Source organism: Rhineura floridana, chromosome 8 (assembly GCF_030035675.1).
Source record: "Rhineura floridana isolate rRhiFlo1 chromosome 8, rRhiFlo1.hap2, whole genome shotgun sequence".
NCBI lineage: Eukaryota > Metazoa > Chordata > Lepidosauria > Squamata > Rhineuridae > Rhineura > Rhineura floridana.
Window position 1 is genome coordinate 62,570,238 of NC_084487.1, and position 144,179 is coordinate 62,714,416.

The following is a 144,179-nucleotide window of genomic DNA, read 5'->3' on the forward strand; positions in this document are numbered from 1 at the left end:
TATGGCCCTCTGGCTGTAGAATGTTGACTCACATCGGCATCAAAGACTTTAATCTTCAATCCATCAGGCACAGTGCTCGACTCCAAATCTTCTGAAGATGTATTACGTTCTGGACCCCCGCTGTATAGCGAAAACCGCTGAAAAGTGGAACTCATTGAATAGAATGGCTCATGATGCCTGAAAATCACCGTAAATGTGGAACAAGTGCCATATGAGTGGGGCTTTAGTCTAATTGCGTCTAATTGAGACTGCCGCATTAGCGAAGCGCTGTAAAGTGAAGCGCTGTAAAGCGGGGCCCTACTGTATATAAATAGCTAGATATGGATTGGGTTTGTCCAATATCTGCTGGTCCAGGATGGCTAGATATGAATCGCTTCCTGCTTTCCTGCTTTGGTCACAAATTTCTTAAGCCATCTATTCAAACACATATGTGAAGATGTTTGTGTGACAGTGTGCTGTATGTTCATTACAGTTTTATTTTATATATTTATTTATTATTTGATTTATATCCCGCCCTTCCTCCCAGCAGGAGCTCAGGGCGGCAGAAGCGCTAAAAGCACATAAAAACAACATAAAAACAGACCCTAAAATACACCAAAACAAAAGAACTTTAAAAACATTTAAAAAAAGCTTTTAAAACATCTTTTAAAAAGGGTTAAAAACATATTGATTTTTTAAAAATGTATTAAAAAGCAATTCCAACACAGATGCAGACTGGCATAGATCTCAACTTAAAAGGCTTGTTGAAAGAGGAAAGTCTTCAAAAGGCGCCAAAAAGATAACAGAGATGACGCCTGCCTAATATCTAAGGGAAGGGAATTCCACAGGGTAGGTGCCGCCACACTAAAGGTCCATTTCCTATGTTGTGTGGAGCGGACCTCCTGATAAGATGATATCTGCAGGAGCCCTCACCTGCAGAGAGCAGTGATGAACTGGGTATATAAGGGGTAAGATGGTCTTTCAGGTATCCTGGTCTCAAGCTGTATAGGGCTTTGTACACCAAAACTAGAACCTTGAACTTGGCCCGGTAGCAAATGGGCAGCCAGTGCAATTCTTTCAGCAGCGGGGTGACATGTTGGCAATACCCTGCCCCAGTGAGCAGTCTTGCCACCACATTTTACACCAGCTGCAGCTTCCGAACCAGCTTCAAGGGCAGCCCCACATAGACTGCATTACAGTAATCCAACCTGAAGGTTACCAGTGCATCGAAAACAGTGGTCAAGCTATCCTGGTCTAGAAATGGTCACAGCTGTCCTACCTGCCGAAGCTGGTAAAAGGCACTCCTGGCCACTGAGGTCACCTGGGCTTCTAGCGACAAAGTTGGATCCAGGAGCACCCCCAGATTATGGACCTTCTCTTTCAGAGGGAGTACGACCCCATCCAAAGCAGGCAACTGACCAATTATCCGAACTCGGGAACTACCAACCGAGAGCGCCTCCGTCTTGCTAGGATTCAGACTCAGTTTATTGGCCCTCATCCAGCCCACCACAAAGTCCAGGCAGCAGTCAAGGGCTTGCATGGCCTCTCCTGATTCAGATGTTACGGAGAAATAGAGCTAGGTATAACTAGCATATTGCTGACACCTCGCCCCAAAGCTCCTGATGTCTGCTCCCAAGGGCTTCATATAGATGTTAAACAGCATGGGGGATAAGATGATACCCTGTGGCACCCCACAGCATAACTGCCAGGGGGCTGAAAGACAGTCACCCAACGCTATTCTCTGAGAGTGACCTTGGAGATAGGATCAGAACCACTCTAAAACAGTGCCTCCAATACCCATCTCATCAAGTTGGCCCAGAAAGATTCCATGGTCAATGGTATCAAAAGCCATTGAGAGATCAAGTAAGAATAACAGGATTGCACTCCCCCTGTCCTTCTCCCAATAAAGGTCATCCATCAGGGCGACCAAGGCCAATTCAGTCCCATAACCAGGCCTGAACCCAGACTGGGATAGGTCAAGATAATCTGTTTCATCCAAGAGTACCTGCAACTGCTGCACCACAATCCTCTCAATCACTTTCCCCAAAAAGGGGGTATTTGCAACCGGCTGGTAGTTGTCACAAACCAATGGGTCCAGGGTGGGCTTTTTCAGGAGTGGTCGGATCACTACATCTTTCAAGGCGGCTGGAACCACTCCCTCCTGCAATGATGAGTTGACCACACCCTGGATCCACTCAGCCAAACTCCCTTGGCAAGCTTTAATAAGCCAGGAAGGGCAAGGGTCAAGAGGACACATTGCTGGCTGCATCATTGCAAGCACCTTGTCTACGTCATCGGGCTGCATCAACTGAAACCGTTCCCAAGAAGTTGCAGCAGACATTGCACTGGACACCTCATTGGGGACTACAGTAGTTGTGGATGGGGCATCAAGACTGCTACGGAGGTGAGCAACTTTACCCTCAAAGTGCCTAACAAACAATTCACAGTGGGCCTCCGAAGGGTCTAAAACTCCATTTCCTGGAGTTGATGTCAACAGACCCCTGACAATACTGAAAAGCTCCACTGGATGGCTACTTGAGGATGCAATGGAGGCAGAGAAGTGGGCCCTCTTTGCCGCCCTCACCGCCACACAGTAGGCACGGTTATGATGTTTTACTCATGCCCGATCAGCCTCACAGCATGTCTTTCGCCACTTGCGCTCTAGCTGTTGTCCAGCCTGTTTCATTGCCCTTAGCTCACTGGTGTACCAATGTGCAAACCGGGATCCACAATGCTGGAGAGGGCGCTTGGGGGCAACCGTGTCAGAAGCCCGACGCACCTCTCTCTTTTCCACAGTGTGACAAGGGCTTCAACAGGGTTACCTGCTCTATCTACTGGGAATTTCCCCAGGGCATTCAGGAATCCAATGGATTCCATTAGTCTCTGGGGGTGCACCATCTTAATCTGTCCATCACCCCTGCAGAGAAAGATCGGAGCCATAAGTGTAAACTTCACCAAGAAGTGATCTGACCATGACAATGGGGTGACATCCACCCCACCATCCCCAGACCACCCCTTCCTCCATCTGGAGCAAAAACCAAGTCGAGGGTGTGCCCTTCCTTATGTGTTGGGCCACTGACAACTTGAGACAGCCCCATGGTCATCATGGAGGCCATGAAATCCCGAGCTTGAACACTAGAGGCAACATCTGCATGGACATTGAAATCAGCCAGGACTATCGTTCTGGGCTCCTCCACCACCACAGCTAAGATGGCCTCCGCCAGCTGCCAGGCAGCAGCGTGGACAGTACACCAGCAGCAACCCTAGTTTCCTGTCTCCTTGGCCCGACACCAGGTGCAGGCCCTTGCAGCTAGCTCCAAGACACAGTGGTTTCCTGGTGACAGAGATGGAAGTTCTGTAGACCACAGCAACTCCTCCCCCCCATCCCTGCAGCCTGTGCTGGTGTTGCACCGAGTATCCAGGTGAGCAAAGCTGGGTCAGATCAGCTCCTCCCAGCTCACCTACCCAGGTCTTAGTAATGCATATCAAATCAGCACCTTCATCCATAATCAAATCATGGATGAGAGTGGTCTTATTGTGTACCGATCTGACATTAAACAACACACATAGGCCAGTTGGCATGGCAGATGAGTGATGAGGAACCCTTCCATGAGAGGAGTGGCAGCAAGGAACTAGGCGCGGATAGACTTGCCCTCATCTTTTATGGTAATTCACCACATCCCCATGGCTATATTTCCCTCTACTCATGACCACTGAAATTGGGGTGGCATCACCCATGTTCCTCCATACTAAGACTCCTCCTAAACACCTAATATGGACCCAACATGAGCCCACCAACAAAACCTGTCTGAGCCAATTATTCCAGTAGGCCTCTGCAAGAATTGGGAACAGTCATACCCATTCAAACTTTTTCACACAGTTTTCTAATCAGGTGTTTGATAGCAGCCAGTGTGGTGTAGTGGATCAAATTGGAGAAGAGGGTTGGGATTAAAAAAGACACCACGAAACTCACTGGGCAGCCTTTGACAAAATACTATCGGAAGAACATAAGTAAAGCCCTGTTGGAACAGGTCAAAGGCCCATCTAGTCCAGCATTCTGTTTACACAGTGGCCAACCAGATGCCTATTGGAAGCCTGCAAGCAGGACATGATCACAATAGCACTCTCCCCACTTGTGATTCCCAGCAACTGGTATACAGAGGCACACTGCCTCCGACAATAGAAGCAGAACATAGTCATCATGGCTAGCAGCCACTGACAGCCTTATTCTTCATGAATTTGTCTAACCCTCTTTTAAAGCTATCCAAGTTGGTGGTCATCGCTTCATCCTGTGGGAGCAAATTCCATAGTTTAACTGTGTGCTATGTGAAGAAGTATTTTCTTTTGTCTGCCCTGAATCTTTCAGTCTTTCAATATTCAGCTTCATTGAATAATGGATGGCCCTGAGTTCTAATATTATGAGAACTTTCCTGTATTGTGAAGGGAATTTTATATATATACATAATTAAAATACACTATATATAATGAAACAAGTCAAGTTTTAAAAGTTAAAAGAAGGAAATCGGAAGATTCATGGAAATGCTGGCAGAATGCCAATAATGATGAAGCCTCTCATATTTCAGCAAGATGTAAGAGGGACACCCTGTTTACTATCCCCTATTTCAGAAACAGTCTAATGAAGCCTCTAAATTGGCCAAGGCAGGAATAAATACCAGGAAACTGGTTTCATTCCTCACCTGCTAAGTGTCACTGTATCCCGTTTACTGCACTTCAGGCCCTAGCTTGAGGCTGCAGACACATCAGCTGCTTCAAAAGCAACCAGACTGTTTTCTCTGGCTTCCATTTAAAATGTGTTTGCCCATGGCTGGACACATCTCCCCCACTGCTAACCTCAGACCTTTTAGGACCACCCACAGCAAAGCGTTGGGTCAATCACTGTGTCTGCCCAGCCTACAGCAAAGCATTTTACTGGACACCAAGAAGTGGCAACGAGTTGACCTATCAACCAGTTTTGATTGCAGATTCAAGTTGATTTCATGGAGAGAGATACTGGAGTTGAATTTCCCCAGGTTTTGGAGTAAAAAGGGGCAGAGTTTGACTAGCATTTTATGTCTCTGGCTGAAGAAAACAGAGCTGAAGCCAACACAGCTGCAAGTGTGGCTCTACCCTGAATTAGAGATTGTAGATGTAACCTGGACTGAAAATCTTAATTCTATGTTGGGGTATGGATATGATTGCCATCCACATCTCAAGCCTGGCCCAGACACTGCTATACAAAATGTCACTGATTTTAAAAGATTGATTCACGAATACTGAGGTGTAATGTCAGGGCAGTTGGTGAAGAAAATAAACTGGTGATAAATCTATATAACTAGTGGACAAATCTGAAAAATATCACAGTAGGCACTATTTCCTTCTATAAGATTTCCTGAATTGTTTTCATGGTCAAAGATGCATAATTCCCTATGACTAATTGATTTACTTGTGTGGGTGAACAAGGGCTGGTGAATTATTCAAACTAATTTTCCTCCTGCTGTGCGGAAAGGCAGGATATAAATTTAATAATAATAAATAAAATTAGGATCCCTTGAAAATTTAAAACAATATTTTTGACTATCACTTTGTTTGGCCACCACAAACCGTTTCATTAATCCAGCCTTGAAAACTAAGTGTGTACACCCTTATAAAGTAGATAAGGTTTTATGATGGCCATTCACCATATCCACAGTCTGTTGCATTTGGTAGATAAGACTAGGAAATCAACAGATGTTCACACTAATTGAACTGCCTTCCTGCTGGTCCTCAGTTGAATCCCATACTAATTATCTCTTTATACATATTCTAAATGGGATCTATTCTTTTGCATGGTAAATGGTTTCTGAACACAATGGAGATTTACAGCCTAATGTTGCCTGGTTGCTCCATTTTTGCTTCGCTGAGTAGACTGATTGGGCTGGAAGGTCCCCAGCCCCTGGTCAATTCAGGATCCTCCACAAATCAGCCTATTCAGACCAGTGTATCTTACATAAAGTGCACACACAATGGCATTACAGCTATGGTGACTACAGGGCACTTTGCTTCAGATTTACATGGTCAGTCTCCACCCCTTGAAATTATCAGGAGCATCTGCACTGTGTAGATGTAACCCAGGGCCACCCCAATACATTTTGCTGCCTGAAGGACAAGATGGTGCCCTCCCCCTCTATGTACCAAAGCCAACTGAACTAGTAGTTGAATCTCACTTTAGCACCGGTGATGTCAGCACTTTTCACCACAACTGAGCAGCAGGCTAGATTATAGGGTACAGGGCAGGCTGAGATGCACACATCTCACCACTTCTGCCCTCCCCTCATCTGGCATGGCTGGTCCTGACCTAACTCCAGAAAAGTTCTAAAATGAAATAGCTGTGTCAGAAGTTGCATATATAGCACTCTGTCCTTCAGTGCTTCCTGGCTATTTGCTGAGTGGGTTAGCTATGTACATTGGATAAAAAGGTGTTTAAATGTATAGGGAAGCTCTGTGATAGCTGTTTCATGCTAGTGCTAAGGGATCTGCACTGGCTGGCTGTTAACCACCAAATCAGTTTTAAGATCTTGCTACTTACATATAAAGCCGTAAACAACTCTGTACCAGGTTACCTGAAAGACCGTCTTCCCCTTCATTGCCTGGTAAGGACATTAACAGCAACAACTGGAACCCAGTTTTGCCACAGCCTGATAATTATCAGCTGTGGAATGCTCTCCCTGCTGAAATATGAGAGACTCCATCAGTATCGGCATTCTGCTGGCTGCTGAAGACACACCGGTTTAGACAAGCATCTCCTGATCGGAACCTGTTTGTTTTATTCTTATACTCTTTTAACAGACTTGTTTTATTGGACATTTTACTTGTGGATGTCTATTGTAATGTTTAATGTTTTGATGGAATAATTTTATTGTGTATTTTAATTGTGTGTGTTTGCAAAAATTTTGTTGTGCATATTTTACTTTCAAGATGGTTGCTTGTGAGTATCCTTTCTTACATTCTACAAATCATCTCTTCAGTGATCTGCGCTCTGCAGCTTTCTAAGGTGCCTCTTATTTTAGCGTTGTGTGGTGGCCATGGGTGAGGTGTGTTCTTTTTTCTTTCTCATTAAACATTTCTCCAGTGTTCTGAAGCCTCCCTACTTCCTGAAAACCCATTATGTCCTTGGCTGGGCTTTTTTGTAAATTCAGAAAAATGGGGAGGCTGCCTACCCTGTGTCTGGCAGCTATTTATTGTTATTATTTTAATTAAAGTAAAATCTTCTTACAGTAAAAGAAATCAGTCAGAATTTTGTTTAAAGGTTAAAGGGATGACTTTCCTTGAATCCTGTCTGATGTCATTGGATGAGTTTCAGTTGTGGCAGCCTGAGGATCAGGGCAAAATACTTGGCCAGGTTTGTGCAACCACTTGTGTCTTGGACCCTCACAGCTGATAAAATCTGGCAAGAAGAGGACAGTTGGATGGGCTAAGGGGGTAATTAATGCTTCTCTTCAGCTAGTGTGGTGTAGTGGTTAGAGTGTTGGACTATAACCTGGGAGATCAGGGTTCGAATCCCCACACAGCCATGAAGCTCACTGGGTGACCTTGGGCCAGTCACTGCCTCTCAGCCTCAGAGGAAGGCAATGGTAAACTACCTCTGAATACCGCTTACCAAGAAAACCCTATTCATAGGGTCACCAGAAGTTGCAATCGACTTGAAGGCAGTCCATTTCCATTTTTCAAGGAGTGAACCCAGGCTTCCTGAAGGAGGCGATAGTAAGACCATTCCTGAAAAAGCCTTCTCTGGACCTGGAAGATCCAAATAATTTTAGGCCAGTTGCAGATACCCCTTTCTGGGCAACTTTCTTGAGAGGGTGGTTGCCAACTGGATCCAGGTACTCTTAAGAAGACAGATTTCCATTCAATTGGGATTCAGGCCCGGTTTTGATATGGCCTTGGTTGCCCTGTATGATGACCTGTGTTGGCAGAGACCGTGGGGAATGGGACTCTGTTGATTGTCCTTGATCTTTCAGAGGCTTTCAATACCATCAACCAGGGCAGGACCGGCTCCAGGCATGCGGAGGCCCTTGGGCATCAGCTTGCCCTGGCCCCCCGGTGGGTGGTTGTGCGCATGCGTGCGTATGCGCGTGTGCCCCCCACCTGTCTAGTCTTTACCACTGCCCTTAATGAAGATGGCGGCCGCAGTTTCCCTAAGGGGAATGAAGCCTCCGCTGCCATCTTTGTTGATGGCACACGTGCGTGCTATGCGCGCACATCTCTGCCATCAATTAAGATGGCGGCAGCGGCTTCAGTACTTTAGAGAAGCTGCGGCCGCCATCTTCATTAAGGGCTATGCTAAAAAGCCGGCTGACAGGTAAGTGGGGGGCGTGGATCGCGGAAGGGGAGTGGAGGGCCCCTCAGGGGCTCCTGTAGCTCCGGGGCCCTCGGGCCAGTGCCCAACCTGGCCGCCCTTTATAACCGGCCCTGAACCAGGGGCTGCCTTTGAAAATGGTTCAAAAGCTTCACCTAGCACAGAATGCTGTTGACGCTTCAAGGCAAACATCATACAACACCAAATCTGCTCCAATTATACTGGCTGCCTGTACACTTCCGAGCCCAATTCAAAGTGCTTGTTCTGACCTATAAAGCTCTTTACGGCTCAGAACATCTCTCCCAATTTGAACCAACTCAGACCCTTAGATCTTCTTCTGAGGCCCTTCTCCAGGTCCCTCTGAAAAGAGGGACTGACTGTCAAACCACTCTGGAAATTGTAGCTCTGTGAACGAAATAGGTCTCTCCTAACAACTCTTGGCACCCTCACAAACTACACATCCCAGGATTCTTTGGGGGAAGTCAGGCCTGTTTAAAGTGGAGTAATAGTGGAATAAACGTATGGTGTGAATGTACGGTGGAAGCCTCTTTTCAGATGAAGAAAACCTTTGAAAAACTGGGGGGCAGCTTTTGGCATAGTACTAGTTTAAATCAAACTCCACCTACTTTAGAAATTATTGTTTGCCTTACTAGAATAGTCTTTTTGTCTGAGCAATATAATACTGTATGTGAGCTTATGCTTCTCACTAGGAGCAACTTTCATGATTTTGCAGCTTTGGAAATTGTGGATGTGAAAATGGCTAAGATCCACAAGCCTGCTTCCCCTGTTAAGTATGAGGAAAGGAAGGCATGCAAAGAAGAATCTGAAAAGGTTTGCATTTTCAAAAACAAAACAAAGGACTATACTTTTCTAGGACTTTCTCCCTGAATTGACTCCGCTTTCTTTTTACTATAATCTTCTCAGGACTCTTCTGTTGAATTAATTTACCTGCTTAATCCACCCCTCAACTTGGCCAACTTTTTTTTAATTCCTCCCTCCATCTAAGAAACAAGGATTTGAGAATTGACAAAAAATTTAAACAAATGACCACGTGACATTATTTGATCTATTGTTTCTGAATATTAAGGGATAAAATGCATTCCGATAAAATGCGGGGCAAGAGACCTGACGTGGAAAATTCGGGAAACAAAGAGCAGCCTGCAACGGGGTTGTTTCTGTGTGAATGCGTAAAACGGCCTTCAGATTCTTGCCTGCCAGCCTTCTCTGATTCTCTTCCCAGGCAGTTCTTCCTTGCCTCCTTTCCACTTTGCACACAGGACTGCCTTCGCACACATGGGCACCTCTTCTCCCCTCCCCCAACTCTGGCTAACGGCCAGCTGCCCACCAACTCCTCTTGTACCGGCAGCAGCGAGGAAGGTCTCTTAAAGCTTGACCGAGCTCTCTCTTTCTCTCCCCTTCAAAGCCCGAGAGCCGGCTTGGGTGCACATGCGCACTAAGGGAGCCGCGGCAGTCGCATCCCTTTAGCGAGCACATGGCACGCTGGGCAAGGCGAAATGTACCGCAACGTCCCGCTAAAAGAGCTCACACTGGGTGGGGTTAGGCGGAGGGAGAGGGAGGCAGGGGGCTGGGAAGTGGAAGCCGGGGGTGGGGGCACGTCTCTGCTTTGTTCTCGAACAAATGCCTCTGGGCTTGGCCGCCGGGCAGAACCTTGGAGCGGTGGAGACGGAGTGCCGCCCTCAGCCGCGAGGGGAGGGAGGGGGGGAGAGAAGGCGCGCGCGCTCAGCACAGCCCCTCGCCCCCTCGATTTCCCAGCCTGGCTGGCGAAGGAGGGGGAGAAGATGCCACAGCTCTTGCGTGCCGCCGCTGCCGCAGAGTGCGCTGCGTCAAGGGAGGTGCGGCTCTTTCTGCCCTGCCTTTCCTGCTCCCTCCCCTCTGTCTTTAAACGCCCCTGCATCGGGAGAGCCTCGCACATGTCTGTTCGCCCTCCCGTCGCTTCACACAGAAATACAGATATACACACAAGCGCGCGCCTGCGCGCTCGTCCCTCTCACCCGTCAGCCCGCCCGCCTGCCGGCTGAGCCAGTCATTGATTCCTGTCGCCGACCTCCGCCACATTGCAGGGGCTGCTAGTAAAGTCGCCCAAGCCGGCGGGGCGCCCCTACACGGAAAGGTAAGTCAAGGTGGGTTTCCGTGCAGGGATGCGGGAAGGGGCAAGGCGATTGCCTCCTCCCCTCCCCCCAGCGGTGACAGCGGCAAAGGGGAGAGGTTGGAGTGGGTGGGAGAAATGGCTGGACTGGAGCTAAGCCTCGTGGTCGCCGAGGCGAGGTTATGGGAGGCGCATGAGCCATGCGCACATAGCATCACAGACGGGTTGATGTGGGGGAAAGAGAGAGCCATCCACCTAAAGAAGATAATTGTCAATCCGTGCACGTTGGGTCTTCCTCCCCTCCCTAGCATAAGTGGGCATATGGGTAATAGTGATTCCCCCCCCCCAAATCTCATGGTTTCTAAAGAAGGGGCATGGTGTAAATGAGCAGTGAGCAGTGCCGTGCACCATCATATGTGAAACAGTCAGATCTACTTGTATATATACTAGGCAGGTATATATGGACAGGAGGAATCCGGCATGGGAGACAGGGATAGCGGAATGAATCTGTAACCAGGTGGGCATTGCCTGCCCCTCTGGCCTCTACCAGCATCGTATCGTAGAAGGGAATCCGGGCATTAGATCTTCTCTCGCATCATCTCTATTCATTGTGGCATAGAAATGGGTAATAATGGCCTCGGGGATCAAAATGTGGGGAATTGGACAGCCAGACTGTTTGTTCGTGCAAGACAAGGAGATGGACACTGGGACCGTCAGCATCACCACAGACAGGAAGACGAGCTGTTCATCCTGTGTTCCAGAGAAGGAATTTGGCACGTTAGAGGAGGCGGGTGGTACCCAGTATGTCCTGAGCATCCTTCTTGGGTAAGTCGCACTGAGACAGCAGGATGGAGGCGACGCTGGTCAGAGGAGAAGAGAGAAAAACAGGAGCCATGTAGGTTAGCAGGATTTCGGAGCAGTGCTGCTGCCGCCTGATCCGCTCTGCTTTAGCCCATCCTCCCGCTGCTCAGGAGGGACTTGCCCTGAGAAATCAGTCTGCCCAGTTCAAATCCAGTTCGTTCAAATCTGGGGATCCTGCTGAGAAAGCAGCCGGAATTCCACAACATCTCACCTTCTTGGGACTCTTTTCTAGCGTGACTGAAACCCTCGTGCTCGTTTATTTTTCTTTCGTGGGAGGAGATGACGGAACGGGTGTGTGTGTGTGTGTAGCCTGGAGCAGAAATCCGGCAGTTTACGCAATGACTCGTGGCGGGCATTTTACTTCCTTTCATTGCATCAGGTTGAAAGAGTGTCATTTCAAGTCCTCGCGTGCTGAATTGACGCTCCCCCCGACCGCATCTCCAATTCACAGCACCTTTCTTGTGATCGTTCCGGAGAAGCGTCTCTTCCCTACGTTCGATCTAAGGAATCCGTGTTCATACGCGGAGCTAATTGGGTGTTTGGTGTTAATTGGTCAAACGCTTCTGGTAGATCAAAGAGGGTGAGGCATGTCCCCAAGGACGCCTGCGTCGCTTCCCAGAGCTTTACTTTTACAGGGGGTGGAAGAGAGATGATTAGAGAAAAATAACCGATAACTAAGCACAAATATCACTAGAAAAGACAATAATGCTGGGAAAAACAGAAGGGAGTAGAAAAAGAGGAAGGCCAACAAGAGATGGATTAATTCCATAAAGGAAGCCACAGACCTGAATTTACAAGATCTGAACAGGGTGGTTCATGACAGATGCTCTTGGAGGTTACTTTGTCATAGGGTCGCCATAAGTCATAATTGACTTGAAGGCACATAACAACAACAACAACAATGGAAAATTGGAAATGGACTGCCCTGAAGTCGATCCTGACTTATGGCGACCCTATGAATAGGGTTTTTGTGGTAAGCGGTATTCAGAGGGGGTTTACCATTGCCTTCCCCTGAGGCTGAGAGGCAGTGACTGGCCCAAGGTCACCCAGTGAGCTTCATGGCTGTGTAGGGATTCGAACCCTAGTCTCCCAGGTCCTAGTCCAATGCTAACCACTACACCACACTAGCTGTCACAACAACAAGCACAAATAAATCGGAGGTAGGGAGATGAATTCAGACCAATCTTTTCATAGGTGGCCGCAACGGGAGGGGATTAAGTTGCTGACGCTCTGCTGTTCATCACATGTAACCGACAAGGACAAGCTCAGTTTTCCTAGTGCATCCTTAATCCCAGCCTGCTTGGAGTAACTGTGGGCGGGCACAAGGCTAGTACACAGTGACGTCACCGTGTTTGGGTGGGTATGTTAATGAGGAGCCTTTCTCGCTGTCTACGGAGCTCGCTTTTTTCTTCTCTTCGGCATTGTTAATCTTACCCTTGTTTTAAATCGTTCCCAAAGAAAGGGAAGGTTTTCCCCACCACCACAATGACCATGTTGTTAGACACACACCGCCGCCGCAGTTTTTTTGCAGTGATGGCTGTTGCCCACATAGGGTTATTCCAAAACAGGATTGTGTTGCCTTTGTTCGCAATTAATGCTGAGCCTTAAGAAAGACCCAGTTATCTGCTGCATGTTGGTTAGATTAGACAGTGCCTGTCTAGGAAACAAATATGTATTATATTTATATATTTATCTAGTGTATATTCCTTTTGTTATTCTTATTTCATTTATGAATAATTGTCTATGAAGCATCTCAATATATTTAAAACATTTTACATTCTAAATATAATATAAATAATGTACTATGTAATATGCAATGTACAACATACAATCACACCATAAATATTCTCCCTCTCTCTCTCTGCACACATATTTGCCACTAGTAAGATTGCAGTTCTAGGGGGGGTTAATTTTTTAATTTTCTCTGTTTATGTTTTTATATGGAATGGATTTGTGTTTTGTTGTACGTTGCCCAGAGTGGCAGATTAATCTCTGCCAGATGGGTGTCAAACAAATCTAATAAATAATAATAATAACGTAAATGCATGTCACACATACACAACCTGCATTGACTTGGATCCTTACAGTGCAGTCTTGTGAATGTTCCTAGTAACATAATTACCTGGAGTAAATCCCATTATTGTCAATGCGGTTTACTATTGAGTAGACAAGTGTAGGTTTGTGCTGTTATTTGTTCTTCTATTCACACAAGGAGAGGGGCAGTTTCTGTTAATATCTCCTTCTAACTTTAGTCCCTGCACCATATCAAAAACCATTCGCAAGGGTTTCCCAATCCCTAGGAGTAGATTTTCAAGGAGTGCATGATGTTTCAGGAGGAAGTGGGAAATGAAAAAGCCTTATGATATGAAAGTGAACTGTGTACCATTCACAGAAGAGAGACTAGGATTCAAGCTGTTATAAATGCATGCACACCTCACTAATAAGCTGACAAGATGCAAAATAATTTAGTTTATTAAAGAATGTTTATTTTCATGAGCAATATTAATGTTTTATTTTTAAGTATAGCATTAAGGACATTCACTGCTGGACTGATGAGCCGTTTTAGGTAGTATATACAACTGATAAATACCAACTATAGTGGGTATATTTAGATGGGATTATAAGATGTACATGTTGAAGAAAATTGGTTTAAAATAAGAAGGTACTTACTATTTTCATCTGAAGACAAAACAGTTACATTTTGCTCCTCCCAAAATAGGTTTAAAGCAGAAAATTTGAAAACTGATGATATAAGACCAAGATATTTCATCAGATCTTATGCTATGTGCACTATGATTTGTTTGGGATTTCCCCATTTCATAATGAAAGGGAATCTGAAAGAGAAGCTCTGCTTGCCCACAAAAGAGCAGATTATTCTGCAAAAGTGACATGAAATTGCATCAGCCGTTTGCTTTCACCTGCTGATGTATATGCAGATATGCTCACTATAATCATAGTATCAATATTCTTTGAATTAACAAGGATATATGGTTACTAATTGTTAAGCATGGTACTGTTAAAGTCAGTCACTTTACTCTTCCGTTGTAATTATGGGTAATTCATATAATAGTTGTTCAGTACTATTATTATCTGGAATACCTGTTCCATTTTTTTCAGCACACACCCAAAATTCTTTGAGTCTGAACAATTGCAAATTCAGGAAACAACTCCAACTGATTTTATCCTAGCAAACAAAACTGTAGTATGAACTAATGAGCTACCAATGCAATTCATCCCCCCCAAGTTATCTGTTTTCACCTTTTGCACAAAAACAAAATTGCCCTTTCAGATTTCCTTTCACCCAACCATTTAGAAATATATCAAGAAAGATTAATATTGCATGGGATAAGTAGTGATTGGAGTAGGACAGTTCTACAGTACTTTTGAATATGTTGGTTTCATTAAAATAGGGTCACTGAATAATCCAAAAAGAAAAAAAGGAAGAGAAGAATAGAAGCTAACAGGATTCAGTGGGAATCTTGTGAACAGCATGTTCTGCACCCTGTTGGATCACTAAGCCATTGCCTTTCTGGCCCAAGCAAAATTGTCCAAGCTGATTCTCTCTCCACTTTGAAATTTATAATGCAATCTGTAGCTCGAACTACTATCGTGCCCTTTCAGATTTCAGGCACCTTTCTCAGAGGCAGGTCTAGAACATGGATGGGGACACTTTTTCAGCTTGAGGGCTACATGACTTTGCAGGCAGCTTCCAAGTGTGGGTGAGGGCAACAATTCCAATGGTGAGCAGGAGCAGAGGAAACTGGGGAGCGTTTTGATTGCTGTTTTCCCCGACATTCCTGTTCTAAGGTTGAAAGTTATTCAAGTGGGTAGTTAATATCATGTTTTTGCCACATTTAACATTTAAGAATCAAGATGGGCAGAGGGGCCCTGCTCAGAGCTTGGAAACAGACAAGAATAGCAGCTTCCCCCCCCAGCCAGCTCCCCCCATTATCACGGCCCTTGGAAGGGGCGGGGGGAGTTAGTTGGGGTTCACTGAGAAGGGTCATAGGTTGGGTAAGATGTGCAAGGGGACAAAAAGACCCATGTTCTGAAGTTGAAGAAAGAGGCTGAATGAATTGAAAAGGGCACTTTACTGGCAGGGAATTTTGAGTTTACTGGTGAGGAATTCATGGTGTGGTGGAATTTCCTCACTAATTTATATGTTTAAAGTAATGCCTTTATGGAAGTAGCTATATTTGCTTATGGAGACACTTTCCCTCTTGCTGGTTGCATGCTTTAAAAGAGAGGGGTTTATTTAGTCTGTGCTGAGGCAAGAGCTCCTAAATGAGATGGAGGCAGTCTTGTAGAGGTGTTGTTGGCTGTGTAAAGCCATGCTCTTTTTTTGTGCTTCAGCAAAACTACTTTGGAGGTTTTCATAGACCCTCAAGCTATATTCAGGAGAAGCCAAAGCTAGCCTTGCAGAAGCACAACTGGTGATGCTGCAGTAGGTGCATGTGTGGCTTTTTCTGTGGTTTTGTGTTTGGTTTTTGTATGCAATCCAGCCCCGTGCCAGAAACAGCTTTGAAACTTGTTTTAAAATTACTACGGTTCCCAATATTATTAAATATGTGAATTGTGAACCTACCTACCCATCAGAGTGATCTCAAAGCCCTTAAGAAGAAAATGAAACTGTACAAGACTACTTTTCCCTCTCAGTAGTGCCACATCATTTCAGAACAGTTTCTTCCTTTGTTTCTCCTGGGAGAGAAATTGACTTAGGCTAGAAGCTGTGTATGGAATTAACCACTAGGGCAGGGGGTGACAACCTCTTTGAGCCCAGGGCACCTTTACAACCATGACACCTAGAGTTGATAGATGTAATGCATGTCTTCCATTGCTTCTAAGCTACAAATGCAATGGTGGGGTTGCCTCAAATGATACACCCATTGGTTGCCTCTGAGAGATCTGAGTGTGTGTCATGGTCTGGTTGAGTCAGATCCCTCCCATAAGCTTCCAGTTGTACAATTCTTTTATATAGGGAAACATCAACATGTGGAGAGCAGAAATGAACAGCCTCATTTTAAACACATAATTAGTGTCTGTGTGTGAGAGTGAGTGAGTGTACACATACACTATGAAAGTTTTGGTTCTCTGATTAAAAGTTTTGTTATTTTGTTTGCTTCCTGTCGGTAATTATCCCAAGACTTTTATATTAATAGGAGCAATTTTTTTAGTCAATTGCATTGGCAGTTATGTAGTTCCCTGGAGGTCTTTCATGTGACTAAACTATTTCTGGTTATTTATGTGGAGTGCTTTACCTACTGCATTTTCCATTTTAATCCCTTTTAAAGTAGAACCTCTGATGCTGAACGTTTTTTTGAAACTTGGGTATTAACGTTTATGAAAGCTACTAGGATATTGACTACATGTGAGACTATTAAGATGGCTGTCAACAGAAACACATCTGTGTTATCCTGAGAACATGCTATTACCTCATTAAGAGGATTACCTAAAACATGCTATTACATTTTATTACGATTTTCATATATCATGACAAACTGGAAGTAATTGGGGAAAAAGAAGTCCTTCTGAATTATCATGCCAGAGAAGTGGGAAACAAAATAATTAAAATCTTGATTCTGAATCAATTTACATCCATCAGTATTTCTTAATATCTAGTTCTGATACTAACTGTTAAAATAGTCTGGTAACTCATGAAACCATAGTGTGTTCAGATACTTTCCATGAAGATTAATGCCATGATGAGTTGAGGGATGTGGATAGAAACATTTCCAGAACTGTATTTTTGCATAGAAAATTTTCCATTTTTTAAAAAAATGCATTGATTCATAACGTTGATATTTACTAATGAGTAAAATAAGTGGGACCTGAAAACAATTTGATACATTCACACAAGGAGGGTAATTTAAACAGGCAGGCACACAATTCAAACTTGCTAAATAATATTCAAATAAATTTAGGACTTAAGTTTTTCACAAAACTCACACTGAATGAGTTGATGGTTCCAGTTTAAGCGTCCTTATGATCACTGTTTTACATAAATTGCATTTATATAAAGAAATTATTTTTGCTTCAAAGTAAATGCATTTTGGACTGAGGTTATATAAGAAATACACTTGTCTGGATCATTTGGCATCTTTCTGTAGTGAAAGTTCAAATCACATGCAGCTTGAGACTTCATCTGTTTGTAGCAGGTTGGGGGACAATTTGTTTTGGAGTGTAGCCTTGGAGACAGTATGATCCAACTGTATCAGGTTTCTATAGCAGATTTTAGATAGTATTATGAGTGGAATTTTAATACAATAAAGATCTATGATAGTCTGTGCCTCAGAAAAAGAATATTCTAGAGCAGTCACACTCCAGAGCTACTCTAGAGTTTGTCTGCAATTTACAGCCTACAAATATAATTCAGAATCTTTAAGACAAATGGAATGTTTGGAGCTGACATAAGTGCATAAGTATTGCGCCCTAACAGAGGGATCCTATCAGCAACAAATATCCACTGAATGGGAAAGATTGTTCCTAAATCCTTGGAAATATTACCCTGGCGGGAGGCCACTACCTATACAGCCCTTATGCTGCCAGGACTACACTGGTACAAAGAGTATGTGGGGTGGGGAACTGGGTGGAAACCTGTGTTTCTGCAAGGGATTAATTCTGACCCCAGTGATGGTATCCTGGCTCCTAACCAAAGAAGCAGGACTAGATGCCTGGATGTTTCTGCATGAAGCTGTATTCAGGAAATTGATACAGGAATGCAGCATTACACTGTAGGCATGAATCAGAATACTGGAACATACATAATACCAAACAGTAGGCTTATCTTAGGAACAAGGCGTGGAGGCAATGGCAAGGAGTTGCTTCAACAGTGCTAAACAGGAATTACCAGACTTTTATATCAGAGAGGGGCAGGGACGTACATCTGTGGTTAATTCTAGGTCTGTCTTGCTTCTGCTATAAAGTGAAGGCTCTTTCTAGGAGCTGAAAGCATCTTTTGAAGCCGTCACTTATCGAATCACCGTGACCTTGGTGAAAACATGTACTCCTGCTCAGACTGACTGCTTTCACTTTGCTCTCTCAGCAGTTCATTGAGTTTTAACTGTTCCACAGCTAAATCTGGGTTGGGAGCCCGAGCATATTCATCACTAGATGGTTCAGAAGAAAGGAGGAGGTGTTCTGGACTTTTCTCAGTAACTCCATTAGCAAGCCCAGACAATTCTTAAGACTTTTTCCCTGTGCCTCTTTCCGTACAGACAACCGCCTCCCCAAGATCTGTACCCCACTCTGCATCCTCCCACTCTTGCCAGTGGTTCTGCTTGGGGCCCATGACAGATGGCTTAAAATATCACTCTTTGTGGAGTTATTGGAGAGCCCCAGATGACTGCCCCCATTGTCCCTCTCCACCTGCACAATCAAAATAGAATATAGGATTCAGATTAACATTGCAGCCAGTTCCTGCACATCATTAGGATGATATGAGACCCAGCCAGGGAACACAGATCTCTTATATCAAGATGCATGGCACAGGCCTACATGATTTTGCTCCCATGTCTAAAGAACAATGAGTTCATAAATGAGGACTTAGTGAGAAGGCACTTTCGCCAAAGAGTGCTGTGCTCAAAAACAAACACTTAACAGCCAGGGAGATCAAAATGAAACAAAGGGCAGCTGGATAACACTTGTCATTACAGGTACCTTTGCTAAAGATTCCAGAAACAAACACACCCACCAGAAAATCTGACTGCTGCAGCTGGAACTGCAAGGACAAGGCACACCATACAGGTAAGCCATCTTACCTGCCCAGGACTCCTGCACTTCCGCCATTCCCTGCCCCCTGACACACTATGAGCAGTGTAAAGAGAACTCAAGCACCTGTGGACACAGGGTGTCTTTCATTTCACCCCTACAATATAGGGAAACCTCATTGGTCAAACAACCCTTTATTACTCAACAAATGGTAACAGCATCCCTACACAGAGGAAGTATGGTAGATATATGAAGTTTGAAAAAGATCTCAGTGACCACAAACAGTACAGGTGAGCTCCTATCATGCATAGCTAAAGTCAGAGGGAGCACAGCCTCCTTGGTTGGTGAGCACCAGGCACTCCTCTCTACCTGTGGGTACTGTTGGCCAAATACCATTTTTTTCTTTGCATAATATTAGCCAGGGCACATGGAGCATCATAAAAACTGTAGACAGAGTTCCAGCGCAATGGAATGGGAGAGTTCTGTTGACGGGTGCTTTCCAATATTGTTGCAATGACAAGATTGTCCTCTCCAAGAGGTGATTCTCCAAACATAGATATCAGGGGACCTACCAATGGAAGATGGGAAGGTGGATTGAGACTTATTGAATGGAAAAGCGTCCAAGTGATACCATCTTTTCTCACATTTACTTAAGAAGACCAAAGCAGCCAGCAACTGGATCTGTGTGCTGGAGCCGCTACCAATTACTAATCACCACTCCCATATTTCTCTTGTCTCTCCACAGGCAACTAGTCAATCATTCAATATGCACAGAAAAAAACAATGTTTACTATCACCACAAACAAAGCCCACAGCAGCAGCAATGACCAGTGGAAAGCCAACTGTTCCTCTCTGGAGCTTCCACCTTTTCATTCTAGCAGGGTCCCTTTGTCTTTCTGAAATGCATGATATACAGTGCCATAACAGGTGCAGCTGTGCCCAGCGTGGAGAGGCAGTGATGGGAGCAGCTGTACCTGTTGGCATTCTGTCTGCAATACAGTTTTCAATAGCACAGGGCCCTCCTGAAACAAAAAGGATTAGCAAGCCCATTACTCCATGATGCTGTCAGAATTTTCTCCAAACTGATGCTTTTCAGTAAAAAGCTGTGACTTTCACTGCTCTTCTGATGTTTAGTAGATGGGGAGTGTTTGCACCCCAGCTGTCTTAGTGATGGAACACACACAGAGGGAAGGCAGGTTGTGGGCTTTCCTCTACAGCTGAGAGTGCATTCTGCACATAGCTTTGCCATGGGAGCACTATAAAGGTGCAGGGGAAGAATCCAGCACCCCAGTGGACCCATGAATCCTTCCCGCTCCCTAGTTGCTGCTATTTAAATGGTCAACTCAGCAGTTGGTCCACATGAACTGGTGTGTGGTGTCTTGGTATCCAGTAACTACAGATACTGGAAATTCACCAAATGAGGATTGCAGAGGAGTTGTGTTGTTGGATGAGTGAGATTATTGGACCATGAGCCAGTAACTCTGATGGGTTATTGGGCTGCCAAGGTGCACATGCATGCCTTTCTCCACTCTTTTTCAATGGGAGACTGTAGCCAGGGTCTAAACCCAGGACCTTATGTATGTGCAGCTTATGCTTTTCTACTGAACTAAGACTCCCTATTTAGCTGTATAGTCTGGGGAAGGAGGGCATGGCATGGGTTACGTCCTTGGGTGATGACAAGGTCAGTAATGAGTTTCACTTGTGGCTGTGTGTTTAGGGTGTTGTTGTTTGGAGGAGTTGCCTGAGTTCTAGTTCCCCCTTTCTATCTAAAATTACTATTAGGACCCCCCCAGTGTGGTATACCTGCGACATATGCAAGGCATCTACCTAAGCACAGGGCTCAAAGACACATTTCCCTTGGCCAGTGGACAGCTTCCAGTGCTGCCTGCCTTAGCACCAGTTGTTCCATGTGCATGAGCAGCTTCTCCTCTGTGTCAGGGATGTTTCCTCTGTGTCAGGGATGGCACACCTGTGGCCCCCCAGATGGTGCTGAATCACAGTGCCCATCACGATTGACCACCAGCAATGGCTGATGGGAGCTGGAAGCCAACAACATTGGAAGGGTCACAGGTTTCCCATCTCTGCTCTAGAGATTGCGGATTTCATTAGGAGACAGCAGTACAAACTTCTTGCATGTACTATTGCAGCAGTTTGTCTGTAGAAGCATTTTCACAGCAGTACACAACCGTTTCACCTAGAAAGCATCCAAATTCTCTGTGGTGGTATATATATAGCTGGAGGTACTATGCTGTTATTGTGAGGGAGGTGTGTGTTTACTGGGCTGGATGAAATCATGGGGTCATCTCACCATCATCTGACATTGATGAATGTCTTCCGTGTACAGTTAATGCAAGGGTGTTATCAGTGCTCAATGTCATAATCAGTAACTAAAGGATAGTAAAGTTGCCAGGGATGTAGTGGGGATGTCTGACACTGTTGCTACATTAACTTGTCTTTCTGCAGCTATTATACTGTTGCTTCTCCTGCTGGGATTGCATACGAGTGTGGGTATAGCCCCCTTCACATATTACTTGAGCAGAGGGACAACACAAATACAAACAACAAATCATGCAAGGAGCCCAAATATGTAGAAAGGGCTCTGTACTTCAGAAGTTATCTCTCAACACAAGGGACCAAGATCTGCATGACCTTAGAGATGGAACTAAATCTGTGGCCCCACAGCCCTTTTGAATCCATGTTGTCTCTGTGTATGAGTAACACATAAAGCAGAGTTACATTACACTGCTGTTAGCTCTGGAATAGAACCTAGCAGCATAACAAGCTCACAGGATCAGCATACCTGTATATGAAAGGCAGCTGTGATATTGCTTTGAAATCTTATGCTTAGTTAATGAATGTAGGGCTACCCAAGGAGTTTGGAATTGTTCTGGAAAATGGTTGAGTAGGGGGGCTTAAATGGCCTTATGAAAGGATTGAATGAGAAGTTTATTGTGGTACAGAGCTGATCAAGAAGAAGAATGAGTATGGATTGCACAAGCTTCAAAAGATAGAGTACATTGATAAATAATACCCACAATCCACCACAGATTAGGCAGCCTGAAACCCTGCTTATTTAGGGCTTAAGCTTGCTTAAATTTAACCATTGTAAGTAACCTGTTTTCTTGAAGCAGGAAAAGCAATCCAAGGATGTCCTGTGGTTGCATTAAAATATCAGAACTACCAGAGAACCTGGGGTAGGGATATGCAGGTGGGAGCAGGCTTGATTCTTGTTGGCTGATGGTGGGGCAGAGACGAGGTTTAGCCTCTACTCTGATGATATCCTTGAGTTTTTTACTTTTTTCCACAGCTTAATAGCTGCTATTCACTTCTGTGGTGAAAAGTAAAGAGCTGCAGTTGGAGATACTGCAGTGATAAAGAAAGAAACTTGCATACACCTCTGACATTGAGGGTCCCAGTTCTGATATCATGGACAAACTATGGTTTGGTCCTGAGGTATGTGCTGTGGTATAATGGGCTTCCTTTCCCTCGTGTGCGCCTCCACTTCCTGGTCTGCAGTGACCATAGTTTGTCATGGTCTCAGAAGTAGGCAAATTATGATGATCGATCAGAACATATTGTCTGCAAACCACAGTCACAAAGCTGTTTCAAACTATGTTTCTATTCACCTGGTTTGGAGTAAAATTGCAGTTAGCGGTACGAACCAAAAAGTGGAAGGAGGGAGGATGTAACTTGTATGCATTCTTGTCTGAACTGAGTCTGAGGGGCTCAGCTCTCACCAAAGCATATGGTTTTATTTTCTGTCTCAGAATGCACTGCTCTAACATACGACCTAGCCTTATAGGTAAAGCTGATTCTTTTGTACAAAAGTGCAAATGGCTGCTTATCCATGGCATATTGTTGAATGAATTATTATCAACGTATATAGCAGAGCTGTAAAAACACATACTACTAGCAGATAGTAAGTTTACCTAGGAGCATAGGAAGCTGCCTTATCCTGAGTCAAACCATTGGTCAGTCTAGCTCAGTGCTGTCTACATCAGGACTTGATCACCGGTGGTCTGCGAGCTTCATTAAGGTGGTCCACAGCTTGTCCACATTAAATGTGTATATTGCTTCTTTTAATTCTTATATCGCATTTTATGGTATCACAGTTTGAATTCTATGGAATGCAAATTATAATCAGGGCTGTGGAGTTGGTACGCCAAACCTTCGACTCCGACTCCTCTATTTTTCTACTGTCCAACTCCGACTCCACCCAAAATTGCTTCCGACTCCACAGCCCTGGAAAGCGCTCTAAATGTCTTTTTAAATTGGAAGCTCTTGTAGGAGCATTTTTATCGCTGCCTGAATATGCGCTGATCTTGGCATCACAGCATTGTCTTCATCTGGGTCCTGTGTCATACACTGACACACAAAATGTTTTCCATCTTGAGTTATGGTGAAATGCTCAAATACAGCTGACTTCATGGGAAGCTTCTTTGACATTTTGAATTTATATTTTAAAAAAATTGTCAATGAAAATTTATTTTGAAGCCGGAGTCGGTACATTTCTACCGACTCCGACTCCACCCAAAATTGCTCCCAACTCTGACTCCGACTCCACGACTCTGACTCCACAGCCCTGATTGTAATACAATGAAGTACAATATAAGAAAGAAAAGAAGCAATAGAAATACAATTCAAAATCATTCAGCATCTAGCACAGCGCATTACAATTGCTACAATAGGTCGAAAATTCATTAAACGGTCCACCAAGACAATAGCAATTTTAAAGTGATCCCTGGGGAAAAACAGGTTGGGTACCACTGGTCTACACTGACTGGCAACAGCTCTCCAGGCTTTTAGACATGATTCTTTCCAGAAATTGAATCTGGGACCTTCTGTATGTGCTTTTACCACTGAGCTACAGTCCCTTCTCTAGACTGATTATTTCCAAGAAGATTGGCATGAATTAATTTATTTTAAAACAGTGTTTTCTCTATGTGCAAATATTTGTATCTGAGATTATTTTACATTTGTGCTGTTATTTAATTTGTATCATGTAGGGTTCTATGTGAGGATGTTTGTTATCAGAATGCTGAGTCACTGGGGAAGACAGTGATTTGTTTGCACCTTATTTTTTGAAAGGTGGGCAAATTGACAGAATACACTATTACACTGTGCCTAGATTGAGGCATGCTAATTCTGTATTGGCAGCAGAGAGCAATTAAACTCTGCTCCAAGTGTGGGCAACTGAGATTAGCATGCCTTCTACTTGCCTTTGAGAAAAAAGGTTGCCCCCTGTATAAATAAATAAAATTAATTCTTGTTTCAATAAGCTATTCTATTTATTTGCCATATACTAAATTGCAAATTATTTGTGCTATCCTTAGATTTCACCACATACACACTATCCCTTTACCTCTTATCCCAGAACAGACTGTTTTAAGATACAACAATGGAATCAATTACCTAGAGAGGTAGTGGGCTCTCCGACACTGGAGGCATTCAAAAGGCAGCTGGACAGCCATCTGTCGGGAATGCTTTGATTTGGATTCCTGCCTTGCGCAGGGGGTTGGACTTGATGGCCTTATAGGACCCTTCCAACTCTACTATTTTATGATTCTATGATTCTATGATATGTACATTCAACTTTGGCAAAGCCACTGTATAGAATATGGTTGGTAAATAGTTTCATGGTTTATGCTTTTTCCCTATTAGGCTTTATTTCCAACTTGTAGTAGATTCATCCATAGTATCTAGAGCCCATGTTGATCTAAATGCACTGGGATACAGCTTTTGCCAGTGTTTCTGAAATGAGTTTTGGTTTTCCAGCTTTATCTTTGATAATCTCCTATGTTATGAAAATGTGTGATGGAAATGGTACTTGTTGTATTTTCTTTTTATATTACTCTGACAAGTTTATAAGTTCTCCCTTGGCTGATACAATTCAGATAAAACTCCTTTATGTATTATAGAAGTTTTGTATGTGAAACAGTCAAATAACAGAATCAGAGTTTTCATTTTACAGGGACTGGTACTGATGGAAATGTTGTTGCTAACCACTTCTAAGCCCCGCAGGACTTTTCAGTTATTATAACGGCCTGGAAGCAAGAAACCAAATGGAATGGCCTTGGGTCAGCCTATTTTATTTATTCTTGTCATTATATTAGGGTTGATGAAGAAGCCTGAAAACTATTCAGATCTTCAGAAATCCAAAGAACTAAAATTTCTGAGGCCAAGAGTGTATGAATCTAATAGTTCAAAACACTTGTAAAACATAAGGGCAAACCATTCCTATAGACCACATAATGTGAAGGAACTGCCATAGTTTCAGGGCTGTATCTTGAAGGGCCATGACTCCTGTTTAGTAAAACTGCAAAGCCGGACTGTTGTGGGAAATTTGACTACCCGTATCTATTACCTTGTTTGATGCTCTTATGCAAGACAGAGTTGCATTAGGGATTAAATGAGGCAGATTGATTTATTAGTAATCTCAGGGCCAAGTCACATGATCAGATAGATGTAGTCAGATCATGAGCTGAGTGGATTTAGGTAATTTTCTTCCTCTGCCACTTTGCAAGTGGACCCACATTCGCTGCACTATTACAAGGCTACCCAAAGTGGGTTCAGCCATGATGTGGTTTATTTGGCCTATATTGCTATCTGTATCAAACGTAGTGAAGCAGTTACATGAGAATACTGCTGCTTGCCGAATGCAGACCCCTGAATCCACTCAGGCTACTTATAAATTTTGCTGATTTGGCTTTTGCAAAGGACAGTTTTTGAAAAGTGAACTATATTAAGATTTTAAGGCATATATCACCTGATAAAAGTTGATAACCAATCAGTGCTGCCTTCGACTTTGAATGCTTCTATGGTCAAGGGGATATACTTTCAATAAAGATATAGCTTCTTACATGACAAGACCTAGTTAGCAATACTTTTGCCAAAAATATGTTAAAGATGCTGCCTCATCAGCCCGGTGGCCAGCCACATTTCCAGGTGGGGCATGGGGGGGGGAGGTGCACAGCACCGGCCAACCCCCCACACACACACAGTGGTAGAGAGGCTATGAGGGAAAGGCAGTGTCCTTCCTCCTCATTCCTGCTCCATCCAAAGAGTGTGTTAACTTACATGAATGAAGTTTAATCTGTTCAATTGTCTCACCCTTTTTTGAGAGATCCCCAGGAATACCAGACTCAGAAGCTTCACTTTGCCTATAGCTACAGTCCCCGTTCACCTGTGGTCTGACCCTGTGTTCTAATTCTTCATGACTGAACTACTTTATTTTATTTATTTATTTATTAAATTTATATCCTCCCTTACTCCCAGAAGGAGCCCAGGGTAGCAAACAAAAACACTAAAAACACTTTAAACATCTTAAAAACAAAAACCTTTAAAACATATTAAAACAAAACATCCTTAAAAATATGCTAAAACAAAACATTTAAAAAACATTTCTTTAAAAAACAGCTTAAAATCAATTTCAGCCTCAGATAATGTTTCTACTTAAAAGCCTTTTTGAAAAAGAAGAAAGTCTTCAGTAGGCACTGAAAAGATAATAGAGATGGTGACCTGTCTAATATTTAAGGGCAGGGAATTCCAAAGTGTCTTGGTAAAGACAGTGAGCTCCTGAGTATGGCATTAGGCATCTCAGTTTTAGATTCCACCTGAAAAACAAACTTGTCCATACTACAAGTTTAGAGAAGGGCAGAGAGAAAATAAATACAATAGGTTGTGTTTGTTAATTCCTTCTTGAGTGTACCTCCTTTTTTTGTTCCTGGTCTTTAGATTTCCCTTCCTGTTGGTCAGTCAAGGGAAAACATTTTAACTGACTGCTATATAAAGGGCGAACTAAGCAATTGGAAACTAATTGTGGAAAGCAACTGGATTTTTTTTACTGGTTGCTGGGTTGATTTTTCTGTCCAGAAACCCTGAAAAGGCCTCACGCTGAGCTGCACATATTGGGAAAATCAGAAATTAGGCCTGAGTTACAGCCTAGATGTCCAGGCAGCCACCTAGCTAACTGTAGTGTACACAGCAATATTTCTATTCCTCTAGGGCTGTTTTCATCATTTGCCATCAAGTAATCAAGAAAAAGAAGGAAAAAATACCCACTATGATGTAAATATAGTGAGTGCTTTAAAAGAGTAAATGGTAGCCATTTTTTCAGATCACTTTAAGTTATCTCTTTATTTCACCCTTTAGCAATAAGCACCCAGTCCTGCTCTACTCCTTATAACAGTGATTCTCAAACGGTGCACCCAGGCACACTGGTGCGCCCTAAGAGGTGGCTAGGTGTGCCTCAAATATTATGAAAGTATATTTTAAAAATGAGAGGAAACCCATTTGTATATGGTAAGTAATAGTTTTCTATAGTTTGTTATTTTTATTCATAGTTTAAAACATATTATTTTTTAAATTTTGTACACGAAGTGCTCCAGAAAATTTTTATATGTTTTACAGTGCGCCGCGAACCAAAAATGAGGCTTTTGTTGTGCACTCACCTTGCCTTGATCACTGAATCTTTCAGAAGGTTCTATTTTTTAATTGCTCCTGTTCATAAAAAAGCTATCATTCTTTAAATGGAGGTTGTCATTGTCTGTCATGTCACAAGTTAAAAAGAAGACAATTCCCCTTCCTCAAAATCCTAGGGGTGTGTGAAGCACAGCTCTGGAAGGGCCAGCGCCTCCATCCCCCCTCAGCTACAGGCCTGCACTTCATGTCTGAAAAATGGGGCAGGTATACAAATAGCACTAAAATACTTTATGCATTCCCCATTCTGTGACAAGAAATGTAAAACTACAAATTGGCCCATGATTAAAAATCACTGTTTCCCACATTCATTCCCACATTAACAATCTTCACACATGGTACGGACATCAAGAGAGACATACATAGAAATGGTCTTACTTGTGTGGCTTACATTTCAAGTGACAAATAGTCATATGGGGATTACTGGCTTTTTAGATTTTGAAAGCAATACATTTTAGATTTAACATTTCCATAGCTAAGGATGATCCATTAAGATGTTCTTGCTAACATTTTATGTCTATTAAGAAAATACACAAGCCCTTTTCAGGCATTTTCCTGACATACCCCAGTGTCCCCACATGCAAGAGTTCTTAGACCTCCACATTTGACTGCATATGCTTAGAAACTGAAATGCAATCCAGAATCCTGATCAGGAAGGCTCCCTGGTAATGTGAAAGCTATTAAGCATGTTCAGTCAAATAATGCAGAAGCCCCCTTCAGGCCTTTGCATGAGTCTGGGAGGAGCCGCACATATGGAGACACTGGGAGCAGGTCTGGTGTGCACACCTTACCTCTCTACACCTTTTTAACTCTTGCATGTTCAGGCAAATGCCTGAAGTCTCCTAGGACACATCTATAAAAAGTTGTGGCATCCCGCCATAAAGTTGGTTCATTTGTCTCACATTTATCAGCAGAAGAATGCTTTATTCTGAGCAAACAGTAAAACACTGAAAGATTTATAATACAGCTGAAAGATGCATAAATTATGAAGCATTAGAAACTGACTTATATTTGGGAAAATAAAATCACTGAAAAGAACTATAAATTTTTGCCATAGAATAAGATAAATTAGCTATAGATAATCATGGAAGTAACCCTTTTCTAGTGTCACTAATCACTCGTGTTTTTTTTTTTAAAACAGGTGTTTATGTTAACAGCAAACAGTTACAAACATCTTGATTACGTTGCACAAAGGGACCTTGTTGGCATTTTCTTCACTCAACTAGTTCAAGTAAACTTTCGAATCTTTTTGACTTGGCAAAAAAACAGATACTAACTGAGAGTGGATAGCCCGTCTGAAGTGAACGTGATCTGGCATTACCATTTCCTTATTGCAAATGCCTAAGAACAGCAAGGTGGTCAAACGAGAAATAGATGATGATGTCATCGAGTCAGTTAAGGATCTCCTATCAAATGAAGACTCTGTTGAAGATGCTTTCAAGAAAAGCGAGCTGTCAGTTAACGATTCGGACGACAAAGATGTAGATGTGGAAGAGGGCTCTGACGTAGAAGATGAGCGACCAGCCTGGAACAGCAAACTCCAGTATATTCTGGCACAAGTGGGATTTTCTGTAGGCTTGGGCAACGTGTGGAGGTTTCCTTATCTGTGTCAAAAAAATGGTGGAGGTAACAGTCTCTATATTAACTCGCTGACTTTGCTTATGTCAAGATTGCTGCTACTGGTCCCTGTTGTTCTTATATCCCATTTCTGCTGTTAAGGTAGTGAGTGTTGTCTCCCAGAACCAAACCATTAGCAAAGAGAAGCAACCACCACAGCTATTGCCATGCAGTTTTGTTATGGACAGGGTGGTAGAGTGGGGGTGGTTTATTCCCTCCCATTGGCTAGAATTTGAGGAAATTAAATAGGCCATCCCCAGGTAAAAGGTTGGGGTGTTTCTTTGGGTGTGTCGGGAAGACTGAACGCGCTTTGAACATAGCATATCAACTTCTGGCAGCATGTCATCCCACTGGCATATGCACATTTCTGCCGGAGAGCCACTTATGTCACTTCTTGTGGCTCCTCAGTGGGCTTTCTGGTGGGACTTGGATAGTACCCTAAATACACATTTGCAATTTTTTTTAAAAAAAATGCAAATAGCAACCATGGGGGATAATTATCAGGATCACAGCAGCCCAGAGGGGGGAGTTTTCCTGCTCACTGGAAGAGTGATTTTCATCAGGACTGCAACAGGGTATGAAAGGGTTAACCCTCTTCTTGCCTGTGTGATCCCAGTAATTATTAGCCTCCCACACATCCGGTTGCTACTATCTATTTTTTAAAATAAAATGTGTGCATAACCTCATGTCTCATTTGACCTCTAGACCTGGGATGAATATCTTTCAATGAAAAATCTTTCCTGTTCTCTTTTAACCCATTCCTAAAAATACCAACTCATTTGTTAGTTTTTCCTAGACCTCCACAGATTGGCAGTGTTATGGTAAACTGTATTTTCCTTAAATCTCCCCCAAAAAGGATATTGAGGCATTGTTAACATGTGTCTTCTTTAAATTTAGTAAATTAATCAGTTCATTGGTTAAAGCCAAATGACTGACCAGAAGCTGACCAGAACCAACAAGTTGCTTGAATTAAGTGATTTCATACTGAAGCTCACAAATCTATCATTTGGAACATGAATAGGTTAAAAAATGCCCCCATTGTCATGTGGGATTTGAGACAGAAGCGGTAACAGCACAAGTAAAAGACAGAAAGCAAGTTACTTTTTATTTATTTTTATTTATTATTTTTATTTGTTTCATTTATAGACCGCCCATAGCGAGTGGCTCTCTGGGCGGTGTACAAAAAGATTAAAATACAAAATATCAACAATAAAATCAGACAACAAACAATAAACACAAGCAGCAACAAAATAAAAAAATAAAAAAATAAAAAATTTAAATTATAACATAAACGCTTAAAATGCCTGGGATAATTCAACACTGATCATACGTATATTTGTTCAAGTTGCATTGCTTTCAAGTCTCTGTAGGAATGCAGCCTTAATTTTAGTGATACTTCTATGGATGTGTTACACCTGGTGCTAAATCTGCACTTTGTCCACAAGTATGTGGCAAAGAAGGAAGAGATTGGGATTGTTTCCAGCCCTGAATCAGTTCCCAGAGTTGGAGGGGGAGGGGGGAGTACAAAATGTTAAGACTTGTTGCTAAAATTATTTCAATAATTTATTTTTTCCAAAGTGCATTTCCAAAGCCTTATAATTTATTTGGCATTTTTTTCTTTGCCAATAGAATTTAAATGTGAACATCCTCTTGTACTGTACATTACTGGCAATTATTCTGTCTGTAGCTGCAAAACAGGCCTTCAATAGCTTCCTAGTGCTCTTTGCAGTTATTGGATTTCTTATAATTACTGACTTGTCTTGCCATTTCTCCAAAAGGGGCATTTACAGATCGTTTTGCTTGGCGTGTAGTATAACTATATGAAAAATCACACCTGTATATCAGGAGCAAATCATGCAAGTGCATAGGAAAAAAAGTATATTTACATGTTTTAAATACTGGAATATGTTCACGACATACCCAATCCATGGAAAGTATTAGGTTGTATTCTCAGAGTTCTCTGGGAAGAGGGACTGACTTGTTAAATCACTCTGGTGATTGTAGCTCTGTGAGGGGAATAGAGATCTCTTAACAACTCTTAGCACTCTTCACAAACTACATTTCCCAGGATTCTTTGGTGGAAGCCATGGCTGTTTAAAGTGGAATAAATGTATGGCGGGAATATGAACTTAGGTCCATTAATTGTAATGGGTCTGCTCTGAGTAGGACTAATGTTACATACAACCCAATATATAATATAGATCACTTAACAGCCCGCTGTCAAGAGTTTGCACAGCACTTTGCAGATAAAGTCGCTCAGATTTGTTCCGACTTAGACACTATAATTGATACAGTCTCAGGGGATGTAACTTTGGCTCCTGTCTGTCCAATAATGATGGATTCTTTTCAATTTGTACAGCCCGAGGATGTGCACAAGATCCTTGGAGAGGTGAGAGCCACCACATGTCTGCTAGACCCTTGCCCTTCCTGGCTTATAAAAAGTGCCAGAGAGGGACTGGCTGAGTGGGTGAGGGCAGTGGTTAATGCCTCCTTACACCAAGGCAGAGTTCCAGGTTGCCTAAAGGAGGCAGTTGTAAGGCATTTGTTAAAAAAGCCCTCCCTGGACCCCTCCATAATTGATAATTACCGGCCAGTGTCCAATATTCCATTTTTGGGTAAGGTAATAGAGCGTGTGGTGGCCTCCCAGCTCCAGGGTTTCTTGGATGAAACAGATTATCTGGATCCATTTCAATCTGGTTTCAGGCCTGGTTATGGGATGGAGATGGCTTTGGTCGCCTTGGTGGACGACCTACGCAGAGAACTGGACAGGGGGAGTGTATCCCTGTTGGTTCTGCTGGACCTCTCAGCGGCTTTTGATACCATCGACCATGGTATTCTTCTGGGCCGCCTTGCTGGGATGGGACTTAGGGGCACTGTTTTGCAGTGGCTCCATTCCTTCCTGGAGGGACGAACCCAGAAAGTGGTGCTGGGGGATTCCTGTTTGACCCCTTGGCCATTGACCTGTGGGGTCCCTCAGGGCTCAGTTTTATCCCCTATGCTATTTAACATCTACATGAAACCGCTGGGAGAGGTTGTCCGGGGGTTTGGGGTTCGGTGCCATCAGTATGCTGATGACACCCAACTCTATGTCTCCTTTCCACCTAATTCCAAGGAAGCTGTCTCGGTTTTAAACCAGTATCTGGTGTCAGTGGTGGACTGGATGAGGGTGAACAAATTGAAGCTTAATCCAGACAAGACAGAGGTGCTCCTGGTCAGTCGTAAGGCGAATCAGGGAATAGGGATACAGCCTGTGCTGGATGGGGTTACACTCCCCCTGAAGACACAGGTTCGCAGTTTGGGTGTGCTCCTGGACTCAGCGTTAAATTTGGAGTCCCAGGTTTCTGCAGTGGCCAGGAGTGCTTTTGCACAATTAAGATTAGTGCTCCAACTGCGCCCGTTCCTTGAGCTGTCTGATCTGGCCATGGTGACACATGCCTTAGTTACATCCTGTTTAGATTACTGTAACGCACTCTACGTGGGGCTGCCTCTGAAGACTGTTCGGAAACTTCAGTTGGTACAATGTGCTGCAGCCAGAATGCTAACTGGGGCTGGTTACAGGGACCGTACTACCCCCCTGTTAAAAAAGCTCCACTGGTTGCCAGTCTGTTTCCGGACGCAATTCAAAGTGCTGGTGTTGACCTATAAAGCCCTATATGGCTTAGGTCCAGGCTATTTATCAGACCATATCTCCCTGTATGAGCCTGCCCGGGCCCTGAGATCCTCAGGAGAGGCCCTTCTCTCAATACCCACATCTTCTCAAGTACAACTAGTGGGGACGCGTGAGAGGGCCTTTTCGGTGGCTGCCCCTAGGCTTTGGAATTCCCTTCCTAGGGAGGTAAGAATGACCCCCTCCTTGCAGTCCTTCTGCCGACAAGCAAAGACCTTCCTATTCCAACAAGCCTTTGGAATTGAAGGCTAAGGATAGGGCGTGAAGGGTGCTGCATTGCTAATGTCTACTATATCATTTTTAAACTAGTTTGAAGTTTTTTAGCTATATGTGTGTATGGTTTTAATATTGGAAATAGTTTAATCTTATTTTAATGTAGACTTTGTATGTTTTTAATTATTTGTATTTTTTATCTGGAAGCCGCCATGAGTTCCAGTTTTGGAAAAATGGCGGGGTATAAATAAAGATAATAATAATAATAATAATAATAATAATAATAATAATAATAATAATAATAATAATAATAAATGTTCATTAGAGAGCGGATCGTATAACATTCTGATCATTCTCATCCCGTGTCTGAAGCAGCCCATTTTTAGCCACAGAAAGAGGGGCAGGCTCTCTTGAGTTTGGCCCTACTTACCCAACAAACACCTCTGGTGCTTTTTCTACATGTTGCAGGTCACTGATAATGGAACAGCACAGTATGTGCTTCATTTGATTATTCTACTCACAAGCTGATCCAGGAAAGGCCACCAGGCTGCTGCTTGACATAACAAATGGCAATGATTAATTATTGGAAGATTATGATCAGGGCTGTGGAGTCGGTATGCCAGACCTTCGACTCCGACTCCTCTATTTTTCTACTGTCCGACTCCTTCATAAATGGCAAATGTATATTAACTAGTAAAAACAAATTTACTGTAGTAAAACTCCCATCAGCCCCAGGGATTGGGCTCGTGGAAGTTGTAGTTCAAAAAAGTAACTTTTCCAAGCTCTGGATTCACGTGGTGGTGATGAAATGCCTTGTGCTACCATTTTACTACAGTAAATTTGTTATTACTAGTTAATATACGTTTGCCATTTATGAAGGAGTCGGAATCGGAGTTGGTACATTTCTACCGACTCCGACTCCACCCAAAATTGCTCCCGACTCCGACTCCACGACTCCAACTCCACAGCCCTGATTATGATGGCAGCCTGGTGCCCATTAGAAATCTAAAGCAAAAGCTCACATTTACTCTGGTACAATTCAACATATTTTACCCCATGGTGGCAGGGAAGGGCTCCAGACTGCTAGTATCTATCTTCCACTGAGGATGCATTGCAGCTTGTTATATAAGGCAGCAGCCTTTGCTACCAAAGTGATTTCCCCCACATTATCTCAGCAGTTTTTACAACAGCCCTGTAAGCTGGCCAGTATCATTGTCTCTCTATTATGCAGTGCAGGCTGTCCATAGCTAAGCTTATCTCCCCACAATACTAGCAGTAATTGTTTTGCATTATTAGTGGTAAACGGCTAGTTTTTTTTGGGGGGGGTGAAAAATAAGCGAACAGCAAAAAAGAACCAATAGTTAAATAGATACCATACAAAGAGTTTGTTCTAAAGAGGCACACCCTTCCACTTTCCTTGCAAGTAGGGTTTCCAGGTTCATGGCCTGAGACCGATCCTGTATCTTTAGGAGAAAGTCAGCCAAGTGCAGGTGTTCTTGCAACATTGTAATGGGAAAAACCACCTGGTGGAATTCTCCCTTCCCCCTGCACAACTTTTAAAGATACAGAAGACCTCTTGGAGGCCAGGCCTGGCAATCAAGAGGTCTTCTGTATCTTTAAAAGTTGGGCAGGGGGAAGGGAGAATTCCACCGGGTGGTTTTTCCCATTACAGTGTTGCAAGAACACCTGCACTTGGCTGACTTTCTCTTCCCCTAAAGTTACAGGATCAATCTCAGGCCATGAACCTGGAAACCCTACTTGCTATTGAGAAGGCTTGCTGTTTACCCATTAGTTTGTGCAGCCTTTGCAGCTCTGTTTGGCAATGATGCTCAAGCCCCACCATATAGATACTCCTGCAAATGACTCAGCTCTCCTTTCTCAAAGATTGTTCAATATTCTAAAGATTACTTGACTTCTTCTTGGTTTGACAGGTGCCTATCTTGTGCCATATTTAATTTTGCTGCTGGTCATAGGGATACCACTTTTTTTCTTGGAGCTTTCAGTGGGTCAGAGAATTCGGCGTGGAAGCATTGGCGTATGGAATTATATCAGCCCCAAGCTTGGTGGAATTGGATTTGCAAGCTGTATAGTAAGTAATTCCGTGATGTCTGCTTCCCAAGCCTTAAGGCATCATCATCATCATCATCATCCTTTTTACAGCCTTTTTAAAAAAATTGTGCTCAAAGTGGCTTACAACAAAGTAAACAACAATTACAAAAACAATTTCACAACAAAACTAATAAAACAGCAGTAATAAATCAGTAACATAACAAATATCACAGCAAACACAAAAACCTTTTCAACAATATAAATAAAACAACGTTACATCCTTTGCTCCTAGAGACACCTGACCCATGATATTACTCGGGTGGGGTATAACATAACATGAGGCATAACATAAGACTCCAGTTTTTTTTAAAGAAGCTAATTTGCTGTAGGATCAGTTTTGTGGTTTGCAGAGTACCTAAGATTTATGTGCTAACTCAAATGGGGGGGGGGGGAGGAATCTGTGTCAATGTCCATGTAACTATGAAACCAAATAGCATGTATGCCAGTTGTTTAGATTAGAGCAGTCTTGCCCAACTTGTGTCCTTCAGATGTTTTTGACAACAGCTCTCATCATTTCTGGACATTGGCTGTGCTGCTTGGGTGATGTAGTCCAAAATATCTGGAGGCACAAGGTTGGGGAAGGCTGGACTAGGGGTTAAGGCTGCAATCCAATACACACCTACTTGGGAGTAAGTCCCATTGAACCCAATAGAGTTTACTCCTCAGAGATGTATTAGATTGCAGCCTCAGTCACTAAAGAATAGATCTTTTAAAATAGTGCAAGGACCAAATAGAAATAAAATGTTTAGAAAATGTAAATGTTGTCCTTTTTAAGTCTCTTACCAGATTATGCAATTGTTATAGGGATCTAAAACCTTTTTAGTTGCTGCGGCTCAAACTTAGGTTGGGCAGACACCACTACCTCCCATCTCTGTCACTAAATATCCCTGTACAGACTTACTGAAGAAAAGTATGCATTGTGTGCTGATGTTGCAGTTCTGGAGCTGGAGAAACGGTCCTTATAATACCACATAATGACTCATCAGTGAGCATATATCTAGTCCTCAGGGCATTTTTAAAGGAATTGTTTTCTTCATTCAGATGGCTTGCATGTGAAAGCCTCTCTACCATGTAGAAGTCCTGATATTGAGACAAAAGTGGTTCAAACTAAAAAAAAAGAATACAGCCTTGCAAATACATTTAAACAGGTTACTAGCCTAGCAAAATTCTTACTAGCCTGTCCATTACAATCAAATTAAAGTTTACTCCCTGTATGTCCTTGGTAGAACAATCTGAATGCAAGCCCGTTTGTTTCACTGAACGACATACGAATTGCTACTTATGATCCACACCTTGCTGTAGCAGAAGTCTTATGAAAAAAAGATGCAGAGAACCAAACACGGGGAGAGAGATTTTGTTAAGATTTTCTGAAAGACTGGTGCTTTGTAAGAACCCTAAGAATTAGTGTGTAATGTGCTCCCTTGTTCTACTGACTCTGTTCAGTTTCACTGAAATGTCATACCTCTGGTCAATGTTTCAGTGGCTCCCAATCAGAATTTGTGTTTTTGGTTCATTGCTTCAATTTGTCCATTTGTGTACACGGGGTGCCCATTTGGACGTACAACTATTATTTTAAAAATACCTTGCTAGTCCTTCCTTCACTCTCTTCTTTCTTGAGCAAGTCTTCCAGCTGTTCAGCTGTGTTGCATTAGGGCAGGGGAACCCAACATAGTATCATCCCAATGTTGTTGGACTATAGCTTCCATCATCCCTGACCATTGGTCATTCTGGCTGGGTCTGATGGGAGTTGGAGTCAGTGATGTAGGGTGGACAAATTTGAATGGGAAAGTGTTTCTATGCAAATTAGGGTAATTGGGATTGGAAAATTTCAGTTTACATCAAGATTTTTTTCTGATACACTAGAACAGGTATGGAGAACTTTTGGCCTTCTAGATTTTGCTGAACTGCAACTTCCATCAGCCCTGGACATTGGCCATACTTGTTAGGGCTGATGGAAGTTGTAGTTCAACAACATCTGGAGGGCCAAAGGTTCCCCACTCCTGCCCTAGAAAGTGATCTAATTTAGAATGTTTATTTTACTTTAATTTAGTAAAGAAAGCAAACAACGTTGAAACTGCCATACTTGCCTAATATTGTATTTGCAATTGGCTTCCATTCATTGTTACTAATGAAGTTATGTAATGGAAAGTATTCCACTGAAATGTAAAGCACTGGAAAATGTTCCACTCCATGTTACTGGTTGGAGTCCAATAACCTCTGGGGGGCACCAGGTTAGCTACCTTTGCACTAGGGCAACAAGGTTAGTGAGGCTGCTGTGGAAGCTGTCAGCTCCTGCACCTATTCAGGGCTATCAGTTTGCCTTTGCTTTAGATTTGAAGCTCTTATGTGCAGGACCTATGGGCTTCTGGGCCAGTTCAATAGACTAGGGCTGGGGAACCCCTTTCAGCCTGACAGCTGCATTCTCTTCTAGGTAACAAGCCAGTGGTGGGCAGGGCTAGAGGCAAATGTGGGCAGAATAATTACTGTAATTTTGCCTTTGTACCATAGACTAGTCTTCACACGCACAAACCCCTCTCTATCCAGGCAAGCAAGAGGCATTATCAAAGTCCAGGGACACATTCTAGCTAGGTAAAACCCCACTCAGGATATGAAGCAGAACCAGCAAGGGGTGTGGCCTGGGGACCGTTCTAAGGGCCAGATAGAGAGGCCCGGAGGACTGCATTTAGCCCTCGAGCCTGAGGTTCCCCACCCCTGCTACAGATGGTAAGAATAGGATCCAGGGCTGGCCCTGCCATTAACATGGTGAAGTGGCTTGCTTCAGGCAGTTACACACCAGGGGGATAGATGAAGGCAGGTGATTGTGTCTAAATGATGCATCAAGACTTCAACATGTGCCTTCCTACATCAGATCATAGGGTTTAGCCATTAGGCAGGCTTTTAAGAATGTTTTTTTGCAACTCTATGCCATTGTAGGAAAATTGACTAAAATGTTTTACTTTTTCCGCAGGTGTGCTTTTTTGTGGCTCTCTACTACAATGTCATCATTGGATGGAGTTTGTTTTACTTTTCTCAGTCCTTCCAGCACCCATTACCATGGGACCAATGTCCTTTGGTGAAAAATTCTTCTCATACCTGTAAGTTTTGAGTATATTAACACTTATTTTTTCTTTTGTGTGTGTGAAAAAATATTTTTATTAAAGTTTTAGATGTCTTAAAGAGTACGTAAATAATAACAATCAAAAGTAGAAATCACTGAGTGCAAATAAATCGGTCCAAATGCCACTGAATTTTCTGATGGCTTCCTGGGGGTTTGGATTGAGAGTATTTGAGTACTTTAGCAGTTACTTTTAGTATAATCATATAGAACTGAAACTTTTAGTATTGTTAAATCAAGTTTCTAATCCAAAAAGACTACTTCTCCTATATGATGCTTAGCAGTAACATTTATTTATTTATTTATTTGATTTATATCCGTCCCTTCCTCCCAGCAGGAGACCAGGGTGGCAAACAAAAGCACTAAAAACACTTAAAAACAACATAAAAACAGACTTTAAAATACATTGAAACAAAATATCTTTAAACACATTTTTTAAAAAGCTTTCAAGACATTTAAAAACATATTGTTTTTTTAAAAAAGATTTAAAAACATATTAAAAAGCAATTCCAACACAGATGCAGACTGCAATAAGGTCTTAACTTAAAAGGCTTGTTGAAAGAGGTAGGTCTTCAATAGGCACTGAAAAGATAACAGAGATGGTGCCTGTCTAATATTTAAGGGGAGGGAATTCTACAGGGTAGATGCCGCCACACTAAAGGTCCGTTTCCTATGTTGTGCAGAACGGACCTCCTGATAAGATGGTATCTGCAGGAGGCCCTCACCTGCCGAGCGCAGTGATTGACTGGGTATATAAGGGATAAGACAGTCTTTCAGGTATCCTGGTCCCAAACTGTATAGGGTTTTGTACACCAAGACTAGAAAGTTGAACTTGGCCCAGTAGCAAATGGGCAGCCAGTGTAATTCTTTCAGCAGCGGAGTGACATGTTGGCAATACCCTGCCCCAGTGAGTAGTCTCGTCGCCACATTTTGCACCAGCTGCAGCTTCCGGACCATCCTCAAGGGCAGCCCAACATAGAGCGCATTACAGTAATTGAGCCTAGAGGTTATCAATGTGTGGACAACAGTGGTCAAGCTATCCTGGTCCAGAGACGGCTGCAGCTGTCTTACCAGCCAAAGCTGGTAAAAGGCACTCCTGGCCACTGAGGTCATCTGGGCCTTTAGTGACAAAGATGGATCCAGGAGCACCCCCAGACTACGGACCTGCTCTTTCAGAGGGAGTACAGCCCCATCCAAAGAAGGCAACTGACCAATTGTCTGAACTTGGGAACCACCAACCCACAGCACCTCTGTCTTGCTAGGATTCAGTCTCAGTTTATTGGCCCTCATCCAGCCCACCACCGAGTCCAGGCAGCGGTCCAGGGCTTGCATGGCCTCTCCTGATTCAGATGTTACAGAGAAATAGAGCTGGGTATTGTCAGCATACTGCTGACACCTTGCCCCAAATCTCCTGATGACTGCTCCCAAGGGCTCCATATAGATGTTAAACAGCATAGGGGACAAGATGGTAACCTGCGGCATCCCACAGCACAACTGCCAAGGGGCTGAATGATAATCACCCAATGCTATTCTCTGAAAATGACCTTGGAGATAGGATCAGAACCACTCTAAAACAGTGCCTCCAATACCCATCTCACCAAGTTGGCCCAGGATACCATGGTCAATGGTATCAAAAGCTGCTGAGAGGTCAAGTAAGAGTAACAGGGTCGCACTTCCCCTGTCCTTCTCCCGATAAAGGTCATCCATCAGGGAGACCAAGGTCAATTCAATCCAATAACCGGGTCTGAACCCAGACTGGGATGGGTTAAGATAATCTGTTTCATCCAAGAGTACCTGCAACTGCTGCACCACAACCCTCTCTATCACCTTCCCTAAGAAGAGGGTATTTGCGACCGGTCGGTAATTGTCACAGACCAATGGGTCCAGGGTGGGCTTTTTCAGGAGTTGTCAGATCACCGCCTCTTTCAGGGTGGCTGAAACCACTCCCTCTTGCAATGATGAGTTGACCACACCCTGGATCCACTTTGTCAAACCCCCTTGGCAAGCTTTAATAAGCCAAGAAGGGCAAGGGTTGAGAGGACAGGTTGCTGGCCGCATGATCGTAAGCACCTTGTCTACGTCATCAGGCCACATCAACTGAAACTGTTCCCAATAAATTGCAGCAGATGTGGCTCTAGACACCTCATTGGGGACTACAGTAGATGTGGATGGGGCATCAAGACTGCTACGGAGGTGAGCAACTTTACCCTCATAGTGCCTTGCAAATGATTCACAGTGGGCCTCCGAAGGGTCTAAAACTCCATTTCCTGGAGCTGATGTCAACATACCCCTGACAATATGGAAAAGCTCCACTGGACGGCTATTTGAGGATGTGATGGAGGCAGAGAAGTGGGCCTTCTTCGCCACCCTCCCGCCATACAGTAGGCACGTTTATGATGTTTTACTCATGCCTGATCAGCCTCACAGCATGTCTTTCACCACTTGCACTGTAGCTGTCATCTAGCCTGTTTCATTGCCCTTAACTCACTGGTGTACCAAGGTGCAAACCGGGCTCCACAATGCTGGAGAGATTGCTCAGGGGAAACGTGTCAAGAGCCCGATGCACCTCAGTGTTCCACAGTGTGACAAGGGCTTCAACAGGGTTACCTGCTCTATCTACTAGGAACTCCCCCAGGGCATCCAGGAATCCAATGAATTCCATTAGTCTCCATGGGCATCTTTATCTGTCCACCATCTCTGCAGGAAAGTATTGGAACCTTAAGTCTAAACTTCACTAGAAAGTGGTATGACATCCACCCCCCCGTATATCCAGACCACCCCTTCCTCCATCTGGAGCAAAAAACAAGTCGAGGGTATCCCCTGCCCTATGCGTTGCGCCGGTGACAACTTGAGACAGCCCCATGGTCATCATGGAGGCCATGAAGTCCCGAGTCGGAACACTCGAGGCAGCCTCAGCGTAGACATTGAAATCACCCAGGACTATCGTTCTGGGGTCCTCCAATACAATAGCCGAGATGGCCTCTGCCAGCTCAATCAGAGAAGCTGCCGGGCAGCAGGGTGGATGGTACATCAGCAGCAACCCTAGTTTACTGTCTCCTTGGCCTGACACCAGGTACAGGCCCTTACTGCCAGGTCCAAGACAGAGTGGTTTCCTGGTGACAGAGATGGAAGTTCTGTAGACCACAGCAGCTCCTCCTCCTCATTCCTGCAGCCTGTGCTGGTGCTGCACTGAGTATCCAGGTGGGCAAAGCTGGGTCAGATCAACTCCTCCCAGCTCACCTACCCAGGTCTCAGTAATGCACACCACATTGGTACCTTCATCCACGATCAAATCATGGATGAGTGTGGTCTTATTGTGTACTGGTCTGGCATTAAACAAGAACACACACAGGCCAGTGGGCACAGCAGATGAGCAATGAAGAACCCATCCATGAGAGGAGGGGCAGCAAGGAACAAGGCGTAGCCTTGTCCTCATCTTCTATGGTAATTCACCACATCCTCATGCCTATACTTCCCTCTACCCGTGATCACCGAGATTAGGGTGGCATCAACCATGTCCCTCCTTAGTAAGACTCCTTAGTAGACACTTGATGTCTATCATAAAAATGTTTAAATTGAAAGAAATTGAAAGGTAAAATTATCCAAGTTGGTGGTTTAGGGTGCGATCCAACTGCTGTTTATGATGGGCTAAGGCAAGTTGGATCTGGCCTACCACCAGCTGAGCCAGTTGGGTTCTGGCTCAGCTGGGCTATGCCAGGCTACATCAGCATCAGTCCCTCATCTCGGTTTAGCCGGAGGTCTGCCAGGGAAGCCCAGCCCAGCATAAGGGAAGCCAGCAGAAGGCCTGCAACAATGGCATTCTGGGGGCATGTCGGAGGAGGGGCTGGGGGGGAGACTTAGTGATATCCAGGTCCTGTTCAGCTCCCTCCTGTGGCCCTCCATCACAGCAGTGGTACACCAGGAAAAGGGATGGTGGAAGGAAACATCCTCCCTGCCAAGAGGCCTCTGAGCGGCAGCTGGATATGCCGGCCCCTTCCATCAGCTTCACCTCCGCCGGCTTCAGTCCTGCTGGCCACCCGCACGTTGGATTGCTCTGGTCATTCTTTATTTAGATATATAGACACTTTCCCTGGTTTCCTTGTGTAATCACTTGCTCCTTGATCTAATTTCCCTTTATCTGGGTTTTGAAATTGTAGTAATGGAAATGAAACATTTCCGTTTGTGTGGCTTGGCAGAGATACTTATGGTAAGTTATTGCAATAAAACATTTTGTTTTTTTAAATGAAAAAATGCTGCTAGAATTTGGCATGCCACAAAAGCAAAAACAAAGAATTATTGTATGATAAAACACCAGGAGAGACTTACTCATTTTAGAGTTTGTATTAAAACATGGCACTTTCTGGACATTCATATGGTCTCTTTTCACGTGGCCCCCAAAGAGGCTTTTTGAATGCCCATGCATGGGAACCATCTTTAGCTGCCATTTGGAACATAAACCAAGGAAATATCATCACTCATTTATGAACATTGGGCAAACATGACAACTTTGATTGGAAAAAAAATATTGTGGACAGTCCCCTGTTCATGTGTCATGTATCTGGCAGGCCAGAGCAACAAATTATATTGACAGGACTCAAATGATATAGGAAGAATTTAAATAATTTTACTCCTATTATTATACTTGTGACTGTGTTGTTTATGTTTTATGCATTCTTAAAATTGTTTTAATATTAATTTAATTGTTTTAATATTAATAATGGGAAATTGTGTTCTGAATAGCATCAATAAATGTACTAAATAAATAAATAAAATATAGCTCTGTCCTAGAAATAATTGATGGGCAAACTATACACAAAACAAGATTTTTAACCAACATTCAACAATCACTTCTCTATATCTAAGCTTTAATTATCTCTTGGTGACCACATGCCTGATCTCCAAATAATAAGAGAAACAAATCTTAATTGCATTTCTAATAATATTTTTCCTTTGCCTGAAGCAAGTGTACAGGCAACTTTGAAATGTTGCATAAACTTTCCTTATGGGACACTTGATACTTGCTAGTTTTGTTGTTACTTCTCAGTACTCAAATTATCCCAGTACAAACGTAGATGATGGTTATAGTGAAGTAACAAGACTTTTCTTGCCAAAATAACTTGCGATAACATATATAGGTTCAGGAAGAAGATTAGAAAATTTGGTTGCACTCTACCTTCTGTTTAATCCAGTGGCAAAGTTCACATTTACTTGATCATAGCTGGATCACATCCTATGGCTAAAATCAAAGCCACTTACTCCAGAATATTTCAACTGAAGTCTTATTGAATGGGAATTCTCTGTAAAATTATGGAATGATCTCTCTAACGAGGTGCGCCTGATGCCATCACTGTTATCTTTTTGGCGCCAGGTCAAGACTTTCCTCTTCTCCCAGGCATTTTAGCATGTATTTTTAAAATTGTTTTAAATGTTTTAAATTGTGTTTTAAATTGTTTTTAAAAGATGTGTTTTAAATTTGTATATTTGTTTTTAATGTTTTTAGTTACTATAAACCACCCAGAGAGCTTCGGCTGTAAGGCGGTATACAAATACAATAAATAAATAAATAAATAAATATGAATAGTGTTAAAAGACCATAGTTCTAAAAGAATAAATACATTTTAAAAATCACTTTGCAGGTAAACTTCTTTACATTTATACATACACTGTATCAAGGTTCTTGCAAGTTGCTTATGTACAGAATTTCAGTATTTTATTAAACTCTTTGGAAAATTACAAGCTATCTCATGTTCTTTACAAAACTTGCATTGTGTAAATTTCAGAATAATTTAAGACTGCAAACTCTGTGCACATTTGCTTGGGAAAAGGACCCACTGATCTCAGTGGAACTTATTCCTAATTTATAGGGTTAGGGTTAGAGGATTTGCAGTTCCATTACTCAGTGTGGAGGCTGGCTGGTTAGGGCTAATGGAGCACTGTGCCACCAACCTCAATCTGCCCTCAGCCAACCCGTACCTGCCTGTCTTCTTACTTAACCAGTCGAGGGGGTGGCACTGCCTGTCAGCTTCCTCCTTCCTGCTGCTTCTCAGTGTTCCCCTGTACAACTCAGCAGGAAAGATGATAGGGACCAACTAGTAGAATTAGTTTAATCTGCCGGTCATTGACTCTGACTCCACCTGCCGTTTGTCTACCTGGAATCCACTCTGCCGGTTACAATGGGCACAAGCCACAACTGCCATTAACTTATAAGAGCCTAAACTGACACAAACATCCTCCTTCCATTCTATATCTCATCTTCTCATGCAGCTGAACATCTCTAAAAGAGAACAAAAGAGGTACCTGATTTTGTCCACTATAAATTCAACCTCTCCTCCTTCTGATCTGCCATCTATCTTTACCATATGGAAAGAAAGCTAGAACTTCTTTATTATTATTATTATTATTTTAAGGTGAGATAGGTGCAGTTGCAAATGTAGTGCTATACTGATCCAGAAAACTGAGAAAATAAATAATTGATTGTTTCTTGCATTCTTAAATGTGTATTTGTAAATAAACCCTAAGTGGCAGTACCGTGATAACGAACTGTAGGAACTAGAATGCTTTGGAGTATGGTGCACATGCTGCTTTCAATTTAAGATCTAATTAATATTTCGGTTTTTCTTTTTCTTTTCTGGTTAGTTGTGGAGCCAGAGTGTGAAAGAAGCTCTGCTACCACCTATTACTGGTACAGAGAAGCGCTCAATATTTCCAGCTCTATCTCAGAAAGTGGAGGTCTGAACTGGAAAATGACGATCTGCTTGCTGGCTGCTTGGGTTATAGTGTGCCTTGCAATGATTAAAGGCATCCAGTCTTCAGGCAAAGTGAGTATTTCCCCTTTCTTTTAAACTGAATTAAGTCTTCATCACACTTGCCACCTAAATTCTTATCCACCACACCCCTTTGCCTATCCTCCCATAAAGTTTGCATAGGCAGGCTGGAAGCGATGACTCACCATGTTTTTCTGTAATCTCTCCAGTGGAGAAATGTTGGTACATCAACATTAAAATTGTAGACTATTAAGTACAGAAACCATCCTTGGATAAAAAGAGAGGGAGTGTTGCGGTATGAGAACCTTTTTGTTTTGTTTTGTTTTCATCTGCCATAGATAATGCTTAAAATTGCATCTCAGCACATAATTTTAAAAAAAGAAAACAGCGAAGAAATGGGATTGCTACTTGGTTTTCTTGGTATTGTTTTCTCTTTCTGCATCTGGACTGGACCCATGAAGCAAGTTGCCAGGCCAAGTGTCAAAGCTAGGTATTCAGGATGTTAGTGCCAAAGGAAACACCCCAAAACAGGACACAAAAGCACGTGCTGGACTGCAATCCTTCCGGTGGTCTGCAAGTGGAGGACATAAAAAAAGCCTTGGACCACACAAGTTGTACATGGAAGGCTTGTGCAAAATGAGAGCACTGAGCATCTGAGGCATAAGATGGATGAGGTAGGGGTTCTGGAAGAAGGTAAAGCAGTGGAGAAGATGCAGGTTCAGAGGGGGAACTAGACCTAATCACATGGAGTGCATGGGAAGCAGAGAGTCAAGATGAGTAGAAGCTCCAGAATCCTGTCTCTCTAAAATGTCTGATCCCACTGTACATTTCTCACTGCACATTCCCTGCAGCCATAATCTTTGGAGGATGAGCGTCCGTAAGGACAATTTGATCTGAAGATAATTTCCCACAAAGTGAGCTTCCCCACTCTCTACACCTAATCTTAATAATAATAATAATAATAAATAATAAATTTAATTTCTGTGTCGCCTATCTGGCCAATGGCCACTCTAGGCGACGTACAAAATCATTAAAATACAATTAATAAAATACAGTGATACAATATAAAACAGTGTAAAATCAATAAATCTGCAACAACAGTATTAAAAGAGGGCAGGAGGCATTACAGTTATAGCAGTTAACCCTCCCCAGAAACCCCGAAGGCCTGTTGAAAGAGCCAGGTCTTTAAGGCTTTCCGAAATACATTTAGGGAAGAGGCGTGCCGGAGATCTTGTGGGAGGGAGTTCCAGAGGGTGGGGGCCGCCACTGAGAATGCCCTCTCTCTAGTACCCGCCAATCTGGCTGTTTTTGTCGGCGGGATTGAGAGAAGGCCCTGTGTGGCTGATCTTGTCGGGCAGCATAATTGGTGGCGTTGAAGGCGCTCCGTAAGATAAAATGGGCCGAAACCGTATAGGGATTTAAAGGTTAATGCCAACACCTTGAATTGGGCTCGGAAAACAACTGGAAGCCAGTGTAGATCGAACAACACTGGTGTGATGTGATCTCGGCGGCGACTATTTGTAAGTAATCGAGCCGCCGCATTTTGTATAAGTTGTAATTTCCGAACCGTTTTCAAGGGTAACCCCACGTAGAGCGCATTACAGTAGTCCAAACAAGAGGTGACCAGGGTGTGTACCACTTGTGGGAGCTGGTGATCAGGAAGGTAGGGTTGCAGCCTTCGTATGAGGTGTAGTTGATACCAGGCTGCCCGGCTCACTGCCGAAATCTGAGCCTCCATGGACAGCCTGGAATCAAGCACAACCCCAAGGCTGCGGACCTGGTCCTTCAGGGGTAGACTCACCCCATTGAACTTCAGGTCAATATCGCCCAACCTTCCTTTGTCCCCCACAAGTAGTACCTCGGTCTTATCAGGATTCAGCTTCAGCTTGTTCCTTCCCATCCATCCACTCATGGATTCCAGGCACTTGGACAAGGTCTCCACAGCCGACTCTGGTGAAGATTTAAACGAGAGATAGAGCTGAGTGTCATCCGCATATTGATGACACTGCAGCCCAAATCTCCTGATGATTGTCCCCAGCAGTTTCATATATATGTTAAATAGCATGGGAGAGAGGATAGAGCCCTGTGGCACACCACAATTGAGAGGCCAAGGGTCTGAAACCTCTTCCCCCAACGCTACCTGTTGGTACCTGCCGGAGAGAAAGGAATGGAACCACTGTAATACAGTGCCTCCAATTCCCAATCCGTCCAGGCGAAGTAAAAGGATACTGTGGTCGACAGTATCAAAAGCCACTGAGAGATTGAGGAGGACAAGAAAGGTGGATTCTCCCCTGTCTAATGCCCTCCTCAAATCATCTACCAGAGCGACCAAGGCTGTTTCAGTTCTGTGACCAGTCCTGAAACCCGATTGTTATGGATCCAAGTAATCCGTTTCATCCAAGTGTGCTGACATCCAAGTGTCCTTCTCGATTTGACATTTACCCAGTTGCTAATACACATGCCTCATGTTTGATCCATCCATGACTGATTTGGGCCATGTGACAGTATGCTTAAAGCTTAGGATCAGCATTTTTGTTTCAGTTGCAGTGGGAGGTGCTGTGGGGGAACATTCTTTATGGAATATGCAGATACTGTACTTTCTTTGATGGACTTTTGTTGTGATTGCACAGTAGGAGTTTGTAGAGGAAATCATATATACTTTGTCCTGACTCTTCTTTTTATTCTTCCGCAATTGGTCCTGACATGCCAATCAAATGGGTGATGTGTTCACAGAGTTATGTACAAAGTGAGTAGGGCACAAATACTCACATGGGAACTCTTATTATGGTGTTCTTCCCTTAGGGCGAGAGGACTGAGTCATGCCGGAATGTGATATAATAAAACCAGTGGCAGACAGATGGTTTTTCTTCACACAGTGCTTCAAATAAGCACAATCCACTAGAAACTTCTCTTTCACAAGCTTCATGTTCAGTGGGCCTTAAACATGATGAGTTCTTCATAGACTATGCTACTGATTTCCAAGAGTGATGGCTGTACAGTGCCATCTTACTTGCATGTGACTCACAGTCAAACTTTGGTTCTTGATTTCATCTTCTCAGATGCTTAGCTGATACAAGAGATCATGGTGGTGTAGTTGCTAAAACCAGAGCTTGGAAAAGTTACTTTTTTGAATTACAACTCCCATCAGCCCAATCCAGTGGCCCAATCCAGTGGTAACTTTTCCAAGCTCTGGCTAAAACCTTAATTCAGCAATAACAGAAATTAAAGTATAGCCAATTTGGGTACAGAAATGGTTTGCTATTCTTGTTACTCTTTTATTAAATTAAATCAGTTAAAATATAGCCAACTGTGATACAGAGTTGTTATTGCAAATATAATGCTGAAAAGGCAGACTCTTTAATATCTTTCTACCAGCTGGTGTTTATAATATGCAAATTTTTTGCCACAGAATTGTAAGAATCTTGACTCTTAAACTCCTTGTTTGTAAGGCAAAACAGAGTTATGGACAAAATCCACAAAAGGCTGGACCCACTGGAGGAAGGAAATCTTGGATCCATCCCAGAGGCTCTTGTGTGCCAGCCTTTGGATGCGCATGCCCTTGCTCTCTCAGCAACATTTTTCCCCTTTCCTTGTATTAACTGTAGTTATGCCTTACATGTGCACTGAAGTAAACCATAGTAAAATGCAGACTTTATTCCCTTGTAACCACAGTTTGCAGTCCCACTTCAAACCATGATTTCAACCACTCAAGGAGCTATGGTTTATTTTAACTCCGGCTGGCATTCATGTAGTATGAAACAATGTTTAACTCTGGGAAGGTAGAGAAGGGAAGAACAGGGAGACAAGGTGCACATTTCTGGTGCTGGTTCCCAGTGTGCAAATTATGGTTTACCTGTACATCGATGTGCTGAATACAAGATAAGGAACCTCCTTTTCTTGTTGAGCTATTGAGAAGAATTGCAGTCTTGGGTTCCAAAGAGTGTCAAAAATTAGCAAAGGGTCATTATTAGTCTCGAACAATGCATTAGTCAAAGGCATGGCCAAATCATTAAGGTGAATTCTTACTGTATATCTTTTCACATTTAAGTCTCTTTCTTTCTGATGGAATGCCTCACTCAACATGAACCCACCCGTACACTACGCTCAACATCAAAGGCCCTCCTCCAGGTGCCTACTCCGAGGGAAGCTCGGAGGATAGCAACAAGGGAGAGGGCCTTCTCAGTGGTGGCCCCCAAATTGTGGAATGATTTCTGTGACGAGGGGTGCCTGGCGCCAACACGGTTATCCTTTCAGCGCCAGGTCAAGACTTTCCTCTTCTCCCAGGCATTTTAGCATGTGTTTTCAAAGTGCTTTTTAAAACATGTGTTTTTAAATGTGTATATTTGTTTTTAATGTTTTTAATTGTTGTAAACCACCCAGAGAGCTTCGGCTATGGGGCGGTATACAAATGCAATAAATAAATAGCACTACAAGTGAGACAGCATGCTTCACAGTGTTCAAATGAAACAAATAATTTCTTATTTCAAAAGATTCATTTCTTCTGTGAAACAAAAGTAATGGATCCACATATTATAAAGCTACAATTGTTGATCTTTATCGATCTTTGAAGCCAACACAGAATTTGTTGATGGGTGACTGAGCTATGGAAATGTGAGATGATCTTAGGTTTCTGAGCAGGTTGTATTAGATGTGGTCAGACTATGGGGAACAAGGGCCATTAATAGTTTTTATTTTAATGTTTATTTCCTATTTTTCAGATAATGTATTTTAGCTCTCTTTTCCCTTATGTGGTACTTATATGCTTTCTAATCAGAGGGCTGCTCTTAAATGGATCACTAGATGGTATTCGTCACATGTTTACGCCTAAGGTATGTACCTGATTTCTGTTGATTATGTTTGCTTGCTTTTGACGTTTGTTTCATGTCTGAATAGTATGCATAAACTCTCATTTGGGGCTCAGATTAGATTGTAATCAGGTGGAAGAAGTCAACTGTGTACCTGCTATGAAAAGTGACAAAAAGCTCAATTAACAAACAAAAACATCTCCTCTATTCTTACACTTTTTAAAACCAAGCCTTCACCCACAGGGATGGGGGATTTATCTACCCAATTGGCACTGTTTGTATGGCTGCTTGATTCACACCCACTCGAGTGATGTGGGATCAAACAATAGGGAAGCCGATCCTACCAGTGTGCATTTGTGTGCTTGTGTGTGTATACAAAACCTACTTCAGATTAGAATCTTCACTTCTACAAATGTATCTAGCCAATCTGATTGTGATTGCATAGTTTGAGGATACCACGGGGTAGCTAATCCAACATTTAATAGGCTTAAATATGGTTCTACAGTGGCTTATTCCAGGCAGAATCATTTACCTTTGGTGCTACTGCCTCCTCTGCCAGGGATGGCCAAAGATTCTAAGAGATGTATATCAAAAGTGACCCACAGCATGAGGCATAAAACACAAAGCTACTACCATGCAGTCGTTTCTTCGACCATTCCCATCCAACAGCTCTTTCCCTCCAATAGTAGCCAATGCACAACCAACATAATTTCACTCTCAATAACAGTTCCTCCTTGTCTTGGCCCCTTTTTTATTTATTTATTTATTAGATTTATAACGTGTTCTTCCTCCCAGTAGGAGGCCAGGGCGGAAAACAAAAGCACTAAAAACATTCTAAAGCATAATAAAAACAGACTTTAAAATATATTAAAACAAAACATCCTTATAAACATATTAAAACAAAACATCAAGAATAACAGGGTTGCACTCCCTCTGTCCTTCTCCCAATAGAGGCCATCCATCAGGGCGACCAAGCCCGATTCAGTCCCATAACCAGGCCTGAACCCAGACTGGAATGGGTCAAAATAATCTGTTTCATCCAAGAGTACTTGCAATTGCTGCACCACAACCCTCTTGATCACCTTCCCTAAAAAGGGGGTATTTGCAATCAGGCAGTAGTTGTCACAAATCAATGGATCCAGGGTGGGCTTTTCAGGAGCAGTCAGATCACCACCTCTTTTGGGGCAGCTAGCACCACTCTCTCCTGCAATGACAAGTTGACCTCACCCTGGATCCACTTGGTCAAACTCCCACGGCAAGCTTCTCCCCTCTCTCATTCCCAGCCATACCAGTGTTCCTAGCTACCTCCGGGGGGGGGGGGAGAGATCTTTGGACAAGGATGTGATGTTTTACTTTATTATATTTTTATCCCATGCTTTGCTTGAAGAAACTCAGGGTGGTATTCACCAAACTCCTCCTCATACCATTTTATCCTCACAACAACCCTGTGAGATAGTGACCGGGCCAAGTTCATCTGGTCTCCATCACAGCTGAAGGCTAATTTGGACTCCCTTGAACCTAGTATAACTGGTTTCATGCTTGTTTTAGAATATGGAAGTTTGCCAGGGTATTCATGAACCTGGTTCAGCATGTCAAAATCCACTCGAACTATTTTCATTGATTTTACCAAAGGGGAAGGGTCGAACTTCCATTACGCCCCTACAGTAGACACCCTACAAACACTTTATTTTAATTTACTCTATTTATTGAACAACTCAGGATTCCCAGTGGAAGTTTCCAGAAACTATATGTGCCTCACAATCCAGTTTCATGCATGTGTACATTCACTTACATGCACACGCCCTCCATATACAAAAGCTTAAGTGTTCTCTGTCCTGTAACAAGGAAATGGGTTGACACAAAAGCATCAGATACATGAGGAGTGCATGATAAAGTGATAGCAAGACTGTAGAGCAAGGACAGGGAATCGGTGTCCCCCCCAGATGTTGTTGGACTACAGCTTCCATCATCCCTGAACATTGTCCATGCTGGCTGGGACTGATGGGCTTGGATCCCAATGACATCTGGCGGGCCACTGATTCCCCATCCCTGCTTTAGAGAAAGATAATGAAGACTATAATCCTTATACACAGTTTCCTGGAAATAAGTCCCATTGAACACAATGGAGCTTGTTTCTGAGCAGACATGTATGGAATTGCACTGCAAATCCTGTGCTATTGGAATATTAAAATACCTACAAATGTGTTCAAATTGTCGGTTTTAGTCACTATAATCTAATTTTCATTGCGGAAAATTCACAAGTCCTTAGTCAAGGTCACTTCTACAAAGCAGTTACGATCTCTGTTAAAAAGACACTCCTTTCCCTGAAGACAAATACATGATAGAAGACTGGGAACATTACTCATATTTTAATGATGAAAAACTAAGCCAGAGAATGATTAAGAGATTTAGGAAAAGTCACACGGGAAGTCTCAAGATGCAGTTGGATTGAACTAAAATCTTGCTAATCCCTCTGTAAATGGGCGATCCTGACAGTACATATATGAATATTTTCAACACTTTCTGCAAATCTTTGGCATTAACATTGACATTAATTGTGCATGTAGTTTATCTTCGACAAGCAGTTTTGTGTGGACAGGTATTTAAAGAAGTAGTGGTCTGTTGATAAACAGAGCTATTAGCAAAATCCATTGGGTAAAATGCTTCCTTGACAAAATGCTTCTTATTTATATAATATTACATTTATATCCAACCTTTTCTCCAAGCAGCTCAAGTTGGCATACCTAACCTATGAGGTAGGTTAGCCTGAGAAATAGTGATTGGTCCAAAGTAACACAGTGGGCTTCATGGCAGAGTGAGGATTTGAACCTTGGTCTCCCAGCAACTAGACCAACCCTTTGTCATCAGTGCAAACTGCCATAGCTATTTACTCCGCTCCTTCATGCTCCACCATCCATTTGCTTCTCGCCTTGGGATGCACGTGCGCCTTGCTGCTTGCCCTGAAAAAGGGTCAAGCCTGGAAATGGTTGATGCCAATAAATGTTTGCAAAAACTTTTTGGAGGGCACTCACAAAACAACCTTTGCCACCACTCCTTCCCTTCCTCTGCTCCAAGGCCCAGAAATTTGGGGCCTAATTACATGTGCCCTTAAAGATGTGATTAGTAGTAGTAATAACTACAACAGGCCCAGTGGGGATATCAGGATTGCAGCACACTGGGAGGCAGGGAATATTTAAGCCTTTGGCAGGGCTGGATTTAAACTTGTTGTGGCCCTAAGGTATAACATGAGTGAGGCCACTCTTCAACAAATAATAAAAAATTTAAATGCAAAATACAAGCTGTACAATTAAACAGAATTTGATAGTCGTGTAATATATGTGTGCATGTTCTTCATTTAGGAGTTTGTCAAACACATAACATAATATAATATAAGGTTATAATATATAAATTAGATGGAAATCACAATAAATAATTATTCTTTGCACATTTTCTTTGGTTTTCGTAAGAACAATATACGTAAATAAAAAATTTAAACCATGTATAAAACAAATGTTATATTAATAAAGTATAAATTTAGAAAAAGCACATTAAAAACATTTTTACATGATTTTATACTTGCAAAATTATCAATTACATCATTAAATGATAAACTGCAAAGCTTGTCACTTTCAATGCACAAAATGCTTAGAGATGAAAGTTTCTCTTGATGTATTGTTGTGCGGTATTCGTTTTTTATTTCTCTTCAACCTGCTGAATGATCGCTCCCCTGAACAATTTGTAATCATCAGGCTAAGGAATAATCAAAATACAGTTTCAATATTAGGGAAGGCAGACTCTACTTTGTCCTCAATAAATATGTTGTATATAACCTGGTAAGTACTTTTTTTTTGGTGGGAATTTTTTCTTTATGTAAAGACGAAAGTGCTTCACTTCCCCATAGAAGTTTTCATCCACATCTTCAGGATAATCCGTCATTAACAGTTTTACATTTTCTTCAAGATCTTTGTCAGATTCACGGAAATTTAGAAGAAATGAGAATTTTTGTGAAATGTTCTCATAAACTTCTGCTCTTCTTTGTAAATTTGTTTCCAATGAATCCATTATAGGAATGAAGGATTGTATCCCTTGGGAAAAGTCCATCCATTATTTCGGTTGCATTTCCTTCATTCATTTTTTTCTACTCCTTCTTATTTGCGTATTTGTAGTTAGTAACCCCTTCCTCAACGCTAAACGCTAACGTGAGGCCTCTCATAATGTGAGGCCCTAAGTTGTAGCTTGTTTAGCTTGTATGTAAATCCGGACCTGGCCTTTGGTGGTGACAATGGGAGCTTTTTCCCAAATGTTAATTTCATAGGAGAGAGGAGGATTTTGTGGAGACTCCAACTAGGGAGAAAAGGCTTAAACTTCCCTCCATGCACTGTGCCAGCTCCTCCCTGCTTGGTATTTAATGTTTTTTTTAAAAAACAAAAACAAATGTTTTTAGTAATCACAGCATTAATCTCACATTTAGTTATAGTGATGTTGGAACCAGCAGGCCACCTCCTTCTCATGCCCCAAAGTAGGTTTCTGGGCCTTGGCATGGCCACAGGGTAAAGAGATAAGAATGAAACTAATCCTCTGGCTCAGTGGCAGGGAATTTGGTTCCTGTAGAGGATCTTTCTCAAATATCCACAGCTTTAGGCTGAGGCCTCTTTCCAGAAGGGCTTCCTAGGATATTTTGTAATGTCAGATTCCTTGTTATGATCTCAGTGCAGGCAGCAATCCTAGTCACATTTACCTGGGAGTCCCATTGAATTGAATGGATGTTACTTTTGAGTAGATATAGATAAGATTGCATGGTAAACATGTAAATGAACTGTACATTGTAGTTTTTATATTTAATCAACTGATTGATGGGGTTATAAGGCTTGATCCAAAGCACACAGAGATAAATAGGTCCACCAAAGTCCATGACAATTGCTTATATGTATTTAGGACAAAATTGTTAGGGAGTACTTTTCCAAGAAGTGTAATTTCTTCAAAGCAATGGGCAAATTGACCTTTTCAACCGTGGGTGGAAATTCAGACAGAATAAAGAATGTATATTTAGCACCACCTAGTGAGCAAACACTGCTATGGCTGTGTGTGAGGATTTGTATCATCTGTGGCACTTTCTCTACGGAGTCTCTGTACAGAAATCTTTCCATCTAAATGTTTCTAATTATAAAAGAATCTCCTTTTTGTTCTGGAAAAAATCTAGGAGATTTTTAAGAAAGTTATTATAAAACTCAAACATTTGCTTTCCATAGAAAGAAGTAATGCCTAATGGAGATACAAATAATGAAATGATTGAATGCTTTTGTCCTCTCTTTAGCAGCATTAAGTTTTTATTTAGAAATAAAATCTATTGAACACAATAAGACTTTATTTTAAGCAGGCATGCATAGAACTGCGCTGCAATAATATTACTGACATCTAAAACATATTGAAAATTCCACTTTAGTCCTGTATCTAGCTAATGATTTATTCAGTTTCATTACCCTTCACAGAAGAAATCTTACATATCCACTTAAAGTTGAGCTGCCCCAGTTTTTATTACTTATTTTTTTAACTCTTAACTGTCCTTCATCAAGTATGATCCCAGGGAAGGTTCTAGTCAAACATTAATACAATAAAACAATAAAATTCCAGTAACACCTGGAAAAAAATACTGGAGTGATAGTTTACTTGGTTTTTTTACAGTGATGATTGTTTGTACGCTAAACAATTAATAATATAAATGTAATCATAAATGGATTAGTGTCTAAATAATTTACCGCTTATAAACACATTTGTATGAAAACCTTGTTGATAATGACATTGATGAGGGAGGAGTTGTGTATGTGTATGGGGGAGGGAGTTATATTAGCCAATATATTGATTTTAGATTAAAGTGTTTCTTGTTATGTGTTTTGACCAATTTGTAAAACAAAACAAAAAAAAGAAAAAGAGAATGTACCATAAATCATCCAATGACAGTTTGCAAATTCAGTGTTGGATTAAATGTTTGAGTTTAAAATTTAGGATGATGGGGGTTGTCTTCCTGGATTATTTGTTGCCTCTCCATTTAGGAGAAATGCTGTATTTTGTAGCTGACATATATTGTGTCTAATTTCAAACAGCTTGAAATAATGCTGGAGCCCAAGGTCTGGAGAGAAGCTGCTACTCAGGTGTTCTTTGCCTTAGGGCTTGGATTTGGTGGAGTCATTGCCTTTTCAAGCTACAACAAGAGAGACAACAACTGCCATTTCGATGCTGTTCTGGTGTCCTTCATCAATTTTTTCACTTCTGTGCTGGCAACTTTGGTGGTGTTTGCTGTTCTGGGCTTCAAAGCAAATATCATAAATGAGAAATGCATTATCCAGTATGAATATTCATTTCCTTATCCATTTTTATAGTATATTTCACTTAGGAATTTCCACAGTAATTCTTTGGACATAGTGTGTATTTATATTTCCTTGTGTTTTGCAGAAATTCTGAAAGGATCGTCAACCTTCTGAACATTGGCAATCTGAGCAAGGCTATAATACCTCATCATATTAATTTATCAAGCATCACAGCAGAAGATTATAATTTGGTCTATGATATCATCCGGAAAGTAAAAGAAGAAGAGTTTCCTCTTGGTCTAAAACCCTGCCAGATTGAAGATGAACTTGACAAGGTGAGAGTGATATTTCCTTTGGTGCAAAAATTACAACTATTTTAATAACCCTTAACAACTACAGAATAATATTGACTTCAGAACAATATTGCTATATATAGATATGTATTCACTTCCAAAGAGCTTTTCTGACTCCACTGAGTACTCTGAATTAGCTGCCTAATATATTTCCTCATATTAGTGTTCCATCCAGCTCCACCTATCCTCATTGACCTTATATCTGGAGATTTTTGAGACAGGCAGCTCCCCTAATTTTATTTGGTGGATGAGGATGCTAGTTTATTCTGAACATCAATACCTAATTTTATTTGGTGTTGATTTTCAGAATAAACTAGCACCCTCATCCTATGAGACATTGACTATGTCCCTAAATTAGGGTTTAGGATAGGATGCTTAATTTATGCATTGGTGCAGTGTCAAGACACACAGCTTTGTGCTGGAACTGCAAGCCAAACCAGGATATTTGTTAGTGCTTATGCATAGATTAGTATGGTTATGCTAATAATAGCCATCATAACCAACCTGGTATAGTAGGATCATTGGCATGTGACAGATAGATGCATTGCTGAGTGAATCTAAGCCAGAAGAGGCCACAGGGATAGGCATTTGGAATGGAGAATTAACTGGCATCTAGGAGGGCTGACAGCAATGAGGGCAGGACTAAAAAAGCTTGATCTACTAGGTCTTTTTGTATGTTCTTATGCCCATGGCTTGCAAAAAGGACACAAGGAACCTTCTGACCTTTTCCAGGATTATATGTATAACCTTAAAAAAACTATGGGTGGAATTATACATTCGTTGATCACACTTTTTAAAACCTGTACGCAGACCACCTATCGATACGCATATTTGCATATGTCAGTATTCAGTATGCCACCAGCGGGAAACAGCTTGCTTTGTAGCTCCTTACAGATATTTTTGTGTGTGTGTGATTAATACACATAGAAGGTTGGGCATTGCAGTGGCAGGTTCTAACCCAACCTCTGCATGATCATTCTAGGCAAACAGAAGACACATATCATTGGTGCATACAGCAACCTGGAACGTTGCTTTTCCAAGCTTTCTATATGCACAGGGGCTCTCTACAAATGTTCCAATCAACACACAGCTTGGGGGAGAGCCTGCTGCCATGATGTCACATCCCATGACATATGTTCATTGAATGCCTGGAAAGGGTCTGTGGGATTTTGTGTTTTCTGATCGTATATTATCAGTGGGTGACAATACATACCGGCAGAGGAAGGACATGTAAATGCACTGCTATTCTGAAGTAGCTTCATTGCCATCATTGGAATTGTTGTAAGGTGTGTGACTCAAAGATTGCAGGCTATGGTTCTGCTCCAGTGGAGGCTGGTGGCATTGTTGTCAGTGGGGAAGTGAATATGCTCTGGGTTTTAGGTTGAACTTCCTTTGAAAGTTTCCACCGTGGACAGCTCCTTGAAAGTTTGGACTAAAACTTGAAGCAGATTTACTGCTCCCTGACCTCAGAGCCACCAGCCTCCACTGTTCTGCTCTCTCTCTCGTGTTTGCCCACTTTATTCAATATTCATTCTGCTTTAATTTGATCCTGCGTTGCCACCCATGTTTAATCATTTGGATTTCTCCTGACAGGCTGTTCAGGGAACCGGTTTAGCTTTCATTGCCTTTACAGAAGCCATGACACACTTCCCTGCTTCTCCCTTCTGGTCAGTGATGTTCTTCCTCATGCTGGTAAATTTGGGGCTTGGCAGCATGTTTGGAACCATTGAAGGGATTACTACACCTATAGTTGATACCTTCAAAGTGAGAAAAGAAATTTTGACTGGTGAGTTGATATGGGTTCCTTTCGTTCAATTCTACCTCATTCTAGGAGAAAATAGATATATTTTGTGTGGAAACTGAAGATGTGACCATGGCTTCCATCAGCAGATTTTCCTCCCACTAAGACTATTAATTTCCATTGCTATCTAAAACTTTTGCTTTTGTGAGTACAATAATTTTTACAGTGTAAGCCTGTGCATGTTTACTCAGAAGCAAGTCCCACTGACTTCAGTGGGACTTACTCCCCGGTGTATAGAACTGTAGTCTTTAAATAAGCATAAATATAAATGATACAGTGATGTAACTTTTGTTCAGGGAGCAGAACTGTGGTGTCCTATGTGACCTTAACTCAGGGGTCTCACAAAAAAACCCAACAACAACCCTACATTGGTTTTCAGTAGACCACAAATAAATAAGATGGGAAGTTGAGAAGTTGAAGACTATCTGGAAAAGCCCACAAGGTCTTGTTAACAATCCTAAATATCTTTCAATCAAATATGACCAGTTTGCATACATGAGGGCAAAAAATTGTATTTCACCCAACACAAAGCAAGTTGTCAAAACATTGCATCTGCTGTGCTTCAGAAATTAAAATAAATGAAAGGAACAGTGAGTTTAGATTTAGGGTTCATATACTAAAAAGATATGTGAGTTGCATATTCCAAACTCATATATCAGACAGTGTCTTGTTCTTTATGAGAAATATGGACCCATCATTTAAGGACATTATTTAGTACACATGCCCCAAAACTTTCTTTTTCAAAGCAGAGTGCTCTGAAAGTTTCTCCTGCTCCTCTTACCATTCTTAACAAAGAATGCTTGAACTGCTGGGGAAGGACCATAGTTGAAGGGCAGGGAAAATGTTTTGCATACAGAAAGTCCCAGGTTCAATCCCCAGCATCTCCAGGTAGGGCTTGAATTGTCTTGAAACCCTGAAGAAATGTTGCCAGTCAGTGTCGACAGTACAGAGCTAGATGGACCAATGGTCTGACTTGGTTTAAGGCAGCTTCCTGTGTTTCTCCCTAACTGTGAGATCTTTTGTTTTGTTTTTGAATACTGGAGCATCCTTCCCCACAACTCTGAATACTGAAACCACTATCTATTTGTTTATATTTATTTGTCGCTTTTTTCACCAATGTGTCTCAAAGCAACTTACAATGTAAAAATAAAACATTAAAGCCAAGAATAAGAACAAAAATAAAGAACTTAAAATCCTCATCCATATCCAACACACTAAAAAGATGGGGACAAAACATTTTTAGAGTTGGGGGAGATTCCACATTCACAAAGCCATGGAATCTCCAGGGCAGGTATTTGCTTCTAGCTTTTTGAAGGAGTGAGTGCAGGGAGAAAGAAGCATGAAAGCTTCAGATCCATTCCCAGTCCCACCATATCTAGAGGTGAAGGGTAGGAAAGAAATGAGAAAACAACCTCCATGGACCCCTTACATTACAATAGCCACCTCCATGCAAGGAAAAAAGGTGCTGTATTTATCAAGCCAGGGGAAAAAATAATCCAAAAATAATTATGTCAAGAATATGAATGGATGTTTGCTACTCCTCCCTTCACCTTTCTTCTCTGCTTTATTGCAGTCGTTTGTTGTCTTCTAGCATTTTCCATTGGCCTAATATTTGTACAAAGGTCTGGTAATTACTTTGTAACTATGTTTGATGACTACTCAGCTACATTGCCTTTGCTTATTGTCGTGATTTTGGAGAATATTGCCATGTCATATATTTATGGGATAGACAAGTAAGTGTACATCTTGAGTTGTTCAAATATCCAACACTGCTGAGAATTATAACCATCAGAAAACTGTTGTCAATTAGTGACCATTGCAATCCAGTTACAAAGGGGGATTTGTAATACTTTGTATTCTTTTTATCATTATATATAAATTTAATTCATATAGTACACCAAAGGGTAGCTACTTCATTGTCAATATATCACTTTTTAAATCAATAAATAGCTGAAGCATTTTTGTCTTAGACCACACATTAACACTATAACATTTGAGCTAATCATGTTCCTTTTTCCCTCTCCCCATCTCCAGATTCATGGAAGACCTAAAGGATATGCTTGGCTTTTCACCAAATCAATACTATTACTATACATGGAAATATATTTCCCCAATTGTTTTATTATCATTGCTGGTAGCTAGTGTAGTCCAAATGGTATTAAGCCCCCCTGGTTACAGCGCATGGATTGAAGAGAAGGTGAGTGATGATTTTGACAAAGGAGCATGCATCACCAATGATTTAAGTGTATAGATTATTGGCATATAGAGTGTATATATGGTCACATAGATTCTTTTCGGGTGGTATTTTATCAGCACACAAGTGCACAGTACTGGTAGAACACTAACTCCAACTGTGTAAATAACTGCACACAATGTTCAGGTGTCCTGAACATAGTCTTGTCCTGTTGTGTTGGATACGTTTCAGACAGTAAGGCTCAAGGATGTGGACAAGGCAACCTCATGTGCTCTTGCCCCTTGCCCCTTGGCTGATAAAAACTAACAGAGAAGTGATAGCTAGCTGGGCCAGGGAGGTGATTAATGCCTCCTTGGAAGAGAAGGTGATCCCTGGAGGCAGTGGTTAGCCTACTCCTCCCTGGACTCAGACAATTTAAATAATGTTCAGCTAGTTACCAATCTTTATTTGAGCGAGGTTCTTGAGTGCATGGTTATGGACCAGATCTAGGTTCTCTTAGATGAAACTGATTTTCTGGCTCCATTTCAACCGGGGTTTAGGTCTGGTTTTGGCACGGAAACTGCCATCACTCTGTATGATGACCTTTGCCAGGAGAGAGATGGGGAAGGGTGTCCCTGTTAGTTTTCCTTGATCTCTCAGTGGCTTTCGATACCATCGATCATGGCATTCTTATGGCGTGGCTGTTCAAGTTGGGGGTGGGTGGCACTGCTTTGCAGTGGTTCCAGTCCTACTGGGATGGTCATATTCAGAGGATGGTCCTTGGGGAATGCTTTTTGGCCCAGTGGAACCTTCAATGTGGGGTCTTGCCGGGTTTGATTCTATCCCCCATGTTGTTTAATATCTACATGAAACCACTGATTGGTGTCATCCAGAGGTTTGGAGTGCATTGTCAGCAATATGCTGATGACACACAGCTCTGCTTCTCCTTTATTTCTGCAGGTGTGGCAGTGGATGTGCTAAATTGGTGTCTTGCCTTGGTAATGGACTGGATGACAGCCAATAAACTGAAGCTTCATCCAGACAAGACTGTTAGGGGGTTGTTCTCTAGACTGGGTGGGTTGTGGTCCACTTTAGATGGGGTAATACTTCCTCCCTCAAGGAGCAGGTTCATAGCTTGGGGGTACTCCTGGATCTGTTACTGTTGCTTGAGGCTCAAGTGGCCTCACTGGTACAGAGTGCCTTCCATCAGCTTTGACTGTTGGCCCAGCTGTGCCCCTATCTGGACAGGCATAGCCTAACTTCTGTGGTCTATGCTCTGGTAACTTCTAGGTTAGACTTTTGCAATTCATTAAATGTGGGGCTGCCTTTGAAGATGGTCCGAAAACTGCAGTTAGTGCAGAATTTGGTGGCCAGATTGTTGACTGTGGTAAGTCAGTCCTCACATATAATACCAATTCTGGCACAGCTGCATTGGCTACCAATTAGTTTCTTGGCCCCACTCAAAGTGCTAGTTTTGACCTATAAAACGTTAAGTGGCTCAGGACCTCAATATCTCAAGGACCGCCTCTCCCCCTATGAACCAAATGGACTCTGCATTTGTCATCAGAAGTGCTTCTTCATGTGCCCCCTCTATGGAAGGCTCAGAGTGTGGCAACATGATGACGAGCCTTTTCAGTGGTGGTCCCCTAGCTATGGAATGCTCTCCCCTGGGAGGTATGCCTGGCACCTTCTTTATCCATCATTAGGCACCAGGCAAAGACCTTCCTTTTTACTCAGGTCTTTGGCCCGTGATGGGGACTGTTTTAGTTATTCTTTCTTATTTGGGTTTTCAATTTTTATATTGTGTTTTAAAATCTGTTTTATATTGTATGTTTTAAAATTTGTTTAATATTGTAAATTTTTTAATCTATTTAATGTTATATGCTTTAAATCTGTTTAATAACATACAGTATATGTTATGTACCTAGAGACAATTGGGTATGAGGCAACTAAGAAATGAAATTAATAGTAGTAGTAGCAGCAGCAGTAGTATTTTAATAATATTAATCATCATCATCATCATTATCCTGCAAATATAAGCATACATAAAAAATAGTAGTCTGCAAAGAGGCTAATAATAGCTTACATTTCTATGATGGCTGTTGAGGAGAGGAAGTCTCATCTCCTCTGTGGCTAACATAGAAACAGACTAGTACATCTTAGCAGGATAAAAGCAGATTTGTCCTTTACCAGATGTACTGGCAGAAGTGAGATGGAGTGATATGTCCCTTCTATGCCAACATACTGCATTTCTGTGCCGGTTGTGGAGGAAGAGATTTATTTACCTCTGGTGCTAACACAGAAACCAAGAGGACTGTCCGAGGATCTTGACATGAGCATGATGTGAGCATCTATCTCTCCTCTGCCAACTTCCTTACTTGGCTGCATGGATTTCATGGTTGCCAGTGGCTATGAGATGAATAATTGTTAAATACAAGGCTGCATGACACAAAAAGAAACTTGATCCAGCCATTCTACAATCACATGATGATTATTTTTTGGAAGTGTTTTATCACTGCATCCATGTGCATCAGTAATGTGGAGGAAGTTAAAGGCACATGTAAATGGAAGGGACTGAAACCTGCAGCAGGCTGTGCGCACAATTGTACACAATTTGCAATTTTTTTAAAAAAAGAAGACCATTAGAAGGTTCTGAATGCACCAGTTTCACTTCAGAAACAAGAGCAGGTGATTTGGATTTCCAAAATCCAGGGAGGGATTTACAGGAGGAGAATTTGGGAAGAAACAATTTTAAAAAATCATCAAAAAGGAATTGTGTCTGGGAAGGCAGTGCAAGGATTGGCTTATGATAAGAAAATGTCCTAATGCTATTTCTGATATTTCTCTTGGACTACACAGGCAACGGAAGAATTCCAGAACTACCCAACCTGGGGGCTGATAGTCTGTGTGTCTCTGATACTTTTTGCCATGCTCCCTGTCCCCATAGTCTACCTGATTCGCCGCTGCAACCTTATCGACGATAGTTCTGGGAGCTTGGCAGCTGTTTCCTACAAAAGAGGGCGCATTATAAAGGAGCCTGTGAATCTTGAGGGAGATGACACCAGTCTGATCCATGGGAAGAGTCCAAGTGAGGTGCCATCTCCAAATTTTGGCAAAAACATCTACCGAAAACAGACTGGCTCTCCAACAGTGGATACTGCCCCCAATGGTCGCTATGGTATTGGTTACATAATGGCAAACATGTCCGATATGCCAGAGTCTGACTTGTAGCTGCAACGCAGTGTTGATGTCTCTGTTCTTGGTAGTGAATCACTGAACATTTGTTCTCTTAAGAGAAGTGGTCAGCTTCACTTACTAGAGTGCAATCTCAGGTGCCCCATGACACTCTACTTAAAAACATCCTGACATGTGGTACAAAAAATAGCTTGACAATTCCCTTTGAGTTGATTTTTCTGGTTTTCGTTTGTACTGAAGGGAATGCACAAATATCAAATCAGTGATGGCCTAGCTTTGCCAGGTTTGCCAAGTTTTAAAAAAAATATTTTTGCATTTAATTTGAATGTTTTCTATCTTTAAAGTACAGGTGTTACCTCAGTTTGTAACAATTTTTTAAGTGAATTCATATTTCTCTACTGCTGTAACTGGAAATTCCTTCTTTGTTCCTGCAAGTTAATCCCCCCTTATTGGAAAAAAAAATTAGCTCCAAAGAGTTTGCCAATCTTGTATGGACTGCACTTATTTGTACATATGTTTTGTAGATATCCTGGACTTTTTTTAAGCACTCACGGTTCCTTAGGCTATTAGCTGAGTAAAAAAGTAAAACAAACAAATTTAAAACCCTGCAGATTATTTTCTTACATGTAACAGCTGTATAGAGCAATAGTATTAGAAAACCAAGTATGATTATGCTGGAAACACTAAATTCCTCAGACTCTGGGGAACGGCATACGATGTGGCTGTATTTTACATACTATATTTGGTTTTTTCAGTGTGAAAATTATGTAAGACTTGAATCGCTCCAAGACTCTTAAAAGATTGTGCAGATTCTGCATTTTTCTAAGCTGTGTGCCTAAACAAATTCCCTTCCTAATATTTATTGTGGTTACAAGATTATATATATTATATTTATATATAATATACTTGTAATGTACATATGTATAGTAATGTTGTATGTAGCTTCAAACTTTGGAGCAAGATGGCTTTAAATTTTTTTTCTGTTTTGCTTGTTTTATGCAGAGAAGAAATCTCCCCCAAGTCAGTGATAACTAAGAACTGTATACTATTACATTTAATCTAGGAATAAAGAGAGTGGAAAGGAGTTTGCATTTTCTGGAATTACAACATTCCATTGTGTCTCTCAAATGAGTTTGAAGAGGAGAGCAGAAGGAAATCATTACTGCTTTGGAAAAGACACTTATAGTCAAGGGTGGTTGCCACTTCCATGTGATCAAAAAGGAAGACAAAAGAGGGTGCAGATTTGCATAAAATATGCATATGCCAGTGCATATGTATAGATGCAGATTTAGAAATAACTGCTATAATTTAAATAGAAATACACTGCATTTCACCATTGTAGGGAAGACTGTGGCCAAGTGGCCTCTGTGCATGCTTGATCTGTTGTCCAGATGCTGTTGATGGACAACACCAAGGTTCCTGCTGTTCTTGCATGTGGTTCTTTAACTGTAAATCAGATTTGGACCAGGCAGACCTCCAAATAGAGGCCTCCTTCAAACAGAGCAGGGATGGGGAAGCTGTCGCCCTTTGGATGTTGTTCATCTTCTATAGTTTAAATATGCACTGTGTGAAGAAGTACTTCTTTTGTCTGTCCTGAAGCTTCCATCATTCACTTTCACTGGATCATCCCAGATTCTAGAGCTATGAGGGAAAAATGCTGTTCTATCCATTTCTCCATACTAGGCATAATTTTATAAAAGGCGGAATGCCCCTGAGTACCATATGCTGGGAACATAAAACAACAGGGAATGGTCACTACAATCACACTTTGCTTGCGATCTTCCATAGACATCTAGAATGATGACCAGTACTGGGGACAGAATGCTGAAATAGATCCACCTCAGTGTGACCCACCAAGATCGTTCTAAACTCTATACACACACATTAGAGTGATGGGGAATCTTTTTCAGCCCCAGGACCACATTCTCTTCTAGGCACATGCCAGTGATGGGTGAGGTCAGAAGCAAAAGTGGGAAAAACATTTGAATTTTACCACTGTATAGTAAGGGTTTTTTTTACACACTCTTCATAACCCTCTATATCCTCCATCAGGACAAGCAAGAGGCTTTATCAGAGTTCAAGCACACATTTCAGTCCAGCAAAACCACTTGGGGTACAAAGCAAAGCCAGTGAGTGGCATGGCCTGAGGAGAGTTCTGAGGGGCAAATAGATCACATTTAGTCCCTGGGCCAGAGGTTACCAATCCCTGGATTAGAATGAAGACTTCTAAGTCAAGTGTGGGGAACCTTTGGGCCTCCACATGTTGCTGAGCTACAACTCCTATCATTCCTGGCCACTGGCCATACTTGATGAGGCTGATGGGAATTGTAGTTCAGCAACATCTGGAAGACCAAAGGTTCCCCACACGTGTTCTAAATGTTTTCAACCAATTGTCCCAAACTACACACAACAGAGAAGGTTAACTTAACAGGTTCACTTTAGTCATTTTTTTTTAACTCAACAACTCACCCAAGCAGCAACGTTAAACCTAGATGGGCAAAAAAATCCGTTGGAGCATGTGACCTATTTGGGATCAAGATCCACCAGTGAGAAGACACACTTTTTGCATCTTCTCATAAAGGGAAACCTGTCCAGCTTGTTACCTTACTATAAACCCAATATGGCACCTGTGAGCACCAATGTACCTGCCAGTATCTCCGGTGGCTCATGCGAAAGGTCCCAGTAAATATCCCCTTAAAAATCCATAATGCATAAGAGACTGCTCTTCCTGCTCAATTCCTATCTCCACTGTGTCTCCTACATTAAACATGTCCTCTTAAACATGATCACATTTCATTAGTGCCAGGACTGGACACCCACCATCGCATCTATTCTGTACAGAGGAGAAGTACAAAAAAGCTCTCTGTGAGCAAGAGTGGCACTGCCTGATGCAGGTGCCTTTATCCCCATTGATAGGGTACTTGGGCAAGCTTGTACCATATTGTATCTTTTTCTGCCTTTAGATGTGGCAGCTGTTTTGTGTTATACCACACACTCCCACAGCAGCCATTTTGTGACTGGCACAGCAGTTAGTTTGTACAATTCCAATATGCCCACTCACCCAAAAAAGTTGGCAATCACTCCCTCAAAGAAAAAAAGGGAGGAAATCAGATCTCTGTCCAAACCTTTCTGTCCAGAAAGGCTCCAACAATGAAGAAGGCTTTTTACTCAGAAATGTGCAAAGCAGGGAGCCTAGTCCTGTTCAATTCACTTTGGATGTGAATATATTAGAAAAACGACACAGGATGCAGGACCCATCGAGCTGTCATGGTTAAGTTGTGCATGTCAAAAGTTGTACATATGTACTGGACTGAAACTGACTGTAAATACTGTACCATTAACTGAAAAATCCTCTGCTAGTTCTTTATTTATTTATTTAATTTATTTATTAATTTTAGTTATTATTTAGTTCTTAAAGTATCCCACTATACCAAGGAGGTCATAATCATACATTGAAGATACACTGCTGTCTCTTTTCCTGTACAGTAGGGCCTCGCTTACCAGCACTTCACTTCCCAGCATTCCGCTAATGCGGCGGCTTTCATTCCCCATTTTAAAGCCGCTTTTGCGGCATTTTCGTGTCATTTTTGCGTGACATGCCCCATTATACTCAATGGGGTTCCGTTTTACGGCATCTTCCACTTTACGGCAGGGGTCCGGCACGCCTGTATGTAAAATTGGGGGGGGGGAGACAGAGAGACAGACCCCTGGCACCTGTGCCATTACAACACACAAGCTGTTGATTTGGAATCAGATACACTACTATTGCACCACAAGGTCAGTGTCTTTTCCTGCAAGTAAAACTGACACTCCTAACCCTGACGTGATACAAACAAACAGCCAAGTGAACTGGAGTGAGACACAATGCCTTTGCATCGCAAGTTCTGTGGTTGGAGCCCTGTGACAGCTGCAAGACACAAGTTCAGTGGAAGGCACTTAGGCAGCAAGAGGAGTGACTATTTACCATAGTCAACCAATGGCCAGAGAAGGAACTGCATTGGGAAGCTGGGTAGCACACCTCTGTGGTATACAGAGAGTATGTGAGACCTTTAGTGACGGGAAGATAGAGCAGCAAGTGAATGAGCCCCTGGGAGGCATTCGGAGGCTCTGGGTTTGAGTTTCCCCAAAGTTGCATTCACATTTCTGCATGGAAAGAGCAGTCCATTTGCTTGGTTTCCATGATGCAACCCACCATAGTCTCCTAAAGAGGCCATTGGAGAATTGGATACATCATCATCATCATTAAATATATATACAGGTTACTAGCCAAAATGGCATCTAAGTGGTTTATAAGTATAAAACCAATTATAAAAATATAGTCACACATAATTAAAAGGCACAATAAAACAACTTCATCAAAACATGAAAATAAATATCCACAGTTAAAATGTGCAATAGAACAAGCCCATTAAAACAACAGAACAATTAAAACAGTTAAAACAGCAATTGAACCAAGCAAGAGGTTCAAGTCAGGAAATCAGGGGAATGCTTGTCTAAATAGGTGTATTTAGTCCAGTTCGGAATAAACCTCCCCCCTGGGATAAAGACCAAAGAAATCATGAAATTTTAAAAGGGGTAGGCCTAGAAGTAGACATTGTGAGAGTAAGGGCACAGGATATAAATTCAGAAGAGCAAAATTACCACAGGCCAAACCACAAGTGCCAAAGACACTTGAAGAGAGACACTGCTTACAAGTGCCTGTACGCTAATGCTAGGAGCCTCTGAACCAAGATGGGAGAACTGGAGTGCTTGGTCTTAGAGGAGAGCATTGATATAGTGAGCATAACGGAGACCTGGTGGAATGGAGAAAACCAGTGGGATACGGTTATCCCTGGATATAAACTATATCGGAAGGACAGGGAAGGATGTATTGGTGGTGGAGTCGCTCTATACGTGAAAGAAGGCATTGAATCCAGCAAGCTCGAAAACCCAAAAGAGGCGGACTCCTCCACAGAATCGTTGTGGGTGGTGATACCATGCCCCAGGAGGGATTTAATACTGGGAACGATCTATTGTCCCCCTGATCAAAATGCTCAGGGAGACCTGGAGATGAGATATGAAATTGAGGAAGCATCCAAACTAGGAAATGTGGTAGTAATGGGTGACTTCAACTACCCAGACATAGACTAGCCGCATATGTGTTCCAGTCATGACAAAGAAGCAAAATTTCTAGATATTCTAAATGACTATTCCCTAGACCAGTTGGTCATGGAACCGACCAGAGGGACGGCAACCCTGGACTTAATCCTCAGTGGGGACTGGGACCTGGTGCGAGATGTAAGTGTTGTTGAACCGATTGGGAGCAGTGACCATAGTGCTATTAAATTAAACATACATGTAACTGGCCAATTGCCAAGAAAATCCAACACGGTCACATTTGACTTCAAAAGAGGAAACTTCACAAAAATGAGGGGATTGGTAAAAAGAAAGCTGAAAAACAAAGTCCAGAGGGTCACATCACTCGAAAATGCTTGGAAGTTGTTTAAAAACATTATATTAGAAGCTCAACTGGAGTGCATACCGCAGATCAGAAAAGGTACCGCCAGGGCCAAGAAGATGCCAGCATGGTTAACGAGCAAAGTCAAGGAAACTCTTAGAGGCAAAAAGTCTTCCTTCAGAAAATGGAAGTCTTGTCCGAATGAAGAAAATAAAAAAGAACACAAACTCTGGCAAAAGAAACGCAAGAAGACAATAAGGGATGCTAAAAAAGAATTTGAGGAGCACATTGCTAAGAACATAAAAACCAACAACAAAAAATTCTATAAATACATTCAAAGCAGGAGACCATCTAGGGAGGTGATTGGACCCTTGGATGATAAGGGAGTCAAAGGTGTACTAAAGAACGATAAGGAGATTGCAGAGAAGCTAAATGAATTCTTTGCATCTGTCTTCACAGTGGAAGATATAGGGCAGATACCTGAACCTGAACTAACATTTGCAGGAAGGGATTCTGAGGAACTGAGACAAATAGTGGTAACGAGAGAGGAAGTTCTAGGCTTAATGGACAATATAAAAACTGACAAATCACCGGGCCCGGATGGCATCCACCCGAGAGTTCTCAAAGAACTCAAATATGAAATTGCTGATCTGCTAACTAAAATATGTAACTTGTCCCTCGGGTCCTCCTCCGTGCCTGAGGACTGGAAAGTGGCAAATGTAAGTAACGCCAATATTCAAAAAGGGTTCCACAGGGGATCCCGGAAATTACAGGCCAGTTAGCTTAACTTCTGTCCCTGGAAAACTGGTAGAAAGTATTATTAAAGCTAGATTAACTAAGCACATAGAAGAACAAGCCTTGCTGAAGCAGAGCCAGCATGGCTTCTGCAAGGGAAAGTCCTGTCTCAGTAACCTCAGAATTCTTTGAGAGTGTCAACAAGCATATAGATAGAGGTGATCCAGTGGACATAGTGTACTTAGACTTTCAAAAAGCGTTTGACAAGGTACCTCACCAAAGGCTTCTGAGGAAGCTTAGCAGTCATGGAATAAGAGGAGAGGTCCTCTTGTGGATAAGGAATTGGTTAAGAAGCAGAAAGCAAATAGTAGGAATAAACGGACAGTTCTCCCAATGGAGGGCTGTAGAAAGTGGAGTCCCTCAAGGATCGGTACTGGGACCTGTACTTTTCAACTTGTTCATTAATGACCTAGAATTAGGAGTGAGCAGTCAAGTGGCCAAGTTTGCTGACGACACTAAATTGTTTAGGGTTGTTAAAACAAAAAGGGATTGCGAAGAGCTCCAAAAAGACCTCTCCAAACTGAGTGAATGGGCAGAAAAATGGCAAATGCAATTCAATATAAACAAGTGTAAAATTATGCATATTGGAGCAAAAAATCTGAATTTCACATATACGCTCATGGGGTCTGAACTGGCGGTGACCGACCAGGAGAGAGACCTCGGGGTTGTAGTGGACAGCACGATGAAAATGTCGACCCAGTGTGCGGCAGCTGTGAAAAAGGCAAATTCCATGCTAGCGATAATTAGGAAAGGTATTGAAAATAAAACAGCCAATATCATAATGCCGTTGTATAAATCTATGGTGCGGCCGCATTTGGAATACTGTGTACAGTTCTGGTCGCCTCATCTCAAAAAGGATATTATAGAGTTGGAAAAGGTTCAGAAGAGGGCAACCAGAATGATCAAGGGGATGGAGCGACTCCCTTACGAGGAAAGGTTGCAGCATTTGGGGCTTTTTAGTTTAGAGAAAAGGCGGGTCAGAGGAGACATGATAGAAGTGTATAACATTATGCATGGCATTGAGAAAGTGGATAGAGAAAAGTTCTTCTCCCTCTCTCATAATACTAGAACTCGTGGACATTCAAAGAAGCTGAATGTTGGAAGATTCAGGACAGACAAAAGGAAGTACTTCTTTACTCAGCGCATAGTTAAACTATGGAATTTGCTCCCACAAGATGCAGTAATGGCCACCAGCTTGGATGGCTTTAAAAGAAGATTAGACCAATTCATGGAGGACAGGGCTATCAATGGCTACTAGCCGTGATGGCTGTGCTCTGCCACCCTAGTCAGAGGCAGCATGCTTCTGAAAACCAGTTGCCGGAAGCCTCAGGAGGGGAGAGTGTTCTTGCACTCGGGTCCTGCTTGCGGGCTTCCCCCAGGCACCTGGTTGGCCACTGTGAGAACAGGATGCTGGACTAGATGGGCCACTGGCCTGATCCAGCAGGCTCTTCTTATGTTCTTATGTTCAAGAGCCTAAGGACTACCAATACTGATGGGGTCTCTTGTATTTCAGCAGGGAGGGCATTCCACAACACTGGTGCCACCACTGAAAAAGACCCCCTCTGTGCTACCAGAAGCTGATAATCATCAATCTGTGACAAAACTATCTGGGTTCTGTTTGTTGATCTTAATGCCCTTACCAGGCAGTGAAGATGTACCAATGTTTCTAATGGACAGCCAACTTGAAGAAAAAAGCAGCAGATCTGCAGACAGACCCAGACAAATGGAGTCACCAAGGTTTCTTTGTTCTTGATTGACAGAGCAGAGGCCTATTCAATTCTGGGCCTGGCTCCAAGAGGCTTGTTAGTAACTATGGAAATCCTGTTTTAATATTCAGAGGCAAAGTGAAGCTGCTTACAGCAAAGAGGCCCAGTGGTGTAAAGCATACTGTAGCTAACTTCAGATCGGAAGACTGCAAGATTGTGTCCTGCCAGACCTAAGCTCTGGGATGCTGGCATTTGCACTGAGGCTCTGCACAGTTTGTAGCCATCATTTTTCTTCATGGCACAGGGCAAAAAGAAGAAAAAAGCAGATTCCCGATCTTGGTGTGATTTGAACACACAGCCTTCTGATCTGGAGCCAGATGCGCTACCAGTTGTACCACAAGGTCAGTGCCAGACACTCTGTAGCCAACCGCAGGCTGGACTCTCAGTAGAAAGCATTCAGGCAGTGGGAGGCATGGAGTGTCTGCTTTGTTTGATCAGTGGCCATTGCACTCTGTGGAACAATGGAGAGGCTCTTGGGATTCTCTAGTGAGCAGGGCAGTTAGTGAGTGAACAGGCCTATCAGGGGCACTCAGAGGTGGCAGGATTGAACACAGCCAAAGTCATTTTTAGATTTCCTCCTCAGAAAAAGAAGCCTGTCTGTTTGGTGCAACCCACCTGGGCCCCTAAGGAGCCTACAAAAAAAATCAAAGTGGCTACCATTTTCACCACCCCTGTACAAAGCAGGCCTCGAACAAGCCAACTTAAGTTTCACAGACATGTAATTGGAAAAAATGCCATTAAATGGTGGCCAGTCCTAACCCTAAGCAGCCTAGGCTATGGCTTGTTGTGCCTAGCCAAAATCTTTCACATCCTAATTTAACCAGGGCAACACTCTGCCATTCATAAACTGATCATGCAAAGATCCCTGCAATCTTTTGAAACAATCTATGTAGCTTCAAAAATTACTTGCTTTAAACTGCTTTTATTAATAATTTTAATGTTTCCTGTGAAAAGCTTAGAGGTTTTTCACAATCAAGCGGTATATATTTTGTTAAATAAATATTGTTAAATAAAATAAATAAAAACACCCACAAAATGTTTATCCTTATCCCATGGCACTCAGAGCGATTGTTCCTTAGGTAAATTTTTAAATTGGAACCTTTGTTATTATTCACTAATTAGTCAGCACATGTCTTCCTGAGGTCAGGAAACCACTTCTTGCCATCCTGAGGTTTAGGGCAGGGATGTGTAAGAAATTCAATTCAATTCACATTTCAAGTTAAATCTATCAAATTTGCACTTTCTGAAACAATATGAGAACCAAAACACAGCCATCCTTTGAAATTTGCACTTACCTGAATTTGCAATGTGGTTCGCCAACCAATGTTTACAAAAATGCATCTGTTAGGGGAAAGTGTGCATAAAATGAATATGAGTGAAAATAACATACATAAATGCACTATATGATGAGAAATTGTTTGCAAAAATGCGTACATTAGTCAAAACTGCCTACAAAAAAATGTGTTTATTAGGAGAAATTGTCACTAAAATGCTTGAGAATTTTCATAAGGATTTTAAAAAAAACACATATGCAAATTGCTGCAGAAATGTGGAGAAATGAATTTAAGATTGGAAAACAGAAACTGAGAGAACTGAAATTTACAGACCTTTACATGCCTAGTTTAGGGTCATCGTGACAGTGTATCTCAGAGGGCAGTATAACTAGCCTTGATCCATTAATATGAACCAAAAAATAAAAATAAAGCCAATGTGCGTACCCCTTTACAACCGACATTTGTTTTCAAATGGATATACTGCAGTGTAATGCAAAATCAATCTGCAATGAGCTTTTATTTTCAGAATGAAACCAGTTTGTCAAGAATCACTTTTCAGTGACACAAAATATGCAATAGGTCTAGATTGTATGTGGACTAGATAGAAAAAATAAGAACTCCTGTCTCCATTGATTTTATAATAAAATGTCATGTTGTGTGTACACAGCCTTACTCTCATGTTTTGTCTTAGCTCCATCCAATTAGCATTCAAGCTGTCTCCTTCCTGCAACAGCCACCTGCCAGACTGTATCCTGGTGCCTTGCAGTGCCGAGCATCCTCCATGACCTGCTGTTGCCATGGTGATCTTCTTCCAGCCCACCTGTCTTTATTGCTGGGCAGTCTGTAAGAAGGAGGCAGTGGTGGTCAGCAGTGCAAATCCCGACACTTTCTTTCATTAGCCTGCAGGAACCAGCCATGGCAGTCAGACTCGCCCTCTGGTCTGCCCACAGCTGCTTCTTCATGCTCACTTTCCTTGCTCCACTCTCTTCTCTTTCTTATTCTGGCTTTGCCTCCTCTTCTCTCCATTTGGACACTGCCTGCCCACACATCACTCAGCTCTCTGCATCTCCTTCTTTTGCTCCCTCCCCTGTGAGATAGTTTTGAGAAACTTGGCTGTAATTTCATGTATTATTTCCTTTTAAACCACTACATTTCTTTGGCTTGGTTCGTTCAGTTACAACTGAAGTTTTTCTGTTTGGTTCTAGTTCAGGCCAATTAAAGTTCTATAGGCAAGTCGGCACACGTCAACCGAGTCAGTAATAAGGTACATTATTATGATTACTTGTGCAATGGAGCAGAGCAAGATAATAGGTCTAAAATTGTTACAACTGTCACCATTGAGAATTATTATACATGCATAAAACATTTTTTTTCTAAGAACTACATTTGAAATTCCCATATATTTGTATTGTTTAACTGTACAGAGACAGACACAGGTGTTGAAGCACCCAAATCAGTTTTAAAGAAAAGAAGGAAAGCACTTTCACAGAATTGTCACTGTGATTAGGTAACATTTTAACATTATATACTTCAAGTGACTTAGCTACTGGGCCCAGTTCAAGGTTCTTGTTTTGGTGTACAAAGCACTGTGTAGTTTGGGACTAGGATACCTGAAAGATCACCTTAACCCTTATATACCCTGTCGATCACTATGCTGTGCAGGTGAGGGCCTCCTGCAGATATGATCTTATCAGGAGGACTACTTCACACAACATAGGAAGCGGACCTTTAGTGTTGTGGCACCAACGCTTTGGAATTCCCTCCCCTTAAACAGTAGACAGGCACCATCTCTATTATCTTTTCAGCTCTTTCAACAAGTCTTTTAAGTAGAGACCTTATGCTAGTCTGCATCTGTGCTTGAATTGCTTTTTAAGATGTTTTAAAAGTTTTTTTAAAATATGTTTTTAAGATGTTTTGTTCTAATATGTTTTAAAGTATTTTGTTTTAAAGATGTTTTAAAGTGCTTTTAGTGTTTTTGTTTGCCACTCTGGGCTCCTTCTGGGAGGAAGGGTTGGATATAAATAAAATAAAATAATAAATAAATAAATAAATAAGAGTTTAAATTGGTATCAGATCACTTCAGTCATTAATTCTCTGTAGATACCAAACATATGGAAAGGCTTTCTAGAATGCATTAAGTAGCCCTGTACCTTAGATGCCAATATGCATGCTGGCCACACCCCAGCTAATACAGGCATACCCCGCTTTAACATACGCAATGGGACCGGAGCATGTATGTAAAGTGAAAATGTACTTAAAGTGAAGCAATTATCTATGCATGTACTGCACTGGAATCGCCACTAGATGGCAGCGGCGTCATGCCATTAAGTATCCGTTATTGCGAAGCGCGTACGTTCAAGTGGAGTATGGTGGAGTATAGAGCATGTACTTTATAGCGAGGCAACTTTAAGTGAAGCGACTTTAAGCGGGGTATGCCTGTACACACAACTGGCATTAAACTGAAGGGAACCTACATGCACATAGATATATGCATGTTGCTGTCAGGATTCAGCCTTGCCCAGACCTAAAACCTTGGAGAAGGAGCAGAGGGAACAGGAACCCACAGCAGGTCTCCAAACTGCCAGCAATCCTAAGAAGCCACTGTATCCAAACACCCCCTGCTTTAGGATGAGGTCTTCACTGCGGGAGATACTCAGTTTTGCTTGCATTTTAATGAGAAGCTACCTAATCCACACTGGAACAAATCTGCACAATGAAACACAATTATCCTCCAATATTCACAGTTCTCTGTATTTGCAATGCAGTTCTCCAACCAATGTGTAGAAAAATGCATATATTACCGGAGACTATGAATAAACTCAGTGAAAATAACATACAAAAATGCATTGTTAGGGCAGATTGCTTGCAAAATGTGTGTGCTTCTTCCAGTCAAAACTGGAATACTAGTGAATTTTCATGAGTATTTAAAAAAACAAAACAAATTGCTTCAGAACTGGGAATTTAGGACTGGATAAATGAGAAACTGAGAGAAACCAAAGCTGACAGATTTGTCCACACCTAATCTCCACACCAGTTGCCTGAGTTCCTGGCTAGCTCTTAGACAACCTTAGGACCACAGGAGCAGAGGAGATGGCAAGTCAGTAAAGATCTTCAGGGCCACTACCTTCAGAGTGGGTAACTGTGGATGGACTTGCTGAGGAGGGAGTTGGGTAGGTTTGGAGGCAAGCAGACAGGGTGCTCTTTGGTGCTTGCAGCTGGTGGGGTGGTGCAGGCAGGGTGCCATTGCAGGCCTGGCTTCCCAACACGAAGCATCACTGCTGCTTATTGAGAGGAGTAGGGGTGAGGCATGGTAAGCTCAGTGTGGCACGGGTGTGGAGGCAGGAGCATCAGATTGGCTGTTTCTGCACTGGCACGATGCTGAACTTTCCATGCCTTGCCTCTCCTGCTCTCCCCCTCAGTAAGTGGCAGCACTTGGTGTTGGGAAGCCAGGCCTGCAACTCCTCTCTGCCTCCACCACCCTGGCAACTTCTGCTGTGACAAAGGAAGCCTCCAGCTATGCATCAGTCCCATAGCAGTGCAACCACTGCACAAGTAACGATGTCAGAGAATTTTTCACTTAAGCAGACCTTGGAGTTTCCCCATTTATGGAGACATCCTCCTCTTATTTCTTGGTGGTCCTGTTCTGGCTCCTATCCTGTTGGTACTCAATCATTTGAGTTCAGTATTAGGAGTGATGATGATAGTAATGGGCATGTGTCCCCTGCAATCAATGAGAGTTCTGCACACTTCCAGAAACAAAGCCCATATATTTCACTGACATAGTACCTCTGCACCAGTCCATTAAGCACCACTGTGGGCTTCAAAACAGAAACAACAAAGAACACTGCACATGGCTCAGTTTGTGACCTGAAATGGAGACAGCAAAATACAAACCTTCGGGATACCTGGGAAGGATGCTGCCCAATCTTATCTATAACGTTCGGGATCCTGGTAGTGCTCCTATGCTGATGTTATGATCTTCTTACTTTCAACGCAGTGGCTGTGGCTCACTGGTACAACAACTGCTTTCCATGCAGAAGGTCCCAGGTTCAATCCCAGGCAGCTCCACTTATGGATCCTAGAGAACTGCTGCCAGTCACTGTAGATAACACTGAGCTAGATGAACCAGTGGTCTGACTCAATAATAAGGCAATTTCCTATGTCCTTAAAATGCTGTTGTCATGGAGAGTTTCTTAATGTTTAAAGAATTTTGAAAGTTATGTCCTAGCCACTGAGCAAGTTGAATAATATGTACTTCCACTGAGTCCTTTCACTCGTTATTATACATTATACATTTACATACATTATACATAATATTATATACAAATACACATTATACATTTTACCAGCTGCTCATCTTCTACATATCAAGAGGGTTTAAAGTGCTAAATATTATTAACACATTGCCTTTGTAGCAGCAAAGTGCTTCCCAACATTCAATATTTAAAAACTGCAGTTAAGTTTCCCTACCCCCAGCCATTAATCACCTCTTGTTAAATATTTTACAAAAGTAATTGCTTTGCCCTTACTTCATTTTTAATCTCCACTGAATGGCTTTAAAACATAAATCTCTTTCATGTGACCTAAATGTGCTTTGCCAAAGAGCACTCTCCATGTTAAATATTTACCAAAATCTCAATGTATTTTCCATCAACCATCTCTAACTCTCCATTCAAGCTAAATATCAAATATGTCTCCAAAAAAAGCTGCTTTATCCAACTGCTGCTCAGTTCTCTCCTAAATATGCTTTCCGGAGCTTCTTTGCTATCCAACTTACTTTACTGTAGACAAAATGTTTATGAGTGATAATATTTAACATCTCTGTGATTATTCCTGTGACTGTAATTTGTTTTAAACTGTTTTTAATATTGTATTTTTAAATTGTAGTAGCCTGCCCTGGGACCTTATGGTTAAGGGAGAATAAGAAATATAAATGTTTATTATTATTATTAACATCATTGAAATTAAAAGGTGGTACAGAGATAATTTGTGCATTATGATGGGAGAATAGAGCAACGGTCATGGATATGATTACCATTTCTGTACATTGACTCTCAACATTTCCCCACAGTCAGGCATATGATTTTGTTAAATAGTTTGACAATATGAACTCTCTGAAGGCATTGCGAAGTCAGTTAGATATGAAATCTAACTAGTGATCTGTTCAACCTAGAGCAGAATTAGACATGATGATGAATGTCAAACTATTGCCCAAATCACCAATCCTATGTTGAGTTCCTTTCCCTTATAATGGATAGTAACAGAAATACATTGCATGATAGCTCCATTCAGGTTTCACACCTGACAGGGAATACAAACATGAGTTCAGGGCATGGGGGTGTGCATGGTGGACCTTGCACACTCCACCTGGATCTTCTTGTGGTGAGTGGAAAGGTCTGAGGGGCATTTCTTCAGTGTGATTGGTTACCATGTGCACATGACTGGATGCTACTGGGGGACAGTATGTCATGAATTTCGTTTGTTGTACTTAAGGGGACAGGAAAGGGAACTTGATACAGGATTGCTCTTTTTAATAGTAGCTCATGTCCTTTGTCACATCTAGCTCCACCAGTCCTATATAGTAATAGCAAATTCATTCTCCTATGATGGATCCTTTATGTAGCCAAAATGCAGGACAACTTTGGAGAAAACCCTAAGGTGGGGAATCCCCCAAACAGCTCAGTGAAGACTGGGCATGCTTAGTGGGCACGGAATGCTGGCTGGCTGAATGTTGGGGAGATCTTGAAAAACTGGACAAGAGAGAATAAAATGGAGTATCCTGGAAAAGGGCTTAGCTGGCTGGCGCGTTGTGCTCTGCAATATTTGCTATACACCACCTTTATCTGCCCTTGTTTGCTTTCACCATCCATTTCTTTGTTCTGAAGTTGACCAAATTCAATGAGATTACCATGAGCATGGGTGCATAGCATTGCCAATTTTTATTTTGTATGTTATAAACAAACATTCCAAATGTAAAATACAGATTTTTTTGTCTGGGGGTGGGAGACTTTATTTGCAATGTGAAACAACTAAAGGCACAATTCTATATACACTTGGGAATAAATCCCAGTGAATTTAATAAGGATAATTTCTGAGTACATATGTATAAGATTACACTGTAAATGATCAAACAAAAGCTGTCATTGTATTTGCTCTATGCTTATTTTTGTGAACAATGAGTATGCCGAAAATGTATAGCTAAAATAAAATTAGAAGAAACTTGATCAAATTCATAGAACAGAATCTCTTCTGAAATAATCTACATATATAGATAGCTGATAATTCCACCAATGCTCCTTCATGTATATATAGTAAATGCTCCTTCAGTATATATAGTAACTGAAACATGGGGTGATGAGCCAAATACTGGCGTTGACATGACCATATGTGATAAACCTCAGGGTAGGCAATGCAGACACAAACACTTTAAAGTCTTCCCTTGGCTAACAAAAAATGGCTGGCACCATGGGATTTTTTTTAAAAAATAAAGCTATTTATTAAAAAGTGAAGCTGGTTGAATTCCTACCACAAATAGTAACTTTCTGACTTCCCCCCCCCGGCCTTTACTACTTTACCAGACAACAAAACAGGTAACCTCATATTTTTTAATGGTGTCTGTAGCCCTGGCTTTATACTTCAGCTTAATCTAAGAAATGCATCTATGAGCCACATTTCAGTGAAGTGACCCCAGAACTTTGGAATATAGTTCCTGTTGAAATTAGGCAACTACAATTCTGCTACATCATCATTTGCTGAAAACATTTTGATCTATCAAGCATTTTAGAGAATTAATTTTATTCATTGCTGGTCATTTGATTCTGCGCTTTACAATTCTATGCTTTTATGTTTTAATGAACTTTTATTGTATTTTTGGTTTAATTTGGTGTACACTGCCATAATATTTTACTGTGAGCTGGTGTTTTTTTTTGTAAATACCTTTATAAACAAAAATATAAAAGTTCCTCCTTAGTAGACATTAAGCAAGTGTGGCTTGACATGGAAGTCTAGTTCACAAATATTTACAAAATATATATCTATATTTTATATTTCCAGTATTTAAATGTGATATATAATGTATGTTTTATTGGCAAAATATTTACATAATATTTAAAAGAAACAAAGATCATCTTTGCCTAAAGCACCAAATTAGAGAAGGCAAAATAAGGAAAAGATTAAATATGTAGTATCCAATAACACACAAGGAAAAGCACACAATTGGTCATTTAGACTGCAACCCTATCCTTCCTTACCTGAGTAGTCATGTGCAAGATTGCACTATTTATGGCATATAGACCCATTTGATATACTAACTGCTAATCTTAACACTTTTTTCCTGGGTCGCTGCTTCATGTTTCATTATTGGCTGTTTTGAACTCTGCTTGGTTTTATCTTTTATCTTATTGTTAGGGACAGATTCATTTTTTATTGCTTGATTGTACTTTTATTATTACATTATTTTTATTTATTAAAATATTTGTTATTTAAATATATATTTATTATTTTTTATTATCATTAGCCACCTTGGGTACTATATGTAGAACTCAGGGATATAAATTGAGTGAACGAGTAAATGAACTGGAACAGACAGGCTTTATCCTGCCTTCAGGCCATTCAGTGCATACACAGAATTGGTAATAAGCACATAGTACTTGACACTAGGGGTGTGCACTGACATTTAGTTTGGATTAGAATTTGGCACTTTAGAAAACAGCCTGACTTGTCTGAAGTGCTTCATAGGGTGCCTAATTTTGCTCATGGTCTGACTGAGTCCTGATTGTTTCTATCTCCCTCCTTCGCTACTGGGAAATGTTAAAAAATGGCTGCAACATTTTTTTCCTTTTGTAGGAAGTACATGAAATTTGCAGGGATACTCATCTCTCCAGAGTGGATAAAGCCTGCCAAAGTACAAGGAAATAGATCCAGGGGCTTTTGTGCTGGACAGCTTTATTTATATATTTAGGAAATCTTTTTTTTATTTTGGGGCAGAACTGGATGAAATTTTCAGACAAGATAATCTCTTCTGATCCCTGAATCCTGCCCAATTTCAGCAGGGAAGTTACAGTGATTCAATGGCAGCTATTACTGTTGGGTATTATAAAAATACCAGAGAGAAATAGGAACTAATTTGGTTGGTCCTATTTCTTAGCAGAGATATAAAAACACAAGCAGCAGAATAAGAATGTAACCAGCCCCATCTTTCTCTATATAAATAACAACAGACACAATCTTCTTAGGTAAAAGATAAAAACATTTACTCACGACCTCCTCATATGTTAGAAACATAGGCTGTAGCTTAGATGAAATAGAAGGTATTCAGTCCATCTTTAGTGTTTTGGTATTGATGCTCTCAACAGAGAGCGTCATTTGCCACGCTGCCTCTCTCAATGGTGGATTGATCAGCAATGGAGAATATGCAAGAAATCCCCCAGGACAAAGGAGGAGGAAACCAGGTAACTAACCCCACCCACCAGGAAGTTACATCATGGTGAACAGGTACATGGGATATTTCCCAAATGTCCCTTAAAGTGAACATGCAACATTTGCCTATTCCAATAATTACAGCTGTTACTAAGGTTGGTGAATTAGTAATCAATTAATCGCCCATAGTATTTTATGTGCAATGGGTCAGAAAACTGCAGACATGAGAGAGGTGCCCCTGGGTAAGATACGTGCCACATTTCAGACAAATATGTTTATATGTTTTTGTGTTACTTACCTTTAAAGTTGACTTTGGGGTGGGAAGAATTAAAATGTATTCTCCATTCCCTCCGATTATATGCTTGACCTGTCATTCACAATAATGCTATCCATTCATCCTCCCCCCTACCCATCTTCCTTAAGCTTAGTTGAGAGACACATTTTGCTCTTACAAAGCTGCTCCCTCCCCCAAAGTCTGTCTGTAAAGCTCCATGTTATTTTGATTTGCACAGTAGCGGCCAGTGGGACAGCTGTGTGGGACTGTGCTGCTCTCCTGGCTTCCCCATGCTACACATCACTGATGGTTGCCAAAAGAGGGAGGGGCAAGGCATTAGGGAGCTCAGCATGGTGTGGGTGCAGTGTTGGAGCATCAGATTGGCTTCACTGCTGTACCTGCACTGTGCCAAGCTTCCTGCTGCCTTGTTTCCCCCACCCCAATAATCAGCAGTGGCACATGGTATTGGGAAGCCAAAGGAGTAACTCAGCCACACCTGTGTGGCCCCACTGGCTGGTAATGGGTTTGCATGAACAGTCTAGAACAAGGCATCATCCCAAGCCCCTGCCATCATGCAACAGGTTAACCCACACTTCATCGTCTTGGTGTCCTCCAGAAATTTCGGATAACAACTCCCATCACCCTCTGCCACATGGCCAAACTGGCCTGAGACTAAGTTCCAAGATCCAAAGCAGAGATGCTAATCTGCAGCCTTCCAGGCTTTGTTGGACTCCCAGCACTCATCAGCCCTAGCCAGCATGGGCAACAGAGATGGAGCTGTAGTTCTGCAATATCTTGAAGGCCACAGATTAGCCCCTTTGATGTAAAGTTGGTCATCTACTGCAGAGGATGAATTCTAGATTCCAAAGCATACCGAGACAAAGATTGAAGAATTTCTCTCACATTCATGGTCCTCCCTACAAGACTGAATACTGCCACCCAGCTGAAAACAGCACAAGACCTCAGCATAGGCTGTTGGTATAATTCCCCATGGAACATTGCAGCAATAGGAAAAAAATAACTCATCAAATAATACTGATAGAAGATCAGGACACCCCAGACTCCTTTTATATGACATGGCATGCTTTTATTTATACATGTTGCAAGGATTTGTCAGGCATCCAGCACCTTACACTTGAAGTTTTGGGCAGAACTGAGGTTTAACTTATGTGAAACTGCAATACTTAAGTTGCTGTTGAGCTTTCCTTTGGTCCAGAAGCAGAAGGAAATATGCCATAGCATATGTCTTAGTCTGTAGTTCTTTGTGCTATACTGTGCTGGTGAACACATGTTATATACTGGATAATAAAGGAGCAGGTCCGTAGTTTGGGGGTCTTATTAGATCCGCTCCTGTCACTGGAGGCTCAAGTAGCCTCGGTGGCACGGAATGCGTTCTACCAGCTTCGGCTGGTAGCCCAACTACGACCCTATCTGGATAGGGAGAACCTCGCCACAGTTATCCATGCTCTGGTAACCTCTAGATTGGACTACTATAATGCACTCTACGTAGGGTTACCTCTGAAGACGGTTCGGAAACTTCAGCTGGTGCAGAATGCTGCGGCCAGAGTTCTTACTGGGACTAAAAAATTTGATCATATAACACCTGTCCTGGCCCAGCTGCACTGGCTACCAATGTGTTTCCGGGCCAGATTCAAAGTGTTGGTTCTTACCTATAAAGCCCTTAATGGCATCGGACCGCAATACCTGGCGGAACGCCTCTCCCGCTATGTACCTACCCGGTCGCTGCGCTCGACGTTGAAGGCCCTTCTCCGTGTCCCAACACATAGGGAGGCATGGAGAACGATAACTAGATCTAGGGCCTTCTCAGTGGTGGCCCCCGAATTATGGAACGCCCTCCCTGATGAGATACGCCTGGCGCCTTCTCTGCTATCTTTTCGGTGCCAGGTAAAGACCTACCTCTTTGCCCAGGCATTTTAAAAATTTGTATTTAAATTTGAAAATTTTAATTATGTTTCATTGTGTATTGTATTTACATCCACCTGTATTTTAACCTGTTTTATTATGCTGTACACCGCCCTGGGAGCTTATTGCTATAGGGCGGTCTAAAAATGTAATAAAATAAATAAATAATAAATAAATAATAAATAATAATAATACCAATTAAAATATTTATATATAAAAATATTTTCTCTCAATTTTATTTCCAACACTATGTCAAGATAATTCAGATTCTCCTATATGGGACACAATAATAATAATAATAATAATAAATTATTTTTTATTTTTAGGCCGCCTATCTGGCCAAATGAACGGCCACTCTAGGCGGCGTACATAATTAAAAATACAACATATAATACAGTTTTAACATATAATACAATTATAATCCACCAACCTACATCTATACACTGTAAACTAAAACTATCTAGGAGACCTGTATGCCCGCTGAAACAACCAAGTTTTCAATCCTTGGCGGAAACCTACCAGGGAGGGGGCATGGCGAAGGTCGTATGGCAGAGAATTCCAGAGGGCAGGGGCCACAACTGTGAATGCCCTCTCTCTGGTCCGCACCAGCCTAGCTGTCTTAACTGGTGGGACCGAGAGGTCTTGTGAGGCAGATCTCGTCAGGCGGCATATTTGGTGATGCTGGAGGCGCTCCTTTATACAGGCACACACACACAAGGCATGTAAGTTCTCAAATTTTTGTGAAGAACAATATCCTGAAGCAAATACATTGCAAATCTCAGGCTCCCATCTAATCCACTGGATTCCTGGGTGTATCCAAGAACATTTACCCTTCCCAGATAGGTATCAACTAATGCGAAGAAGAACAGCAACCCCACCTCACCCACCTCATCTGCTGATGCCTCTAGCACTGCCTTTCCATTCATAAAGTTCCCTCCTCTCCAATATCAAGTCATTCCTCCTTTGCCTATATGCAATCTGCAGGTGGAATCAAGTCCTGCCCTATTATTAGGCAGAGTGAGGCAGCTGCCTTAGGTGACAGAAACTGGAAGGCATGGAGCAGACAGAGATGGGAATGCTACATAGCCTACCCTGCACTTCTTGAAGCTAGCCTTCAGGTGTGATAGTGGACTCTGTCCCATCACCAGTATTAGCTTCTCTACAATTTTATTTTTCATCTCAAGCAGCAAAATGTGTTGGGCCAGCCCTGGTTGGAACATGCAGATTGGGCTACTCTGTATTTGAAGGCATTAGTGATGATTATGGGAGACTACTTCCACATCTCCACTAGGGAGGGATCTGTCAATTTTGGTTCTCTCAGTTTCTCATTTTTCTGGTGTTAAATTCAGTTCTCCACATGTCTGCAGCAATTGGCATTAAAAATAATTCTCATGAAAATTCTTCACCATTTTAGCGTGACTGCCTCCTAATAAACATATTTTTGTATGCAGTTTTGACTAATGTACACATTTTTGCTAGCAATTACTCCTAATATAATGCATTTGTGTATGTTATTTTCACTAATACATACATATTTATGTGCCCTTTTCCCTAATATATGCATTTTTGGAAACACTGGTTGGAGAACTGCATTGCAAAGTTTGGAAAAGTGCAAATTTTGAAGGATGTCTGTGTTTTGTTCTCATATTGTTTCAGAAAATGCAGATTTGATAAAATTTGGCTTTAAATATAAACTGAGTCAAATTTCTCCCCCATCCCTAGTCTCTACAATGGTTGTGTGTCACTTCATGCTCTGTGCAAAACAATCTCTCCCCACTTCCCCAAAAATCTGATTTCCTGAACTAGAGTTTGAAACTAGTTTTACCAATGGAATAAACAAACCTTCACTTTTCAAAAGTATTTCTGGCTACGCAATTTTTATCTATCAGGGTGAGTTGAATTGTGTCACTGTTGCTTAAATGCATACAAATCAGTTCTAGTGTTGAAGCAGAGGCTTCTTGGCCAGAGGTTCTTTTGCATTCATTGATTAGAAAGAGAGCAAACATGGACACTGAACTTCTAAGTTGCCAGAACATCTATCATGAATGTTGCACTTGCATCATATCTTGCTTAGGTCACCTCCCAAATCTTCTTGTGTCATGATCCATCTTTTACTGAACATAGACTGGGAAGTTATTGGTCATGAATTGTTAAAACAACATAGCAAGTGCCACAGCATTTTTCCAAAATAAGGTCAACTTATCTGTTACCTTTGCAGTCAGATTTGCTACTGCAGTAGCATCTGGAATGCTGATAGACCAGATCCATATGGACATTCTCACACAGGTGCAATGGCAAAGATCAGAACCAAGTGATCACTGACCAATCTTGTGCACTAATATCAGCAAAAAACCTTCCCATGCTAATTCTTTGGCTTAAAAAAAGGGACCCAATAGTTATTTGGACAATAAGAAACAGAGTGTTTAAAAACGTATCAGCTGCACTGGAAGTAAGCAAGGACATCATAAGGACTTGAACCCCATCCTGGAAACCAAGAGTACCAACCACAAAGAGTATCTTTGGGGGGGGTAGGGGTTTTTTGGACAATGCACCAAGGTGAAAAGCAAAATCTGAGAGAACATAGATTGTTCTCTCAGGAAAAGAAAAACCTTAAGAGTTATGAAGAGGGTGGGTGAGTGGGAGAAAACTAAGGCGATAGTTATTGTTATGTCATTTACTACTTACATGTCAACAATGTGGAAATATTTGTATACGCATTGAAAAGTAAAAAAGTTATGAAGAAATCTGATCCATAAAGCTTCCACTTCTGACTCTTCACTCACTGTAACCTAAAAGAGTCTTCATACAACGGAGTCTCACTTACTGCAAACTGAAAGAGTCTTAGCATAAAGTTGTAGACAGAACAAAGTAGAGATTTTCTCCCTAGCCAAGCGAGAGATACTCACCTACATGTCCTTCAGTCAGAATGCATACAATTGTTTATTGTTAGGATAATGATGATATAGCATTTAGTCTTTGCTTGTTAGGAGTTTGTGCCTGTTGCAATCTCTGATAATTCAAGAGTTTTTGATAGTTACCTTCCTTCAGCTGCAATGCTGGTTTTGAAGTGAGACTTTACAGTCAAAGCAAGCTTTTTGCTAGATCTGATTTTGAAATTGGCATTTTAAATTTATTTTCCTGAGAACAGAAGAACTGGAGAGGATCCACGTTTTAATATGGAGTCAATGCTTTATGTTGTCTGACCTAGTACTGAATAGCTGCTCCTGGAAGATGCTTAGCAAAACAATCCCAAAAACCTGCTTGCAGCGTAAACAACCCCATTAGTCAGTGAAAATGTAAGCCATGATTTAAGAGTTATTTCCACCATGGCTATGTTATATATTGGTGATAATTTTCTTTTGCAGAGTTACCTTTGGAGGTCCATATCCCATATCTTATATATTCTTATATAGTCCATATCTTATATATTCTTGCAGATTCCACTGGACAAGCCAGTCCAACAGTATATTTTAAAAATAATTTATAAGCATTAGTTCCGCCTCCACTTGAAGTGTGTGTTGCAAGACATATTGGCAAGTATAAGGCTAAGTTTTTAAATGGGGATAAACCCAATAGTCCTTAAACATAACATGTTTCAACCCATCTTGTCGGTATCCTAAAATGAAACAAGAATGGCATTTACAGAGTACCATTTTGACTGCAGTTTTTGCATGAAGCTGGATAAGCCATTAATTCAAAGGGGCAAAATTGAGAGATTGATTTAAAGTCTTAAAATATCACTGATGGGCAAAATGTGAGGTTCACTTGCCCATTAAGTTTCTTGAAGGGTTACAAGGTCTTATTTCTTGGGCCAGTGAGATGCATCTGGAAGAGACTAGAGTCTTCAGTACCTCTTCCCTTCCTTATGGGCAGAGAGGAACAAAATGTATCAACAGCTCTTATTTACACTGCATCTTTCTTGTCAACCGAACAGATCTCCTTTGGACACATTTAGCTCTGTGAGGTCTGTAAAAGAAGAGCTGGAACAAAAGAAAGAGGGCTGTCCCGCCGGCAAGTGTACCTCATTGTGCAGTGACACAGGAAAGGTTCCGACAGTAGAATTCTCTCCTCCTGGAAGCACAGATGGCAACAACATTGGGTTCCTGGTGCCAGATTAAGATGCACTTTTTCATCCAGATGTCTGGAGGAATTTGTAGATTGTCCAAGCTCTTAGGACCATTGTTGTCATTACTGTCTGTAAGGACTTTCAAGAATTTGTGATTGTTCTGCTGTTAGTTAAAAATTATAACATTATAACATGAGTATTATAAAATAATGTTGTAAACTGCCCAGAGATCTCCATTTGATTTTTTAGTTGGCCCTGGGCCCCACCGACCTCTGCCAGCAACAGCCCTCTGCTGCAGAGCTTGCTGGTGCCAGGAGTCCACCAGGGCCAGCCAGCCCAGTGACAGAGGGCTGGTGAAAGCCCTGAAAATGGAGCATTTGGGGTGGGGGGTGGAGTTGCGGGAGGGGACAATTTACACAAGATCCTCCTCATGTTCGGAGCCCTCTCCTGGGTCCCAATCTGTGGGAAATTTCACCGGCCAAAAGGCCGGCACAGTAAAACATTGTAATGTGTCTCTATGGGGAGTGCTTACTCGCTGGGAGGCTGACTCATGGGAGCTGGCACTTCCCGGCCAGCTTGTGTATGTGGCTCACAACAGAACCAGCATTCAGCTGGGTTGGCAGTACATCTCATGGGGCTTTTCACTGGCTCCTCCTCCACTGGCCCCTCTTCCACGAGCTCCACAGCATTTAGATTGCTCTGTGAATCAGCTACATCATTTGTTTGAAGCTGAGGGTCTGGTGTTTTATTTGTTTTTACACCTTCACTACTTTTAGCTGCTACAGCTTCTGTTGTCTCTGATGAATGGTTTTTTAAAAAAGACAATAAACAATCTTTCTGTTTTTCTTCAGGCTCTTGTCTTTCTCTCCTCTTTTTTCACTTTTCACTTCACAACACATAATGACATCTTATTCTTTCAGGTAATACCATACAATGGGTCTTTGGCAGAGAGGAGGAATTTTATATTAGGTCTCCAGATCTTCTGGTGGGCTGTTTTGTTTTGTTTAGAAAAAAATGTAAACACAAGGCTCTCACCAATTGGCTCACTGAGAAGGACAATATGCAGGTAATATTCTACCCACTCAAAGCATGATGCAGCCTAAGGGGTTTAAATTGAGCAGGGGGGACATTTCAGAATTATGAGCCTCAGAAATAAATGGCATGAGCATGCACAGAGTACATCTGCCTTCCCATTGAGGAATCTCTGTTCGTATTTAATTATTCCGGGCTATGGTCTGTAGGGAGAGCCAGTGTGGCGTAGTGGTTAGAGTGTTGGACTACAACTTGGGAGACCAGGGTTTGTATCCCCACACAGCCATGAAGCTCACTGGGTGACCTTGGGCCAGTCACTGCCTCTCAGCCTCTGAGGAAGGCAATGGTAAACCACCTCTGAATACCGTTTACCATGAAAACCCTATTCATAGGGTTGCCATAAGTTGGAATCTGCTTGAAGGCAGTCCCAGGTATGGTCTGGAGGCACATGAGGCCACCACTTTGCTGCAACTAAGCAGGTTTGGATCTGGTCAGTGCCTGGATGAGATACCGCCTGGGAACCACATGTATGCAGCCTTGGGTTCCGTGGTGAAAGAAAGGCAGGGTATAAATGTAACAAATAAATAAATTCCCCAACAGTAACTTCAGTTTGTAATATAAAATCATTTGGTTCTGTCCAATACTACTCCTACTCAAAACATACCCATTCAGATTTATGAACTTGACTAACTTATGTCTGTTAATTTCAAGATCCTGATGATTTGTTGAAAATAAGATCTTATTCTATTTTATGGGGAGAAGGCTTGACTACATGTTGCAAAATGCCTACTGCAAACAGTAAGCGTATGCATTGAAATGAATGAGAACAGAAAATTATGCAGCCTGAAGTCAGGGGAAATAAACAAATTAAAACCGAAAAGAACATCCAGATGAGTGCCAGGGGCAAAACTGTGCCTTCAAACGCAAAAAAGAATGTTTTGCTGAGTTATTTATGTGTGGTCATTAGTGAATTGGGAAGCTTCAGCAAAAATCAGTGGAAGTGTTTTTCCTAAAGGTGCTGTGTGGTAAAGCTGTGAGAAGGCTAGCCCTTTAGTTAATTTCTAAATCAAATAAATCTTTATTGTATAGGGAAAATATTGCCTTACAATGCATAGTGGATATTAGTTAATTTCATTGTGTTCCACATTAGTGGCATGATTCTGGTGAGTAATATTTTATCCATCAGTTGGTGGCAGTAGCAAGCCATGATTTTATTGTACAGAAAAGTTTAAAGTTTGATATGTATAGCTTATCTGTTTTCCACCTTCATTGGAACCCACTAAAATAATCAAAGTAATCTCTTCGGTCAGCAGTGGTGTGTGTAACTGAACTCTACCTGCTTCATGCCATCATGTCCAGCTGTGCACCACCCTTATCTTTCACCAACTCAATCCATAATATTGACTCAGTTCTTTATATTTGTCTATTTTGCTATTCCAACAATTCTCTCCCCCCCCCCCCAATACCTATCTGTTATAGCACTGCTTGGTCAAATAGATAGCACTCCTTGATCAAATAGATCAGAGATTTTCACTCATGGCTGTGAAACTCTACTATTATGAATGACACCTGCCCAGTAGCTCGGCATTGAGATGGTCTGTAAGGTGTGGATCTTCTGTCCTCTTCCCCCGCATGTCATTTCTGCATGTAATTAGTGCTTCTGGGACTGAAAGCTTATGTTTTTAGGGATAAATTACTGTTCTGCAGGTATGTATGTATGTATGTTGTAAATATTCTTTTTTCATGAAGTAAAACATGAACTTGCATGTAATGATGAGCCAAGAATCCTGGTTTAATAAACTACTCTGTGCACAAGTGATGTGCTGGTACATACAGCCCGATAGCTCCTGCTTGACCTTCCCTTCATATTTGTGGATGTGAGCAAAGAAGGGGATAACCTGGCATTACATTTTAACATGGGATTGTGGTCTGCTTTTTTATAACAAGTCAGGCATTGTAAACCAATAGCAAACCTTGGTTTAAGGCAGGGTAATGATCCTGGCTTTTTAGGGAGAAACAACCATGATCCCTGGTTCAGAAATAGGACTATTTTCTTGGTTTGTTTTAGGGATGGAAAGCTCTGTCAATTTTGGTTCTCTCAGTTTCTCATTTTTCCAATCTTAAATTCAGTTCTCCACATTTCTGCAGCAATTTCCAGTTTTTTTAAAAAAAAGTCCTTATGAAAATTCTCCAACATTTTAACATGAATTTCTCATAATAAACCCATTTTTGAAGGCTGTTTTAATGAATGTACACATTTTTGCAAACAATTTCTCATCATATAATGCATTTGTGCATGTTAGTTTCACTCATATGTTAATTTTTATGCACACATTCCCTACATATATTCATTTTTGTAACGTGATTTGGTTGGCAAACTCCATTGCAAAATTCAAGTAAGTGTGAATTTCAAATAATGGCTGTACTTTGGTTCTCATATTAACTAATTAATTAATTTATTGTTTCAAAAAGTTTCAACCTGAAATGCAAACTGAATTGAAATTCTCACCCATCCCTAATTTGTTTACCTGCTTGCAAGAAGGGAGGAGTGAAGTGGGAGTGATCAGACTGTGCATCAGTATACAACATCTGCATAGTATGATTTATTAAGACAAGGTTTTTGACTTATCATTATTTGCAAATATGGCATCCACCTATGATATGAACAGTCTTGCAGTTCTCTGAACATGCCCACACCACCTCTTTTTACACACACCACACTATGGTGCATGCATATAACTCCATACCTCTGTACATATCCACATAATCCCACTTTCTGCAAGTCATGGCTACCAACCTGAATGGCTTTAAATGAGGATTAATCAAATTCACAGAGGATAAAGCTATCAAAGGCTACTAGCCATTATATGTTCTACCTCCACTTTAGGAAGCAGTATGCCTTTGAATACCAGCTGCAGGGAATTGCAGGCGGGAAGAGTGCTGTTGCATTTGAGGGCTTTCCACAAGTAACTGGTTGGCCACTGTACTGGACTAGATGGGTCTTTGTCCTCATTCAGCAGCCTTTTCTTATATTCTTGGTATGACCATTCCCTTACTTTCCAGTTGGTGAAATGAAAGAGCAGAGCAAATATAAGGTCTCATTGACATGGCGCCTCAAATACCTCTTAATTCAAGGATTTCTACCTGCTGGTTCACACATGCAAATTCCATGTATTTTTCCACATGACGACAAATGCAGGTACACAAACACAAAGAGAAACCTTAGTGTGAATCAATCAAGGCTGAAGCCAAGGTAGAACAAGTTCATAAACCACCCCATCCGAACCAATGATTTATCTTCCCTATGCTTTTTTTTTTTTGGAAGCAGTCATTTTAATTTGTGACATGACAGCTTCCATTTGAAGACTAACAGTACAATTCTGTGCATATATTGTCATTCACAATGGTAGTTCTCCAAACTCCATCCCATTCTGTTGGATCCTGTTGCAAGAACGTGATTAACCTTATGTGATCTTGGGGAAAAAACCTCATTTAAGCTACTATGATGGCAAGCCTGGTATGACAAAGAGGATATGGGATAACATTAAAAACTTGTTATTTATTTAAGAAAGGTATTCATTATAAGCCCATAAAAGCTGCTCCCATGTTAGTTGTTACTTCTGGAACTGCCATCCTTTGTTCATTCACTTTTTATGTGTATCCAGCTGATGTTGCTCCTGTGCAGTTACACACATGCTTGTTGTTGTTATGTGCCTTCAAGTATATTACGACTTATGGCAATACTATGAATCGGTGACCTCCAAGGGCATCTGTCATGAACCACCCTGTTCAGATCTTGTAAGTTCAGTTCTATGGTTTCCTTTATGGAATCAATCCATGTCTTGTTTGGCCCTTCCTCTTTTTCTATTTCCTTTTGTATTTCCCAGCATTACTGTCTTTTCTAGTGAATCATGTCTTCTCATTATGTGTCCAAAGTATAACCTCAGTTTCGATCAGGAATACCATGGTCTGAATGATCCTGACTTTAGTGTTCAGTGATATATCTTTGCATTTGAGGACCTTTTCTAGTTCTCTCATAACTGCCCTCCCCAGTCCTAGCCTTCTTCTGATTTCTTGACTATTGTCTCAATTTTGGTAAATGACTGTGCCAAGGTATTGATAATCCTTGACAAGTTCAATGTCCTCATTGTCAACTTTAAAGTTACATAAATCTTCTGTTGTCATTACTTTAGTCTTTTTGACGTTCAGCTGTAGTCCTGCTTTTGTGCTTTCCTCTTTAACTTTCATCTGCATTCGTTTCAAATCGTTACTGGTTTCTGCTAGTAGTATGGTATCGTCTGCATATCTTAAATTATTAATATTTCTCCCTCCAATTTTCACACCTCCTTCATCTTGGTCCAATCCTGCTTTCCGTATGATATGTTCTGCGTATAGATTAAACAAATAGGGTGATAAAATACACCCCTGTCTCACACCCTTTCTGACTGGGAACCAATCAGTTTCTCCATATTCTGTCCTTACAGTAGCCTCTTGTCCAGAGTATAGGTTGCACATCAGGACAATCAGATGCTGTGCACCCCCATTTCTTTTAAAACATGCACATTTAAAACATTCTACACACATGCAAAGGGTTGAAAATGAGGTCTTTAATTTACTGCAGTGGGTGAGACAGCTGTGACCAGATATGACTAGAGGCTGAAGTGAGTACTGCAGATATGTAAGCAGAAGACTGGAATGCATTCCTGTCTATGAAAGATATGAGCACAATAATATCTAAATAAATCAAAAGCACATGACACAAATGTATCTTGGAAAAGTACTACAAACAGGGCATGCAAGGGGGAAATTAGGATACAATGATTACAACTAAATTGAATATGAAAAAACATAGCTCTACTAAAATAGCAGAAATTATTAAAATAAATAAAATAGCAATTACAAGCAATATTTATGGCATATGAAATTTGCAGTGATTTATTATCAAATTCTACTTTGATTTACCTAGAACTCCCCGCAGGCCAAACTAGTTAAAAGCATTGTTACATTACATTACAAATTTAAACAAGAAAAGAGCATATTTCATCTACCTGTCCAAGCAGGACTATAAAGGAATTGCGTTCTGTGAGCTCAGAAGAGAGTTGGAAGATGAATAAGGATTCAATGGATAGGATCCAAAAGAGAGAAGGCTAAAAAATAAAACCATCAGTTCTATTTTTTAAATTAAATTTATATCCTGCCCTTCCTCCCAAAGGAACACTGGGTGGTAGTTAAAACTCACCTAGGAATAGACAAATGTATGAAGTAAAGGGGGGAAAGTACATGAAAAAAAAACCTTCAAAAGCTCAATCTGTTCAAAATTGTTCATGAACCAGAATTCCAGCCCCAAAGGACTAGTGTAGAGGAAAGTGGCCACAAACAGCTTTAAATCTGAAGAATGGACAGGTTCAAGGCAAGAAATCCCTTCTTCTCTCAAAAAGAACACAACAACAACAAGCTGGGCTCAGAACAATCTTGGAACAAGCAAAAATCTGTTAACAAACTTGGAGCCAAGCAAAGAAATAAAAATTGAGGAAAGAAGAAAAACGTGTGCTATCACTGTGGTGCAGTCTCCTTTTGATCCCTCTATACCTCAATTTTTTCCATCTTCTAATTTGCATTCTTATTATTCTTATTGATCATTGATTAAACTTGTTAGTTACTTGTTACACAAAAGGTCTCCAGTTGACTTATAACATATTTTAAACATAAGCACAAGTAATAATATATTATACTATAAGGGGCTTTGCCCCTGCTTACTTTGTTTGCCACCCCCCTCCCACAGGGACTCCTAAACACACACACACACACACACTCACCCACCATCCTTGCTTACCCCACTCATTTGCCTCACTGCCTCCCACCCTGCCACTCTGCCCCACCCCCATGTGTGATGGCATGACGGCTTAGAAGAATATTATATGGTTAGAGATAAACACACTCACACAAAAACACATGCAGGTCATAAAAATAATAATACACAAAACACAACCCCCCCATAGCAGTAGCACAAAACGTCAGCAGTACGCAAACTGCAAAGACATCATTGTAGTCTATCAAATGCCTGAGGAGGGGATATATAAGCTTTTACGTGGTGCCAAAAAAAAAAAGTCAATACAGGTGACTGAGGACATTCCACAAACAGGAAACCACAACTGAAAAGGCCATCTCCATTGTCATCATACCCTGAGTTTTCTCAAAGAAGGGACCAGGAGAAGAGCTTCAGATTATGATCTAAGAGTCTGGGTGGGCTCATATCAGGAGGGGTGTTTCAGAAGACATCGGGGTCCTGAGAAGGAAAGACCTGTATAGATCAAAACCAGAACTTTTAATTGGGCTCAGATGCATAAAGGAAGCCAATGTAGCTATAACAGAATTGGTGTTATAATAAGATCTGCTCGCCTCAAAACCTGTCAACAGTTGTGCAGCCACATTCTGCACTAGCTGAAGCTTCCAAAATAGGTTTCAAAGGCAGCCCATATAAAGCACATTGCAGTAAACCTTTTCTCTTGCCCCACTTATTTCTCACTAAAATTTGGTTCTGTATTAGTAAATGACAAGTTCAAAGACATACGCCTATAAAAGCAGGGTGCTTTTTTTTTTTTTTAAAGGGGGAGATTAATGTATTCCCGACCCTTATGGTACATGGAGACTCACAAAGGTCACTCAGAACTGCTAACAAGTCTTGCAGTTTCTTCGCACTGGTACATGATCTCAGCTTACTAAAGCATTGCCAGTTTCCATTTTCATGCTCCAGCAGGGGGCCTTGTATCTTCTGTGCACTGGTACATGATCTTAGGTGGACTAAAGCATGGGCAGCCTTTCTTTTTCTCACATTCCAGCAGAGTCCAGGCAGAGAGAGACATTTCTGCCCATGAGGCAGACATTCATGGCTGCTTAAACCATGAGCCATAGTTTTCTTGTCCAATGTTTGTTTCCATTCTATAGCTCTGGGGCAATCACCTTCACCATGAATTCAGATTCACCCCAGAAATTTGCTGAGTAACATGAGTCATGGTGTTATCCAAGGTTCTATGTAAGGCTGGACACCACATTCAAGGACAGGGAAGGTGCCTGGTGTTCGGGGGGGGGATATTTGGGTGGGAGTGCTCTAATATGCTTACAGTTTACGAGGTAGCCCAGGGTTGATTCCCCCCCTTCTTCCCAGTATAAAGTTAAGGTGAGTGCTGCTCCAAGCGGTGCAAAGTGTGCTTGGTTGCAATTTGGAGACTGAACTGGAATGATGCCTAGTATTGTTCTCAGGGGCATTTCCAACCTCTGTTTTTAAAGTACCCTCAATAGCAGCAGGACTGCAGGGCACACTTTGCCACTTGGTTTGAGTGATGTGTGTACCTTGGCTTTACACTAGGAAGAAGAAGAAGAAGAAGAAGAAAATAAATCCTTGGCTAAATGTAGGCATAGCCCTATCCAAAAGTTTTTAGACATTCACCTTCTGCAAGTGGTCCTGTTGGAAAATTCTTTCTCCAGTGGGATCCTTTGCTGGGGGTCTTTAAAAAAACATTTGAGGACACAGGCTTGAAGCAAAAAGGTAGGCATTTATTCTTTACAAGCAAATGCATATGCACATGCAGGGTCAGCCCCCCAGAAACATCCAGGAGAGACTGCACTGAGGCACTGTGTGCAAGCTCTTTTATAGAGTACAGTTACAGCATGAGACAATGATTTCACCAATCTCATGAGTTCCTGCCCACCCAACATCACAGTTTCTCCTCTCTACAATCATTCCAGAAAGCATTAGGAAACTCCAGTGATGATTCCAAGCAGGGCTGTGGAGTCGGAGTTGGAGTCATGGAGTCGTAAGCAATTTTGGGTGGAGTCGGAGTCAGAGAGTAGAAAAATAGAGGAGTTGGAGTCGGAGTCGGAGAGTAGAAAAATAGAGGAGTCGGAGTCAAAGGTTTGGCGTACCGACTCCACAGCCCTGAAGATTCTGTCCATATAATAAATGTTACCATTGTCCTACTGTCTCTCAAGATTAATGAATTTTGGGACTAGTTGGAACAGTTACTATTGTGAATATGCTTTCAAGCATACTTGGTACATTCCATATGCCATTGTTCCTGATCAGTCAGGCTGACCCAGGTACACCTGAAATATTTGGACAAGTTCCTAGAGTTAAGTTTGCCTCAACTCAGGGTGTTTGGGAATGTATGAGCACCTCCAGTTCTATTCCTTTGCCATAGGGGTTCTTATATCCTTATACTTTCTCAGAAATCCCATTCCCTTACTTATGAAATAAATAGCTCAAGAGAGGGGATTATTTAAAAACTTGAGCTTCATTTTGAAGCCACACAGACTAAGGAAAAACTGGGTAACTCTGGTTTAGTATCTTTCAGCCCCAGGGGTATAGAGGAGGCAGGCCACCCCCTCTTTCTTAATGAAAACACACTTATAAAGTTGTAAAATCATTATAAAATCTCACTATTTCTCTTCATTAAACCCTTAATAATTATTACAGACTTTTCCCCTAGGTGGCATTATAGCTTTACCCAAGAATCAAACATTGGCAATTCCTACTTATTATATCAATCACAGCTTCTCTCACAATTTAAGCACTCCTTGCTTCCAAACAATAGGGTAATCAATTATCTGTCAGTCAAGCATCAGCCGGGTTTTGGCAAAGAAACAGAAGGTCCCTGTGACCGCTGCCATTTGCAACAGGTTTTTGCTTACAGGTCTGAATTAAATGCTAAGATTCAGGGTTCTCTATGAGCCTCAATCTTCAGGGCCCCAACGGGCCTGCAATTCAATGCTTAATTCTTTATTATTATAAAACATATACCTTTTTAATATCTATGATTATATATGTATGGATATATAGAATTCCCCCATTAGTCCACCTTCACATGGTGACAGTGGTGATGGGGAGAGGCTTTCTAATTGTGAGTTATTCCACACCCTTTAGCTTATGCCTGAGCCTTCATGCACCCTTTTGGGGAATAGCCATTGCTCAGGGGTAGAACACCTGCTTTACATGCAGAAGATCTCAGGTTCAGTCCCTGGCATCTCTTGGTAGGGCTGGGTGAGAACCCTGCCTGAAACCCTGGATAGCCCCTAACAGTCAGTGTAGGCAATACTGAGCTACATAGACCAAGTATCTAATTCAGGAAAACAGGAACCTGACTAATACTATGCAACCCTTACTATGAGTCACCACTGCACTGTCTTTCAAGAATTTTCCTGTTGCAATAGCTTTAATATTCAAAATCCACATGTGGCTACTGTGTTGATGTCAGTTGGCTCCAAAGAACTGTGGTCATTAGAGCGGCAGGCTTCAACCTTTTCAGACCCTGACCCACCTTTCATCCACACATGCATTTGGGAACCCTTTCCTTAATTTATTTACCATCTATTTGTATGGTGGTAATGCTGCTCTTGCCACCCACCTTAGATCAGGCTGCTTTAGAGAATGCTTGCCTGCCCCAGACAATGATATAAGTAGGATCGCATAAGGAACTAAGTAGTGATCACAGTGTTTAAGCAGTTCTGTACATTACATTCAAATAACCAATAACTTTGTCACATGCCACTTTCTTCCCATAAACTATCCCCCCCAATGTGCAGTAAGTGTAATGTATGTAATTGCCAAGCTAATGCATGATAGCTACAGTTATCCTGTAAGAAATATGGCTCAATGAGTAGGCCTTATTGCACAGGGGGATGAGTACCTAAATACCTACCAGCCACTGGCCTGATGTTTTAATTCAACATTATAGCCTTCTCTCTTTCTGTCCCCCACCCCGTTCTTTATCTTTCAGCCCAAGAGGAGGGATTCTTTCAGTGCCACTTAAGAGAATATGGAGAGGAGAGTAAGATTCAATGAGACGTTATATCAAATGCCTTACTGAAATTGTTAGCATGTGTCACACTTCGCTAGGACTTCATCCTCATGTGTTATTTGCACTTCATTTCTTCTGTCTAGTAGAAATTGATTGTTTAAAAAATCTGGGCATTTACTGTGTCATATTTGCAAAGATGATAGCAGCAATAGTGAAAAGGACAAGCTCCAGGGGACAGAAAGTTGAAATGTTTGGGTACTTAGTAGCATTTTTTTGCTAGGGACTCAAGCTTGAAATGTGTCGCAGCAACTAATGAAACTGAGGTAAAGGCCTAGAGGTCTTTTATTGATCATCATCAACAGAGTTGAGAGGTGAGGTGGTGCATACTTTGGTATAACACAATCCTGTTGGTATAACACAATCCAGCAGCCGAGGATTGGTAGGCGGGGAGGAGGTGTGGCAGTAATCTATCGGGAGTCTTTGGTTTTCACCAGACCCCCCCTCCACGAGACCAAGTTTGTTGATTGCATGTACTGGAGGTTGGGCCCAAAGGGCAGTTTAGGGATTCTATTTATGTACCGCCCACCCCGCTGCACAGCAGACTCCCTGACCGAGGTGCTCGAGGTAGTCTCGGACGTGCGGCTGCTCTCCCCCAACCTATTGGTATTGGAGGATTTCAATGTACACACGGAGACTGAACTCATGGGAGCCCCTCGGGATGTCATTGAAACCATGACTTCTTGGGAACTGCACCTCAGTAATACAGGGCCCACCCATTTAACCGGTCATGCTATTGACCTTGTATTTGTCTCGAGAGGGGAGGGGAGTGCTCTGAAAATGGGGACTGTTGTTTCTAACCCCGTGTCATGGTCAGATCACTATCTGGTGAATATAGATCTCTCCATGCCGCACACCCTCCGCAGGGGACAAGGACCTATTAGGATGGTCCGCCCCAGACGCCTGATGGAATTTAAAGGATTCCTGAATGCGCTGGGGGAGTTGGAGCTTGCTGAAGGATGCCCGGTCGAAACCCTGGTGATGGAGTGGAATAGGGAGATCACTAGGGCAGTAGACCGGGTGGCTCCGAAACGTCCTCTCCCCTGAATAGAACTCAGCGCCCTGGTATACACCATGGCTGCGGGGTCTGAGACAGGAGGTGAGACGACTAGAGCGCCTGTGGCGGAAATCTCGCGCCGAAGACGACCGGACACTGGTTAGAGTGGCAATAGCCGCCTACCAGGTGGCAACAAAGGCAACAAAGAGGGAATTCTTTGCTGCCTCTATTGCGTCGGCAGAGTGTTGTCCCAGGAGGTTGTTCCAAGTGGTCCGAAGCCTGGTCGGTCCAGTTGTTCAGGAGCCCATGGAGCATACTAAAGCCTCCTGTGACATTTGCTAAACATTTTGCCGATAAAATCGAGCGTCTAAAGAGCATGATTCCGTGTGCTGTGGATACAGGAAGTGGGCCAGAGTCAGCCAGTTGCATTCCGGTCCGGTGGGATCAGTTTCAGCCTCTCCTCGCTGATGAAGTGGACAAGGTGCTCTCTACCGTGAATCCGACCACCTGTTTGCTTGATCCTTGCCCTTCATGGCTCATCATGAGCTGTAAAGAGAGTCTGGGCGAGGGGATCAAGGCAGTGGTAAATGCATCCTTAGAAGAGGGTGCAATGCCATCAGCCCTCAAGGAGGCAGTGATAAAGCCCATCTTGAAAAAGTCCTCCTTGGATCCCCAAGAGTTGAATAACTTTCGCCCAGTCTCTAATTTACCATTCTTGGGCAAGGTGATAGAGCGAGTGGTGGCCAAACAGCTACAGACACACTTGGATGAAGCGGATTACTTAGATCCATACCAATCGGGCTTCAGGACTGGGCATGGAACTGAAACAGCCTTGGTCACTCTGGTGGATGATATGAGGAGGGCATTAGATAGGGGAGAACATACCTTCCTCGTCCTCCTGGATCTCTCAGACGCTTTTGATACCGTTGACCACAGTATCCTGTTAAATCACCTGAAGAGTTTGGGAATAGGGGGCACTGTCTTATGGTGGTTCCGTTCCTATCTCTCAGGCAGGTACCAACGGGTGGCATTGGGGGATGAGGTTTCAGACCCTCGGCCTCTAAATTGTGGTGTGCCACAGGGTTCTATCCTCTCCCCCATGCTATTTAACATCTATGTGAAGCTGCTGGGTGCCATCATCAGGAGTTTTGGGCTGCAGTGTCACCAGTATGCGGATGACACTCAGCTCTATCTCTCATTTAGATCTTCACCAGAGTTGGCTATGAATACTATGTCCAAGTGCCTGGAGTCAGTAAGTGGATGGATGGGTGAGAACAGACTGAAGCTGAACCCTGACAAGACTGAGGTATTGCTCGTGGGTGACAAAAGAAGGTTGGGAGATATTGACGGTGCTCAATGGGGTAAGATTACCCCTGAAGGACCAGGTCCGCAGCCTTGGAGTCATTCCTGACTCCCAGCTGTCCATGGAGGCTCAGATTTCGGCAGTGAGCCGGGCAGCTTGGTATCAACTGCATCTGATACGGAGGCTGCGACCCTACCTTCCTGTACATCAGCTCCCACGAGTGATACATGCCCTGGTCTCCTCTCGCTTAGACTACTGTAATGCGCTCTACGTGGGGTTACCCTTGAAAATGGTCCGGAAATTGCAGCTGGTACAGAATGTGGCGGCACGTTTGATTACACATTGTCACCGCCGGGAGCATATTACCCCGGTGCTAAAAGATCTGCAGTGGTTACCAGTTGTCTACCGGGCCCAATTCAAGGTGTTGGTCTTGACCTTTAAAACCCTATACGGTTCCGGCCCAGTTTATTTGAAGGAATGCCTCCAGCATCACCAATTATGCCGCCTAACAAGATCAGCCACACAGGACCTTCTCTTGGTCCCACCAGTCAGAACAGCTAGGCTGGTGCGGACCAGAGAGAGAGGGTATTCTTGGTTGTGGCCCCCACTCTCTGGAACTCTCTCCCTTTCGATCTTCGACATGCCTCCTCCCTAATGAGTTTTCGCCGAGCCTTAAAAACCTGGCTATTCAGGCAGGCCTACAGAATCCTCGGGGTGGATGAGCTTTTATAATGTATTAATTGATGTTTGGATTATTTTTGTACTTTTTTGATTGTATATTGTATTTTATCCTGGTTGTTGTAAGTCGCCTAGAGTGTCCGTTGACTCGGACAGATAGGCGACTAACAAATAAAATTTATTATTATTATCATAATGTTGCTTCCCAAAGAATTAAACAGGGAATGAAAGGGTTAACTATGTAACAGATTAGAGAAGGATTGCATCAGCCACACACCTGGACATAATGAGCCCTAATCAGCCCAAGGGCAATAAAGCATGGGAACAGGGAACAGAGTGTGTGGGGGTGAGAGACGGAGATAGGAATTGGAGTAAGTGTATGGTGTATGTGTGTACTGTTTTGTCACCAAGAACTTTATGCAATGAAGTAAAGCTCTTCCTAAATACCTGTTCCTGTGTATCTGTGGATTCTTGCTAGAACGAGACGTAAGAGGGCTGGACCAGACTGGGACTTTGTATGGGAAACCTACCGCCTGGGAACTCTAGCACTCTAAACAACCAACAAATCCTTCATAAGACAAGTTCAAAACATACAGGTCCTGCTATTTTTCTCCATATGATCTTGCAATTAAGGGTGGGTAAATCTGTCTATTCCTGGTCTGTGTCATGTTCACATGCTTTTAACCCAAATTCCACTGTTTCTGCATTTAAATTCAAATGCAGCTAGATTTAAAAAAAATCTCTCAAAATACATATTTTAAAATGTATTTAAATGTGTATTTTCTCTTGAAATAAGTATGTCATAATTAAACTGCTGAAATAATTGTATCATAACATTCAGGGAAATCCACTGAAATCCAATGGATAGCTAAGTTCTGATACGTGCAGTACTCTGAGAGGTGCAGATCAGGTCATTTTGTATAAGAATTTGCAACGATCTAATGCTTTGAGCATCCCTGCTACATTACAAGATGGTGATGATTAATCATTGCTGTGCTTGTGGTCTCCCACCACCACCAAAAAGAGGGGGTTATTACTGACTGTCCTTGTGCTATGTTTAAAGGAAATGGTGCGTCTCTGTATGCATGCACAGACAACACAGTCCGATCCTAAGAATGTCCCATTTTGGGGTGATATTCAGTGTTAGTCCTACTTAGAATAAACCCATTAAAGTCAATGGATATGACTAACTTAGATTCATTACTTTCAATGGGTCTACTTTGAATAGAACTTAGTTCAATACAACCCTAGGGGTGGAATTTTTTGAAAATCTCAATGTTGGGCTTATTTTTTTCTAATTCCCATCTTACTCCTTGATCTTGATAAGAAGCATGTTATATTTTTATTGGTTCTGTTAAGAGTATTAACACTTCTCACACATTTTATGCAGTATTAGATAAATTTTTATAATATAACATTACATTAAATGCCTATATACATCAGGTTTCCTAAAGCAACCAGCGCATGAGCAAATACATACAACAATGCTTGTGTATTAATACTTTCAAAATCCTAAAAGAAATATGGTACTTTATTACTCTTTTATACATATTATACATATAATACACTTTTTTGTGTGTATAATTCTGCATATAAAATTTTTTAGAAAATGAGCTCAACATCCATATTTGGTTGTTTCTTGAGTCCAATTGGAGAACACTGCCTCCTTTTTCCTCCTAACTGGAAGGGAGTTTCTGGGTTGAGAAACTAGGAGAGCAAGCAAGATTTGGAAAAAGCAGGTCCATCACACTCCTTGCTCCATGAATGGCCTCACTGATGGGGAAAGGATTAGAAGGCAATGTTCAACCCAAAGGGATCAATGTAACTTTAGTCATAGAGGAGGTCCTGCTAATCTCTTGTCTAGTCTACAAAATCAAGTCTAAAATCGTTTCACAATTTCTGTAAAAGATTTAAAACCTTTTATCTTGGGTAACTCTAATATCACACCAATGTTCTACATAGGCTTTGATTCATATTATATTAACATTCTTCTGTGTAGTACACTGCTACAAACTGCATTGATCACATATAGCCATTCTGCCGCTGTTATCCTATAGGTTGTTTTAAACGGAGCTAAATAGATGAGGAGTAAATATTAAATATAGAGGGACAAAATATATCTTTTTAGAGAAATAGAATAAATGTGTTGATTACTGCAGTAGAATATATGATCAGATTGTCTCTTTAGATGTACTTTTAAATGTACTTTAGATGTGTTTTTTTGATACTAGTAAACTAGTAAAGCCAATGTGGCGTAGTGGTTAAGGTGTTGGACTACAACCTGGGAGACCAGGGTTCAAATCTCCACACCGCCATGAAGCTCACTGGGTGACCTTGGGCCAGTCACTGCTTCTCAGCCTCAGAGGGATGGTAAACCCCCTCTGAATACTGCTTATCATGAAAACCCTATTCATAGGGTCGCCCATAAGTCGGAATCGACTTGAAGGCAGCCCATTTCCATTTTTTTCAAACTTGTATTATTTACAGTGCAATCCAATACATGTCTACTCAAGTAAGCTCCATTGGGTTCAATGAGATTTACTCCCAGGTAAGTGTGTATTGGAATGCAGCCTTAATTATTTTTTATGTTTGTTAGATTTTGTATGTATTTTTTTTTAAAAAAGAAAAGAGATATGGGGAGCAATTCAAATAAATTTTGTTCATTTTTTCACTGCCTCATACTGAAGATATGATCAGAATTTCCCATAGCCCTGGAATATATTGTACAGCTAGCCTCTGGAAATGTCCATCATCCTCAGAGGTTCTTCAGGGTGCTCACCTGTTCTCACATATACCAGTTAAACGTCCCACACCTTCCTGACAAAATGTGATTATTAACTTATATAGAGACACTCACTACCTAAAACTCCGAACTCCACAGTATCCAGTACAGAGTATGTGAGAAAAGAACCACCTGCCTATATGGCCAATGTGTAGGCAGGCAAAATAAAATAAAATAAAATTCCTGCTCATCTTTGAAGTGACAGATGAAACCTGCATTGCAACTGAGTGAGGGCTGGATGGATGCAACAAATTTGCATACAATAATAATAATTTAGATTTATTAGTTGATTGATACCTGAAGTCTCCAAGCGACTTACAACAATGGTAAAACAAAAGCAAATATATCATACTATAAAAACAAATCAAAACAACAACACTCCCGTGCAGCTACAGGAAACTTTGGCAGCATACTAATAACAGACAACATCATCTTGGTCTATCAAATGCCTGGAAAAAAATATATTTCTTTAGGTGGCACTGAAAACATTTCAATGAAGGCGACAGGTGGATCTCGTGGAGACATTCACACTAAAATGCTGTTTTTTTATTTGGTTGAAAAAATGCCGATTTATGTAGAAATGTGGAGAACTGAAGACTGGAAAAATGAGAAACGGAGAGAAACCAAAACTGACAGATTTAGGGCTCATCCAAACAACTGCAAAATGTGTGTTCATTATTTTTTGGTCGTCCAAATGACGTCTCGCGCTGTTACGCATTTTCGTGGGTTAAATCCACTCCTTGCAATACCGGCAAAAATGCGATTTGCTGTTTAAAATCGGGAATCATCCACTGTGCCTTCAGGAGTTAGGATGCAATACCGTGGACTTTACAGCTGATGGGCGGTTCTTGGGTGTTTCCCCTTGCCCCTTCTCCTCATTCCAGCCAATCACGTATCTGCACTTTTGCACATGTGCAAGAATAAGCCCAGGAAAATTGAACCAATCATTGCAATGGTGGGGTGTTGGAGGAGGGGGTCTGCAACTACTGCGCAGATGCATTTTATTTTTTGCCAGCCTGCAAACTGGGCGGCCGCTCTGGGTGAGATCTGCAATGCACAGCAAGCGAAAAAGGGGGGGCGGTTTCAGCCTGCCTCCGAAAGCCTTGTCAATTTCATTCTACTTGCTGGAGTTTTTGCTTCAAATCAGAAAAGCATACATTCATTTAAGTGTAATATGGCAAATGCAAACAAGAAAAGAGCTTCTGGTCAGTTTCAAGTCTGCTCCGGAAAGCTTTGTCAATTTCATTCTCCCTGGGAAGGAAAGGGAGGGGGGGGGGAACACGTTTCTTGCTTTTTTGGAGAAATAAATGCATTGCCAGCATGTATATCTCCTTAAATATCAATAAAGGCAGAAAAGCATACATTCCTTTAAGTGTAATATCGCAAATGCAAACAAGAAAAGGGTGTCAATTTCATTCTCTGTGGGAAGGCAGGCGTGAAACCGACCAGCAGCCTTTCCTTCCGAGGCGAGAACTCCTTTAGAGCCATATTGTGCTTCGTTGCAAAGGGGGAGAGGAGCATACGTAATTTTTTTGCTGACCAATTGGTTGATAGGGGGAGGTTTTAGAGGCAGAGCTTGGAAAAAGCAAAAAGAATGTAGGGGTCTTACCGCGGCGTGTGCGGGTGCAAAAAAGCGTTTTTTTTAATTGGGAAAGAGCGAACTAAAAGGCAAAGTGAGGACTATCAGATGACAAACCGAATATGGAAACCGTGGATTATCCTGCTCCGTTTGGATAAGCCCTTACCCATCCCTAGTCCCTTGGCCCCACCCCACATCAATGTATACATGTGCATGCATGAACTCAACATCAGAACATACCAGTATCCTTGTTGCCTGGTCACAATTGGCACTCCCTGGCAGCAGCATTGTTGCCCGCTGGAGAAGCTGTATTCCTATAAAACCAAGCAATAACAAAAACCAATCTCATAAGCTTACACCTTGGACTAAATTGCAGCAGTCAGTGCTTTGAAATAATTTTGATTTCATCATGAGATGAACACATAATTTGGACCAATTATGTGAAAAAGATATGGAAGATCTTGAACAGCTTTCTGGCAAAACACTACAAATAGAGTGGGAAGGGGAAAATCAAGAAACTAGATGTCAAAGTTCCATCATATATTTTCCTCCTGTGAAGAGATGTAAAGGGTCAGAACCTGAAAGCCTGACATTTGGAGGCTGCTTTGTTCCCAAATTTTCCATTCCCCTATCTGCCAGACAGAAAACAAAGTTTAAATCCCTTCTGACTCCACGAAGTAATCGAAAATTTAACAATCCTTAGAACCTTTCCCAGCATTTAGAACTCTCTCATGTGATACTGAATATATAGTTCTTTGACAGATAAGTTATACATCCTGTCAACTCATTGAATTAAAAGGCAAACTTACTTTGAAAACAACTGCAAGGGGGGGGGAAGGAAAAGTTTAAAGGTCTTGCATCAAAATATTTTAAGCTTCTCAGCTAGCTGTCTATCAAACTAAAACACTGTTGAGTGCAAAAAATTAGAATAAATTTACTTATGTCAGCAAAAACGTAACATGGTAAATTAGTACTCAGGACACAGTGTAATGCAATGTTTTCTTCCTGGTTAAGGTTGATTTCATATTAATATGAAGTAATTTTTCTCTTCTTTCAGTGTAATGCTAGAAAGGAAAATGAACTTAAGAAATAAATAAAACAATATCATAGTCAGGTGGTATTCTCATATGCAGATTGCATTTAATCAGTTGCACATACCAATTTATTTTGGGATGCGGTCTTATGACTGAAACAGCCAGATATTGATGCAAATTCATTCATATAAGGTGGGCTACAAATTAAAGGTAAAAAGATATTAAGCACAAAATGGCTTTTGTGATATCAAACCACAATACTGAATCTTTTATCAAACACAGGGTTATTTTAGGCTGCAATTTTATATACCAGTGGTTCCCAGCCTTTATGAGTACGGGAACACCTTTATAAGCTCGAAAAAAAATGTGACCCCCCTCATGCTAATTGTAATTTTAGCTTCTGTTAAATGAAAAAATGGTGCATGGCAAAATCACATCTCCAAATATCCCCAGACAGGGAGGTGTTACTTTCTTTTCTTAATGCAAAGGTTCATCAAATTGATATCCCCCTCCCCCCATAATCTGAAGATGTACAGTCCTATCTCCCAACACCAGTGGGTTACAGTGTTGGACTAAGATCCAGGTTCAGATCCCCACCCAGCCATGAAGCCCACTGGGTGACCTTGAGCCAGACACAGTCTCTCAGCCTGACCTATCTCACAGGGTTGGTATAAGGATAAAATGGAAGGGGGGAGAACAATGTGCACCACCTTGCGCAACTTGGGAGGAAAAGTGGGATATAAATGCAATAATAATTAAATAAATATATTTCAGCTGCAGTATGTGGACCCCAGCCTCAGCCAACCTGCTGAGCTTTTTTAAAATCATCATCATCATCATCAAGAAGCAGCAATATGGTAGTGGTGGGGATCCTAGATTGAGAAGACAAAAGGGTGGATAGATTGAGGGGGTGTTAGTGCTTTTAGGCCTTGGGGCTGATCATAGGAACTGATGACTTGGTTAGCGTGCACTTGGTGAATGAAAGCGGAGCGGAAGACAGGTCAGCACATGCGCACACACAAACACACCTGTCTCTCCTGTGAGTATCTGCAGGCATGCATGTATTTGGGCATGTGGGGGGGGGAAGCCCTCAACTGCCACAGCATCTGGAGATTGCTGGGGAGGATTGTAGTTGGAAGAAAGGGGGGCCACTGGCACACACATACTTAGGCTCAGAGATGGGAGGCGAGTAAGTCCTGAGCTTCCTCACTGTTCCTTGGTCCATCTGGGCCGAAGGCGAGATCTGGGCAGCCTTGCAAATAAGAATAATTTTTAAAAGGAGATGGCAGTGAATCAGTAGCCAAGAAAGGCAGGCAGGCAGGCTGCAGGAAGCAAGGGGGAAAGCAGCCTTTCCTTGCAGCCTTGCTTCTTTTTGCTTCACAAAAAGCCCTCTCCTCTCCTTCCGAGAAAGGGCGTCATCAGCAGCGGCAGTGCAAAGAGACAGGAGTCAGTGATAGTAATCTCCTCTTCTTTCTGGCAGCTCCACCCTCAGCCTCTGGCATTTGCTACGTGTTTTATAGGCAAATGCCTGCCATCAGCGTGCCTGAAAGACACTGGCACTTCAGGAAAAGTCCTCCCCTCTCATTTGGAGCAAAGGGGAGGCGTTGTCAGCAGTGGCAGTGGGGAGCAGACAGCATTCAGGGAGTCAAGACTTTTTTTAAAAAAATTAATAAATAATTCATTTCTTTACTGTTCACGGCCCCCTCTGGATTACTTCACGGCCCCCAGGTTGGGAACCACTGCTATATACCTTTACCTGGGAGTAAATCTGCCTGAAATCAGTAAGACTTAACTTCTGAATAGAACATACATAGGACTGTTAGTTGTTTGCATATGAGCCGTTCTAAATCTCTCTCAACCTAGAGTATTGCAGAATGCAATGAAAACAATCGAGTCTTAATCTGTAAATCTGATATTTCTCATGTTTTCTAAATAGTAAAAATCTCCTTCAAAAGGACCATTAATTAAAAAGCATTCCTGGATCATATGCGCCAATATTCATATTTTGAACACATATCCAACAATAGGTTTGGAAATTTAGTTTTGCTAGATAGTGTTGCAAGAAAAAGTATGCACAACCTGTTTTGGATTTGCTTACAAAATACATAACTTTGTCACTGTATTTATGAAAAATATAATTTCCCGTCCAACCGTTTCAATTTTGTATGCAAAAATACACAGATATCAACTGTTGTTAGTAAATGACTGATTTCTCTTTGTCCATATCTGGTGACATCATTTCCTTTCCTTTCCCTCTCCCACCCCCAGTTGTGCTTAGTATTCCATGAACTCTTTTGTAGGTCCTATTTCTCTTAACATTTTCAATTCCCATTTTTCATAGGGCCTGTTCATGCTCCACTACCATCTATATGCACAGCTTAGGTTCATATTTAACCACCCCCTACCACAACAAGTAGAACATTTTATATAGTGATAGTACTAACAAATGGAATGGGAGGGGGGTTCAGAATCAAACCTCTCCAGTTCTGAAAAACATAAGAACATAAAGAGAGCCCTGTTGGATCAGACCAAAGGCCTGTCCAGTCCAGCATCCTGTTCTCACAGAGGCCAACCAGACCTGTGGGGAGTCTGTAAGCAAGACTTGAGCACAACAGCACTCTCCCCACTTGTGATTCCCATCAGCTAGTATTCACTAAGCTAGTTGCACTATTATGAGGTAAATCGTTTGGACTTTGCTCAAAACAGACATACTCCATAAGCCTAAGGCTAGTTTGATTCATAGCACTGCTTTGGGGAGCACAAGGGACATTCTATAAGACTGGAAATCCCACATTTTTCCACTGGTGGATACTTGTGTTAGCAATATGCTGGATACTTACGCTAAGAAAAGCAACTTATAATAGATCACACACACCTTGCCACTTGCACTTATTTTCTCCTTTTTCCAAGGAATAACTCTTTGTTACCTAGCATTTTCTACTGTTGCACTTCCCGTCTCTCTCTCTCATATACAATTTTTCATTTTCTTCCATTTCTTCTTATATACCCAGACTTTTCTTCTTTTTATCTTTTACTATATCTGGCTGCTTTTTGAAGCAGCCTACAATTTTTTGTAAGGACTACAGCAGAGAAGGGTGTGGGTGAATTATTTTTGAACAGAAAAACACAGATGTGCAGTGTGGATACACCATGAATATACAACCCTACAGTAAATCCCAATGTCATGGACAATTAACTTTCAAAAACAAGACATGTTCCCTCATTTAGAATTAAAACATACTCAGTCACAGCAAAACACTTGCTCAGTCATAGGAAATGCTCTTAAAATCCCTCTTTTAAGAACTGAGTTGTTGAACTGGTGAAATTAGGCTAAAAAAAATCTTGTATGTATTAGTCATGCAGACTCTATGACATGTCCAGGACATTTCTGTAGTATGGGATTGCATGACTGAACAAACTGATTGTTTTTATGCCATGGACTGATGCGATGTCCTTGTATGGGAAAGATTTCTCAAGAGGTCTCCATTTGTATCTGAGCACGAGGGAGGGAGGGAGGGAGGGAGGGGGAGAGGGGGAGAGGGGGAGAGAGAGAACGGGTGGGAAGAGGAGAGAGAAAAAGCAACAAAGAGAAAGAGAATAGATGGAGAAATGAAATTTTCTGATGGGTCCCTTACTGAGAAAAATAGTATATCCTTGATAACTCTTTAAAAAGAGGTTATGTGTACTATGCCATCTCCTCACAATGTATTCTGGTCCATTACCAAGCCTAATTCAAGAGCTAGTTTTCACTTTCAAATCCCAAAACAACGTGAGACCAAATGGAAATGAGGTGGTTACCACTGAGTAGAAAACCTTTTGCATAGTGGCAAGTATAACCCAGTAACACAACAGCCTTTCCAGGGAGGTTCACCTGGCACCATCTTTGTGATTGTTTCAGCTGCAGGTCACCCAACCCTTTTAAATAACTTAGGAACTTATGAATAACTCATTTCATATAAGCTTTAATTTTGTGAGCAAGATTATTTTTCTTTTTTCTGTATTTATATAGTTTTCACATATTTCTTATTTTGTATTTAAACTGTGCTTTACTTATTTATTGCAAGCAGTCTAGAAAATGTTGTTACTGAGTGACATGCTACTGGGATAAATAAACAGATAAAGAACTTTTGTTTTGTATTTTCTTTTTCTTCAGAAATATCTTTATTGGGCGATATCCAACATTAATCACACTGTGTAGACCCATTGAAGTCAATGAAGCTAAGTAACAATCCAATTCATATTTCTGCTGGGCTGGGGGGAGTTAGATGCAGCAGACCCTCCGCTGAGCTGGCAGGCTCCAGGCGCTGCCTTGCTCCACTGGGCTCCGTCAGCAGAAACCCCCCACTGCGGTGGAGTCGCAGCACCTCCAGGGCTCTGCCAGCGCCACTGGGGTCCGCCAGGGACAGCCATCCCGGTGGACAGAGAGCCAGCAGAAGCCAGCAGAAGCCAGCGGTAGCCCAAAAAAAGGGGCATTCCAAGTGTGTCAAGGAGGAGGAGGGGGAACTTACACAACATGCAAGCCCCTCTTGGAGTGCTCCCCCAGGTCCCAATCCCCATGAATATTCCACTGGCTAATAGGCTGACAACAGTAAATATATTCCTATGGTGTCCTATGAGGAATGCTGACTTCCCGGTAGGCCTGTTCGTTGAAGCCATCTCTTCCCACCTGGCTCCCATACGTGGCTCCCGACAGAGCTCTGTTAAGCCAAACCAGTGGCTCCCAAGTGACAAGTAGATGCCACGGAGCTTTCCACCAGCTCCTCCTCTGCCGACCCTCCTCTTGCTGGCTCCTTGCCAGTTGGATTGTACTGCCTTATTGATTTCATTGAGTCTACTCTGATTCTGACTTAGTTGCCTATAACCCATAGAGAACTGAATGGCAAAAGTTTGGAGGCAAAGTGATTTTTGAATCTCATTTTGTAAATGGGTAGGGATGGAGGAGAAATTTGATTTAGTTCACATTTAAAGAACTTACCTAATTCACACTTTTTTGAAACAACATGCAGACTGAAACATAATCATCCATCAAAATATGCTTTTTAGAATTTTAAAATTCTCCAGCCAAGTAATATGTACAAATATGCATACAATATGGTGAATATATGCATAAAATACATCTATTAGTGAAAATAACATGCAAACATGCATTATATTGGGGAAATTCCTTGCTAAAATGTGCATATTAGAACTGCATACAAAAATATTACTAGGAGAAATTTGCACTAAAATACTGAGGAATTTTCATGAGGATGTTTTTACAATGTAAACTGTTGCAGAAATGTGGAGAATGGAATATGATATTGGAAAAATAAGAAACCTGGAGAACCGAATTTGACAGATTTGTTCACTGCTAGATATGGGTAGTTGTTTTTATGTGTAATCAATGTTTAGTTATTAAAATCTCCAGCTGGCTAATCTAACACAAAATAAAGCTTGATAATAATATGTTTTCTACAAACAAAACACAATGAGTAAAAATAATATGCTGATAAAGAAGATGGTGGTAAAGTAATTAGCATGCTGCTTGAACAAAACAAATATTAAGTGACAGAGGAAATAGTATTGAAATGACACATACTAAAAGATCATAGACTGATTACAATCAGACCAGAAGGAAACAAATAAAAACAAAATTTAAAACTTTTTATCACCATTTCTCCAATCTTATTCTCACTGCAATTACAAAGAATTTTATAAAAACAACAACCAAAAGCCACAACACCTTTCAATCTGGCAGAGCACCACAATTAACTAGATAGATTGAGTACACTTGTTTGGTCTCACAGCATGCCACCCAAAAACTAATCCAGAGTATTTCTTGATCAGTGTAATTGACTTCAGCGGCAATATTGCAGAATAAAAAAAGACACTGTGGCCAAAATGACATACCATAGCATATTGTTAGTTTGCAGCATTATTCATGGGTCAGTGCAATGGAATAATAATAATAATGTCGACAGGCAGCTGCAAGCAAACAATAAAGGTTGACTAATCAATTATATAAGGGATTTATTTGAATTTAGGGAGAAGCCTAGACTCATAAACTGGAATGCTAGAATATGTTAAAAAAAGGTCTCAATTTACCTCTTCTTGCCAAATACGTCACGCCAGTAAGATTAAGCCTTTTTATACCTGTATCCTTTTCCCTCTCTTGGAATGTAGTCAGATATGAATGGAAATTGGGATAGGGGGAAGTCTGGCAAGACTGTCCTAGCTGAATGTTAATAGGGAATTAAAACAGAATCAGAGCAGCCAGAGGGTGACACTTGCCATTTCCGTCAAGCCACTGGGGAATATCTCTAGGGGCAAAGGGGAGTATCTAGGCAATAACTGGTACGCCGGGGAAAACGATTGGCTTCTCTAGGGGAAATCTAGCTGCAGGACTCTCTCTCTCTCTCTCTCTCTCTCTCTCTCTCTCTCTCACACACACACACACACACACTAAATTATTTGCTTGGATCAATAAGATACTGAACCACAATTCAAGTGAAGCTGAGACACTAGGCTTTATAACAATGTAGAAGGCCATTTTAGAAAGGATGCTTTAATTGGGTTTTGAATTTTGCTCATCTGTAAACTGAATGAAAAGGTACATTAACTGGAAAGTATTATCACTCTTCTACATTCTATAGAATTCATTTACTATGTTCACAGTGATGTATTCTACATGTAAATTTATATATTAACATCATCTGTGAAAAGAACCTTAGGCCCTAGACCAATGTACAAATTTTTAAACACATACACCCACTCCAAACTTTGAGGAACTAACCTGCTCTGGATTTGCAGTCACCATTTTAAATAGACAGCTTTCAAACTGAATTCAGCCTTGGAGCAAATGGCTCCTCTCACTTCAAGGAGCTGTTGGCTTGGCAGAGTGCTGATTGGCTGTCTGTTGTAACAATCATGAAGCCACCTCCTACTCACCACTCCATCCAACTGTGCAGAGGGTGGAATGGCTACTTTTCTGGGCAGTCATGAAGCCCCTCCTCCCAAGACCCCTCCACCCAAGACCCCTCCAAATCAGTCCTATGTGGATTGGCTTTGTTAGACAAAACAACAGCAACAACAAAAGTGCTGAATAAATACTGGATAAATATAAGGCATGCATGCTAGGGGCTAAAATCTATGCTGGAGTAAGAGCAGGTGGATGTGCCAGTAGAGTAGCACCAGTGTGGAAAGTCACTACTGCAAAATTAACACCGTGGCTGACTATGGACTTTGTTTCATTGTAGTCAATTGCATTAAAGTGGTAAATCTAAGTTGTACAGTTTCACAAGATTGTGGATTGGGTTCAAAGTTAATATGTTTTATGTGTTCCTGTAATAATTTCAATTATATGCAATGCAAGTGAAGTGGAATTTTCCACTTAACTGTCATGATGGGAGTGTATACTAGCACGTAGAGATAAGAGTGGTGTGTGGGAAGAATTAGGAACTGTTTCAAATGTCCCACCTTTATCTAACTCTGCAGGGAATTACTGTGCATCCTTTGCAGAGCATGTCACAGCTAAGAATTCTCCTGTTTGCTGTATGGGATCACATGTCATTAAAAGTCACAGGGGTATATAAGACTGTGCTGATGTCTGTTCTGGCAGACATGCTTGTGTGATTGCTGTCTCCTTACATAAGTAATAAAAGCTAGCTTTCTGTCTGGAAGTCTCGTGTGCACTAATTCCCTGGAAAAGAATAATCTTAAAGGTGGTGTCACAAATTTCCGCCACACAAGCTTTGGCTACAATATACCCCATTTTCCAATGGGTTTCTCCAAAACAATTAACAATTTGCCAGGTCTGTGTTTAAGCTAGCTCTTTTCAGTCATGTCATGCCACTAGAGGCATTCATCACACAAACACACGTTTTAATAGAAATACATATGATGACAATGTAATTTTAGATTATACCATTTATAATAAGACAGAAATGATTAAGATTTAAGGTTAAGAGAATAACACATGGAAAATGCATTGGGAAAGGTCCCTGCTGCTTAAAAGGAAGGGTATTAACAGGTCTGTTTTCCCATCCATTGTGGAAACATCCATTGAACATGCAACATTGTGGATATGTGTAATATGCCTTGTAATGATCTGTCCAGGATGATTAGGGGAAAGGTTACAATCTTGAAACATGTATATTTTTCTAAGGCTTTGGTGAGAAGGAAATCTTTAAGGAGATTATCTAATTTGCAAGGGGCAGTAATGTCTAAACTAAGCATACCTTCACATATTTCTGAATGAGCTGTAGATCAATTTTATTTATTATTTATTTATTGTATTTATATACCGCCCCATAGCCAAAGCTCTCTGGGCGGTTTACAATAACTAAAAACTTTAAAAACAAATATACAAATTAAAAACACATCTTTTAAAAACAATTTAAAACACATGCTAAAATGCCTGGGAGAAGAGGAAAGTCTTGACCTGGTGCTGAAAATATAACAGTGTGGGCGCCAGGCACACCTCGTCAGGAAAATCATTCCATAATTTGAGGGCCACCACTGAGAAGGCCCTCTCCCTTGTTGCCACCCTCCGAGCTTCCCTTGGAATAGGCACCCGGAGGAGGGCCTTTGATCATGAACGTAGTGTACGGGTGGGTTCGTATCGGGAGAGGCGTTCCATCAGGTATTGTGGTGCCAAGTTGTGTAAGGCTTTATAGGTTAAAACCAGCGCCTTGAATCAAGCTCGGAAACATACAGGCAGCCAATGCAAGCGGGCCAGAATCGGTTTTATGTGTTTGGACTGTCTGGTCCCCATTACCAATCTGGCTGCTGTATTTTGTATAAGCTGCAGTTTCCGAACCGTCTTCAAAGGCAGCCCCACGTAGAGCGCATTGCAGTAATCTAGCCTGAAGGTTACCAGCTGCATACAGAACTGAAGGTTCTTGGTTCTAGCCCAGGTGATTCCACAGGATAGGGATGTTGGGTTGGCAGTTTAACTACTTATGCAGGAGAATGGAGATTGAAACAGGAAGTGGACTGTGGTCAAACAGTTGATATGATTTAAAATTAGGTTATTAAAACTTGGTGAGCTGTTGAAGTATCAGTGATGTCGCAAGACTCAGTTGACTTCAATATCGGCCACTCCTGCTTCATCTCGTGCTGCCGCCTGGAGCTCGCCTTCCACACCCCACACTTCTACCTACACTGCCTTGGCAAGAACGGTGTCCTTGTCGATGGTGCCTTCCAGTGCAGGGGTGGCCCAGGCCTCCAGCTGTCCCCGCATCCTTCTGTTCACCATTTTTGGGATCCTCTGGGAAGCTTGTGAGACTTTGGGGGTGATTGTGTGTGTTAGACCCTGGATGAGAGCCAGGGTGGCTGGGTGGAGTCCTGAGTGAGAGCCAGGAGGTTGACAGATGTTGAGTGGAGAAGTCCAAGGCAAATGTTTTAATATTTATCTCTTAATATGTATTATGTATGCATTTGTATTGTGGTTTTATTGTATATTTTTATAGTATTTGCTGTTGTTTTATCTTCTGTACACCTCTTAGAGATTTTTATATATATTAAAATGGAAAATGGAAATGGACTGCCTTCCAGTCGCTCCCGACTTATGGCTACCCTATGAATAGGGTTTTCATGGTAAGCGGTATTCAGAGGGGGTTTACCATTGCCTCCCTCTGAGGCTAGTCCTCCCCAGCTGGCTAGACCTGCTCAGCTTGCCACAGCTGCACAAGCCGGCCCCTTCCTTGTCCTCAACTGCCAGCTGGGGGACAACTGGGCTCCTTGGGACTATGCAGCTTGCCCACGGCTACACAGGTGGCAGGGCACATAACCCCTGAGCCACTCATGGTGGGGGTGATCTTTAGCTGGCCCTTGACACCCAGGAGACACAAGCAGGAATTTGAACTCCCAGACTCTGGACTCCCAGCCAGGCTCTCCCCACTGTGCTATACCAGCTGTCTCATATATATTAAGTGGTATAGGAAAGGAAGCTACAGACCTGAACTTACAAGATCTGAACAGGGTGGTTCATGACAGATGCTCTTGGAGGTCACTGATTCATAGGGTTGCCATAAGTCATAATCGACTTGAAGGCACATAACAACAACAATAGAATCATAGAATCATAGAGTTGGAAGGGGCCCTGCTCACAGCAGGAAATCCACAGCATAGAATCATAGAGTTGGAAGGGGCCTTAAATGACTTGGCTTAAATGAAATGGCTTAAAAATAATAATGCTGCATATAATAATAATAATAATAATACAATGGATGACTAAAGAAACTCTTAAAATGGTTAAAGAGAGAAGGAAAGCAAAGCAAAAGGAGATAGAAACACGGCCAGAACCCTAAATGCAACAATACAATGACTAGTATGTAGGGACAAAGAGAACTATTACAATAGTTACTGTATAGAAATAGAAGAGGGCAACAAAAAGGGAAGAACAACAGCCCTATTCCAAAACATTAGAGAAATGAAAGGGAAATTTAAACCAAGAGTAGGTGACTGACCGAGATGAAATAAAAGGAAGGTGGAAGTAATACACTGAAGAACTGTATAAAAGAGATGCAAGGATGACTGATTCATTTGCAGAGGAACGATATGATGAAGAACCAGAAATTTTAGAATGTGAGGTGAAAGCTGCTCTTAACATACTTAGAAGAAACAAATCACCAGGAATAGATGGCATACCAATAGAGTTGCTACAAGCTACTGAGACTGAATCTGTCCAAATTTTGACAAAAATTTGTCAGGAAATATGGAAAACTAAACAATGGCCCACAGATTGGAAGTGTTCAATATACATCCCAATTCCAAAGAAAGGGGATCCCAGGGAATGCAGTAATTATCGAACTATTGCCTTAATATCCCATGCAAGTAAAGTAATGCTCAAGATTCTACAACAAAGGCTCTTACCATATATGGAGCGAGAAATGCCAGATGTCCAAGCTGGATTTAGAAAAGGAAGAGGCACCAGAGATCATATTGCAAACATACGTTGGATAATGGAATGGAGCAAGGAATTTCAGAAGAAAATCACCCTGTACTATATAGATTACAGCAAAGCCTTTGACTGTGTAGATCATGAAAAACTATGGAATGCTTTAAAAGAAATGGGGGTGCCACAGCATCTGATTGTCCTGATGCTCAGCCTATACTCTGGACAAGAGTCTACTGTAAGGACAGAATATGGAGAAACTGATTGGTTCCCCATCGGAAAGGGTGTGAGACAGGGTTGTATTTTATCACCCTATTTGTTTAATTTGTACGCAGAACATATCATACGGAAAGCGGGATTGGACCAAGATGAAGGAGGTGTGAAAATTGGAGGGAGAAACATCAATAATTTAAGATATGCAGACAATACCATACTACTAGCAGAAACCAGTAATGATTTGAAATGAATGCTGATGAAAGTTAAAGAGGAAAGCACAAAAGCAGGACTACAGCTGAACGTCAAGAAGACTAAAGTAATGACAACAGAAAATTTATGTAACTTTAAAGTTGACAATGAGGACATTGAACTTGTCAAGGATTATCAATACCTCGGCACAATCATTAACCAAAATGGAGACCACAGTCAAATCAGAAGAAGGCTAGGACTGGGGAGGGCAGCTATGAGAGAACTAGAAAAGGTCCTCAAATGCAAAGATGTATTACTGAACACTAAAGTCAGGATCATTCAGACCATGGTATTCCTGATCTCTATGTATGGATGTGAAAGTTGGACAGTGAAAAATCAACTCATCTGAAATGTGGTATTGGAGGAGAGCTTTGCACATACCATGGACTGCAAAAAAGACAAATAATTGGGTGTTAGAACAAATTAAACCAGAACTATCACTAGAAGCTAAAATGATGAAACTGAGGTTATCATAATGGGGAATTTTATATATCCATATATGTATGATCATAACTATTAAGAAGGCATATTTCTTTTATAATTGTAAGGAGTTAAATATTGAACTTCAGGCCTATTGGAGTCCTGAGATTCATGCTTATAGGGAACTCTGAATCTTAATATTTAATTTAGACTTGTAGGTAAAAACTTGTTGCCATTGGCAACAGGTCACAGCGATCTCCTTTTTTCTTGCCAAATTGGCCAGTACATGACTAGGCTGAGATTAATTACCTCATTGTTTGGAATCAAGAAGCGTTAAGATTGTGAGAGAAGCTGTGATTGATGAAATGAGTAGGGATTGCCAATGCTTGATTCTTGAATGCCATCTAAAGGAGAAAAGTTTTATAGTATAATCAAATGTTATAATGAAGAGAAATAGTGAGATTTTAATTTTAAAACAATCCAGTGTATTAAATTTACAACTTTATAAGTGTGTTTTCATAAAGAAAAGGGTACATCTGGGGTGGCCTGCTTACTAGTTGGCCAGAGTCATCCAGCTTTTTCCTTAGTCTGTGTGGTTTCACAATGTAGCTCAGGTGTTTTAAATAAAATCCTCTTTCACGAGCCATGCGTTTTATAAGTAAGGAAATGGGATTTCTGAGAAAGTATAAAGACATAAGAACCCCTATGGCAAAGGAATAGAACTGGGGGTGTGTGATGTTCCTGCTTATATTGTAAATATGGTAAGTGCTGTTTATATAGAAGAGATATGGTAAGTGGAGTGAAAGAGGAGGGGGGAATACATGAGCAGTAGAATGCTGGATGATTGGCTGAGCATTTGAATGGCTGGGAGTATAAATGGAAGAATGACAGTTGAATCTGGGAGGTTGGTAGAAGGTGTTTGGAAGGGTGTTTAGGAGGTGGTATTTAAGAGGTTGTGGTTGAGGTGGTGTTGAGAGTGAGTCGGAGTTCTGAGGCAATTAGCAAAAAGTCAAGTACCTAACAGAATATAGATGAAACCATATGCTTGTGAAACATTCCTTAAGTAATCTTGTTATTTCTGATATTTAATAAATGCTTATTTGGTTTACCAAAGGCCTGATCCTTGGCTGGGGAATATACAGACCAGAAGGGAGGGCAAGGTAACTACCAAGGCTGAACAGAAACTATATCTAATGGTGGCAGCGGTGAAGGGAGAGATTGTAACAAGTCAAGTATCCAGAGCAACCCAGAGTTGTATGCTTTAAATATAAAGATACAAGGGGGTTGGGAACAGCATAGGCACACAGTCACAAAGTAACAAGCTATAGAGAGACTTAGGCAAAGTCTCTGGGAGTTTGGGTTACAGAAAGTGACTGGTGGTGCTGCCATGATTCACTAGAAAAGACAATAATGCTGGGAAAAACAGAAGGGAGTAGAAAAAGAGGAAGGCCAAACAAGAGATGGATTGATTCCATAAAGGAAGCCACAGACCTGAGCTTACAACATCTAAACAGAGTGGTTCACGACAGATGCTCTTGGAGGTCACTGATTCATAGGGTTTCCATAAGTCATAATTGACTTGAAGGCACATAAGAACAATAATACTAAACAAGACTCTATATTTTTAAGTGTGTCAGAGTTCCTCTGCGACTGAGATGAGAGTGAGGGGTATGGCAGGACTTACTTGGTAGTGGTTCTGAAGCTAGAGGTTTTCCAGGATCCCAGCCCTTGGAAAAACCTCTTCAGAGGAAGTGGCTTGAGACCACATGCTGAAGCCCACTGCCCTGAGGACACGGAGGGACGTGTACCAAAGGCATCCTGAAGAGTCCCATCTCTGAGATGTCTCACCTGGGATCCCAATGACCCAATCCCAAACTCCACCTTGATTCATTGTCCCTGAACTGCAGAATCAGCAGCAGACAGATGGGAAGCCCACAGTTGCCAGAGAATCACCCATTTGGCTGCCAAACAGCTCTACTAGCAGGGTTCTACTCAGGAGGAAGGCTCTACTTGTCATGAATCCCTACCGTCAAGGCACAGGGACCATGCGTCAGACCCAAACCCCACCCTTAGGGAAATGGGACTGGAACTGAAAAAATACCACTTCACCCTTGCCAAGGCTGTGTAATCCAACACCAACCCTGCAAGGTAAAAGGTAGGCTGCCACAACCCATGTTACTGGTCCACTTAGAGCCAGGGGATCTCTGAGCCCAGGAAATAGGTAAAACCAAGATCCTATGAGGCAAGAGCCACAGTTACATTCCTTGCCAGGAACCTCTGGTTTAATACCTCAAATTAGAGTTAAGCTTTTAACTTCTTTCTCCCTCTTTGGTAGTTATGTGACTGAGATGGTTAAGGTGCTGAATTCAGAACCACCCTTTCTCTCAATGAACACACCAGGTTAAATAGAAGTAGCTTTATTAAAAATATATAAGTGCACAACAAATATATAGCAGCAAGTAATCCTTTAAGACCATACACCCAAACAGGGGTTTTGGTACAGACAAGAGAATTCACAGACACAACAAGAAAATAACAACCTTTTCTAGCCTAATACTTACACATGAGGTAGATGGTTGCAATGACTACTCTCCTAAAAGAGGTTGGCATCAGAACAAGAAGAGTGGAACCCTGCATAGTTGCCTCCCGTAGGCAACTCTTAGGGAACCAGGAACACTTTAGGTCAACTTCAGGGAACAAAAGCTTTGGGATTCCAGCCCTATACTTAAGGGAAAGGATCCTAACGGTCCCAGATTAATTATCCAATCAGGAATGATGTAACCCCTTTCTAGATGTTTCTCCCATTTGCGCGCCTTCAGGCCCCCCTCCCAACCGTGTTTCAAACTTCACAGGCCAAGAATGACCTTGAGTGCTAGGCACTTGCTAATCAGCACAGATAGCCAGGTGTTCGTGTTTAGGCTTCTTCTTAACCGTTCTCAGCTGGAAAGTGAAAGTCAGGATTTTGCTTTGTCAGAGGCCTGTCTTTTCCTAACTGTAGAATCTCCCAGAGCCCCTTGCTTGAACCAAGATATTACTTATGGGCTTTTTAATAACTCATGAACATATACAGGTTCATGACACTACTCAGGAGGAGGAGAAGACCCAGCTACAAGCAATCACCCAAACCTGGGATTGTTTTTCCCTAACAAGCTATGTTTGCTAGCTAGCCTTAAGCCATGGCTTCTTGTTAATCTGGAGGTCATAGTTTGTTAAGGAGCAACAAGCTGCTATTTCTGATTTACTGATCCCACTTGTGTCAGGTCAGTTGCAAAGTGGGAGTGATGGTGCAATATGAATCAGCACACTGCTCATTCACAGTAAACCAACAAATAGAAAATCCAGCTTATCATTTATGTGCAAATGTGGCCAATGTCTCTTAGATATTTGTGCTATTGTGATGTCTTGATTCTTCTATTCTGGTAAGCTGCCTTGATTTTTTTTTGTTGCTGTAAATTGCCTTGATTTTTTTTACATGTGACCAATGGCTAGCCACACAACACTGTGATTCATTTCTAATTATACTGGAGAACAATGTACATTAATATTGTTACAATAGAGTAGTCTTAGACTTTAATTCACATGCTGGGTTTAATGTTAGAGTGAAAGAGCTGATAATGAGGGCAGAATAACACATTATGTGGTATTCTTCCTTTTTTCTCAAGGAAGAATGCTATATAAACTCAACCACATTTCAGAATCAAATGTCTTGTTATAAGTTATTTTTTAAAGAGAACTAGAAATTATGGGTTCCACAGTTTCCCTAGCAATGCTATTGTGAGGGGCATTTGGGGTGAGAACTAGTAGACCAGAGTGGGTGCTTAATTTCTTGCACATTAATTCTCCCCTGCAAACAATCTCATGGATGATTAATTTAAAGATTCCTCAGCGATAAAACTAAATCTAGTGGGTGTGCATCACAAGTGGGAAGAGTGCTGTTACGCTGAGATTCTGTTTGCAGGTTTCCTATGGGTTTCTGGTGGGTGACTGTGAGAACAAGATGCTAGACTAGATGTGCCTTTGGTTTGATCTAATAGGGCTCTTCTTATGTTAGAACAGCCTCAGCTGAAGGTGAGAAGTACAAAAAGGTTAAAACGACCATCTTGGCAGTCTTTCTCTGTAAGTGACCCAGTCTCCTGCATTCCATCCTGTTATGTCACCCAACAAGGGTTGCCAGGTTCAATCGCTGAGACTGATCCTGTATCTTTAGGAGAAGAGAAAGTCAGCCAAATGCAGGTGTTCTTGCAACCCTGTAATAGGAAAAACCACAAGGTGGAATTCTCTCTTTCCCCTGCAATACTTTTAAAGATACAGAAGACATCTTGGAGGCTGGACCTGACAACCAAGAGGCAGCACCACCCCTAGGCACTGGGAAGGGGGGCAGTTACACCGGGCCCCGTGCTTTGGGGGGGACCCCACGCTTGGCAATGAGAAGCTGGGCTGTGGTGGGGTTTTTTCTTTTAAGCCATGCAGTCTTGCCAGCCGCTTCCCTCTCTTGGGGAATCTCCTGCTCTTCGGCTGCATGCCTGAGCAGTTTTTCCCCTCTCCGCTCATCAGCTGTGAAGCGGGTGTACGTGAGGCTTTTAGGCGGGAGGTTTAAATCCCCTGCCTGAGTGGCTTCCTTGTGCTGCATGCCTCCTGCTCATCAGCTGTGCAACTCGTTTACAGGCAGCGCTTGCCGGCTTATTCTGGGCAGGAGGTTTGAAAGAGAGAAAGAATTCCTCCAGAAAGAAAGAGACAGAAACGAAGTGCTGAGGAAAAGGAAAAAAGTGGTCACTTTAAAATACAAGCTGCTGCAGCTAAACGAAATGGTGATACCACTGCAGCTGAGGTAAAAAAGCCCCTGGCTCTGTTGGGATTGAAAGGAGAGCTTAAAAGACATTGGAAAAGGACATGAAAAGCAACTTCAGCAGGGGACAGTAGATAGAGAAAACTGAACATGAGAAGAGAAAAGCGGGTAAAATCTTTTAGATCTTTCATCAGCTGCCTAGCTCCACCCGACGGTGTGGGGGAGGGTGAAGAGGCAGAAGAACAGGACGTCCAAAGCACAGATCAGAGGACAAACTGAGAAAAACGTGAAGGAGGACTCACCAAGGGCAACAAAAGGCAACTATGGAGAAGTCACAGAGAGAATGAGAGAAAAAATATAGAAAAATAGGGAGGCTTAGAGAGAGCAAGCTGGGATGTCTGCCATGTGAGCGGCTGCAGCTATCACAAAACTCCTGCTATTTTCTGGGTTCCCAAGAGTGCAAACAAATTATTTCTCTGTAAGTGAAAAATTATTTATTTATTTATTTATTTAATGCACTTGTATACCGCCCCATAGCCGAAGATCTCTGGGCGGTTTACAGTAATCAACAACATTAAAACAAATACACAATTTAAAACACATATTTTAAAAACAATTTAAAACACAATTTTAAAATTTAAAACAATATAAAAACAATTTAAAACACATGCTAAAATGCCTGGGAGAAGAGGAAAGACTTGACCTGGCACTGAGAAGATAACAGTGTTGGCGCCAGGCGCACCTCATCGAGAAAGTCATTCCATAATTTGAGGGCCACCACTGAGAAGGCCCTCTCCCTTGTTGCCACCCTCCGAGCTTCCCTTGGAGTAGGCACCCGGAGGAGGGCCTTTGATCGTGAACATAGTGTACGGGTGGGTTCGTATCAGGAGAGGTGTTCCATCAGGTATTGTGGTCCCAAGCCGTGTAAGGCTTTATAGGTCAAAACCAGCACCTTGAACTGAGCTCAGAAACATATAGGCAGCCAATGCAAGCGGGCCAGAATCGGTTTTGTATGTTCGGACCGTCTGGTCCATGTTACCAATCTGGCCACTGTATTTTGCACAAGCTGCAGTTTCTGAACTGTCTTCAAAGGCAGCCCCAGATAGAGTGCATTGCAGTAATCTAATTTGGAGGTTACCAGAGCATGGACAACTGAAGCCAGGTTATCCCTGTCCAGATAGGGACATAGTTGGGCCACCAACCGAAGTTGGTAGAATGCACTCCGTGCCACCGAGGCTACCTGAGCCTCGAGTGACAGAGATGGTTCTAGGAGAACCCCCAAGCTACGAACCTGCTCCTTCAGGGGGAGTGCAACCCCATCCAGAACAGGTTGGACATCCACCATCTGGTCAGAAGAACCACCCACTAGCAGCATGTCAGTCTTGTCTGGATTGAGCCTCAGTTTATTAGCCCTCATCCAGTCCATTGTCGCAGCCAGGCACCGGTTCAGCACATTGACAGCCTCACCTGAAGAAGATGAAAAGGAGAAATAGAGCTGCGTGTCATCAGCATACTGATGGCAATGCACTCCAAAGCTCCAGATGACCGCACCCAACGGTTTCATGTAGATGTTGAACAGCATGGGGGACAAAACTGACCCCCACGGAACCCCATACTGGAGAGTCCAGGGTGCCAAGCAATGTTCCCCAAGCACCACTTTCTGGAGGCGACCTGCCAAGTAGGAGTGGAACCACCGCAATGCAGTACCTCCCACTCCCAACTCAGCTAGTCTCCCCAGAAGGATACCATGGTCGATGGTATCGAAAGCTGCTGAGAGATCAAGGAGAATCAACAGAGTCACACTCCCCCTGTCTCTCTCCCGACAAAGGTCATCATACAGGGTGAACAAGGCTGTTTCCGTGCCAAAACCAGGCCTGAAACCCGACTGAAATGGATCCAGATAATCGGTCTCATCCAAGAGTGTCTGGATCTGGCCTGCAACCACTCATTCCAGGACCTTGCCCAGGAATGGAACATTTGCTACCGGCCTATAGTTATTAAGATTTTCTGGGTCCAGGGAGGGTTTCTTCAGGAGTGGTCTCACTACCGCCTCTTTCAGGCAGCCAGGGACCACCCCCTCTCGCAGAGAGGCATTAATCACTTCCCTGGCCCAGCTGGCTGTTCCATCCCTGCTAGCTTTTATTAGCCAAGAAGGGCAAGGATCCAGCACAGAAGTGGTTGCACAAACCTGTCCAAGCACCTTGTCAACGTCCTCAAGCTGCACCAACTGAAACTCATCCAAGAAATCGGGACAAGGCTGTGCTCTGGATACCTTGCTTGATTTACCTGCTATAACACTGGAGTCTAAGTCCTGGCGGATGCTAAAGATTTTATCCTGGAAGTGCCTAGCAAATTCATTACAGCGGGCCTCAGATGGTTCTACCATGTCCCTGGGGCCAGAGTGTAATAGCCCCCAGAATTAGCACTAAACCTGTACTGTATTCTACTAGATTTCTGGAACTACCTTTTACATCAGGTGAAAGATCAAATAAAATGCGCAAATTACCAGCTAAGAAATAGTTGGAATAACGGAATAAAGTGCAGCGTGAAAGCAGCCAAGGTTTTCAATTCCTACTTGTGAAGTTCTCTGGGTGACCTTGGGCCAGTCACCATCTCTCAGCTTACCCTATCCCACAAGGTTGTGGTGAGACTAGAATGGGGGGAGAGAGAATCATGCATGCCATCTTGAGAGGTAACCTTGGAGAAATGGTCAGGTGTCAACCTAACAGTAAATATTGTGGAGTAAATGAAAAGAGACAATAAAGAATGGTGCACTCCATCCTTGTCTTCTTGACTTCTTGCAAGACTAGAAACAGAAAGTGTGGTAAAAGAGGCAAAGTCATGTGCAGTTCCCTCAGGATAAAGAAAAAAAGCCTGAGTGTTGAATGGGACACAGCTGTGGACAGCCTGAAGAAGCTCCATCCACCCATAAAAGCAAGGCTAGAGTGAGAGATGAGGGGGATGGTAGCAAGTTACAGGGTCTTCCTTGTTGTGAGATTGTGGGCGTGATCTGTGAGTTTGTTTGGGCTCTGGGTGAGAACCAAGGTGGATTTGTCGAGTATTGGGTGAGAGCCAGGAGGCTGAGAGTTGTTGAGTGGGGAAGTGTGTCAGAAAGAGAAGGAATTGATATCTGTATATATTTGTCATTTGTAGTAAAGGTTTTGTTTAATTTTGTAAAATTTGTCGTCCCAGATTTCTGTACACCGCTTAGACATATTTTTATATATTAGGTAGTACAGTAATTGTCTAAATAAATAAATAAGGGCCAATAGCGTGGTGCAGCATGGTGAAGCAACTTGCTTCAGGAGACATCATGGGAGGAGAAGGGTAGAAAAAGGCAGGTGTTTGTATTAGAGGCCTTATCTGCATTCAAAGCAGTATCATCCTATTTTAAACAGTCATAGCTTTCCCCAAAGCTTCCTTGGAACTGTCATTTCTTAAGGATGCTCAGAATTATTAGGAGACCCCTGTTCCCCTAACAGAGTTCCCTGGGAAGAGGGATTAATTTTTAAACTACACAGGGAATGGTAGTTCTGTAAGGCGAGTTTGGGGGTCTTCTCTCAGCACCCTTAACAAACTACAATTCCCAGGACTCTTTGGGAGAAGCCATGACTGTTTGAAGTGGGATGACACTGCTTTAAATGCATAGTGCAGATGGGGCTTGAATTTTTGGTCCAGGATTTTAAGCCAGTGGATGGGAGCAGATATGGGCTCTGTATCAGACATCAAAACTTTGTGGGCCAGCACTCAACAACAAAGTATTGAATATTTTCTGGAAAGCAAGGTAAAATAATCAGGGAATTATAGTTATTCCCATGGAAATAGGACCCTTGCCTCATTGTAGCTGGACCTCTTGTTTTGCTCTGCATCACTCTCCTTTTCTAGTCTCAATCCCAGCAAATATAACAGCACAAGCTGGGCTCTCCTAGTTCTCAGCAGTCTTTCTAGCAGGCAAGGTAGAAAAATACATTTAGAGATTGGTTTTTCTGGCTAAGATGAGGTGTGTGAAAACAGTAATTCACCTCATCATGCACTGAAAAATCAATCTGGCCATGCAACGAAGCAATCAGATAATCAGTTAGCTGCACAGACAATTGAAATGTACATTGAACATATTACACAGACTGGGCCAATTTTCAGGCATGTGAATTTGCCCAGAAGTGAATTCATTAGAGAGCTGATTAGCTGGGATTTGAATTATACAAAGTGAGTGATGGAGTTGCACCAACACCATTCTTTCTGTTTGTAAACCATTTAAAAGCTGATTCAGGCATGCATGCTTATCTAAGTTTCTACAGAAGATATACTGCAGACATAAATTTAAAATGGACTCTAATTGCCTCAAACACAAAACTTTGAAATAGCTCACACATTCAACTATGTACACACAGGTATACATTTGTACAGATCCCTACCAAGTCAGTCGGTGTCTGTGTCCTCATGGAGAGAGTCCTATATGTCTACATCCATTCAAATGTAGGGCCTCTTTTAGATGCACACCAATTGCACATAGGCTGGGGGTGTGGCTAATGTATACACATTGGCACCTAGGTGGCAAGGTCAGCCTACTCATGTGTTTATCCCAATGAATCAGTGAAGGACAAATTATTGAATGAGTAGAGATTGATGTCACTGTAGTTTGGAACTGGGGGGCTCATAATATTGAAGTGAAGAATTCATCCCCATTTCTAGTCCTTTATACAAGCCAGAGTTGGGGAGCCTTAGTCCTGGACAGTCCTGTAGCCAGCCTCACCCATTGGGTGGAGCAGCCACATTCCTGGGTGAGGCATGGGGGTGCATAGAGAGAGATCCCCAGGAACACTAGACTCAAAAGCTTGACTTTACCTATAGCTACAGCCCTCTTTCACCTGTGGTCTGTTCCTGTGTTCTGCTTTTTCATGACCAAACTACTTTGGTGAGCTTCTGAACTTGCCTTTGATGCTCCATTAAGTATCTCAGTGTTAGTTTCCACCAAAAAAACAAACTTGTCCTAATATACAAGTTTAGGGATGGGCAGAGAGTAAACAAGTACTTTAGGGTGTGTTTAACTCCTTCTTGAAAGTCCCTCCTTCTAATCTTGTTCCTGACCTTTAGCTTCTCCTTCCTGTTGGACAATCAAGAGATTTTTTAAAAATCTGGCTACTATATAAAGGACTAACTAGGTAACTGGAAACTAATTGTGGATTTTTTTACTGGTTGATTTTTTCTATACAGAAACCTGAAAAGGCCTCATGGTGAGCTTCATATATCGGGGAAATCAGAAATTAGGCTTGAGTTACAGTCAAGGTGGCCAGCCAGCTAGCTAACTGTAGCGTATACAACAATATTTTCTATCCCTCTAGGGCTGTTTCCATCCTTTTCCGTACACAAGAAAAAGAAGAAAAATAGCCACTTGTAAGTATAGTGAGTGCTTTAAAAGAGTAAAGTGTAACTTAGAATAGCCATTATTACATAGCACTTTAAGTTATTTCTGTATTTCACTCTTTAGCAATTAGCACCTAATCCTGCTCTATTAATTATAGTAATGGCCAAATAAACAAATGATTACTTTTTTACCACAGGAAAAGAAACATGCTTCTTTATTTCTGGCTGGATAGAGAACACAACTGAAAGTGAAAGTGAAAAGCAGAGCTAAGGAAAGTCTAAGGGATAGAGTCTAACAATAGCCTATTACAGTAGGGCCCTGCTTATATGGCGGGTTCCGTTCTGGACCCCCACCGTAAAGCAATAATCGCCGTAAGGCGGAACCCCATTGACTTTAATGGGGCGCATTGCGTGAAAATGCTGCAAAATACCACAAAAGCAGCTTTTAAAGAGGGGAGGAAAGCTGATGCATTAGCGGAATGCCGGGAAGCGGGGCCCTACTGTATACAAAGTTCTAATATTTAACTCTTCAAGGGTTATGTTATTGTACATGATCACTTAAGTAATTATAGGGTGATTGTGATAATGAAAAATCCACTTTTAGTCAGAGAAAGTCTTGAGTGAGCAGACATTTAGGAGCTCTTATTCACTGAATTTACAGAGGGTCCTATTCTTAAACTGCTTCTGTTCTTAAATCAAGCTATCATTCTTTAAATGGAGGTTTTATTTATTTATTTATTTTATTATACTTATATACCGCCCCATAGCCAAAGCTCTCTGAGTGGTTTACAGTAACTAAAAACATTAAAACAAATACAATTTAAAACAGATCTTATAAAAACAATTAAAAACACAATTTAAAATTTTAAACAGTATAAAACACATGCTAAAATGCCTGGGAGAAGAGGAAAGTCTTGATCTGGCGCCGAAAAGATAACAGTGTTGGCGCCAGGCACACCTCATCAGAAATATCATTCCATAATTTGGGGCCCACCACTGAGAAGGCCCTCTCCCTTGTTGCCAGCCTCCGAGCTTCCCTTGGAATAGGCACCCGGAGGAGGGCCTTTGATCTTGAACGTAGTGTATGGGTCGGTTTGTATCGGGAGAGGCGTTCCATTAGGTATTGTGGTCCCAAGCCATGTAAGGCTCTATAAGTCAAAACCAGCACCTTGAATCGAGCTCGGAAACATACAGGCAGCCAATGCAAGCGGGCCAGAATCGGTTTTATATGTTCGAACCGTCTGGTCCCTGTTACCAATCTGGCCGCTGCGTTTTGCACAAGCTGCAGTTTCTGAACCATCTTCAAAGGCAGCCCCGCGTAGAGTGCATTGCAGTAATCTAATTTGTAATTTGTAATTAGGTTGTAGTCTGTCATGTCACAAATTACAAATACACTTTCCCCAAAAATTCCTACGGGGGTGAAGCATAGCTTGGGGGGGCAGTGTCCCCATTACTCCCCTCCCACAGCGACAGGCCTAGTCTGGGAGCTGAATGTAGCCCTGTAAGCTTTGCAGGGGTTTCTGCAGGACATATCCCTACCCCCTCCTAGTCCTGCTTTGCACACTCCTTCAGCTTGGGTAGAATGTGTCCTGGAACGCTGATAATGCCTCTTGGTTGCCTGGATGGAGAATAGAGAATAGATGCCTGGGTGGGTAGGGTTGCCAGGTCAGAAGCATCCCAAACCCTGAGATTTTGAGGGTGGGCCCGAGTGATGTCATTAAGCATGATACGTTAAACATCAACCACATTTGCTTGGCGCATACAGTTCAAACAAAAACATTTCTCTGATTGGAAATTGAGATAGAAATCTTAGCTAAAAGATGGAGCCTGGGTAGGGAGCACTGAATCTAGCCAACTTACTTCTGGCAAAAAGGGCTTGAGTGCCCTTAGGCCAGGCCAGTCACCAGAAGGCCATTGTAGGAAGAAAGAAGCCTAGTGTTGTGGAGATGTTAGATGGGAACACTCAGGAGTAAAGATGGATGCCCCCGAAGGCTGCACTTACTAAACCCCAAAGAACACAATAGGACTTACTTCTCAGTAGATATGGTTTGAATTGTGTTGTTGGTAAAGCTTGACTAGGGATCCTCTGCAAAGATATCCCTGTCCAAGTAGAGTTGGCAACCCCCTGGCTGCAATGCCCTGCCCCTACCTTTTAACATAGCTGCTCCAAACGTCTTTACAGATTTAACCCTTCACTTCAGAAATAGGTCTGAGAAATGAGTAAGAGTAAGAAGATTTTCTACTGTTTTCTGTCTCCCCTGTGGGCTGCTATAAACTCACTTTGACAACCAACCCAATTCCAGTGAATAATAATTAACAGAGAGAAAACATACATGGTTTGGTTTACCTTCACAGGCAGCAGATCGGGAACAACAATTGCAGCCACACCTCCCAATATGTGATTTCTCTTTCACCACTTTTGGGCAAGAAACAAACTGTCATGCGACCAACAAGGTGCATGTACAGAGTGGGTTTAAGAGGGTTGAGCTGAGCACATGGAAATACTTTTGTTGCTTCTATGGAAGTTAAAGGTAAATGAAATGCAAATAGAAAAAGAAAAAGACAGTGATGATTTCCTACATGCAATACCATATCAACCACAAGAAGATTCCTATGAGTAAAGCAGAAAATTCAGCATCCCACAACCAGTCAGGATTCCTAACCAAAAACCAACGCTAACAAAATCCTGGCAGCCAATCAGCCAAGGTCACAGAAATCCTCATGCAGCACAACTTGACCCAGGCGCTGCAGAATGCTGTGGCATGATTGCTGGCATGAGTAATACCCTATCAGCACTTAATACCTCTGCGCTGTTGCCGATTTGCTTCCAGGCCAAGTTCAAGGTGTGCTTTCCATGTTATGGTTGCCACATAGTACTTGTTCTGTTCTTGTAAGAAATCAGTTATTTAGGGTGGCAGCACCTATACTTTGGAACTCCCTGCCCATTGACATTAGGCAGACACCTTCATTGTACTCTTTTCAACACCTGCTAAAAACATGTTTGTTTAGTCTACCCAGGCATGTAGAAACTATTATGTTTTTAATCTGTTTTTAACTCTTTGGTTTTATTCGTTTGAATGCTTTTAAATACCTGTCTTTAACAGTTTTTGCCAATAATTTTATTGTTTTAATTCTTTCTGTAAACCGCTTGCAGATTTTTTACCATAAAGTGGTTTATAAATGTTGTAAATAAAATACATAAATACATTTTAGAGTCACTGTGGCCCTTGGGTCTCTTTCCTCTTTTAGGAACAAAGGAATCTGCCTTATACCAACTCAGGCCGTTTGGTGCCATCTAGCTCAGTACTGATGACATGGACTAGCATTGGCTCTCCAGGATTCCAGGCAATAGTCTTTTCCAGAAATTGAATTTTGGACCTTTGCATGCAAAGCATATGCCCTACCACTGAGCTACAACCCTTCCCGTTTTTTAAAAAATCTTTTAAAATTGTTCTTTTCAATTCATTAATGAATGGACATCTTACCTAGTACAGATCCACACCATTCATTTAAAGCACATTCAACATATATTTGAAGCACATGAATCCCACCACAGAATCATGGGAACTGTAGTTTGTTAAGGGTGATGGGAACTATAACTGTGAGGAGAAACTACACTTCCCAGGATTCTTTAGGGGACGCCATGTGCTTTAAATGCAAGTTGGATGTGCTTTAAACGTATTGTGTGGATCTACTTAATAAACTTTGCCTGCATGTAAATCATTTTAATTATTTTTTCAAAATGGAAATGAGCTATAAAGTTTACTAGGTGACCGTGGGATACTCACCATCTCTCAGCCTAATCTGACCCTCAGGATGAAAACAGCAAAGGGGAACCATGACCACCTCAAGGAAGAAGGGCACACTTAAAATGTAGAGGAAATAATGATGTACATCCATAGTGTGAAATCAGAAACTTATGGGGGCATAGTATGAAGAAATATTTTTATAAGCATGACTATCAAATATGTTTATTATTTACAGAACCTGTAAATATATTTATAGTGTAATACTACGTTTGTGTACTCAGACGCAAGTCCCAATGTATTCAATGGGGCTTACTCAAACAGGGAAGCGTGCACCGAATTGCAACTTCATTCACCCAACCTAAAATTCAGAATCATGCCACTTTAAGCTGTTTTGCAACTGTTTATACTTGTTTTTATGGTTACTGGTTTTTAAAGGGATTTATTTCTTATTGTGAGCTGCCTTGGTTTCCAGTCGGCAACCATACCTCACAGGGTTGTTTGGAAGACTCCATATATACACACACACACACATTGGAGGTGTAAAAATACACACACAGCATATAATAGTTTATTGTCAAAACCAGTTGGTTATTGCAGAACATTTTTTAAAGAAATAAAATAAAATCAGTATTAGTTTCCTACATAATAAAAGCAGTGATACCTAAGTAAGCCCTGCCTAATTGGAGGGGGAGAGAAAGATGTACAACACAAACACAAAAGCAGAATGGAGGTGAAGAGCTGAGCAAAAACAAACTGTAACTATTTGGAACAAGAGGATTTCATCCCATTACTGCAGGTCTGTGTGATTTGCTAATAAGTGTCCTTATGAGTTTACAAAAATAATTTATGTTAAGCACATAAAAAACCTGGGGCTGTATTGTCAGTAAAACAAATGCCCCACTGTGTGCATCTTTTGAAAACATTTTTGTTGCAATTTTTTTTTACTTTGTTCTTGTTGCATTGTTCTTGTATTTGCACTGTTCTTGTTGCATTGTATTTTTACTGTATATTTTTTACTGGTTATTTCTTATGTAGGTTTTTTTTTGGTAATCTGTTTTAATATGTTGTTCACCATTTTGGGGGCCTTTTAGCCAAAAAGTGGTATATAAATAAACTATAAACTAAAAAAACCAAAACACAATTCTTTGCTATGTTCACTCAAAGGTTCCATCAATTTACAGCACAATCCTAACCATGTCTACTGAAAGGTAAGTCTTATTGAATTCAATGGGGTTTACTCTGGGTATGTGGGATTAGCATTGCAGCTTTACTTCTAGAAAAGCAAGTATTGGATTAAAGCTTCATATTGGGAAGGTTTTCAAAACACTGCTCTCCTCAACAGCCAAGGAAAATTTAAACTTGTTTGACTCCTGAACACAAGAGAGAAAAAGACTGAAAGCTATATACTTACTCAATTTATGAGATTTTCAGATAAGCAGGGGAAAAAAAGTTTCCTGACTTGCAAAGTGGTCTAGCTGCTGCCTTGTCAATCACAGCCCTGACTTCACTTATTGGCTACAAACCTGTAAGGGCGGGATTAGAACAGCAAGCTATGAAGTTGCGGGGGGGCGGTGGCTGACATTCTGGTGTATATCTCGTGAAGCAGACCACCTAGAAACTTAATTTTTTAAAAATGAAAGCTGAGCATCCGGAGATTAAGGTGACTCACCAGGAGACCCAGAGAGCACCCCAAAAATCCAGAGTCTTCGGGTGAAAACTGGAGACCTGGCAACCCTAGAGGTGTGTGTATAGAAATTAGGCTATTGTATCAAGGTAAGATTTACATTCATTGCTCCACTCACTTTTGCTCTGGCCCTGCTCACCACTGGCATATGGACCCTAGAAGGTTGTCCCAAAGGGAAGGTATTCCTCAGTATGAAAAAGCTTCCCCACCCTGATATAAACCAAAGCCACCTCAGGCCCACCTCACAACAATCTTACCCCAACTGAGACTGAGTAAATAAAATTAAGCTGGTTCACACTACTTCAGAACCAAGTTTCCCAAGGTTTTAGATGCCCATCAAAAGCATTTGAAGTTTCTCTCTGAAGTTTGCATTCAGAGATGTACCATATTTCCTAACATCCTTACAGGTGAAACATACAGTTTCAGTGAAAGTCCCATAGTGGGAACTACAAGGAAAACAGTATGAGATCCAACTTAGTACAGGCATGATATATTCAGTAGCTGTGAAAGAGACACAACAAACAACTAATAAAAATATATAAAGGCAATAAAGTAAGTCTAGGTGAAGATGGGGGGGAGTAGCAAAAATGATGTGTGGAAAAATACATCATGGAACTCTTAACAGTAATATACATTTGTAATCCCTGAGTGAATTTTAAATTAACTGTGATTCATTACTCCAAACTTGAAAGACTGCTATACATTAGCATTTCAGCTGGAGGGAATCTTAAGCTCAGAATAATATTTTAGTTAATCTAGATCTTGAAGTGAGAGCCAGTGGTGATGGTTTTGAACATGGGTACGATTCAGTATTTTTTAAAAAAATGAATTTCATGAAATGGAACTCGTATTGCACCAAGGAGACATAAGAAAAATTACTGCTATATACCACAGTATTCTCACTAGAAGAAATATGTCTGAATGATATATCAAAGGAAGCACGGGTACATCTTATTCTAAGAGAGGAAATTAATATTTCACTTTGAATTGATTTTTTTGCCATGAAATGGGAGGAGGGAAGATATCTATATTTGTTTTTACCTCTACAGTAACATCTTTTATATCATAATGTCAACAAAAATGATATGCACTTTAGGAATGAACAATGCTAGCCATGAAAACATTCTTTAAAAATGCATGTCCTGTTTAGTAAAGCTTTCTGCTCACCTGTTGAAGTATGATTCCTAGCACAGTGACTACAATGCATGCAACTGCTATGTAAAAAAGACATGCAAATTTGTGGGTGGGTGTGGTTGCATACTATGTAACTATGAAAAGTATCATGCTATCAGAATCTTAATTACTCAGTGATGCAACTCTTGTATTAATTTTTTACATTAGGAGGGTTTTCATGTAATGCTAAAATTTTAAGTAGCTTGTAAAAAAGGTAAGATGCTTTGAGACACATTTTTGTAGTAAGCAACACATAAATAAAATATGAATTAATAAATCAAACTATGGTTGAAGCCAGGATTTAGAATTATGAGGATAAGCTGCAGTGAACTTGGGGTCTCAGACTCCTGCTCCATGTTCCTTCCTCAGTGTGGCCATGAGGAAGAAATCAGAAATGTCTGCTTTCATTTTAGATTAACTACGGTTTAGCATTATGTCCAGACCCGAAACTATGGTTAGTCTTTGTTGACCACTCAGGAGAATAATGAAATGTGTGTTTCCACAAAGACAGTGAAGAACCAGCTGTTATAGGGTTAAACCAGCAGCAGAGAAGTGCCAAGGGCGAAATAGCAGATGTTGCTGGCAAGGGCATGGTTTGTGTATATAATGCTGGGAAACCGAAAGCAAAGAGTGGAGGTTGTTGTAGAAGTCAGAAGGAGCTGGATTTACGTGTAGTGCGTAGTCTTGTGTCAGTAAAGACTCTTAAAACTTTCAACTGTCTGAGCCTGTTTGTTCTCTGGATAACTGAGCCAAGACTGGGTACCTTGGGCCGGCCAACACAAACATTCCGCAGCACGACAGTCTTAAATATGGCTTGTTGAAACAAGCCAGCTTTTTAAACGATGATTTGTGGCACATTTCAGAAGGCAACCCTGTTGAGCTACTGTGACTTCTGTGTTACTCACAGAAAGAGACCCATGAGAGGGAAAGTAAAAACCTGAAGCAAATGGGTTAAACAGTGTGAAAGCAGTTGCCAGGCTTACCAAGGTCGACAGCTGGTTGACAAGGGCAACCATCTAGATAAAGAGCAGAGCTCACGGCCAGTTCTGGTGTGGGGGATTTTGTATGGTGAAAGAACTGTGTTTCGATACATCTTAATGTCAGTAAAGACTCTTAGAATATACTTTGCCTGGTCTGGATCATTATTTAACCGATCTGCATCAGCACCGCTTTATGGATCACACGCATACTTAACACGCACAAGCAACAGAGGGTTATGGGCCCAGAATACGGTCCATAAAGGAGGTTCCGGTGCCGATCTGATCCGTAGCTGAAAAGAAAGACGCAGGGTAAGAAGAAAAAGAAATAAACGTCGCAAAGCAAAGTAAAAGAAGAGTGATAAGCATGGCAATAAATATGTCAACCGGGATGCCGCTGGAACGATTGAGTGCGGTTAATTATGCCAGCTGGAAATGGAGAATGAAAGCAGTTCTAGTCAAAGAGGATTTATTCAATGTTGTTGAAAACACCCCACCGGCAGCTTGGACGAAAAGAGATGAGAAAGCGAAAGCGTTCATAACATTAGGACTGTCTGATTCTCAACTATTACACGTAAGAAACGAGCCGACTGCACATCACATGTGGGAAACGTTAAAGGCTGCTCATGTGCAGCAAACAGCAGGGAGCAGACTTTGTTTAGCTAGAAAATTGTATCAAATGCATTTCACAGAAGAGGGAACTATGAGTGAGCATCTTGCTGAGCTTCGTCGTTTATTCGCAGAGTTACAGGACCGAGGAGTGGATCATAGTGACCTTCAAATGGTTTATATTGTTTTATCTTCATTTAATAAGAAATGGGATAATTTAGTAACGGCTATGGAAACGTTACCTGATGGAACATTAAACATGGACTTTGTTGAACAAAAATTGCAACAGGAATGGAATAGAAGACAGGAAAGTAAAAGGACTGAGTTTAAAGATACTGTAACAACAAAACAGAATTATTCAAAAGACAAATTTGGACTCAAAACGTGCTATTTTTGTGGATCTCGAGGTCACATCCAGAGACACTGTATGGTCAAAAGAAGAAACAAGGAATATGGATGGCAGAATCCAAGTGTAAACTTTATAACTAAGGAGAACAATAAAACACTTACCTCTAAATGGCTTCTGGACAGTGGAGAGTCTAATTGCCTAATCACCGAAGCAAGTCTGTTTCACACTTCAAAGCCAGCACAAGAGTCTATTTGTTTAGCTGATGGATCAACGCGAGATGTAATTGCTCGGGGAACTGTGAGGTTAAGTACACTTAAGACTATTCTAACAGACATTCTTTTAGTTCCGAAATTACAATGTAATGCTCTTTCCGTGAAGAAATTAACTGAAATTGGTTATAAAGTGTTATTTGAAAAAGGTAAATGTATAGTGCAAAAAGGCACTGAAATATGCATGAAAGGGGACTTACAGGATTCAATGTTTATGATACAAAGTGAGCATACTGATCCGGCATGTGCTTGGTTAAGCGTAAATAAGCAGGTACACGAAAATTGCATCCATGAATGGCATAGAAAACTAGGGCATGCCAATTTTGACAAAATTAAAAACACTCCAATGCATAGTAGAGACTTAAAACTAAAAGGTTGTGAGCATGTATACGATTGTGATGCATGCTACAAAGCCAAAATGACAGTGGCACCCATAAGTAAGAAAGTAGAAAGCACAACTACTGAACCATATCAGCTTGTTCATATTGATTTGTCAGGACCCCTGCAATCTTCCAAGGGAGGAGCGAAATTTTTCATGGTGTTGGTGGATGATTTCACTAGATTTAGTCATGTGTACTTATTAAACAGGAAAAGTGAAGCAGAGGATAAATTACATAGGTTCATACAGAGAATAGAGACTCAACATGGGCTCACTATCAGAAACTTTAGATCTGACCAGGGAGGCGAATTCACAAGCCACGCATTAACTGAGTATCTTGAAAAGAAGGGAATAGCCCAGAATTTCACCGCCCCCTTCTCCCCATTTTCTAACGGGGTGGCAGAGAGAAAAAACAGGTCCCTGCAAGAATCCATGAGAGCCATGTTGGAAGATGCTGGTTTAAACAACACATATTGGGGTGAATGTATACTTTATGCAGTGTACATACAGAACCGCCTACTGCATAGGATGATAGGGATGTCTCCTTACGAAAAGCTAACAGGGAGAAAGCCCAGAATAACACACATTGAACGTTTTGGAGCAAAATGTTGGGTCCATGTCCCCAAGAGTAAAAGACGTGGGATAATAGCTCCAAGAGCTCAGGAAGGCCGTGTATTAGGGTATCAAAATGCATATTATAGGGTATGGATTCCTGATTCGCAACAAGTAGTGCTCAGCCGAAGTATTAAGTAGTGGATCAAACATGGAAACATAGTCAAACCATTGACCTGGAAGACGCACATAAACACATCACAGCAGACGTACCGCAAACGCCTTTAAAAGATGCTTTAAACGACTTAATCTGGGGCGGCAAGCGTAACATAAAGAGAATTAGATGTGAGGACAAGTTAATACAAGACACAGAAGTGCCAGGAACAAGTGCTGGCACAAGTGCAGGAACATTAAAAGATGATAGTGAAAACAAAGAAACTGAGTCTGAAAGGATGCGACGCTCTGAAAGAGTAAATAAGGGACAACCACCACAAAGGTTCACCTTTGGTGTTATACAACACAATGACAAACAAATTAACGAATATCCCACAGAATGGGAGAAAGAAGGGCCTATAGATACTGAAACAATGGAGTTAATGTGGAAAAGCTGTATTGAAGAATGTAACATAAATGATGCTGTGAATATGTTGCCAAATAAAAACAACAGAAAATGTATATGTAAAGACAATTAGAAAAGGGACTGTATCAAATAATGGAAAACAAGATAACATGTAAACAATGCATACTGAAATGAATATTGTATTGTAAATGTAAACTGTAAATGTAACATTACGTAAAGAAAGTGTGGCTTCTGTGAGCAACAGGTGGGGGCTGTTGAGCTACTGTGACTTCTGTGTTACTCACAGAAAGAGACCCATGAGAGGGAAAGTAAAAACCTGAAGCAAAAGGGTTAAACAGTGTGAAAGCAGTTGCCAGGCTTACCAAGGTCGACAGCTGGTTGACAAGGGCAACCATCTAGATAAAGAGCAGAGCTCACAGCCAGTTCTGGTGTGGGGGATTTTGTATGGTGAAAGAACTGTGTTTCGATACATCTTAATGTCAGTAAAGACTCTTAGAATATACTTTGCCTGGTCTGGATCATTATTTAACCGATCTGCATCAGCACCGCTTTATGGATCACACGCATACTTAACACGCACAAGCAACAACCCCCACACACAGTTTATTGGGTTCAAGTGGCATGTCAATCTATGGTTAATCTAAAATGGAACCAAACCTCTCCTTATGGCCACTCCAGAGAATGAGGGGAGAATGCATAAATCTGATGATTGCCTAAGCTCATTCACATAATACCGAGATACAGTTTTGTGCAGGAGTGCGGAATCTCAGATATTTGGAATTAAAGAGGCCCTCAGACCTCTCTATATGGTCCTCAGGACTGTCCCTAGCCCATGCTGCTCCCCATGCTATGTCTTTCACTGGACCTGCTTCACTTTCTTCTTGAGTATTTTTGTCAGTGTATCCTTGCATAATGGCTGGATAGAGGATGGAAGGTTGTGTGTGCATGAAGAAACCTGCAATGATGTGATGTTGTCTATTGTTGCTCCTCCCATTTTCACCTCGTCCCCCCTTTCTCCCTCTGGCACCCACTCGCTAATGGCATGTGGGCCCTGGAAGATTCTTCATGAGAGTATACCGCCCTTTGGCTGAAAAATGTTTTCACACCTGCATTAGTTATATCTGAATCAACCCAATTTGTCCTGTCTCAGATAACGCATGAAGTATTTATATTCCTTGTTCACATCTCGGATGTTTTCAGAAAGGTGAGTCAAATGTAGAAAACGATATACATAGTTAGAATAAGAAGGAAAAAGATAAGATGTGGGCTATAGTGTGTCTGTAGCCACTGAGAGACTTCTGTGATAGAATCACTAGAATTTGAAGTTGTTAAACTTGTTGAACTAAAACAAATATTTTTTCCTGTATAAGAAAAAAGTGTAGGTATTTGAAATGGCTTCTTGGAGAATCTTTGCTGCTTGATGTTGAAAGTATTGACTTTTGTCAGAAGCAAAACCTCCCTAAGCTTTCTCATAGCATGACTGAAATGGAGCTTCCAGACCAGCTGTTTATTGAATGTTCACATTGCTCTGTTTGCACTAATCTTGCATGAAAGTTATACATCATCACCTGTTTATTGAGTGTTCATCCTGACACTTTCATGCAGAGGTTACACAACAGTGCCAGCTAATGGCTGTTAAACTGCACTTTCCAATGCAATTTTCCATCACTTTTCTGATCGAACCTTGTTGTTAGAAAAATGACAGGATAATTGCATTCGAAAGTGCAGGATACAAACCAAATTTTGTGCAAATGAGCAGCCCAAAGTTATCTTGCTTTTGGTGAAGAGAATCAACCTCCCACAGGCAAAACCTTGAGAAAGAAGTTTGTAAGAAAGGGACAGCAGAAACTATTGTTCCTGAAGAAGATTGGAAGTATACTGACTGATGTCTCTCCTTAACAACAAGGAGTAGCCATGCAAGAGTGTGTGCTGTCACATGGCTTGCAGTCATTTCATGCACAGGGCTGACTCTGCTTTTACAATTGCTATGGAAGCACACAGGAACTCCTGGATGCATGGTCAAAGAGGCAAAGGAATTTCTTGATGCTGCAGTGAAAGTTGTTCTGGAATTTTGCTCCCCTTTTTGGTCACACATCTTACTAGAAATCATGAGGTCGGGCTCTCATCTCCTCAAATGCCAGATAGTGGATAGCAGCATTCTGCATCATGTTTTCATGAGTTGCCTCACATAAAACAGCAGTCAACAATAATATGAAGGCTGGGTTGATGGTGGCAAAATTCCTTAGTGTTCAGGAAGACCTGCAGCCAATATGTCATATTTAATGTTTAAAACACACTCTTAACCACAGCTGCTATCTATTTTTCCAGAACCAAAGAGGAATGCTCCCAAGCTACAAACTTTATCTGACAGAGTAACTGAGACCCCTGAATAGCCCAGTAGCATCAACTCCCTAGGTGGGCTAAAAATGAAATAAATAAATGTTAGAACTAGATGTTTCCTGAGAGGAGATGCACTAGGTCAAATGTAACAGAAGGTGACAATCTGATATTAACTGGAAGGGAATATGCATAAGTAGCTTTGTACTAGTATTAATAAATGCAGTTTTGTAAAATTGATTGGCTCCAACCCCACTTTAAAATCCATGTGATTGTTTAAGTACCTGACTGGATGAAACAAGAATACCAAGGGTTTTGTGAGACAGTCTTGTATCAGAAAACAAGCTGATGCTCTCTTTAGCCCATTTGCAGTACTTCAAACCATCTCACAAGAATGCTGTTTCAAAATCTCTCAGGCTATAACAATTCAGGAGGCACTCAGGGGAAGCTGTGACCGTAACTATTAGAATAATCTGGGTTATAATTAATTCAGCATTTATATTTATACAGTGAAAGGAAGACTTACTAACAAAATCTCTACAGACCCTAGGAGAAGATGGGTGAGTGATAAAACTGATAAAAACTGCCATTTTAACAGCACCATATTAGTTTAAATCCTGGCAGTAATTTCTCTGGTGGGATTTTCAACATACAGTCTTTCATGATGTTTTGACTCTATTTAATTTACTCCTTAAATTTTTCATTTAATAATTGAAATAGTAGAGTTAAGCCTCAAATGAATTCATCCACCCCAAGTAGATTTCCATAAAAGAAATAAAATGAACATATATTTGGTTTTGGATGTCATTTACCCTTCAATTTACTCTTGGATCCAAGTTCAGGCCTGGTTATGGGACTGAATCGGCCTTGGTCGCCCTGATGGATAACCTTTATCGGGAGAAGGACATGGGGAGTATGACCCTGTTACTCTTACTTGATCTCTGTACAGTGGTTCCGATCCTATCTCCAGGGTTGCTCTCAGAGAATAGCATTGGGTGACTGTCTTTCAGACCCCTGGCAGTTGTGCTGTGGAGTGCCTCAGGGTATCAACTTGTCCCCCATGCTGTTTAACATCTATATGAAGCCCTTGGGAGCAGTCATCAGGAGCTTTGGGGTGAGGTGTGAGCAGTATGCTGAAGATACCCAGCTCTATTTCTCCGAATTAGGAGAGACCATGCAAGCCCTGGACCGGTGCCTGGACTCGGTAGTGGGCTGGATGAGGGCCAATAAACTGAGTCTGAATCCTAGCAAGACGGAGGCCGTACTCCCTCTGAAAGAGCAGGTCTGTAGTCTGGGGGTGCTCCTGGATCCATCTTTGTCGCTAGAGGCCCAGGTGACCTCCGTGGCTAGGAGTGCCTTTTTCCAGCTTCAACTGGTAAGACAGCTGTGGCCATTTCTGGACCAAGATAGCCTGACCACTATTGTCCATGCACTGGTAATCTCCAGGCTGGATTACTGTAATGCGCTCTATGTGGAGCTGCCTTTGAGGTTGGTCTGGAAACTGCAGCTGGTGCAAAATGTGGCAGCGAGACTGATCACTTCGGCAGGGTATCACCAACATGTCACCCCACTGCTGAAAAAATTGCACTGGCTGCCCATTTGCTACCGGGACAAGTTCAAGGTTCTAGTTTTAGTGTACAAAACCCTATACAGCTTGGGACCAGGATACCTGAAAGACCATCTTACCCCTTATATGCCCAGTCGATCACTGCACTCTGCAGGTGAGGGCCTCCTGCAAATACCATCTTATCAGGAGGTTCATTCTGCACAACATAGGAAATGGACCTTTAGTGTGGTGGCACCTACCCTGTGGAATTCTCTCCCCTTGAATATTAGGCAGGCACCATTTCTGCTATCTTTTCAGCTCCTTTTGAAGACTTTCCTCTTTCAACAAGCCTTTTAAGTCGAGACCTATCCCAATTTGTGTCTGTGTTAGAATTGCTTGTTAATATCTTTTTAAAATGTTTTTAACCCTTTTAAAAAAGATGTTTTTAAAGCTTTTTTAAAAAATGTTTTTAACGTTTTGTTTTAATGTATTTTAAGGTCTGTTTTTATGATGTTTTAAAGTGTTTTTAGCATTTCTGTTTGCCACCCTGGGCTCCTGCTGGGAGGAAGGGTGGAATATAACTCAAATAATAAATAAATAAATAAACTTTGGAATAAGCGTCCCTTGCAGTGTCTCCAAAGTTGGAAGCTGTTTATTTTCCAGAAGATATGTAAGATTCTGACTTGACTATTGCAGGGCAGGCCACTATTGCTCCTTTGCTGGAAGCTGCCTTCTGTTACATCCTCAGCTTAGCTATGCCAGCAAGTTGTTTGGAAGGGAGCACTGAGAGGAACCATAGTCCAGTAGTAGAGCACATACTTTATAACAGGATGAGTAACTTGTGACCCTCCTGAATTGTTGGACTCCAACTCCCATCAAAATTAACTAGCATAGCTAGGGATTATGGGAATTGTACTTACACAAATATAGGAAAAGTCTTGATGGATCAGGCCAAAGATCTATCTAGTCTAGCTTTTTGGGTCAACATGATGCTTATGAGAAACCTGCAGACAGCATCAACAACATTTGGAGACAGGGCCGGTTCTAAAGGGCAGCCAGGTTGGGCACTGGCCTGAGGGCCCCAGAGGTACAGGAGCCCCTGAGGGGCCCCTGAGGGGCCTTCCGCTCCCCTTCCACGATCCGCGCCCCCCCACACCCCACTTACCTGTCAGCCAGCTTTTTAGCATTGCCCTTAATGAAGATGGTGGCCGCAGCTTCCTTAAGGTACTGAAGCCACGACCCCATCTTAGTTGATGGCAGAGATGTGCGCG

At 41.7% G+C, this 144,179-nt stretch overlaps 1 protein-coding gene across 4 annotated transcripts; it reads left to right on the plus strand.

Annotated features, from left to right (window-relative positions):
• Positions 1 to 10,234: 10,234 nt before the first annotated feature.
• Positions 10,235 to 64,614, plus strand: SLC6A15 (solute carrier family 6 member 15). Of its 4 annotated transcripts, XM_061637792.1 has the most exons (13): positions 10,235 to 10,445; positions 18,935 to 19,025; positions 28,609 to 29,093; positions 34,896 to 35,053; positions 38,042 to 38,168; positions 44,825 to 45,006; positions 49,671 to 49,781; positions 55,859 to 56,100; positions 56,208 to 56,397; positions 58,009 to 58,201; positions 59,790 to 59,949; positions 60,251 to 60,413; positions 63,249 to 64,614. In XM_061637792.1, exons 3-13 carry the CDS (start codon positions 28,805 to 28,807, stop codon positions 63,618 to 63,620), a joined length of 2,187 nt encoding a protein of 728 aa, XP_061493776.1. In that variant the 5' UTR covers positions 10,235 to 10,445; positions 18,935 to 19,025; positions 28,609 to 28,804; the 3' UTR covers positions 63,621 to 64,614. The 4 variants fall into 4 exon arrangements, with proteins under 4 accessions (XP_061493776.1, XP_061493775.1, XP_061493778.1 ...); XM_061637791.1 differs by lacking the exon at positions 18,935 to 19,025; XM_061637794.1 differs by lacking the exons at positions 10,235 to 10,445; positions 18,935 to 19,025 and adding an exon at positions 12,567 to 12,638.
• The last annotated feature ends 79,565 nt before the right edge of the window (positions 64,615 to 144,179 follow it).

What these genes read in the sequence shown, in the direction of transcription:
- SLC6A15 (XM_061637792.1), top strand. Translation starts at nt 28,805, where the DNA reads ATGCCTAAGAACAGCAAGGTGGTCAAACGAGAAATAGATGATGATGTC. An exon ending in GTGTCAAAAAAATGGTGGAG is followed by an intron (nt 29,094 to 34,895) that starts GTAACAGTCTCT and finishes TTGGTTTGACAG; the next exon opens with GTGCCTATCTTGTGCCATAT. An exon ending in GAGAAAAGAAATTTTGACTG is followed by an intron (nt 58,202 to 59,789) that starts GTGAGTTGATAT and finishes GCTTTATTGCAG; the next exon opens with TCGTTTGTTGTCTTCTAGCA.